This window comes from Gorilla gorilla, chromosome 23 (genome assembly GCF_029281585.2).
Source record: "Gorilla gorilla gorilla isolate KB3781 chromosome 23, NHGRI_mGorGor1-v2.1_pri, whole genome shotgun sequence".
Taxonomy (NCBI): Eukaryota; Metazoa; Chordata; class Mammalia; order Primates; family Hominidae; genus Gorilla; species Gorilla gorilla.
In genome coordinates, this window is record NC_086018.1 from 43127560 (window position 1) to 43270336 (window position 142777).

The 142777-nt window shown below is 49.1% G+C and overlaps 2 protein-coding genes, 1 long non-coding RNA gene and 1 other non-coding gene across 9 annotated transcripts; 1 reads left to right on the forward strand and 3 right to left on the reverse strand.

The window, feature by feature from the left end:
* Positions 1 to 5098: 5098 nt before the first annotated feature.
* On the reverse strand, positions 5099 to 35722 carry LOC101141535 (uncharacterized). Of its 2 annotated transcripts, none has more exons than XR_008675209.2 (4): positions 35579 to 35722; positions 30163 to 30288; positions 10908 to 11000; positions 5099 to 6885 (listed from the first exon to the last, which is right to left on the reverse strand). It is a non-coding gene; the product is annotated as an uncharacterized lncRNA (long non-coding RNA). The 2 variants fall into 2 exon arrangements; XR_008675210.2 differs by having other exon boundaries at positions 24498 to 30288.
* Positions 35723 to 35882: 160 nt separating this feature from the next.
* Positions 35883 to 60890, forward strand: NUP50 (nucleoporin 50). 2 transcript variants are annotated; one of them, XM_031005436.3, is made up of 8 exons: positions 35883 to 36360; positions 40209 to 40287; positions 45338 to 45421; positions 49630 to 49816; positions 51978 to 52643; positions 55019 to 55100; positions 57108 to 57226; positions 58164 to 60890. In XM_031005436.3, exons 2-8 carry the CDS (start codon positions 40219 to 40221, stop codon positions 58364 to 58366), a joined length of 1410 nt encoding a protein of 469 aa, XP_030861296.1. In that variant the 5' UTR covers positions 35883 to 36360; positions 40209 to 40218; the 3' UTR covers positions 58367 to 60890. The 2 variants fall into 2 exon arrangements, with proteins under 2 accessions (XP_030861296.1, XP_030861297.1); XM_031005437.3 differs by lacking the exon at positions 35883 to 36360 and adding an exon at positions 37895 to 38166.
* Positions 60891 to 69534: 8644 nt separating this feature from the next.
* KIAA0930 (KIAA0930 ortholog) lies at positions 69535 to 115204 on the reverse strand. Of its 4 annotated transcripts, none has more exons than XM_019018624.4 (10): positions 115048 to 115204; positions 86354 to 86505; positions 79488 to 79607; positions 79325 to 79402; positions 78912 to 79013; positions 77540 to 77680; positions 76685 to 76879; positions 73564 to 73726; positions 71485 to 71643; positions 69535 to 70913 (listed from the first exon to the last, which is right to left on the reverse strand). In XM_019018624.4, exons 1-10 carry the CDS (start codon positions 115109 to 115111, stop codon positions 70873 to 70875), a joined length of 1215 nt encoding a protein of 404 aa, XP_018874169.4. In that variant the 5' UTR covers positions 115112 to 115204; the 3' UTR covers positions 69535 to 70872. The 4 variants fall into 4 exon arrangements, with proteins under 4 accessions (XP_018874169.4, XP_055231349.1, XP_055231348.1 ...); XM_055375374.1 differs by lacking the exon at positions 115048 to 115204 and adding an exon at positions 86769 to 87087; XM_055375373.1 differs by lacking the exon at positions 115048 to 115204 and adding an exon at positions 86694 to 87087.
* MIR1249 (microRNA mir-1249) lies at positions 74633 to 74744 on the reverse strand. The gene has a single exon (NR_106460.1). It is a non-coding gene; the product is annotated as a microRNA mir-1249 (primary transcript).
* Positions 115205 to 142777: the final 27573 nt, after the last annotated feature.

A 142777-nucleotide genomic window follows, 5' to 3' on the forward strand; every position in this document is an offset into this window, starting at 1 on the left:
ACAGAGTGAGACTCTGTCTCAAAAAGAAAAAAGAAACAGAACAATGGGATGTGTTAGCAGATCCTTGGTGGCCTAGTAGCCAGATTCACAGGTCCAGCACCAAAGGGTGAAGATGGGAGCGGCACCACTCACTATTACCCCTAGTGACTCACTAGCAAAATTTTTGCTTCCTGTCCCTGCAGCCTTATGGTCTGCTGAGAGGTCTTAGTCCAAAGGAAGGAATGCTTCCTTCCATTAGAAGACACAAGAATGGTTCTATTGAATAGAATTTAAGACTGCCCAGTCACTTTGGGCTCCTCATGCCACTGAATCAACAGGCAAAAAGGGAATTCTTGTGCTGGCTGGAGGGATTGATCCTGACTACCAAGGGGAAATTGGACAGCAGAAAAGGCAGCAGAGGCAAGGAAGACAATATCTGGAATACAGGAGGTCCCTTAGGCTATTTTAGGATTACCATAACTTGTGATTAAAGTCAATGGAAAACAAAACAATCCAATCCAGGCAGGATTATGAACGGCCCAGACCCCTTAGGAGTGAGGGTTCGGGCCACCCCACCAGGTAAAGAACCACAACCAGTGCTTGCTGAGGGCCATGGGAATGCAGAATGGGTGGTGGAAGAAGGCAGTTATGTGTGCCAGCCATGACCACATAACCAGTTACAGAAGCAAGGACTGTCATTGTCATGAGTATTTTCTTCTTTTCTCCAGAGAGAGATTTTATTTTAAGGAATTGGCTCCCATGATTGTGGGGGCTGGCGAATCCCAAATCTACAGGTTAGGCCAGCAGGCTAGAGACCCAGGATAGGGGTGATGTCTGCAGCTGGAGTTCAAAGAAAATGTGCTGGCAGAACTCCCTCTTCCTTCTGGGAGGTCAGTCTTTTTTTTTTTAGGCCTTCAACTGATGGGTGAGGCCCACCCACGTTACCCACTTTACTCAAAATCCACAGATTTATTTATTTATTTATTTTTGAGACTGAATCTTACTCTGTCGCCCAGGCTGGAGTGCAAAGCTGTGATCTCTGCTCACTGCAACCTCCACTTCCTGGGCTCAAGCCATTCTCCTGCCTCAGCCTCCCGAGTAGCTAGGATTACAGGCACCTCCCACCACGCCCAGCTAATTTTTGTATTTTTAATAGAGACGAGGTTTTACCATGTTGGCCAGGCTGGTTTTGAACTCCTGACCTCAAATGATCTGCCCGCCTCAGCCTCCCAAAGTGCTGGGATTACAGGCATGAGCCACCACTCCCGGCCCACAGATTTAAATGTTAATCTCATCTAAAAGCACTATCTCCACAGCACCGTTTAGACTCGTGCTTAATCGAATATCTGGGTACTGCTGGCCAAGTTGACACATAACATTCATCACATGGCTGGATCATGAACATGCATAGCTTGGAGGAAGAGCCAACGGGGTGCACTGAGAGAAGGAGAGAAGGAGATCTGAAAGAAGGAGAGATTTTGTCCCCACGCACCTGGAATTATGGGGATGCCATTAACCAAGATGGAAAGACTGCCAAGAAAGCAGACAAGGGAGGCAGAGTCAAAGGCGGAGATCAGGGGTTCAAACTTTTGAAGTCTGAGACATCTATTAGACATCCAAATATAGGTGCAGCTGGATATATGAATCTGGAATTCAGGGGAGAGGCTCTGGCTGGAGATAAAAAGCTTATATCATCTTCTGCATGAGCCTTTTGTAAGATTTCCCACACAATTCCTAAATTAAAACAAATCATTTGTGCCCCAGTTTGGGATGTGGGAAATAACTATAATTAAAAATAGAGAGGGCTTAAAGTGTAGGGAGATGAGCTTTGCAGAGGAGGCTGCGGGCTAACCCAGGCTAGATGGTGAGGGTTGAGCAGGAAGCTGTCAGCTGAAGAGAGGCTGGAGGGAAAAGTTAATGAATCGCCTTCGCTAAAAAGATGAAAGTGATACTAAATCAGAATTGCCCTGGAAAATTGCTGCCACCCAGGCACACGGTATTGGCCAATTGTTTCCCAGAGACGTGGTTTGTGAACAAGAGCAAGAGCATGACGTCTCCATGACGAGCGCAGCCCCCAGAGTCCTTTTTTCAGAGTTTTCGTTCTAGTCCCGCAGTTCTAACCTAGGACAAGTCATTTCATTTCTCTGCATCTCCTTTCCTTCACGTTAAAATAGAATCACACTCCTGCCCACTTCCTGGGGTTGTTGTAAGAACTAAATGCTATGGCTGCATAGCCCAGAGTCCATGCTCCGTAAATACTAGCTCTGATCATGGTTATTTGTCTCTCCGACTTCTGTCTAATGCTGTAAGAGCCTTAGATTCATACCCACTTGTATCACCAGCTCACAGGTTAAGCAAGTGTCTGATGAGTTGAACCGAACAGGAAAGTAGCAACATCTCATGGCATGCAGGAAAGGAATGCTGTTCCCTGAACTCACCCGCACCTGCAAGCTTCCTTGCCTCTTGCCCTCCTGGGTTAACGCTTCTGCCTGTGCCTTGGGTCCCAGACCCTCCCACCTTCTCAAGAACTGCACTCTTTCTATTATGCCTCTCTGTCAGGCCTCTGAGCCCAAGCTAAGCCATCATATCCCCTGTGACCTGCACATATACATCCAGATGGCCTGAAGCAACTGAAGATCCACAAAAGAAGTGAAAATAGCCTTAACTGATGACATGCCACCATTGTGATTTGTTCCTGCCCCACCCTGATACGGTATATTCTCCCCCGCCCTTAAGAAGGTACTTTGTACACCTATCCCAAACCTCTAAGAACTAATGATAGGCTGGGAGCGGTGGCTCACGATGGTAATCCCGGCACTTTGGGAGGCCGAGGCGGGCGGATCACGAGGTCAGGAGATCAAGACCATCCCGGCTAACAAGATGAAACCCCCCCTCTACTAAAAGTACAAAAAATTAGCCGGGCATGGTTGCGGGCACCTGTAGTCCCAGCTACTCGGGAACCTGAGGCAGGAGAATGGCGTGAACCTGCGAGAACTAATGATAATCCCACCACCCTTTGCTGACTCTCTTTTCAGACTCAGCCCGCCTGTTCCCAGGTGAAATAAACAGCCTTGTTGCTCACACAAAGCCTGTTGGTGGTCTCTTCACACGGACGCGCGTGACACTCTTTTCCTTTTCTCTGATCTCTCCTTAGATCCTTCCCCTCTGCATTTTAACATGCCCAGGGGTTTCCCACTTAAAGAAACAAAAATGAAACTACTCACCCTTTCACCCCACGGCCCCCTCCAGTTTTCTTCCAGTTTCTAAACTTCTGTTCTCAGCCAAACTTTTTTTTTTTGATAGACGTGATAATGAGGTTTTAATGATTTTTTTTTTTTTTTTTTTTTGAGACGGAATTTCACTCTTGTCACCCAGGCTGGAGTGCAATGGCGTAATCTTGGCTCACTGCAACCTCTGCCTCCCGGGTTCAAGTGATTTTCCTGCCTCAGCCTCCCGAGTAGCTGGGATTACAGGCGTGTGCCACCGCACCCAGCTAATTTTTGTATTTTTTTTAGTAGAGACGGGGTTTCACCATGTTGGGCAGGCTGGTCTTGAATTCCTGACCTCAGGTGATCTGCCCACCTCAGCCTCTCAAAGTGCTGGGATTACAGGTGTGAGCCACTGCGCCCAGCTGGTTTTAATGATTAAGATTTCCTGCTTAAGCAGAATACGATCAGAAGTAAAAAAAAAAAAAAGACAATTTTTTCCCCTCAGGTTTTGAACAACTGGAAAGCATAAAGATAAAGACAGTCTTGAAAAAATTTAAGGAATGAGTTTAAGGTTCTAATTTTCAACCTTCATTGTTCATCCTAGATTTTTGTTTGTTTGTTTACTTTAAGTTCTGAGATACATATGCAAATGTGCAGGTTTGTTACATAGGTATACATGTGCCTTGGTGGTTTGCTGCACCCATCAACCCGTCATCTAGATTTTAAGCCCTGCATGTATTAGATATTTGTCCTAATGCTCTCCCTCCCCTTACCCCCACCCCCACACACCCGGTGTGTCTGCATTTCCAAACTTCTGCAAAGTTGTTTACTCATGCTTTCTACAGTTCCTCTTGTCCTCACTTCCCAATTCATTGCAAAAGGCTTCAGCCCAACCCTCCCTTCTGCACATGGCTTTCTCCAGGGTCACCAATGACCAATTTTTTTTTTCCTAAATCCAACAGATATTGTATAATCTTCATCTTACTTGCCCTTTCAGCAACATTTGGGACCCCCTAACCATTCCCTTTCTTGAAACACTAAATGCCTTCTCCTAGTTCTCTTCCTTTATCTTCAGTTGACCATCCTCATCCTCAGTCTCCCTGGCTGGCTTACCATTCTCCAATGACTTTTTTTTTTTTTTTCTGGAGATAGGGTCTGGCTGTATCACCCAGGCTGGAGTGCAGTGGGGTGATCTTGGCTCACTGCAACCTCCGCCTCCTGGGTTCAAGCTTCAGCCTCTCGAGTAGCTGGGACTACAGACGTGCGCCATCACATCCAGGTAATTTTTGTATTTTTAGTAGAGACAGGGTTTCACCATGTTGGCCAGGCTGGTCTCGAACTCCTGGCCTCAAGTGATCCAATCACCTTGGCCTCCCAAAGTGCTGGGATTACAGATGTGAGCTACTGCTCCTGGCCTGAACCTGGCTTTGAATACAAATGAGCGTATGTGTATGTGTCTGAGAGAGTGGCAGACTCGGGGGAAGCAGGCTGAGTGAAAAGGGACAAAGGAGGCCAGAGGGAAGAAGGAGAAGCAGAGAGGGGAGCACCAAGTATCTACCCACCACCTGGAATCTTCCGGATCCTGTGTGGCCCTGGAAATGACCTGCCTATGGCTTCAGACACGGAGACTTTAGGATGCCATCATAACACCCTCATTTTGGCAGACCTCCTGGGCCTTAAAGCTTCACCATCTCACTCAAAATTGATGGTGGCTTTTCCAAGCTAGCTTTCATTTGCCTTGAGATTGTCAGAATTACCTAGTGCCTCCCATTTTTCTTGCCTCCTCGCTCATCAATGCCAGTATTGCTTTCATACCCTAAGGACTGCTGTCTTTTAGCATCTTCTCTTTTGTAACGAGTTAACTACACATACACACCCCTCGGGATCAGAAAAATAATGTGGCCTACAAGGAGTGTAAAAGCATTTGTAAACTTTATTTGTAAACCATATACATTTTAAAAAGAACGTCAAATATTTTCTTTCTTTTTTTTTTTTTTTTGAGACAAAGTCTTGCTGTGTCGCCCAGGCTGTAGTACAGTGGCACTATCTTGGCTCACTGCAACCTCTGCCCCCCCAGGTTCAAGTGATTCTCCCTGCCTCAGCCTCCCAAGTAGCTGGGATTACAGGCGCCCACCACCATGCCCGGCTAATTTTTATATTTTTAGTAGAGATAGGGTTTCGCCATGTTGGCCAGGCTGGTCTCGAACTCTTAGACTCAAGTGATCCACCCACCTCAGGCCCCCAAAGTGCTGCGATTACAGGTGTGTGCCACCATGCCCGGCCAAATATTTTCTTAAAAAGTAGGATCTAAAGTAATTCAAGGGCTGGGCATGGTGGCTCATGCCTGTAATCCCAGCAATTTGGGAGGCTGAGGTGGGCGGATCACATGAGATCAGGAGTTCGAGACCAGCCTGGCCAGTGTGGCGAAACCCCGTCTCTACTAAAAATACAGAAATTAGCCGGGCATGGTGGTGGGCGCCCGTAATCCCAGCTACTCAGGAGGCTGAGGCAGGAGAATCGTTTGAACCCAGCAGGAGGAGGTTGCAGTGAGCTGAGATCGCACCACTGCACTCCAGCCTGGGTGACAGAGCAAGACTCTGTCTCTAAAAAATAAATAAATAAATAAATAAAATAAAGTAATTCAGGCAGAATTTTAAAATAAAGGCTTCTCCAATTTTTTCTGAGCAAGGAAAAAGAAGGAAATAAATCAGTGTTTGTTGGGGGTGTACAAAATGCCCAGAACTGCGCTAGCCCCACCTTCTGTCTCAGTGGTGTGTGGTCTTCCCAGCAATGCTTAGACAGAGAGAACGGTGTCCTCATTTCACAGATGGGGAAGTAATAAGGGATCAGGAAGGTGACATACCTCTAATAAAACTGAAATCTGAGCTGAGCTTGGTCTGACTTTTACAAGTGCATTGGACTTTTTCCACTGTAGGAAAACTTTCTCAGCTCTAACTTCCAGGTAGACTCGGGTTAATAAATGTCATGTCACAGAAAGTTCTAGCAAAGCCCATGGCTTCACAAAGCAGATGGTTTGATATGAACTTAATGTTTTTGTCTAGAATTATCCTTCATGAATGTAGGAAAGGCAAAGACAGCCCTTCACCTTCTGGTAAAACACAGGCCTCAATTTCTCCTGCTCCCTCCATCTCAACCTCTTCATTGAGGAAAAAATAATGCTAAGTGACTCTTGTCCAACATGAGTTTAGTGGTCAAAGGCAGAGTAGAAATTACTTAGATGAGGCTCATAGTAACACTATACCCTTGATAACAGCCATATCATTCAGGATAAAGTCCAGGCAGCTAAAACAGAGAGACTCTAAAAGACAGTGACTCACAGAAAGTCCTTATCATATAACAGTCCCAAAGTCCGGGACAGTGAGAGGGCTCATGACGTCACTCAAGGATCCAGGCCCTTTCCACCTGGTTGCTCTGCCAGACTGCAGAGCACTGTCTTCTCCCCATGGTCAAAGCTGGGTGGGAGCACATGCACATTCCAGCTTGTGAGAAGAGGAAAGAGCACCGCTGCAGGACCAGGGCTCATCTTCCATGCCCAGGGCTCATCTTCCATGCTGGGGACAACCTAGAAGTTGCACCATCATCACTGCACACGTTCTGTGCTTGGCCACAAGGCCGCACTAGCAACAAAGCAGACAAGAAGTGTAGTCTCTCCCTGGGCCCAATGGCAATTCTGTTCCTGTGGAAGAAGGGGAGACCAGAGTTTAGTGTCCAACTATTAATTGCAACCTCTGCCACAATAACAACCATAGTTTACATCTGTACTTTGCTTTACAGTTAATCAAATACTTTCATACCCTCCAAGCCACCTAATCTAACAACAAACCTTTGAGTAGGCAACGTTTCTCTCATGTTATACATGAGAAAACAGTACCAAATGCATTAAGGAAATAGGGTAAGGCATAGGTTGGAGTTTTAAATGCTCAGTGGGAATGCACCCCCTGTGGTGACTAAATACTGGTAGAACCCAAAAGAAAAGCTTGTCCCGTTTGTTCCAGACAATATTTATTAAGCAAGTACTAAGAACCTAGGAACTGAGAAAACAGAATGACAAGACAGGGTCTTTGCCCCTAAAGATTTCACAACAGTTGAGGAGAGCAAAACAGTGCTTGTAGTATATAGGCAGGCCTTGGAGATATTGTGAGCTTTGCAGGTTCAGTTCTAGAATAAAGCAAGTATCTCGATAAAGCAAGTCACACAAACTGTTTGGTTTCCCAGTACGTGTAAAATGTATGCTTACACTATACAGTAGTCTATTAAGTGTGCAATAGCATTATGTCTAAAACAATGTACATACTTTAAGATTAGATTTTTTTTTGTTTGAGACAGAGTCTCACTCTGTTGCCCAGGCTAGAGTGCAACGGCCTGGTCTCGGCTCACTGCAACCTCCGCCTCCTGGGTTCAAGTGATTCTCCTGCCTCAGCCTCCCAAGTAGCTGGGATTACAGGCACCCACCACCATGCCTGGTTAATTTTTTATATTTTTAGTAGAGATGGGGTTTCTCCATGTTGGCCAGGCCGGTCTCAAACTCCTGACCTCAAGTGATCCGCCTGCCTCGGCCTCCCAAAGTGCTGGGATTACAGGCATGAGCCACCACACCTGGCCAACAATATTCATTTGTATCTCTTCCTCCTGCATTGCTTAGCATGTGGGAAGTTTGCAAAAATGCTTGCTGAACCAAACTGAATATTGTATTTTAAAATTTGCCCATGTGTTGTCATGATGTAGACACATTGTAGACTTTGCTATTGTTCAAATGTTGTCTTATTTGATGAATACAAATACAAAGGGTTTGGCTGAGAACTTGAGCTCTGGTATCAGGTAGGCCTGGGTCTGAGCCTCAGATTCTCCACTAACTAACTGTGGCACAATGTAATCTCTCTAAAAAGCAACATAATTAGATTTGCATGCTCAAATGAGATAAATGCCCACCTGGAATTCCCTGCCCAGCTGAATGTCAATAAAAGAATGACGGAGAGAAGAGTTTGTTTTTCTTAATACGACTAAAAGAATACCACTGTAAAGATTCTCATTGAAAGAAATTCTATAGTATTTATTTCAGAAAGAAAACATTTAAAAGAGAAAAATGTAGGAAACAACGGTGAACAATAATGGGTAACTACGTAGGCAAATCTAAGTAAGTATTGACTGTATAAAAACAACAGCAAATTGTAACTAATTTGAATATAAAAATGAGTTGGAAGTAAAATAATGAATAATAATAACATATGATTCTTACTCTGAGCAGGGCAACAGGGGAAAAATGACATATAAGACATAAAATGACATATTGAGTCCAAACAGGTGTTTGGATTATAGCATTTTAAACTCTTGGCATTATCCAAGACTACAGTAGAGATATTGATTAATTTCAGATAAGTCGAAAATGAATGTTAAATATGCAAATTTTAAAAACTTCTACCCGTGGGATGGGGTAGTTGAGAAGTGGGTATAATGAAAACTCAGACAAAACAGAAAACAAAAGAGTCTTTTTTAATCAAATAAAAAAACAACAAACACGAAAATTAGAAAGTACAATGTTAGACAGTATCTATAGTCACAATGATAGCAAACAAAGTTTCCACTACAAAACACAGAATCACAGAGGAGACACAGACAAGAAAAATTAATCTATATAATACTGAAAGAAACACACCCAAAGCTGAAGTATCTAGAAAGACTGAAACTGAAAGAAGCAGGGGGTAGGGGGAGAAATAGGTTTACCTAGTTCTATTTTACCAGAAAAATATGAACCAAAAAAGAAAGCTTGTATAGTTCTTTTATTCTCAGAAAAAAATGGAAAGACAGAAAGTATTATCAGAAATAAGAGGCTATAATAAAAGGAACATTTCCCCACAAAAGTATAAAAATTCTCAACCTGTTTTCAACTTAACAACATAATCTCAAAACATAACCAAAAATGGACAGAATTACAAGGAGAAATTGGTAAATCCGCATCAAAGTCGAAGAACGTATCATTTTCCCAAGAACATTAACAAAAATTGGTCACATACTAAGCTATAATGTCAAACTCAACAAATACCAAAAATTGATATAATAAAAACCAATTTCTCAAATCCAATTTAATAAAAATAGAAATCATTAACAGAAAAGTCTAACATGTCCATGCGACTGGAAAGTTAAAAAATAAACTCCAATATAACTCATGGGTCAAAGAAAAACTCAGCAACTATCATTTAGGATGAAATAATATTTTTGAATATCCCCTCAATGGTGCCATTCTACCCGCTCCTGACCAATGCTGTTAGACAACACACACAAACACACATTCACAGACACTGTACTGGGAAAAGAGAAACAAAATTGTCATTATTTGCAGAAGACTCCAATAACAACAAAAAAAAAAAATGAAAGAAGATCAAAGACAATGCATAGGAAGAAAAGAATTTAATTACGCTGCAGGATACAAGATGAATATACAAAAATCAATTGTGTGCCTATATGCCCACAACAAATGGCTGAAAACTGTCACTTTTAAAGAATACAAGGTATTTAAGGTACCTAGGAATGTATCAAACAAAAGATGTATAAAATCTTTATGTTGAAAATTATAACACTTCTTGAATGACATAAATGGATGAGAAAACCTCCCATTTAGAGGCGAATTCTCTCAAAACTAATATTAAATATTAAGTGCAGTTTCACACAAAGTCTCAACAGGGTTTTTTTGAAGAACTTGTAAACTGATTCCAAAATGTATATGAAAGAGCAAAAAGTCAAGTACAACTAAGAACATTTTAAACAATGTGAGACTTCCTTTGCCAGTTATCAAAACTTACTATGGAGCTATTAAATTTAAGATATTGATACTGAGATAAATATATGGTGAATGAGACTAGAGAGCACTGGGGAGCAATGGGAGTCGACTTTTTAAGGGATACAAAATTACAACTAGCAACTAGACAGGAGGAAGAAGTTCTAGGGTTCTATGTCAATGTAGCATAACTGTAGTTAACAAGATATTACATAGTCTCAAATAGCTAGAAGGAGAATATTGAATGTTCTCAACACAAAGAAATAATCAATGTTGGAGATAATGAATGTGCTGATAACTCTGATCACTATACATTATATATCTCAAAACATGACTCTGTGCCCCATAAATATGTACATTATATGTCAATTAAAAAATTAAATTTGAAAAGAAGAGAGAGTAGCAAACAAACTCATGCATATATGAAAACACAATATATGATAATATATGATAGCTGTTATTACAAAAGGAAAAGGATTTAATAAATGGGGCTCCACACAGTTTGTTTTCCATATGAAAAAAAAACCGAACTGCTTTCTAATACTATTCACAAAATACTATTCACAAAAATAAATCCTAGGTGGATTAAAGACCTAAAAGCAAAACTTGAAATCAAAGGAAACAGAAAGACAAGAAAAATAGCAAAACTTGAAATAGAAGAATAGAACAAAAACTGAATATTCTTATGTTCTCAAGGATAAGAAAGGTCTGAAGAGGCAAAACACATCAACTATAAGGGAAAGGTTGGTAAGTTTGATTATATAAAAAAATGAAAACTTTGTTACAACCAAACTCACTGTTGCTGGGATAAAAGTCAGCCTACAGAGCAGGAGACATTCACAATACATATAACTGACTAAGGATTCATTTCCAAAACATATAAAGAATGTCTATAAGGAATAAAGGCCAGGCGTGGTGGCTCATACCTGTAATCCTAGCGCTTTGGGAGGCCCAGACTGGAGAACGGCTTGCGGCCAGGAATTCGAGACCAACCTGGCCAACATAGTGAGACCTCGTCTCTATTAAAAAAAAAAAAATCTTTAAAAAAATTATACATACATACCATATATATGATATATTATATATCATATATGTATATATAAGATACATACCACATAACTAATACATAATATATGTATATATAATAATCCATATATGTCTATATAATAAGGGCCAAAAACTCCAGTAGAAAAATTGGGGAAAATTTAAATAAGCATTTGACAGAAGAAGGAATAAAAGACCAAGAAAATCAACCTCATTGGTAATCAAGGAAATGCAAATGAAAATGATGAGGTTCTCTTTTATACCTAGGAGAAAGGAAAAACTTAAATTGAACACAATCAAGTTTCCAGGGAGGCTGGGCACAGTGACTCACGCCTGTAATCCCAGCACTTTGGGAGGCCGAGGTGGGCGGATCACTTGAGGTCAGGAGTTCGAGACCAGCCTGGACAACACGGTGAAACCTCATCTCTACTAAAATAAAAAAATTTGCTGGGCGTGGTGGCATGCACCTGTAATCCCAGCTACTCGGGAGGCTGAGGCGGGAGAATCGCTTGAACCCAGCAGGCGGAGGTTGCAGTGAGCCGAGAATACACCACTGCACTTTAGCCTGGGCGACAGAGCCACTCTGTCTCAAAAAAAAAAAAAAAAAAAAAAAAGTTTGGGAGGAAATGTGGAGTAAAAAACCCTCACACATACTGACAGGGTCATACAAACACTTAGGGTAACCATTTGGACAGAGTTGGTAGGTGAAGATGCTGGTACCACATAACCAAGGAACTCTACCGTGTTTGGGTAGGTATATACCCAAACACTTCCGCAAGGATGTATGTACAAGAAAACACTCGCTGCAACATTAGTAGTGATGGCAAAGATTTAAAAATAGATAAACTGTGTTGCACTTATTTGGTGGACCACGATTCATAGCTGTGATGAGGAGTGCCTGGCATACAAGCACTATATAAGTGTTTGATGACATCATCATTGTCACTGTCATCATCAGCATAGATAAACCTCAAGAGCTCAAGTTCAGTATGAAAAAAAAAATCAACAGAAAGTTGTACAGGGTGTGTTATTACTGGTATAAAGTTCATGTAGTTTAAAATCGTTTTGCCAATGTTGTAAGGCATACTTATGGATAGACACATGTGTAATAATACAAACTATGAAAACCTGCCTGGGAATAAAAATCATGAAACTCAGGATGACGTTCATCGGGGAGGGCAAAGGAGGGAAATGAAGTCAGGGAGTGCAGAAAGGGCTCCATTTGTATTTGCAGTTTTATTTCTAAAGCTGGAAAGACAGTATATGGAAACTCCTTATCTTACTCCCCATGTGTCTTTTCTTTTTTTTTTTTGCAGGCAGGATCTTGCTTTGTCATCCAGGCTGGAGTGCAGTGGCACAATCTCAGCTCTCTGCAGCCTCAACCTTCCCAGGCTCAGGTGATCCTCCCACCTTGGCCTCCCAAGTAGCTGGGACTACAGGCGTGTGCCACCACACCCAGCTAATTTTTGTATTTTTTTTTTTTTGTAGAGGTTTATGTTGCCCAGGTTGGTCTCAAACTCCTGGGCTCAAAAGATCTGCCTGCCTCAGCCTCCCAAAATGCAGGGATTACAGGGGAAAGCCACCACGCTCAGCCCTCCGTATGTCTTTATGTACTCAATATTTCATATTTTAAAAAGAAGTCTGGTAATGCCATGTGCCAGTGAGGATTTTCAGAAAAAGAAACTCATACTGCTGCTGGGAATATAAATTGGAATAGCCATTTTGGGGAGCGAAGTTTGAATGTCTGTCCTGGGACCCAGCAATCCGACTTCCAGGAGCCTATGCTAGAGAGGTCTCCTGCGTGCGGGCACAAAGACATTGATAAGGATGGTTAAGCAACCACTGTTTATAAAAACAAATAGAAACAATTGTTTCTAAATGTCCATCAATAACAGCTGACATTTAGTAAGTGCTTGCCACACACCAGTGGTTGTATAGGGGGATGAACACATAGAAATAAAATGGATAAACAGAATAGCCTACTATTACTATGAAAATGATAAAGAGGACATAAATATATCAAATATGATAAACCTCCAAAAATGTGTTAAAATGGTGAAAAACAGGTACACGCAGTATAAATTTTAAAATCATAAAATGATATCAAATAATGCCACTCATAAAAACATAGAGGGCCAGGTGCTGTGGCTCACGCCTGTAATCCTAGCACTTTGGGAGGCTGAGGTGGGTGGATCACCTGAGGTCAGTCATTTGAAACCAGCCTGGCCAACATGGTGAAACCCCCTCTCTACTAAAAATACAAAAATTCGCCGGGCTTGGTGGCAGACACCTGTAATCTCAGCTACTTGGGGGGCTGAAGCAGGAGAATCCCTTGAACCCAGGAGGTGGAAGTTGCAGTGAGCCGAGATTGCACCACTGCACTCCAGCCTGGGTGACAGAGCGAGACTCTGTCTCAAACAAACAAACAAACAAATAAATAAATGGGGGAAGAAGTTTTGAGAGTCTCTGACCTATGAGGCTGCAAGCACCCTGGGGTATACATTTACTTGACAGCAGTTACCTCTGAGGAAGGAAGGAGAAGAGGAGACAGTGGGCTGTACACTGCAATGTTATGTTTCTTAAAAAAAAAAAAAATCTGGGCCGGGTGCAGTGGCTGATGCCTGTAATCCCACCACTTTGGGAGGCCCAGGAGTTCCTGAGGTCAGGAGTTCAAGACTAGCCTGGGCAACATGGCGAAACCTGTCTCTACTAAAAATACAAAAATTACCCGAGTGTGGTGGTGGGCACCTGTAATCCTGGCTACTCGGGAATCTGAGGCAGGAGAATTGCTTGAACCTGGGAGGCGGAGGTTGCAGTGAGCTGAGATTGCACCACTGCACTTCAGCCTGGGTGGCAGAGTGAGACTTCGTCTCAAAAAACAAAAACAAAAAAAAACTGAAGCAAATATGGTAAAATATTAACATTTGTTCAATCTGAATGGTGAATACACAGGTGTATTAAATTCTTTTGTATTTTTCCATATGCTTGAGATATTTTATGTCTGATTTAAAGAAAAAAGAAATGTCACCTCCTTTGAGAATGTAAAAAAAGAAAAAAGAAATTAAAAACCCCCAACTCTAAATCGTTCTTTGATTCAAAGGGAATCAAGTTGCTCATTTCCAGTAATGACAGGCAAGCTAGGACTGACCCAACCACTGAAAACATCTAAAAATCTGGATTAAACAAACATCCCATTAGTATTCTATGTGTTAGAAGCAAGTCAGATCCTGGAGTTACACAGGGCATGAGTAACAGGGGACAGGGATCAGAGCAACCATGTAGCTGGCTGTCCCCACACAACCGCTAAGAACATTGAGACTAAAAAGAAGCTGTACCCAGAGAGGTAGGGAGAGTGTCTCAGAGCACAAGCCATTTGTGCGATGAGGATGTTTTCTAATACACTGGACTTGTGGTCCTGTTCCATGGCCCTCAGGCCAGAATGACAAGAGATCAGAACCCAGGACCCACCTGCCTGGGTGGGTATCACATGGAAGACGCTGCCCATATTGGTTTGGGGCAGCACGACAAACACAAAAATACAAACCAGATTTTCACACACACACACACACACACACACACACACACACACACATGCAGGCGCGCTACTGGGAATGCAGAGGGGGAAGCCTTGAGACTAAGGAATGAAACTGAAGTTCAAAAAAGAAAATAAGCAGCCTTTGGGAGAATGTGGCCACAGGCCAGCCCTCAGGTGGACTGGCATCCAGGGCACTTGTAGCATTTTGGGGCCAAGGACTCCTGAAACTTTAACTTGGCTAGAGTTATCACCTGATGGTGCCCCTAAGAATCTAGCAGATGAAGAGACGGGAAGGTCCTTCCCAGGCCTCAGGGAACCCACACAAATAATTCCTCCAGGGTAACGGCAAAATGCCAAAGATATTAGGCACTTAAAAGAATATGATAACATGCCGGGCGTGGTGGTTCACGCCTGTAATCCCAGCACTTTGGGAGGCTAAAGTGGGCAAATCACGAGGACAGGAGTTTTAGACCAGCCTGGCCAACATGGTGAAACCCCGTCTCTACTAAAAAATAGAAAAATTAGCTGGGCGTGGTGGCGGGCGCCTATAATCCTAGCTACTCAGGAGGGTGAGGCAGGAGAATCGTTTGAACCTGGGAGGCAGGGGTTGTAGTGAGCCGAGATTGCACCATTGCACACCAGCCTGGGTGACAGGGCGAGATTTTGTCTCAAAAAAAAAAAAAAAAAGGAATATGACAACATGAAGAAAGGCCCAGAAAAACCACAAACAAGAGAAATAGAGCTGCACAGGCTTTAGAAACTGGAATTATCAAGCCTACTTTTAAAAACAATTATGAGCTGGGCATGGTGGCTCACGACTGTAATCCTGACACTTTGGGAGGCCAAGGCTGGTGGCTTGCTTGAGCTTGGGAGTTCAAGACCAGCCTGAATGACATGGCAAGACCCTGTCTCTATAAAATATTTTTGAAAATTAGCTGGGTGTGGTGTAGTCCCAGCAACTTGGGAGGCTAAACTGGGAAGACTGTATGAGCCCAGGAGGTTGAGGCTGCAGTGAGCCATGTTCATGCCACCACAGTCCATCCTGGGCAACAGAGCAAGAACCTTATCTCAAATAAATAAATAAATAAAAACAATTATGCTTATCATGTTAAATGAAACAAATGACAAACTTAAAAATATTTTCAGGGAGCATGAAACTAAAATGTGAAAAAAACAGATTTGAAAAAGAGCCAAACAGGATTCCTAAAAATGAAAAATAGGATATCCCAAATTTCAAATTCTATGGAACTATTAGTGGCAGACTGGACACAGTCAAGGAGAGAATTAATGAACTGAAAGTCAATGCAGAAGAAATTATCCAGAATGCAGCCTGGAGAAGACAGAAAATACTGAGGAAAGTGTAAGAGATGTGTGGGATACAGTAAGGAGGTCTAATGTATTTGCTCCAAGTCCCAGAAAGAGAGAAGTGGGAAAACCAAGCAGAGGAAACAACAGAAGAGATAACGCTGTGAGTTTCACCAATCTGACCACTTATCCACAGATTTGAGAGCCCAGTACAACTCAAACAAGATAAATAAAAAGAAACTGTCATCTAATATATCATAGTGAAATTGCAAAAAAAAAAAAAATCAAATAAAAAAGTTGTAAAAGTGTGTATAGAGGGGATGCCCTTCAAAGAAGCATTGACTGTTTTTCCATAGATTGATTTTCCACAGCAGTGAGAGAAATCAGAAGACAGTGTAAGAAAGCATCTCAAAGACAAGAACTGCCAAGAAAATTTTCAAGAATTAAAATAAGAATAGTTTCAACAAACAAAATTGAGAGTGTATCAGTAGATCCTCACTGAATGCAATACTACAAATTGTGCTTCAGGCATTAGAAAAGAGTTCCCAGTTAGAAGTTCTAAGATGAAAAAAAGAAGTAATAAATGTGTGGGCAACTATAAATAAACATTGATCATATAAAGAATAATCATGTCTACTAAGGTTATAAAAAATGACAATACCAGATAATAGTAATATATGATTAAGAGATGATATAAGGAATAGTAGGTAGGATTTTAACAGGCAGAGATGACAGAGAGAAACATTCTGGGTAGAAACAGAAGCTTGAACAAAGAAATAGTGGTAACAACAACATAGAGAATAAGCAGTCCAGTCTGACTGAAACAGGGCAAATGAAAAGAACCTGGTGAGCAGCGCTGTATTAGGAAGGATGTGAGGACTTGGTCTTTAATGACTTGTGCATCTGGGGCTCATAGGGGTAATTGCAGACTCTTGGTTAATGTCACAGGACTCCCAAAGTCTTAGAAAACAGAGATAAAACTGACGTGGTTCCTGTCCTCAATTAGCTTTTAGAAGTACAAATGAAGGAACACCAGAGATCTTCACAGTTTATCCCTCCAACACAACTGGTAGTTCTGAAATGAACCTCTAACAAACAGCATGTTGGAAAATTACAAAGAATACGTATTTCCTTAATCTGCTTTCAAGTCCCATGGTAGCTTTTTCTTAATAACAGCTTTGTTGAGATATAATTCACAAACCATAAAATTCATCCTTCAAAGTGCACAATTTAGTGGCTTTTAATGCATTCACAGAATTGTGCAATCATCAATCACTATCAAGTGTTATATTTTTATCACTCCAAAGAGAAATCCATACTCCTTAACAGTTGCTTCCCATTCCCCCCTCCCTGCAGCCCTTAGCAACCACTACTCTACTTCCTATCTCCATGCATTTCTGTATAATGGCTATTTCATATAAACAAAGTCATACAACATGTGGTCTTCCGTGACTGGTCTTCTGTTCTTTCACTTAGCATGTTTTCAAGGTAGATCCAAGTTGCAGGATGTATTAATACTTCATTCTACTTATTGCAAATAATATTCCATTGTATGAACATGCCATATTTTATGTATCCACTCATTCATTTATGGATATTTTGGTATTTCTACTTTCTGGTAATTATGAATAATTCTATAAACATTTGTGTAAAAGTTTTCCTATGGGCATGTTTTCAACTTTTTTGGGTGTACACCTAGGCATGGCATTCCTGGGTGATATGATAACTCTGTTTTTTAACATTTTGAGGAGCTACCAAACTGTCTCCCAAAGTGGCTACACCATTTTTTATTCCCCCCAACACTGTATGAGGGTTCTAATTTCTCTACATCGTCAACACTTGTTGTCTGTTTTATTATATCTACATAGTGGGTGTGAAATGATATCTCTCTGCAGTCTTGATTTGCATTTCCATGCTAATGATGTTGAACATCTTTCATATGCTTATTGGCCATTTGTATATCTTCTTTAAAGAAGTGTCTATTCAGGTAGTTTGCCCATTTTTACTGGGCTTTTTGTCTTTTTTATTGTTGAGTTATACACTTTTTTTTTTTAAAGAGACAGAGACTCAATTGGTCACCTAGGCTCAAGTGCAGTGGCACAATCATAGCTCATTGCAGCCCAGAACTCCTGGGCTCAAGTGATCCTCCTGCCTCAGCCTCCCAAGTAGCTGGGCTGACTTTTCATACTTTGTAGAGAGGGGGTCTCACTACGTTGTCCAGCCTGGTTTCAAACTCCCGGCCTCAAGTAATCCTCCCACCTCAGCCTCCCAAAGTGTTTGTACTACAGGTGTGAGCCACCACTCCTGGTCCCAACATGTCCTTTATATATATGTATATATATATCATATATATATAATGTATATATATATATATCATATATATATTTTATATATATATATATCCCTTATCAGATATAAGATTTGCAAATATTTTCTCATTCTTTTGGTTATCTTTTCACTTTCTTCAATGGTATCTTAAGAAGTACAAAAGTTTTGAGTTTTGATGAAGTCTAATTCATTTTTTCTTTTATTGCTTGTGCTTTTGGTGTTATATGTAAGAGATCATAACCTGATTCAAGGCAATGAAGATCTATACCTATGTTTTCTTCTAAGACATCTATGATTCTAGCTCTTACATTTAATTGATTCATTTGAGTTAATTTTTGTATATGGTGGGAGGTGGGGGCTCAACTTCATTGTTTCTCCTGTGGATATCCAGTTGTCCCAGCATCATTTGTTGAAAAGTCTATTCTTTCCCATTGAAATCTTGCCTTTTCTTTCTTTTTCTTGTCTAATTGTCCTGGCTACAAATCCCAGTACAGAGTTGCAGAGAAGTTAACAAGAGTGCCCTTCCTTGTCTTGTTCTTGATCTTAGGGTGAAAACACTCAGTATACTGTTCTTTGTGAGTTTTTCATACCTTTTATCAAGTTGATAAAATTCCCTTCTATTATTAGTTTGCTGTCTGTTTTTATCATGAAAAGCTGTTATTTTATCAAATGCTTTTTCTGCATCAATTGAGATAATCATATAGTTTTTTCCCTTTATTCTATTAATGTGGTGTATGACATTGATTTTTATATGTTGAAGTACGCTTGCATTCCCAAGACAAATCTCACTTGGTCAGGGTATATAGTCATGTGCTGCATAACAGTGTTATATATGATGGTGCTCACTTGAGATTATAATACCTTACTTTTACTGTACATTTTCTATGTTTAAATACACAAATACTTACCGCTGTATTACAGTTGCCTGCAGTATTCAATGCAGTAACATGTACAGGTTTGTAGCCTAGGAGCATAGGCTATACCACACAGACTAGGTGTGCAGTAGGCTATACCAGCTAGGTTTGTGTAAGTATACTCTATGATGTCTACACAACAACAAAATTGCCTAATGATGCATTTCTCAGAAAGTTTCCTCCTCATAAGTGACAAATATCTGCAATTCTTTTAATATGCTGCTGAATTCAGTTTGCTAGTATTTTCTCGAGAATTTTTACATCTATGTTCATAAGGAATATTGGTCTACAGTTTTCTTGCAGTGCCTTTGTCTGGCTTTGGTATCATGGTAATGCTAGTCTCATAGAATGAGTTAGGAAGCCTTTTCTTCTCTTGTTTTTTGGAAGTTTGAGAAGGTTGGTGTTAATTCTTTAAATGTTAGGTAGAATTCAGCAGTGACATCATCTGGTCCTCGACTTTTCTTTGTTGGGAGGGTTTTGGGGTTTTTTAAAATTACTAACCCAATCTCCTTACTTGTTAAAAATCTATTCAGATTTTCTAATTCTTCTCAAGGTTTGGTAATTTTATCTTTCTAGGAATTTGCCCATTTCATCTAGGTAATACAATTTGTTGGCATAAAATTATTCATAATATTCCCTTATAGCCCTTCTTAATCTTAAGGGCATTTGTGATGCCCTCTCTTTCATTTCTGACTTTAGTAACCTGAGTCTTTTTTTCTTGGTCAGTCTAACTAAAAAGCTTAAAAAGAACAAAGGAGTAACTTTTGATTTTTCTCTGTTCTATTTCTATTCTCTATTGCCACTAAAATCCATGATTTTTTCTCTTCTGCTTGCTTTGGCTTTAGCTTGCTTTACTCCTCGCTGCCCCTCCCCACCCCCCCACCCCTTTTTCTTTTACTTTCTTAAAAGGTAAAAGATTTTAGATTTGGTTATTGGCCTGAGCCCTCACTTTTTTTTTTTTTTTTTTTTTTTTTTTTTTTTTTTTTTTTAGTCTCACTCTATGGCCCAGACTGGAGTGCAATGGTGTGACCACAGCTCATGGCAGCTTCCAACTCCTGGGCTCAAGTGATCCTCCTGCCTCAGCCTTGCAAGTCCCTGGGATTATAGGCACAAGACATTGTGACTGAGATCTCTTATTAATATAAATTTCCTTCTAAGCACTGCATTTATTGCTTCCCATAAGTTTTGGTGTTATGTCTTCACTTTAATTCATTCCAAATATTTTCTAATTTCCCTTGTGATTTTCTTTAACCATTCATTATTTATGAGTATGTTGTTTAATTTCCATATCTGTGAATTTCCCAACTTTCCTTCTGTTAATAATTTCTCATTTAATTCCCTTGTGAGGGGAGAGCATACTTTGTATGATTTCAGTCCTTTTAACTTTATAAGGCTTGTTTTATGGCCTAATACATGGCCTATCTTTGAAAATGTTTTACGGGCACTTGTGAAGAGTATGTATTCTGATGTTCTTGGGTGGAATGTAGGTGTCTATGAGGTCTAGTTGCTTTATAGTCTTAAGTCTTCTATTTCCTTGTTGATCATCTGCCTGGTAGTTTTATCTATTATTGAAAAGGGGGTATTGCATTTCTCCCTTTAATTGTTGCTTTTTATTTCATGTATCTTGCTTAGTCTTGTTGCTTTTATGGAATTGTTGATTTTCTCAGGTCTTTATCCACTATTCCAGAAGTGCTCCTACCCTCGACATCTGATTTGGAGCTTAGAGAATGTGTAAGCTTTTCAGTTAGAATCAATCTTGTTTTATAATATCTTCTAGGAAACAGTATCAAGGTTCATACACTGTACAATGATCATATTCATTTTTTCCAGAATTATCATTTAACGGATCTTAGCATCAGTGACATGTATGAAGAGTAAGGTAAACTTGAAGATAAAAACTAATATACTAATGCCCTCTTAGGTTTTTTTGTGTAGTAATTATAGGCACCATATCTCCGATATCCTCAAACATTACATTTCTCCCAGGCTGTATATTTCACCTGAAAATCATAATCATGAAACTATACAGCTGTCAGGATTTTATCTCCACCTAGAATCTATGTAGATGCCAACCCAGTGTACCCTAATATACCCAAGGTCTCTAAATTATTGGTAGAAACGGTCCCTGACTTACAATGAATTGACTTTAAGATTTTTCAACTTTACAAGGATGCAAAAGCCGTACCCATTCAGTAGACGCCATACCTTGAGTAATTATACAACTATTCTGTGTTTCCCTTTCAGTACAGTATTCAATAAACTGCATGAGATATTCAGCTTTTTAATATAAGCTGTGTGTTAGATGATTTTGCCCAACTGTATGCCAACGTAAATGTTCTGAGCAAGTTTTAGGTAGGCTAGGCTAAGCTATGAAGTTCAGTAGGTCAGGTGCAGTAAATGCATTTTAGGTTTATAATAGTTTCAACTTATGATGAGGGACATAACCTCATCGTAAGCTGAGGAGCATCTATACCCGGCCTTATATATTAGATATTTCACTTAGATTATTTCCGTTTCTTAACTGCACACCTGAACATTACTCCTTTCTTTGAAGGTTGGTTTTTTACTACAAAACCAACCTAAAATAAAATCTAAATTGGGATTTCATTAGTCTCTATGATATAGAACTTTACTCAGTAGCTTATCCTCTAGTCTGTATTTATAAAAAAGCTCTAAGTTGTTCTTTTCATATCAAGTTTATCCAATTGTAAATACTAAAAACTTGTTTTGCATTCAGCAGTCTGTGTTTGTCAAGTGTGAGTTTTGCTGGCAAAAAATTCTGAGCCTAAAGCTCAAAACAATTATGAAAATAGTTAAGCTGAGTCAGAGACTGAGTGGCTTATTGCTATTATAAACATCTGAAATGTAATATGTTCTTCTGGAAGATTCCAATGAGAGTGATTGTAATATCCTTGCCTAATACAACTTGGTGCAAGGACTCTGCATATATAATTATGTAGATAATATAATCCTAGAGTATCTTATTCCACTTGTGTTCATGGTTGTCAATATTTGATTCTACCTTTTATTCAAAATATTCTTTTTATTCAAATAGAATTATTTGCCAATAGCTCATATCAAGATAGAGACTGGTGTTCACTAACAATTGAGACTTAATTTTTTCCAAATCAGCTTAAATCATGATTGACCATGTGTTATAGGCTGAACTGTGTCCCCCCAAAATTCATATATTGAAGCCCTAATCCCCAGTGTGACTTCATTTGGAGATAGGACCAATAAGGAAGTAATTAAGGTTAAATCAGATCATAAGGGTAGGGCCTTGACCACATGTGGGATTACTGTCCTTATAAGAAGAGACACCAAAGAGCCCTCTCTCCCTCCCCCTGGCCTAACCTCTGTCTTCACATATGCATTGAGGAAAGATGTGAGAACATAGCTAGAAGGCAGTTCTCTACATGCCGGGAACAGAGTCCTCACTAGAAACCAACCCTGCTGGGCTTTGATCTGGAACTTCCAGCATCCAGAACTGTAAGAAAATAAATGCTTGTTGTTTAAACTATTCAGCCTGTGATATTGTATTAATAATGGCAGTCTGAGCAAACTAATACACGATGTTTGGCTCTAGAGGTACAAAAATGAATCAGACCTAAGTCCTACACTTTAGGAGCACGCTGTCTAATGAGGAGACACTTTCATGAAAATACAATGCCATAAAAAACTTCTAACTCAGCCTGGGAGCCCTGGAAGGCTCCCCAGAGCACACATTTGACTAAGGTTTTCAAAGAAGTCCAACTAGGAGAAGAAACAGCAATCCAGGCAGAGAGAATCCTCAGGAAGGACTCGGAGGCATTCAAAGGCAGGATGTATTCGGTGAACACTGAGAGGTCAGCGGGCATCGAAGGCGTGAGGGACTGTCAGGACAGAAGGCTGAGTAAACGGACCAGGGCAAGATGTCTATGAAGGGCCCTGAGAGCCAATATATAAGAAAACGGTTATTAAACAATGTGTTAGTACTAGGGCTGTCATAGCAAACTACCATAGACCTAGTGGCTAAACAACAGAAATTTCTTTTGTCACAGTTCTGGTGGCCAGAAGTCCAAGATCAAAGTGTCAGCAGGGTGGTTCCTTCTAAGGCCTCCCTCCTCAGCTTGCCGATGCCTCCTCACATGGTCTTCCCTCTGTCAACGCATCTACATCCAAATTCACTCGTCTTAAGAAGACAGGATTCATACTGGGTTAGCGCTCACCCTAATGACTTTATTTTAACATAATTACCTTTTTAAGGACTCTGTCTCCAAATGCAATCCCATTCTGAGGTACAGGGATTAGGACTTCAAAAGATGAATTTTGGGGGGACACAACCCAGACTCTAGCAAACTACTACCACATGCATAACACAAGTTAAGTTTAAAACATTCACCTCTAGAGAAGCGATTCCTTTTGGACAACTTTTATACTTTTACCCAATGAACTCCCAGGCTTTTAAAGATTTCATCTGCCAAACTGCATTCATTAGCTTACAACTTCATCATTTTTTAAATTTTTTTCAATCAAAGACAAAATGTCAATCAAATTTCATCAGCAGGAAACATCTAGAATGATCATACTGAGTTGAAAAAAATGCCAACCAAGAGAAAAAGCTGAAATTCTAATTAAAATGTGACAACCCGTTGTGGGATAAACATGTGACCAGTGATAAACTTTCTGAACAAGACCTCCTGAAGCGCACACACCTACAGCTGCATCCTGCGGGTGTCTGTATTACAGCTCTCAGCATACCGTATTGAAATTCTGTTTCTATGACTGGAGCCCGTCCCACACTCTGAATTTCCTATAAATAGGGACCATGTCTCACTCATTTTTACATCTCTAGCAGTGTCCCTGTGATAAGCCTGTAATGAAGCCATTACTACCTCTTCATAATCCCCAGAGACCAGAGGAGCCCAAAGCTGAAAAACACTACTCGAGGATCTTAAATGTAAATGGGAAGATCACACATGTGTACATATACTCGTGTTCATATACACACAAACTCCTACTTTAAATGCCAAGACAATGCACATAAAGAGGGCTCAGAAGAATGATACCGGTGGTGCCAGAGGATTCTGAGGAGGAGCTGATCAAAAGCTGGAGCACTCAGGGAAGACTTACTGGAGAAGGTGAGATGGGCTTTGGAAGATAAAGTAGAATTTGGATAAACAAAGAAGAGGGAGAAGGCATTCCAGTGAAAAAAATGATATGAGAAAATTCAGGGACGGAAAGGAAACATTTCATGCTTTTCAGCAATTAAAGATTTTTTTTTTTTTTGAGACAGAGTCTCGCTTTATCACCCAGGCTGGCATGGCCCAGGGATAGGCCCAATTGTAGTAGGTTAAATAATGACCACCCAAAGATATCAAGTCCTAATCCCAGGAATTTGGAAATGTTACCTTATTTGAAAAAGAGGTCTCTGCAAATGTGACTTGATCAAGGATCTGGAGATGAGAACACACTGAATTAGCTGGGTGGGTCCTAAATGCCATCACAGTGTCTTTTCAAGACAGAGGCAAAGGAAGGTAAGGAGACATGGAGAAGATGATGTGAAGGTGGGGGCAGAGACTGGAGTTTCGCAGACACACGCTCAGGAATGCTGGGGCAGCCACCAGAAGCTGGAAGAGGCAAGGAAACTACTACAGGGCAAAGTATAAAAAAACACCGATTTATTATTTTATCATTTTGAATCTTATTAGTTTGGCTTTTTTTTGAGGGGGACGAAGCCTTGCTCTGTTGCCTAAGCTGCAATGCACTGGCGCGATCTCAGCTCACTGCAACCTCCACCTCCTGGGTTCAAGTGATTCTCCTGCTTCAGCCTCCCAAGTAGCTGGGATTATAGGCGCCCAGCTAATTTTTGTATTTTTAGTAGAGATGGGGTTTCACCATTTTGGCCAGGCTGGTCTCGAACTCCTGACCTCAGGTGATCTGCCCGTCTTGGCCTCCCAAACTGCTGGGATTACAGGCGTGAGCCACCGCACTCAGCTTATATTGTCTTGAATTTCTTAACCAGGGCATTCTCTTTCCCCATATCAGGATACTTGGGAAATGTAATTATTAATGTTTCTAATGTGGTATTATTTTGCTATACAAAGGTCCTGGGTTCAAATACATTTGTGAAAATATTGAATAGTTTAAACAGCTTTATGTCATAACTTCTTGGCTCCTATGATGATGTGCTTGTGAAGCTCCAAGACTGGGGAGATACGACACCCCGAGCCTATTTAACCATGGAATACTTTTACTTCAGAGCATTTCTCAGCACTGGCATTCCATTGGCTATTTTTTGATAAATGCTGAACTGCAGCAAAGAAAGGAATCGTCATGAAGAGATTTCACTCAGACCAGGAAGCAGCCTAATAATGAAACGTCCATGACCCACTGAACAGAACACTTCAGTAGTAACCAAAATCTTTCGTCTCTAGATTCCTCATCTCTTTCACCTGGACAGGGATGGATTCATATGGCAAAATATTCTTTTCCAAACCCAGTTTATCTGGTTTTTATTAACAACACCTTCTTCTGATGGCTATTTTTTTTTTTTTGAGCAACAGAGTCTCGCCCTATTGCCCAAGCTGGAGTCAATGGTGCGATCATAGCTCTCTGCAGCCTCCAACTCCTGGGCTCAGACAATCTTCCCACCTTAGCCTCCCTAGCAGCTAGGACTACAGGCATGTGCTACCATGTGCAGCTATTTTTTTTAATTTTTGCAGAGATGGGGTTTTGCTTAGTTGCCTAAGCTGGTCTCAAACGCCTAGCCTCAAGCAATCCTGCTGCCTTGGCCTCCCAAAGGAATTATTTTCTTAAATTTGTTTTTATCATTAGTTAAGCCAGATAGATTTCCCTAATTAACTGGACTTTATTTAGTGGCTACTGAGGCTGCTCTAACAAATTACCACAAACTTGGTGGCTTAAAACAAGAGAAATTTATTCTCTCACAGCTCTGGAGGCTAAAGTTGAAAATCCAGCAGGGCCACGCTCCCTCCAAAGGCTCTAGGGAGAATCTTTCCTCGCTTCTTCCAGTGTCTGGTGACTCCACGTGTTCCTCGGCTTATGGCTGCATACCTCCATTCTCTTGCTGTCTTCCCATGGCTGCCTGCTCCTCCTCCCTTAAGAACACCTGTCCCTGCATTTAATGTCCACCTGGAAAATCCAGGATCATCTCATCTCAAGTTCCTTAATTACATCTATAAAGATCCTTTTTCCAAATAAGGTTACATTCACCAGTTGAGTGGGTTAGGATGCTGACATATCTTTTGAGGGCCACTAACTATTCAGCCCACTACAACCCTGAAAGAGGTATTAGTGTCGGTCTGCCACCAAGCTCATCTCTGGGTAATTACAAAAGTTTAGATCTGCAAAGTTGAGGGCCAGATCGCAGCCAGTAAACTCATCTGGTAGTACCTTTCTGCTTCACCATGCACCATCCCCATCACCTTGCTCAACCAAACAGCAGAAGTCATTATTTCCATTTTACAGGCAGACAAACTGAGGTTCCATGAATGTTGAGTAAAACCTCCAAAGGCACAGAACTAATCAGTGACAGAACTGGAATTCAGACTTGAGTCTTTATGACTGTGAAACCACACTCTCAACTCCATCTCACTGTCTTCTGCATTCCTTCTAGGACTATTCGTCTTATCTACTTCTGAGTCACACAAAACACATATAACAGACAACAAACAATATGAGACTTTTCCAGATGTGTCAAATGTTTTATATCCTGTTTTCCCATTTCTAGTCTTAACACCCCTGGCTCCTTCAGCCTTCACTTAGATGACATGGCTTGTCCCCTTCCCTTTTCAGTCACATTCTCTAAATCTGTTGTACTTAGTCTGTATGCTTCTTGAAAGAATGTTTCCCAGAGCAGACTAATTATACACACCAATTTTTATTTAGTATTTATGTGCCAGGCTCTGTTTAAAGCATTTCAATTGTATTACTTGAATCTTCAGTAATCCCATTAGATAGGTTACTATTATTATTCTCCATTTTGGAGATGAGGAAACACAGAAGTATCCTGCTCAAAGTCACAATGCTAGGATGTGAAAGACAGTATTAAAATGCAAGCAGCCAATCTCCAGGGCCCTGCATGCTTAGCCTCTACCCTCTATGCTGCCTCTCCTTGTGCCTACTACAGGTTTGGTCTCAACTGCTGGGAGTAGAAAAAGGCCATTTCCCTCCTTCTAAATAGTATTCAATTAATGCCACCTAAGATCATACCATGGTCATACGACATATGGGCATCTGGACATTGCTAAATGTGTGCCCAGCACTGATTCCCTTTCTCTTCCTTCTCAAAAGGATCTCAATTTTGTTCATGTATCTATCCTTCCCCCTCCTGAATTAGGGGATGGCAAATTAGTGGAACCATCCTCAGTGTCAGGGGTACAGCTTGACTGGCCTAAGACCTATTCTTGGTCCAGGGATGAACTCGTACTGAAGTTGACCCAAAGAGAACTGAAGGAACACCGACAATTTTCGGAGGGACTCGTACCCCTGTGTATTAGTTAGCTTGGACTGCTTTAACGAAACACCATAGACCGATGGCTTAAGCAACAGTTTATTTTCTCACAGTCCTGGAGGCTGGCAAGTCAGTTCCTGGTAGCATGCAGACGGCCAGCTTCTGGCTGTGTTTTCACACGCCGCATGACATCATTTAACCTTAATTACTTTCTTACTCCAAATTCAGTCACACTGGGAGTTAGGGTTTCAACATACGAATTCGTGGGGGACACAATTCAGTCCACAGCATCCTGTAATGTTCTATGCCGTAAGCAAGAAGTCAGATGTGTTTGCCTTCTACTCCTGCATTCTCTGAGAAGGAATCCCAGTCCCAGACTCTTGCTCTCTAATTTCACTGAATAGAAGCAATTAACTAGGCTCTGAGGCAGAGGAAGAAAGAGGACCTGGGATGAAGACTGAAAGGTCACTGATGGCTGGGGAGAGGGAAGAAAGTCTGAAAGGAGAGGCTCAGGCAAGGCAGATTCAATTCGGATAGGCAACTTAGAGAAAAATCTTGCCCCTGATCCAAGAAGCCGATGCATCTAACACTAAGACCTCTTTCCCAGTAAAAGTCTGTACTGTCCATCCTTCCAACCACTAATGGTAAAACCAGGGCAGTATGCCTTTTTAAACTGTACCCTGAATGTCAGAAATATACTGATTTCAGAAATGTCAAAGGTACATTTTTGAATCACAGAAATGGGGTATTTCCAATCCCAGCTTTAACTTGGTAAAGCCTTTCCTATTACCCTGCTATGGGCTCAGTTTTATTTCCCTCAAATTCTTATGTTGAAGACCTAACCCCCAGTACCTCAAAAAGTGACTACATTTGGAGAAAGGGCCTCGGAAGTAACTAAATTAAAATGAGGCAGTTAGAAATCCAGGGACTGGTGTTTTTTGTTTGTCGGTCTTTGAGACGGAGTTTCGCTCTTATCGCCCAGGCTGGAATGCAATGTCACCTCGGCTCACTGCAACCTCTGCCTCCTGGGTTCAGGCGATTCTCCTGCCTCAGCCTTCCAAGGAGCTGGGACTACAGACGTGCACCACCATGCCCAGCTAATTTTTGTATTTTTTAGTAGAGATGAGGTTTCACTGTGTTGGCAAGGCTGGTCTCGAACTCCTAACCTCAAGTGATCTGCCTGCCTCGGCCTCCCAAAGTGTTGGGATTACAGGCGTGAGCCACTGCGCCCGGCCTTATTTGTTTTTGAGATGGAGTCTTGCTCTGTTGCCCAGGCTGGAGTGCAGTGGTATGATCTCAGCTCACTGCAACCTCGCCCTCCCCAGGTTCAAGCAATTCTCCTGCCTTTGCCTCCCAAGTAGCTGGGACCACAGGAGCGAGCTACCACTCCTGGCTAATTTTTGTATTTTCAGTAGAGATGGGGTTTTAACATACTGGTCCAGCTGGTCTCAAACTCCTGACCTCAAGTGATCCTCCTGTCTCAGCCTCCCCAAGTGGGGGGATTACAAGTGTGAGCCACTGTGCCCAGGCTGACTGGTGTTTGTATAAGGGATTAGAGACACAGACAAAATAGAGAGGGAAGACCATGAAGACACAGGGAGAAAGTGACCATCTAAAAGCAAGGAGAGTCCTCAGAAGAAATTAACCCTGCTGACACCTTGACCTTGGATATCCAGACTCCAGGACGGTGAGGAAATCAATCTTTTGTTTAAACCACTCAGTCTGTGCTACATTGCTACAACAGCGCAAGCAGACTAACACAGGCCCCAGTCTGAAATGGTCTCTCCCCTCCCTTCTCTCAGCTACCATTGGAACTTCATTTGGCATTTAATCAAGCACTGCTTCAATGTTATCTCGCCCACTAATACCTCACACAGTAAAACTGCTTACTACTTTTTTCCCATCCATTTTTCCTCCTGTCTCCCCAACCAGGTCCTTCACAAAGTCTATGAGTACAGGCTTTGCCTTACAAAATATACATCTTGAAATCTTTCGATGGCTGAGCCCTCCAGGCAGAAACCACCTGCTGCCAGGCCATGGGATGTGCTGGGGGCCAGCCAAAAAGGTCTGCTAAAGTCACAAGACTGAGAAAAAGTATGTGAAAGAGGGTGGAGATGGACAGGAGGAAAGAAGGCTAAGTATAAGAGAGGGCCAGACACAAAGGGTAAAGCAGCAAGCAGGTCAACACAGTGAAAGCAATGACAGAGCAGGTACAGGCAGACTGAGACCTGGTTTGGTACAAATCTCAAAGAGAGGGTCTTCCAGTCGTCACTGGTAAACTCAGCTCTTTCCCCACTTTTTATCAATTTACGCAGAGGACATTCAACTGTAAACGGTAACCAGGTTTTAGTCGCTGGCCAGGGAAGGGGCTCTTAACTCTAAATGCCCCTTCTCCCCAAACACTAGAAGGCATGGAGTTTTTAGGACTAGGTGTGGGACAGGAGAAGAATGTTAGCATGTGCAAAGTGAGACTCTAAATGTGCACGCACAATTCATAAACATATATCTTCATACATCACATGTACACAAAATGGTGGAGACTTTCTTTTAGGAGAAGGAATTTTAGCATTATAACGACATGATAATGATCTGAAGCCAACCAGGGGTTGCCTATCCTGTTCCGCTCTGCAGTCTTATCTTCCTCTGGTATCTGATAAAGGGTCAGGAAGCTCTGGCACCATCCTGGGGCCATCTGGTTTCTTTAAGCAGTTGTGCCTATAAAGGGACTGAAGAAAAATAGTAAGAAAAAGGAGATTTTCCAGTTATTTCATCCAGCACCCTCCCCCCACCTCTCCACCTCTATAAAACCCATCCATCCTAGGAGGTCATTTAGCTCCAAGATGTGAATGTTTAATCACTTCTGCTTGCATCGATTTCTCCCTCCTCGGAATGCAGAACAATTTTTGCCCCATCATCATTGACTGGTGACGTCCCTTGATAGTTTTATTATTTAATTGGCTAATTTTGTTCTCAGAAAACAGATACGCTTTTATAAGCCACAGTATCTTTAAGTTTTTTTACGTACTATATATTGTTACTTTTTTAGTGACCATAAAGCCTCAAGAAAAAATAAATAACAGCATTAGAAAACTTAGCCATTAGTTTTAATCCTTCTGCACTGAAGCCTGAAATATGAAAAAATATGAAAAATAGAAGTTGTGAAAGTTTCTGAGTGTCCAGCAGATTGGAATCTCTAGGACAAAATAAGTCATGTGCTCTGCCCAAAGTCTCGAGGCAATCCAGTTGAATCCCAGTTTAATAAGTCTTTCTTAAAGAGCCAAATGTGTTCATATTGAAAGAGATTCAGTCTAGAATCTATGAATGGGGACAGGGAGTCCCTGACCTCTGGCCAACATTTCAAAAAGCCTACTGGAAATCATATCTAACTCATAATAAAACTGCTCTGGCTAAAACACAGATCTTTGCTTTTAGCCAGAGTTACAGGAACTCAGTTCAATATTAGTGGCGGTCTAGAAGCCAAAACCGCCGAATGTCAGTTACACTTTTTTGTTTTTGTTCTTTTAAGCCTCAGTGGGGGTGAAAGTTATATTTTTGATCAGTTAAAAAAAAATGAAACTGAATGACCATTTCACAAATATTTTACTTATGTTGAAACAAGGTCTTGCTCTGTCGCCCAGGCTGGAGTGCAGTGGTGCAATCACAGCTCACTACAACCTCGACCTCTCGGGGTTAAGCAATCCTCCCACGTCAGCCCTCCCAAGTAGCTTGAACTACCACGTGCCACCATGCCCAGCTAATTTAAATAGTTTTTGTAGAGATGGGGTTTTGCCATATTGCCAAGGCTGGTCTCAAACTCCTGGGGTCAAGCGATCTGCCTTCGGTGGCCTCCCAAAGTGCTGGGATTACAGGCGTGAGCCACCATGCCCGGCCTGTTTTTAAAAAATTTTCCATTTTTGTTTTTTGACGAGACGAGGTCTCATTATGTTGCTCAGGCTGGTCTCCAACTCCTGGGCTCAAGCAATCCTCCTGCCTTGGTCTCCCACAGTGTTGGGATTACAGGTGTGAGCCACTACACCTGGCCAAAATATTTTACAGTAAAATATTTTAAAACAAGAATTAGAAAAATATTAGCATTAGAAAAAAATGAAAATCTTTTGAGCTGTTTAGGGGAGAAAGCTCCAAGGAACTTAAAAACAAGTGATATTGTCTTATTTAACAGTCCATTTACTCAGCCCCATACTGTGTGCTTTACCTAAGTGTTCACACTTAATTTGTACAACCAAATGAAGGTACATAATACACCCTCGCTTTACAGATGAGGAAACTGAGCTCAGAGTTCAGTTTGTCCAAGGCTGCCAAGCTGGTAAGTGATACAGCCAGGAGATTAACTCCAAAGCCCCACTGCCAGGCAGATAACAGAACATTTCCTGTTTTCAGTCCTTAACATTAGGAGCAAAGTGTAGTTCTGTAGGCTTCCTGTTGGGTGTTTTCTGGTACATCGTAACAGGAATGACTCCAGGTCAAGGTTTAAGCCTACCTAAAATGAAGGCCAGAACACAGCTAGAACACAGCAATATTATCTTGCAATTTTCTTTGCTAGGTTAAACTGGGCTTGAATGATCTGAGACATTTATGACTTGATCACTGTGGCAAAACTGATACAAAGCTGGCTCCTGGCATGGACCTCTAACAGCAAAAAGAAAGGCAGGATCACATCACCATGGACTCATTTGGAATCAGGTAAAGCAGGTAAACTGACATGTCTGGGTATTTATTTACTGAACATGATGACAATGACCCAGCCTAACAACCATCACAGTCCTTTGGCTCTCAGGGGTTAAGCAAATTGAAAGGGATTTTTGAAAGGCAGAGTATAGGAAAAAAGTGGCTAACACCTTTGGAGGAGTATTTCATAACATGAGACTTGAGCTTCATTAAAAGGAAGTAGCCAAATTCAATGGAGGTAGATGTCTGCGTGCAAAGTGCCTCCATTCTTCTGAGTTATAGCCAGTTTAAAGTTGTCATTTTAGCCAGCAATGAAATCCATCCAGTAAGGCGCAAGACAGCTACAGTGCTATTATATACATAAATCTTTTTTATTTGCATTAGAAAGGCATCAGTTATTTCAATGCTACATTGTGTAATTAAGTAAATGTGTTAATCATTTGGCTTACCCTTACAATACTGTATTACTGCAATAAAAGTTCTGATTTTAACTAAGCCACAATTCAATGTTGAGTACAAGAAAGTCTACCTCTATCTAAGCTGCCTCTATCCCTGACATGGTCACAACCTAGAGATCAAGCAGCCAGTTTGTCCGAGGCATTGGAACCAGAGCAATTCCATCTTGAAGAGGCAGTAGGGAAAATCAGGCAGAGACCTGTTGGCTGCATTCTTAGTAGTTACAAGATGTTTAGGGTTACAGGAACAGATTAATAATGTTCACTAAACAAACCCAGGACATAACAGACCCAGGAAACATTTTGATGTCGCTGTATCTGTTAGTCCAAACTGCACCATTTTCTTTTTTTTTTTTTTTTTGAGACGGAGTCTCGCTCTGTTGCCCAGGCGGGTGTGCAGTGGGGCAATCTCAGCTCACTGCAAGCTCCGCCTGCCGGGTTCACGCCATTCTCCTGCCTCAGCCTCCTGAGTAGCTGGGACTACAGGCACCCGCTACCACGCCCGGCTAATTTTTTGTATTTTTAGTAGAGATAGGGTTTCACCATGTTGGCCAGGATGGTCTCGATCTCTTGACCTTGTGATCCACCCGCCTCAGCCTCCCCAAGTGCTGGGATTACAGGCGTGAGCCACCGCGCCCGGCCAAACTGCACCATTTTCTAAGCCCCCCGCCATTTCGCAGACACTGGTCAAAGTGAAACATTCCACGGGGGTCCAGGCCGTGAGAAATTTCCTGCCCAGCTTTCTTACCAAACCCTGTTGGGTAAAGGCCCAATTGAAGGAACATCCCTATCAAACCTTGCTCAGCAAAGGTGCAAGGAACATCACTATCACATTCTGAGGGAACAAGGGCCAAACTGCCTGATCATAGAACGTTTTATGGATAGATATACTGGTAAGTATATTCACATGGCAAGCCATACTGCCCATTCCCCTCCTGCCCTATAAGTACCCCAGCCTGTAAGCAGCAGTGGGCTCTGGCATTAAGCTGGATCCCCCATCTCTGTAGGTTTTTGCCATATACCTGTGTTGCTGTTGAGCTGCCCTTTGTTTTTTTTTTTTTTTGAGACGCAGTCTCACTGTATTACCCAGGCTGGAGTGCAATGGCGTGATTTTGGCTCGCTGCAACCTCTGCCTCGCGGGTTCAAGTGATTCTCCTGCTTCAGCCTCCCAAGTAGCTGAGATTACAGGCATGTGCCACCACGCCCCGCTAATTTTTGTATTTTTAGTAGAGATGAGGTTTCACCATGTTGGTCGGGCTGGTCTCGCACTCCTGACCTCAGGTGATGCATCCGCCTCGGCCTCCCAAAGTGCTGGGATTACAGGTGTAAGCCACAGCGCCCGACCTTTAACTCTCGTCTTCCCTTCAAAACCTAACAATATCTTAAGATCAAAAGCATTCTTCATTTAGGTTTCGCTTTAAAGATAATATAGATCTTTGCCACAGTCAGTAAACAAAGATGAACGATCCTTGTGTCAGGCCTCTGAGCCCAAGCCAAGCCATCGCATCCCCTGTGACTTGCACGTATACGCCCAGAGGGCCTGAAGTAACTGAAGAATCACAAAAGAAGTGAAAAGGCCCTGCCCCACCTTAACTGATGACATTCCACCATCGTGATTTGTTCCTGCCCAACCTTAACTAAGTGATTAACCCTGTGAATTTCCTTCTCCTGGCTCAGAAGCTCCCCCACTGAGCACCTTGTGACCCCCCACCCCTGCCCACCAGAGAACAACCCCCTTTGACTGTAATTTTCCATTACCTTCCCAAATCCTATAAAACGGCCCCACCCCTATCTCCCTTCGCTGTCTTTTCGGACTCAGCCCGCCTGCACCCAGGTGAAATAAACAGCCATGTTGCTCACACAAAGCCTGTTTGGTGGTCTCTTCACACGGACGCGCATGAAACCTTGGTCGTGGGCCCTCGTGGTAGAGCTCATGTCCCCCAAGAGTTTTTTGGCTGTGTTACCTTAGATTTGAACAAGCACTGTACCTAAGGCGGGCGCCTTCCTCCTCCCGCTTTCGGGAATGCCCTGCTCTGCCATTCTTTTGCTTTCTCACTTCTCTAATACACTTGCTTTCACTTAGTCCGTGGACTCGCCCCGAATTCTTAACTGCGCGACATCCAAGAAGCCTCTCGCTGGGTCTGAGTGGAGACCTCTTTCCGGTAATAAACGGACTAAGGAGATTCGACTTTGAAGGTGAAAACAAAAACCACCATCCAGTTTATAAGAAGGCGCTCGAGGCCGGGAACGGTGGCTCAGGCCTGTAATCCCAGCACTTTGGGAGGCTGAGGTGGTGGGTGGGGAGGGAATCACCTGAGGTCACGAGTTCGAGACCAGCCTGACCAATATGGTGAAAACCCGTCTCTACTAAAAATATAAACATTAGCCGGGCGTGGTGGCGCACGACTGTAATCCCAACTACTCGGGAGGCTGAGGCAGAAGAATCGCTCGAATCCGGGAGGCAGAGGTTGCAGTAGGCCAAGATCGTGCCACTTCACTCCAGCCTGGGCGAACAAGTTAAACTCTCCATCTCAAAAAAAGAAAAAAAAAAAAAAAGGCGGCACTGGAAACAGCTGGGAGTGACAGGGCCAGGGATGAGGGATCGCAAGCTGCTGGTGAGAAAGGAGCTCAGAGGCTGCCTGGCCTACGGGCCAGGAGACCTCAGCGCAGAAAGCGCAGGACTCGTTCCCCCACTCTACAGCTGAGTGCCCAGGACGGATCTCACTGGCTGAAAAAAACAGAAGAGAAGGCACCCAACGCAAAATCAAATGTCAGCGAACGAGGGGTCCTTTAACAGGCGGCCCACACGGCCCCTCCTGGCGCCGAGACCCAGCCCCTCCGGGCCACCCCGGCCAGGTACGGCCAGCAGGGTCACCTGCGCGCGTCCCCCGGGACCGGGCCTCCTGATGTGAAGCGACCCCAGTGGCACCTCACACGATTCCCGAGGGTTGCGGGCGGCCTCTCCTCAGCCCTGCAGCTCCCACACGCGGACACCGCGGGCCTCGGCCATGTCCACTGACCGACCTTCCTCGCCGGAACTCCTCGCGCATCGCCGGCCCCTCAGCGGCGACTAGCGCGCGAACATCCTGGAAGACTCGTAGCCGGCCCCACGTGAGCCGACGCCCCAAACCGCGGCTGCTGGCGCCGGCTACGAGATTAAGGTCGGCGCGTACGCGCTTGCGCGAGACAGGCATTCTCAGCCCCGCGCCGGTTTTTCCAGGGAGCTGGGCGCATGCGCCGTGTAAGGGGCCCGGCCGGCGGAAGGAGGTGCTACTGCCGGAAGCGCGGGCGCGCTTGCGCAGTAGCTGAACGCGGGCGTTTCTTTCCTCCCTTTTTTTCGAATTGGTTTTGGGGGTAGATTCGAGTTACAAAATGGCCGCCCGGAGCGTGTTCGGCGCGGTTCCCCCAGCGGTCTCTGGCTGAACCGGCGCTCTCGCCTCCCTGCCGAACACAGCGTGAGGAGCCCCCCCCAGGGACATGGTGTTTGAGTCTCTGGGCTTGCCGAGCACCAAGTCCTCTGAGTTCCGCAGCGCAGCACCGGAAGCGGCCGAGCGCGCTCAGCCCGGCGACCCCTGCGGGCTCCAGACCCCTGCGCCGCTGCGCCCCGGGTTTCGCCGCACCCAAGACCCAGCGAGTGTAGCGGCGGCCGCCGAGGAGGTGAGGGGCGGCGGCGGGCGCGGGAGGGGAAGGGGCTGAGGGCGGGAGCCTGGTGCTGAGAGCCCAGGGCCGGGAGGGCGGGAGCGGGCTCGGGCCCTGGAGGGGAGTGCGAGTGCAGGGCTGGGGACTGGACCCTGGGGAGGGGGGTGCGGGTTCAGCGCCGGGGGACGGGCCCCTGGGGAGGGGTGCGGGGCCGGGGGACCAGACCCTGGGGAGGGGCTTACGGGGCTGGAGGACGGGGACCCTGGGAAGTGGGGTACAGGGTTAGAGGTCGGGACTCTAGGGAGGGAGCCTGGGTCGGGCGCGCGGGTGGGGAGCGACGGGTGGAGGGTGGGGTGGGATGACAGCGGCGACGCAGTCCCGGCTGTTTGTGAAGCGGGGCCCGGGCCTCACCGGGCTGCGGCGTCCGACTCGAGTGAGACTCTCCCCTGCGGCCCCGCCGGAAGTAGGGGGCTGGCAGGGCTGTCCTGGTGTGGTCTTCTCCGTTTCCTTCCTAGCGATTCCTCTCGAGCCTCCTCTCCCTGGCCGCCCCTCGTCTCTCTTCTCTTGGGCGCATTATCTCTCTGGCCTAGCTTCACTTTCTTACTGCGTTCCCGGGTCATTCATCACCCATTTGCTCGGTTCCATTAAGAACCAGCTTGGAGATTAGGTATTTCTGTCTCCTTAGTTGGCCCCCTTGTTGTTTTCCTCCAACAAGGCACTTCACTATTAAGTGTAGCCAAATCTGTGTTTTCGTTTTAAGCTGATGTTGACAAGTTGAGCTTTCCAAGGGCAGAGCTACACCAGATGCCAGAGACCACATAACTATATCAGGCACAAATGTTTTTTTCCAGTTTACCTAGACTTTCAGTCTCCCACCACGTTGCTTCATACCTAGAAATCATGTCTAATTTGGTTTTTTACCCACAAACGCAAACGTTTTTTAAATTCCCTTTTATTGATTGTTTGATTGAGGCTGGGTCTTGCTTTGTCACCAGGCCTCAGTGTAGTGGTAGCTCACTGCGTAGCCTGAAGCTCCTGGGCTCAAGTGATTCTCCTGCCTCAGCTTTCCAAGTAGCTGGGACCACAGTCGTGCGCCACTACGCTCGGCTAATTTTTTATTTCTATTCATCTAATCTATGTCCATCTTTATTTTCGTAAAGACCAAGTTGGTTTCCAACTCCTGGCTTCAAGAGATCCTTCCGCCTCACTTAAGTTCTTCATAACAGTAGCTAGACGTAAGACTCCAGGTGCCAGGCCTTGTTCTGAATATTTTACAGAGGGTTTTTTTTCCCCCCACTTCTAGCATAAAAGTAAAATGTATAGTCTGAAGTGTCATGCTTTGAAATAAAATAGGGATTTGGTAAAATATTTGTAAAAATCTGGTTTGTAATCCAAGTTATTCTTCTTCCATGCTACAACTTTTACGTTTTGGAGGGAAAATGATAGTTTATAGCCTTTGCTTCTAATAAAACTTGTTTCTTTAATAATTTATTAAGCCCTTCCTCTGCTCCAGGCACTGTTCTAAGCCAGTCTTTGTTTATCTTAACTTTCTTAATACTTCCTGTTCCACAGATGAAGAAACTGAGGCACAAAAATTAAATATAACTTGCCCAAGTTCTCACAGCTAGAAAATGGCAAAACTGGGATGCCAGCATCTTTTAGTATTTTTTGAAATACTTTATGCTCACTGGGGAAATACTTCCCCAGCTCACCGATCTAATGACAGACAGGACACCTGCTGTTTGAGCTGGGCACTGTTGGGGCATTTGGAGTATATCTGTAAACAAAACAAAGATCCCTGCGTTTTGGTCATATACTGATTTGGTGAGTATGTTAGGATGTGGAAGCCCCTACATTTATTTAGACTATTTTACTGCGTCACCTGTCTCTTCATTGTGGGTATGAGTTAGAAGTTACAATTTTACTATTACAGTTTTTGTGCATTCAGCTCTATCCCTTTTTTCTCCACAGCTAATTTTTTTTTCTTTTTCTTTTTCTTTTTTTTTTTGAGACGGAGTCTTGCTCTGTCACATAGGCTGGAGTGCATTGGCGCGATCTCAGCTCACTGCAACCTCCGCCTCCTGGGTTCAAGAGATTCTCCTGCCTCAGCCTCTGGAGTAGCTGGGATTACAGGTGCCACCACCACGCCCAGCTGATTTTTTAATTTTTAGTAGAGACGGGGTTTCACCATGTTGGCCAGGCTGGTCTCAAACTCCTGACCTCAAGTGATCTGCCCACCTTGGCCTCCCAAAGTGCTGGGATTACAGGCGTGAGGCACTTCGCCGGCCCCACAGTTAATTTTAAATAGCAAACGTGACCGTTGGTGACTTCTTACTTCTCCAACCCTCTGGTGGAGACATTAGTTAATGAGTAGGAAAATTGCCAAAAAGAATCCGTACAGAGACCTGGTTTCTGCACAGTAAAGAATTATGTCTATTCCTGTATTTGTTTTTGTTTGTATGACAAAGATTAATGGCAAAACTTAACCAAGTGTTTTTGGGTGGACATTAAAAAGAGAGGGTTCCCAGCGAATGGAAAGTGTATTTATTTCTCATCCTTTATATTTTAGAATCTTGGACTTTAATATCATTTGTAATCAGAAAAATAGCATAAACTTACAAAATTTAAAAATCACTAAAATGTATTAAAAGCTGACAGCCCGTATGTAATTACTCCACTGGCCATCAAATTGTAGAGGCCTTTGGAATACCAGCATTTGCATTTTACTTTTAGATACTAAAGAGTGATATGTCACCTCATATCTTAGCGACCACTTTGTGGGGTTGTAATACACTCTGTATTACACAATACACCAGAATAAGGAAGCTTACTCTGGTGTATTGTGGTGTTGAGGGCAAACAAGAGTGGGGAGAGTATCACGAAGGAGTTCAGGCAGGTTTAACAAGACCTGGCAGGTCCCCAAAACTAATCAGTAAGTTTTTGGGCGAGGTGGGTAGCAGGGGAAACGGAAAGGTTTTTTGTCCAGCTGGAGAGTTAGTGAAGAAGGCAGCACAACACTCATAGCGGAGCTCTGGGTTGTGGGTTTTTTTGTTTTGTTATGATATTAAGATCAGAAAACAAATCGTAAATTTTAAGGGATGGACAGGAGCACCCTCTTTGGTTAGGCGCCGGAATCCACTGCAGAGTTCACGCTGTTCCCCAACTCCTGCCCCTTCCACTAATGCCATTGTATTGAAGAGTTAAGCCAGTGATTTATTTTTGAAAGGTTATGAGTTCCCAGAATACTAACACATCCATGTTAATCATTTTGGACTCTAATTGTCTTGGCAATATACAATTTGAAGCAACAAAATGTTCAGTCTTGGGAACCATGTATCTCTGTTGGCTGTAGCCTAAAGAACAGTATTCGTGTTGTGAAGGCATTTCCAGCCCGTTATTCGTATTCTTACTGAAAGATACACTTCTTTAATGGGTCATCTTTAAGAGAATTTTAAATATTAAAATTATTTTCCTTATGACAAGACTTTCAGTATGTGTATGCGTAGAATAAGTTAAGGACTTTTTGATTATATATACAGTACTTCAGATTCCAGATTTTTAAAAAATCAATTGATATTTCATTTTAATTTTTCCAAATGGAGTCGGTTTAGTGTTGTTCAGGACTGCTGGTGTTCCCTAGGAATCTTCTTCTGCCTCCTGGAAAAAGCCTTTATTGATTTGTAACACTGGGAGCCTAACAGCACCAATGTAAAGTTCTCATTAAAGCAGTTTCCAGATGCTTTTTTTCCCTGATAAAAAAAACCAGAGATGTTTTTATCTCACTTCATGCTAGAGTGAATTTTTAAAATTCTTTATAAGAATTTATTCTTCCAGAAAAATAAACTCTTCTGTTTTCTATAACTTAGGTTCGAAAACATGGCCAAAAGAAGTGCCGAGAAGGAACTGACAGATAGGAATTGGGATCAAGAAGATGAAGCTGAAGAGGTAAAAAGCAGCTTCCCTAAGAATGATTTCCTGTTTCTTCTGCCTTTTACATTCATTTTGGGGTTCCTCATGAAGACTTGTGACAGAACTAAAAGACCTTTCTAAGAACATCATGAATGGGAGATGACAAGAAATTATATGACCTGTACTTAGTGTAGATATTTATTAATTACATTTCTGTGACCTCTAGTTAGTGTAGAAATGTATTAATTACATTTAGATGTGCTTTTCCACTAGTGCCTGCTCCTTAAATATTCTCCTTAGTAGAAGCACTTTTCCTCCTGAGTTTCGTATACTTGAAGCATTCTGAACCCATGTTTGCAGTAAGCCATTTTAGTCATGACTGAAGGCTGAGTTAAGTGATGTAGTCATGACTGAAGGCTGAGTTAAGTGATCTAGTCATGAACTTAGCACACTGCCCAGATGTGAAAGTGGTACACCATCACCATCTTGGTCTGTGGTACTCCGTTTCCCTAATGCTTCTTGGAGGCCTGCTTTATTTCCTTTTCTTAATGGTAGACCTGAGACCCCTAACAATTGCATTTATAGGAATAGAATTGAGATTGACCTAGTTCCTTTTCCAGCAGAATAAAAATGGTCTCCCCTGAGGAAATCTGATCATTTTTCTCTTATAAACAGTAGGACTGGGCAGCATAGAGAGATCCTGGTCTCTATAAAAAAATTTTTTTTTTTTTTTTTTTTGAGACAGAGTCTCACTCTGTCACCCAGGCTGGAGTGCGGTGGCACAACCTTGGCTCACTGCAACTTTTATCTCCCGGGTTCAAGTGATTCTCCTGCCTCAGCCTCCCAAGTAGCTGGGATTACAGGTGTACACCACCACACCCAGCTAATTTTTGTATTTTTAGTAGAGACAGGGATTCACCATGTTGGTCAGACTGGTCTCAAACTCCTGACCTCAAGTGATCCACCCGCCTTGGCCTCCCAAAGTGCTGGGATTACAGGCGAGAACCACCGCACCCAACCCCCCAAAAAATTGTTTTAATTAGCTGAACGTGGTGGCATGAGCCTATAGTCACAGCAGTTTGGGAAGCTGAGGCGGGAGGTTTGCTTGAGCCCAGGAGTTCAAGGCTGCTGTGACCTATGATTGCACCACTGCACTCCAGCCTGGGCAACAGGGTGAGACCCTGTCTAAAAAACAAAGAATAAAACACAGCTGTACTTATAGGATGTGGGCGAAGGATTACCCAGGTGCCGAGGCAAGAGACTGAAGGCACAAACTGTTTCAGTATAATACATAAAATAGTTAGAATAAGAATAGTCATAATACAAATTAGATACAGAGATGATCACGGGCATTATCAATCATTAGTATAAACATTACTAGTCATTAGCTTTTAATATTACTCTTTGTTGTACTACTAATATAACCAAGGAATAACCGGCAGATACAGGGTCAGGTGCTGAAGGGACATTGTGAGAAGTGACCTAGAAGGCAAGAGGTGAGCCAGCCCTCTGTCACGCCCGCATAAGGGCCTCTTGAGGGCTCCTTGGTCAAGTGGTAACGCCAGTGCCTGGGAAGGCACCTGTTACTTAGTAGACCGTGAAAGGGAGTCTCCTTTACTTGGAGGAGTCAGGGAACACTCTGCTCCACCACCTTCTTGTGGGAGATTGGATATTGTCCAGGCTTGCCAGTAGTCATCCAGAGGCTTGAACCCCTCCCTGTGGTGCTGTGCTTCAGTGGTCACACTCCTTGTCCACATTCATGCTCCTCCCGTAGTCCTGGTTCCTCTTTGAAGTTCTTAGTAGATAGCAGTAGAAGAAATAGTGAAAGTTTTAAAGTCTTTGATCTTTCTGATAAGTGCATAGAAGAAAATGCTGACGTACGCCGCCTTCCTTCTCTGCTTCAGCTACCTAAAAGGGAAGGACCCCTGTCCCATGATCACGTGACTTGCTTGTCCTTGTCAATCCCCTGGACGACTCATCCTCCTCACCCTGCTCCCTTGTCTTGTATGCAATAAATATCAGCACGCCCAGCCATTCGGGGCCACTGCCGGTCTCCCTGTCTTGGTGGTAGTAGTCCCCCAGGCCCAGCTGTTTTCTCTTTATCTCTTTGTCTTGTGTCTTTATTTCTTACAATCTCTGTTTCCCCCTTCGAGGAGAACACCCGCAAAGCCCAGGAGGGCTGGACTCTACAGTCGTACCTTATCAGCAGTGTGTTACCCCCAGGCCAGATGACTAAGGAAATCTGTAACCACCACTTTCAGGTTAACAGCATAGTGCTAAGTGAAAAAAGAAAAATGTTAAAACTGCAACTGTTTCCAAGCTTATTCTTAGACGGCCATCTTCCTTCTTTCGGAATCTTTCTGGTACTAGTACTTTTTTTCTCTACAAATGTATCTCCTCACATATGTTTAGGGAAACCAGAATCACAAGGATGTGAATGTTTTGACAGGGTCAAAACTGACTTGGTGCTTTTTAACTAAAATCTTTGGTTATGGGGGTTTTTGTTTTTTTGTTGTTGTTGGTTTAAGATCTTAAGCACAGTTACATTCTGGGCTATAGTAACATCTAGATTACCATGTAACTATTGCTTAGACATTAAAATATTCAGGAATGAAAGAACTCCCATTCGAACATATGCTAATGAAATGTGTGGAAAGATTACATTTAGTTAAGTACATTTAACTTGGGGCAAGTGCAGCCACATGGTCCCCTCTATGAGTTTAGGAGCCCGTTAAGTTTAATATGATCTGAAACAACTATAGGTGAGAATTTTTGCATGGGAAATATTTTATTCCGACCCTACAGGGTAAAAGAAGGGTTATAAACTAAAGCCGAAGATACTCAGCAGATTTCTGACGTGGACATCAGAAGTGTGGACATGAGTGTGCTTTGAGCGCACTGTGGAAGAACAGTGGTTGTCCAGCAAGGTCCTAGGTGCCTCCGTGGCCTTTCGTACAGTGGGCAAGTTGGGCAGGACTCATCTTAAAAATCATGTGTATGTTATAAATAACAAAATTTATTTATTTTTTTGAGACAGAGTCTTGCTCTGTTGCCCAGGCTGGAGTGCAGTGGCGCTATCTCGGCTCACTGCAACCTCCGCCTCCCAGAGGGTTCAAGTGATTCTCCTGCCTCAGCCTCCCAAGTGGCTGGGATTACAGGTGCCCACCACCATGCCCAGCTAATTTTTCATTTTTAGTAGCGACAGAGTTTCACCATGTTGGCCAGACTGGTCTCAAACTCTTGACCTTTGGCCTCCCAAAGCGCTAGTATTACAGGCGCAAGCCATTGTGCCTGGCCAAAATTTATTTATTTATTTATTTATTTATTTTTTATTTTTTATTGATCATTCTTGGGTGTTTCTCGCAGAGGGGGATTTGGCAGGGTCACAGGACAATAGTGGAGGAAGGTCAGCAGATAAACAAGTGAACAAAGTTCTCTGGTTTTCCTAGGCAGAGGACCCTGCGGCCTTCCGCAGCGTTTGTGTCCCTGGGTACTTGAGATTAGGGAGTGGTGATGACTCTTAACGAGCATGCTGCCTTCAAGCATCTGTTTAACAAAGCACATCTTGCACCGCCCTTAATCCATTCAACCCTGAGTGGATACAGCACATGTTTCAGAGAGCACAGGGTTGGGGGTAGGGTCACAGATCAACAGGATCCCAAGGCAGAAGAATTTTTCTTAGTACAGAACAAAATGAAAAGTCTCCCATGTCTACCTCTTTCTACACAGACACGGCAACCATCCGATTTCTCAATCTTTTCCCCACCTTTCCCCCCTTTCCATTCCACAAAACCGCCATTGTCATCATGGCCCGTTCTCAATGAGCTGTTGGGTACACCTCCCAGACGGGGTGGTGGCCGGGCAGAGGGGCTCCTCACTTCCCAGTAGGGGCGGCTGGGCAGAGGCGCCCCTCACCTCCCGGACAGGGCGGCTGGCCGGGCTGGGGGCTGACCCCCCCACCTCCCTCCCGACGGGGCGGCTGGCCGGGCGGGGGGCTGACCCCCCCACCTCCCTCCCGACGGGGCGGCTGGCCGGGCGGGGGGCTGACCCCCCCACCTCCCTCCCGGACGAGGTGGCTGCCGGGCGGAGACGCTCCTCACTTCCCAGACGGGGGTGGCTGCTGGGCGGAGGGGCTCCTCACTTCTCAGACGGGGCGGTTGCCAGGCAGAGGGTCTCCTCACTTCTCAGACGGGGCGGCGGGGCAGAGACGCTCCTCACATCCCGGACGGGGCGGCAGGGCAGAGGTGCTCCCCTCATCTCAGACGATGGGCGGCCGGGCAGAGACACTCCTCACTTCCCAGATGTGATGGCGGCCGGGAAGAGGCGCTCCTCACTTCCTAGATGGGATGGTGGCCGGGCAGAGACGCTCCTCACTTTCCAGACTGGGCAGCCAGGCGGAGATGCTCCTCACTTCCCAGACGGGGTGGCGGCCGGGCAGAGGCTGCAATCTCGGCACTTTGGGAGGCCAAGGCAGGCGGCTGGGAGGTGGTTGTAGCGAGCCGAGATCATGCCACTGCACTCCAGCCTGGGCGCCATTGAGCACTGAGTTAACGAGACTCCGTCTGCAATCCCAGCACCTCGGGAGGCCGAGGCTGGCGGATCACTCGCGGTTAGGAGCTGGAGACCAGCCCGGCCGACACAGCGAAACCCCGTCTCCACCAAAAAAATACGAAAACCAGTCAGGTGTGGCGGCGCGCGCCTGCAATCGCAGGCACTCGGCAGGCCGAGGCAGGAGAATCAGGCAGGGAGGTTGCAGTGAGCTGAGATGGCAGCAGTACCGTCCAGCTTCGGCTCGGCATCAGAGGGAGACCGTGGAAAGAGAGGGAGAGGGAGACCGTGGGGAGAGGGAGAGGGGGAGGGGGAGGGGGAGAGCGAGAGCGAGAGGGGGAGAGCGAGAGCGAGAGCTGGAGAGCGAGAGCGAGAGCCAGAGGGAGAGCGAGAGCCAGAGCCAGAGCCAGAGCCAAAATTTATTTTTGAGAGGCTGGGCACAGTGGCTCAGTTCTAGCTTGTTGTTGTTGTTGTTGTTGAGCATTTTGTCATCTGTTTGGCTTTATCTTACTGCTGCTTAATTTGTATTGTATTGCAGATGGGAACATTCTCCGTGGCCAGTGAGGAAGTCTTGAAGAATAGAGCCATAAAGAAAGCAAAGCGCAGCAATGTTGGATTCGAAGTGAGTGCCCCCTTACAGCTCTTGCTATTAAATACTCATTTGATTTCTGGGTTGCACAGCAATCCCTCCGCTGGGAGCAATGATATCAACAAATGCTTTCTTAAAATACTTATTCTTTGATGTAGGTCATGGGAGATAGAAAAAAATAAGAAACGTCAGGTCTGGACCTTAAAGAGAGCTTATCCGGTTGAGGAAATAAGATAAATATAGACAAATTCAAGTTGAGTGACAATCTGGAGAAGAAAAACGAGCAAAGCAATACAGAGGTGGGCGAAGTGGCATCAGATTGGAGGAAGAAAGGAAAACGCAAGGATCTTCTGAGAGTCTTGTCTGCTCCCTGCGATCGAGGCCTTGGTAGGGGGAGCCCTTTCACTATCCTAGAGGCATTTTAGGTGTGGATTTTTTGCTACTATAGTATATTAAAATGATTAATTCCTGTGCTAAGAAGGATGGAAGATGAGTTGTAACTCCTGAATTGAAATAATGTGCTGATTATTAAGCAGTCACTCCGCATCTAAGAGCTCGTCCCCAGTACATCCTCTCCCTTCAGATACATTCTAGACCCAGGAGAGTGTGGTCTTGGTGGCCTGGACATCTGGTGTTAGGCAGGAGATGCCGCTTTGAATATCCTGGGTGGCAGCTTTGAAATAAACCTACCCTACCTCACGTTTTGCAGTGTTTAAAACATCAAGAATAGACTATATTCTTGGGTGTCTCTAATCTGGAAATCCAAAATGCTCCAAGATCTGAAGCTTTTTGAGCACCAACGTGATGCTCCAAGGAAATAGTCATTGGAGGATCTCAAATGGTCAGGTTAGAGGTGCCGCGCCAGTAAGCATAATGCAGACTTCCTGGGAGCGGAAATACTTCCTTTCCTGAGCGTTCTCCTTAAGGGACATGCAAGCTTATTTCCCTTATTTCCAAAAAAAAGGATAGGAAAGGTGTATCATTCACACTTTGAGAAGCAATGAAAAGAAATTATTACAAAAATATTCATTACATTGCCAAAGTTTTGATCATAAAATGTATTAAAGTTTGAAAACATGTAAGGAAGGGAGCCAGGTAGGTTGCAGTGGTGGGGAGGCAGTCAGTAAGACGTTTACAACAGCCAGTCACTCAGAGCGTCTCATAAATGGTGGTATGTGTTAATGGGAAAACAATTCAAATTATAAAAATAAAGTATTCGCAATTTTCCTAAAATATATTACTGTATATACCAATATAGTGTAATTCGAGGCAGAGATACGTAATCCTACATGAAATCGATTCTCAGGTGGTTCTGGGTAGTCTTGAACGTCTTCAGGATGCCATGGCTAATGTCATAAGTGTGTGCTCTTTCTCTGCTTCATTGCATGCTTCAGATGCATGAGAGGAGCTTCATTTCCTGACATTGTAAAAGCTCTTTCATGTAGAATTCAGGTTAACGGGTTGCACTGCCAAGAAAGGAAGTAGGTACAGAGGAAGCATATCTCAGATCCAAGCTAGAGATTAGGTCTTGTGTTTTGTAATTAATTAATTATATTTTGCTTAAAAATTGTATTTCTTATTTGACAAAAATTATATACTTATTGTGTACAACACGGTCTTATTTTCAGATGCATAATACATTTCCACCTGCCTGTTGTACAGTAAACCTCTTGAACTTCAGGTGTTTTTTTTTTTTTTTTGTCTGGTCTGATTTTATGAATTGCCTTGACTGGTGACTAGGTGGTAGACGTAGGTGTTGAGCTGAGTGATATTTGATGGCTCTTTCACTGGGAAGATACATGGGGGGAGGGACAGTTTAATTCAGGAGGAAATGGTTGGTCTTGGAAATGCTGTATTTGGAAGGCCTTGGTACACTCAAGTGGAGTGCCCTAGAAGACCACTAGGTATACAACAGGAATTATGGCAAGGATGGGCACAGCTCCGGGAGCTTTCGTCATGTGGGGGATTGAGGCCATGGGAGTGGGCGAGAGGAGGCATGCAGGTGGAGGGTCCTACGAGGAGTGAGAAACAAAGCTCACTGCAGAAGCCAAGGGAAGCCATTCTGAAGGAGGGGCAGTCACCTGTGCAACCGAAGGAAGTTCAAGAGGTAGAAACAGTACAGACCATAATCTACAACTTAAGCTGAAGGGATGAGGGAAGGAGAGGGCAGGAGCCCTTGGGCAACTAAGGGAAATTAAATGTAGGTGGATAATAGAAATCCACAGATAATTTTAGCTGTAACTCTTAGCCTGAAGTTTTCATATTATATTAGGACAATTAAATGTCATGTCACCCACCAGAATGCTGAAATGTGGCTTTTCCTAAATAGTGGATTCAGTAGATCTGCTAAGCACTGGAGATGTATTGGTGAGTAAAAAAGACCAAAATTATCTTGCCCTATGGAAGAGAACAAATACATAGTATTAATTTTTCCTCTGTAAGTGCCATGGGGAAGAGTAAAACCAATGAGGGAAATTGAGGGATGTGGGGCTGTGTCAGTGCCCGTGGAGGAGCCCACATGGGTATTTTCCCTTTTTTTTTTTTTTTTTTTTAGACAGGGTCTTTGTCGCCCAGGCTGGAGTGCAGTGGCACAATCTTGACTCTCTGCAACCACCGCCTCCTGAGCTGAAGCAATCCTCCTGCCTCAGCCTCCTGAGTAGCTGGGGCTACAGGCATGCGCCACCACACCCAGCTAATTTTTGCATTTTTGTAGAGAGGGGGTCTCACTCTGTTGCCCAGGATGGTTTCAAACTCCTGGGCTCAAGTGACCTGAATGTCTCGGCCTCCCAAAGTACTGGTATTATAGGCATGAGCCACCACAACTGGCCCCTTGATGAATATCTTAATCAACTTTTACTCTCATTTTTCTGAATATCTTTTTTTTGTTTAACTTGTGGTTCTTGAATTTTTGTTGTGATTCTAGAGCCAATTTACTATCAGCAATTTCTAAAATCCCTACAAGTGACTTTTAAATTTGTGCAAAATCGGAGGCTCTGAAAAGCCACTTAATGGCTTTACAGTTTGTCCATGAATCATTGTTTTAAAATGACAGCTATCAGTGTGGTGTGTTTGGAATTTTAAATGATGAAAAATCAAATGTAGAGCAACAGAATCTAAGCTTTGTTTATTATGTGCATTAAAACTCATACAAGTTACAATTTTCCATTCTTTGCCTCATTTTATTGCCGTAAATATATCAGTGGTCAGTAAACATCTGAAATTCTGTAGATGAGATTGAAACTTTGGTTTTGGGAAAACATGCAGTAATATTTAGGCTAACTGGCCCATTTAGTAAATGAAGGGGTTCCAGTTTAATTTTTTTTTTTTTCTGGTGAAATCATGGTTATAATTCACTCATGTGGAAACTTAAGATTTGTGAACTGTCTCTTAGATGTTCGGTCTAAGAAGCAGATCACTTCCTATAATGTAATCACTTCTTTGAACAACAACAAAAAAGGGCTTCTAAAAATTGTGGTGAGTTTATTTAGCAAAGCACTATAAACCGAGGAACCTTTCTCCAAAAGTTCCAGGGGCAGAGAGGAGCTTTAGAATTCATACGGAATGCCACACGTTTCCAGAGCATCTTAGGTTAGAGATGTGAGCAGGCTAGCACAAAGGGAAAAGGCCTACTAGAAAAACCTTGTTAAAACAATCGAGTTTAAGGAAGCAGTGAGGAAAAGGAGAGTAAGAAGTTGTCCCGGGTTGTTCAGCTAACAGGAACATGTAGATTTGAGACTCGATCATCTAAGTTTTTGTAGGCTGAAAGCAGTTGCAAGCTACAGATGTTAAGAAATTAGGCAAATGGATATTTTTAGTTAACCTACCTTGATGTTTTTATCATTTCTTTAGGCAGTAAATGGTCTTTGAGTAGTACATGAAGTATCTTTCATTTGGGATTTAGTTTTATTGAGCCACTTCAGTAATTCTGAGGCTGGGTGGTGGGTACATAGGTTTATTGCATTAGTCTTTCTTACCTTTTATGTCCTAAAAATACACATAATATATTTTTTAAATGTCCTTCCTGCCTGTTTCAGGAAAGCAGCTTTGGGTTGCAAAGCTGTTCTTATGAATAAAATCTTCCCATCTCATTTCTTATTTCTGCTTGTGCCAGCAGTTTGCCTTATAACGCTGACTGCATGTGGAGTCTAGGTGCTGTTTAGCCAAGATGCTATTGTCACTCGCTTGCTTTTTGGTCATAGAAAGTACACTTACCTAATGTGTGCTCCTCCTTCATATTTCAGTCTGACACTGGAGGAGCCTTTAAAGGTTTTAAAGGTTTGGTGGTACCTTCTGGAGGAGGACGCTTATCTGGATTTGGTAGTGGCGCTGGAGGGAAGCCTTTGGAAGGACTGTCGAATGGAAACAACATAACCAGTGCCCCTCCCTTCGCCAGTGCAAAGGCAGCGGCAGATCCCAAGGTAGCCTTTGGTAAGTAGCTCCCATCCCCCAGCCGCCTGTGTAAGTATAATCTATGGAAAATAGCTTTGCAAAGATGTTTTTCTTATAGCTACCCTGTGTCTTGGAACTATGTGAGCAAAACCAGGGTAATAATGAAAGAGATGGAACTTAGGGAGGTGTTGGTTATTTACAGAGTAAGTGGGTAGAGCACAGGCTTTTGATCCAAAACATCTCAGTTTTGTTCTCAGCTCTGCCGGTTACCAGTCGTGTGACCCTGGCCTCTAAGCCTCAGAATGTTCAATTTTGAAAGGAGAATGACCCTCAGAATTGACCTAGAGTCAAAAGAGAAAAGAAAATGCTATGTAGACAGACCCTTTGTGTGCCAAGGGCTTTCTGTGTGCCTCGCACCAAACTGGCTACTGGGAACTCAGATGAGGTTCTCCGTGGCCAGGGTGCCTCCCACGCTAGGTTTGTTTGGGTATGGGATGTGTTGATTGCCTGATCCTGTTTTGAGGGAGTCAGTCAAAAACTCTTGGAATTAGCAACAGAGAATAGGATCATGGGTTAAAAGCTTGGAAATGATCCTGACTGGTTGGGTTGTATTTAGCTGATTATTCTGAGAGTGTATACTGTTTGATTTTAATTTGGCAGAATGTTTAGTGTGATGTAAAATAAGTGCTCTCTGTTAAGTTTTGTTGTTGTTGTTGTTTTTTCTAAGTTGGAGTCTTGCTCTGTCACCAGGATGGAATGCAGTGGCGCGACCTCTGCTCACTGCAGCCTCCGCCTCTGGGTTTAAGCGATTCTCCTGCCTCAGCCTCCCGAGTAGCTGGGACTACAGGCATGCACCACCATGCCCAGCTAATTTTTGTAATTTTAGTAGAGACGGGGTTTCACCATGTTGGCCAGGATGGTCTTGATCTCTTGACCTTGTGATCCACCTGCCTTGGCCTCCCAAAGTGCTGGGATTACATCCGCGAGCCACTGTGCCCGGCCTCTGTTAAGATTTTTAACTACAGCCATCCCCTAGTATCCTGGGGATTGGTTTCAGCACCCCCTTGGATGTTCAAGTCCCATAGTCAGACCAGCATAACTCTTAGATAGGAAAAGTGAGTGTTCGTATCCACTGGTTTCTCATCCCCAGAGTACTGCATTGAGACAGGGTCTTGCTCTGTCACCTAGGCTGGAGTGTATTGGTGTGGTCTTGGCTCGCTGCAGCCACAACCTCCCGAGCTCAAGTGATCCTCCCCCATCAGCCTCCCCAGTAGCTGGGATTATAGGTACACACCACCACACTCAGCTAATTTTTACATTTTTTGTAGAGATGGGGTTTTGCCATGTTGCCCAGGCTGGTCTCAAACTCCTGAGCTCAAGCGATTTGCCCACCTCAGCCTCCCAAAGTGTTGGGATTACATGCATGAGCCACCGCACCTGGCTGAGGACTGCATTTCACAGGTGTAGAACCTGCAGGTACAGAGGGGCGACTGTACTTTAATACTGTTCATCCCAACAACCTTGGGGATTAAGTGTTAATGCTGACCTGCTGTTCTAACAGTGCTGTTTGAAATAGGCATCCTTTTGTCTACTGCCACACCACCCTCGACGCGCCCGATCACATCTCAGATAGGCGTCCTTTTGAAGGAAAAGATTATTTTTAAAATGTGTAGAGCAAGCATATGGTGGTTAGTGTTCTTGTATAAACTTTGACTTGATCTTTATTCATCGGCTTTACTGATAACTGGTTACTAAATTCTACTCCTTGAACACATACTTTTTGAGCGGTCACAAAAATAGGGCACAGTAGGTCGGGCGCAGTGGCTCACGCTTGTAATCCCAGCACTTTGGGAGGCTGAGGCGGGCGGATCATGAGGTCAGGAGTTCAAGACCAGCCTGGCCAACATGACGAAACCCCATCTCTACTAAAATACAAAAATTAGCTGGGTGTGGTGGCGGGTGCCCGTAATCCCACCTACTCGGGAGGTTGAGGCAGGAGAATCGCTTGAACCTGGGAGGCAGAGGTTGCAGTGAGCCAAGATCGTGCCACGGCACTCCACCCTGGGTGACAGAGCAAGACTGTCTTGGTGTGGGGGGAGATACAGTAAAAGCAGAAAGTATGAAGGCAGAGTGGCAAAAAAATCTAGATGATTTAATCAAATTAGGCTAAATGAATGGTTTAATTATTAACTTTCTATAGGTTCTCTTGCTGCAAATGGCCCTACCACCTTGGTTGATAAAGTTTCAAATCCCAAAACTAATGGGGACAGTCAGCAGCCCTCCTCCTCTGGCCTTGCTTCCAGTAAAGCTTGTGTCGGAAATGCCTATCACAAGCAGTTGGCCGCCTTGAACTGCTCCGTGCGGGATTGGATAGTGAAGCACGTGAATACAAACCCCCTCTGTGATCTGACACCTATCTTTAAAGACTATGAGAAATATTTAGCAAACATTGAACAGCAACACGGGAACAGTGGCAGGAATTCTGAAAGTGAATCTAACAAAGTGGAGGCTGAAACACAGTCTCCTTCCCTTTTTGGCTCAACAAAATTACAGCAAGAGTCAACGTTTTTGTTTCATGGCAACAAAACTGAAGATACACCTGACAAGAAGGTGGAGGTGGCATCTGAAAAGAAAACGGACCCATCATCATCACTAGGAGCGACAAGTGCCTCATTTAATTTCGGCAAGAAAGTTGATAGCTCTGTTTTGGGCTCATTAAGCTCTGTCCCCCTGACTGGATTTTCTTTCTCCCCTGGAAACTCCAGTTTATTTGGCAAAGATACTACCCAGAGTAAACCAGTCTCTTCACCACTTCCCACTAAACCATTGGAGGGCCAAGCGGAAGGTGACAGTGGTGAATGCAAAGGTAAGTACCAGCTCTGTCGTTGAGTCGAGGTTTGCATAAGATTCGTGTTTCTTGGGAAACCCAGAGACTTTGATTCCAAATATGGGTCTGGATTCACATTGAGACGTTGTTCTCTCCATGTGTGATCTCAGACAGAGCTAATCAGCTTCTCTGAGTTTCAGATTCCTGCTTTATAAAAGAGTAAGACTTTTGTAGGGTTGTTTATAAGGATTAAAAATAAAATGAATTTGAAAACACCTGACTTTGAAAAGTCTCAAACACACATGGCTTAGCATATAAAAAACAAGTGAATTAAAGACGTTTTTTGAAAATTATGTTTTTGGAAAAGTTCATCATGAATGTCCCCTGAATTGATTTGTACTTAGGAGATCTCACTGTAAATAAAGTCATGTGGCAAAACAGTACTTGACTATACAGTAAAAATGCAGACTTTTCATAGCCATAGAGAAGAAATCAACATTGTTTTCCTCCTGTGGGTTTGGAGGCGCCTCCTTTCCAGAGGGTGGCAGTGGTGTCTAAGTGATGTTTCCTGTGTGTATCGTCAGTGCCCCAGACAAGGCACAAGGTCTGGGCCCTCCAGACCTCTGTTGTTAGCTTAAAAAGTGGGGTGATGTCATAATGCTGCTTCCTCACATGGTGGTTGTGAACAAATGATGTCTGTGAAGACACCTACTTGTAAGCAGTTGAAAGTGAGGCCAGGTGAGGTGGCCCACACCTGTAATCCCAGCACTTTGGGAGGCCAAAGTGGAAGGCTCACCTGAGGCCAGGAGTTTGAGACCAGCCTGGGCAACATAGCAAGACCCCATCTCTACAAAAATTTTTAAAAATTAGCCAGGCCAGGTGGTGGGCGCCTGTAGTCACAGCTACTCTAGAGGCTGAGGTGGGAGTATCTTGAGCTCAGAAGTTCAAGGTTGCCATGAGCCGTGGTTGCATCACTGCACTGCAGCCTGGGCAGCACAGACCTTGCCTCAACAAAAGAAAAAGTGTACTTCTCAGACATAAGAACATACTGATCCTTGAGGAAGAAAACTGCATTTGCCAATTTGCCTCTGAAATATTACGGTTTTCTAGCAGGAGGCTAGACTTCCATTACTGTTTTGCCTTGCCCTGCTTTCAAGTATATCCTCAGGCACGGGCCCTCTGGACACAGGGTGAAATAAGGGTCTCCCCTTTTCTTTCTTCTCTGCCTCCCATAAATAAAACAAATGGGGAGACTTTCCTGAGGCAGGCACTGGGGATTTGAATCGAGTCCCAGTGGAGGCAGGACGCCCCCTCAGTGAGCGCCTGTTCCTTGTCCCTTGGTTATCACAGTTTAAGCATCAGAAGACTCGGGAGATTGGAGTGATAAGACGGACAGTCGTGTGACCTAATCATCTGAGCATCACAGTTGTTTTTCTTAGAATTGCTTTTTGGCGAGTTTTTATGCAACTGCCGTTCTCTTTAAGAGGATCCTTTTATATATGCGTGTTTTTTAATTTTTTGAGACGGTCTCATTCTGTCACCCAGGCTAGTAGTGCAGTGACGCAATGATAGCTCACTACAGCCTCTACCTCCTGGGGTGAAGCGATCCTCCCACTTCAGTCTGCCAAGTAGCTGGGTCCACAGGCACGTACCACCACACCTGGTTAACTTTTTTATTTTTTGTAGAGATCGGGGGTGTCTCACCATGTTGACCAGACTGGTGTCAAACTCCTGGGCTCAAGCGATCTTCCTGCCTTGGCCCTGCAGCGTGCTGGGATTACAGGCGTGAGCCACTGTACACAGCCTAATACATGTGTTTAAATAGTGTCTTGTTTAAATAATGGCCTAGGTCTCCCGTGTTTGGGAGACCCCGTTAGTGGGGATACCTTTGGTACCAGAGCAGTGACCCATGTGGCAATTCAGACAAAGCTTAAATTACTTACACTGGGGCTTTGGAATGATTTCTCTGACAACTTGCCCCCTGTAAAAAAAAATATTTTTGTATCTTTGGCTATTACTGATACTTGTAGATATAGTCACAGAAATATTCAGGGGTGAAGGTGTTAAAAACTCATCCGAGATGTAATTTTCCAGTGGGTAGTTTCAATATAGAGTGTTGATTTTTTTTCTGTCATAAGCATGGAGATTTTTCCATTTTAAGGTTTTCTATATATTGGAAGTTATTTTAGAATTAAGAGGTATGTTCCCATTAAAAAGGATTCTTATTTTTCACAAAATAGTTAAAATCCTGCAGGTACTCCCTTCTGGCATCCCCCCCATTAAGTGTGCATTTTAGTCTGTCAGTTTACATGGAGTGCTCCGGTGGAGGTTTAGGGTGTTACATAACAAAACTTCAGTCACTTCTTTAAGCTCTGGATTGGAATCTTACTGAATTATTGTCATTTTTATAAAAGGTGGAGATGAAGAAGAGAATGATGAGCCACCCAAAGTAGTAGTTACCGAAGTAAAAGAAGAAGATGCTTTTTACTCCAAAAAGTAAGAATCCCCACAACCTGCTGGCGCATGTGTTTTGTAGGCATGGTGGCTTCAGGCTGGAGAATGTCCTCACGGCACTTGACTGAGCTTCCAGTCTCGGGGTCAAGCTTTGCCTGCTCTCAAGTGGAACAGGAAAGAATTCTTGGCCAGTTTATTTAAAAATCCTGTTCTAGAAATGTCCTGGTGGGCAGGTCTCACTCTTTTCTGTCACTTTAGCTCTTTTAAAGTGCTTTAGAGACAGGATCTTCCATGATCTTCCCAACCCCATCCCATCCCATTCCATCCCATCTTCTCTCCCTGTGTCTTTCTCCCTCCCCTTCCTCCTCCCCAACAAAGAAATCGCAGTCAGTCACTGATTTCAGGTTTGGCTTCAGGAGGCATCTCTCATCCCTTCCTGGAGACTTGGTTGGCCTTTCTGGATTTTCTCATAGTCAAAAAGTTAAGCACAGTAACCGTCCCTTCCTGTTTAGGACCTATAAAAACTTTCATCTTCCTTTCAATTAAATGAGATTAGTTTTTACAAAGATATTTGCTGAAAAAACATTTGTGCCATTTCAGAAGCTTTCAAAGACGTGTTTTTGTAATGCAAAAATTTCAGAATAATGAGCCAACAGTTTTCCATTAACAGGTCACCACATCCTGTGGGATTCCCAGGTGTTAGTTTCAAGAACTTTTAAAAGAGGCCAACAATTTCTTCTGTGTTTAAATTTCATTACTCACATGACATAAAGGAGTGACCCAACTTTAAGATTTTTTTTTTTTTTTAATTAGAATCAAATGAGGCCAGACATGGTGGCTCATGCCTGTAATCCCAGCACTTTGGGAGGCTGAGACAGGCAGATCACCTGAGGTCAGGAGTTCCAGACAAACCTGGCCAACATGGTGAAATCCTGTCTCTACTAAAAATATGAAAATTAGCCGAATGTGGTGGCGCACGCCTGTAATCCCAGCTGTTTGGGAGGCTGAGGCATGAGAATTGCTTGAACCCTGAGAAGCAGAGGTTGCAGTGAGCCAAGATCATGCCACTGCACTCCAGCCTGGGCCACAGAGTAAGACTCTGTCTCAAAAGAAATACATAAATCAATACATGAGCCGTGGTTTTGTGTTAATAACCTCAGGAGATGCGTAGCACAGGAGGCTGGGAAGAGACTTGATTACTCTGTTCTTAGTTAGACCCTACCCAAGAATGTTTTCCAAATTTATTTCAAAATGTTGTGCAATCAAAAACTGAAGGAGCCTTGAGGGTTTTTGTTTTTTTGAGACGGAGTCTCTTTCTGTCACCCAGGCTGGAGTGCAGTGGCGCGATCTCGGCTCACTGCAAGCTCCGCCTCCCGGGTTCACGCCATTCTCCTGCCTCAGCCTCCCGAGTAGCTGGGACTACAGGCGCCCGCCACCACACCTGGCTAACTTTTTGAATTTTTAGTACAGACGGGGTTTCACCATGTTAGCCAGGATGGTCTCGATCTCCTGACCTCGTGATCTGCCCGCCTCGGCCTCCCAAAGTGCTGGGATTACAGGCGTGAGCCATGGCACCTGGTCGAGGAGAATTTTTAAAATAAGAAATAGGCCACAAAAAAAAAAAAGGAGGGAGAGGTGGGTGAGATAGGACAGGGTCTTTGTCCTTTATTTGTGCCTGTCTTTAGAGGACCAGATCAGCGATCTTGAGCTCAGGGCCGAAGGAGCAGAACGGGGGGGTGGGGGAGGGAGGTGTTGAGCCCTGATTTTGACTGACTTGAGAACACAGTTTCAGAAAGTGTTATAAAAAGTTTCATGGGGCCCACTGTTTACTTTGAAAAAATGGGGAGGAGTTTTAAAATCTCTAAGCAGATTTTCTTATTCTGGTTTTTGCTCAGGCTCTGTTTGGATCAATTACAGATTTATCCTGCAGCTTCCTGTACTCTCATTTAATAGAGATTTTCCACACAAGTGTGAAGAGTGGTTGTTAGAAAACTGTGTGACTTGATTAGTCCTTGAATGCGTGATGGTACCTATTGTTTTTCTCCATAGGTGTAAACTGTTTTACAAGAAAGACAATGAGTTTAAAGAGAAAGGCATAGGTACTCTGCATTTAAAACCCACAGCAAATCAGAAGACACAGCTTTTGGTGCGGGCAGACACCAATTTAGGTGGGTACCTTTTTTCAGTTGGCACAAAATCATCATCACATAGTATATAAAAGCCTTTACCCTGCTGACTCAAGGTTATTAATATGTTTTTAAACGAGCGCATTCAGGCCAAATTCATCCTGTATTTACTTATTTATAGTTTTGAGTCCCAGGATAATAGTGTGTAAGGAAACATAAACGTGTTAGAAGCTGTAAACAAAATGATTTTTCATTTTCCTTTGTGTTAGAAATGTGACTAAGAAGCTAGAGATTGGACCATTTAATGAACACCCAAGGGAAATTAACCTTTTAAAGGAATCCTTTTTATATAGCAAGTAATCACGAAGTGATCGCTGTCCATCCTCAGTTTTAACCTGAAAAGAGTCCACTGCAAGGATCCTAGTGCCCGGAGGAGGAGGAAGACGGGGCAGGCCTGCGGTGGAGCGGGCAGTAGTGGTAGAGAACGGGGGGCTGTGTTGCAGAAACTCCAGGGAGGCGTTTTTCTTTCCCGTGGGCTTGACTAGTGAGTAATAACATTATGGTCGTGTCACTTTTGCCCAGGGAGCTGTGCCGGCCTCTGTGACAGAGGTGTCCTTTGTTCGTGTGGCCCAGTGAAGACACTGGGTTGTGCCACCGTGTTCTTCCTTCAGTGCAAAAACGGACAGTGTTGAGAGGGCTGACGGTTCTGAGCGAGGCTGCTGGCTCTGAGAGAAACGCTGTGTGGGTGCAGAGACCCGGGCTGGAGGGAGGACGGAAGGCCACTCCTCACAGTGAGGGCAAGTCCTCCCCGAGGCCTTCCAGTTCTCAGGGAACCAGTCCTGATTTTGTGCTGTTCCTGTTGGCTCCCCGTGTTAGATCTATTAAGTTATTTCAGCGTTTAATGTTTAGCATATTACAGACTCCTTTGGTGGAGCTATAGCTTCTATAATTTTGATGGGTTTTGTTTGTTTGAATGCAGGCAACATATTGCTGAATGTTCTGATTCCACCCAATATGCCATGTACGCGAACAGGGAAGAATAACGTTCTTATCGTGTGTGTTCCAAATCCACCAATTGACGAGAAGAATGCCACCATGCCAGTCACCATGTTGATTCGGGTAAAAACCAGTGAGGATGCAGACGAGTTGCACAAAATTTTACTGGAGAAAAAGGATGCCTGAACACGCAAAGTCGGCTGCAGAATTATTGCCAAGTTGCTGCTGCTTCCACCACCCCTTAAAGTTAGTCAGTTTTTCTTCTCTTCTTTGACATTCTAAGAACTTATAGATAACTTAAAACTTTTGTGAGGAAGATTAATGTGGCCAATAAAACCTTTAAATGTTAAGTGTCAAGAAACCGCACTCTCCCTTCTTAAGAACTGCCTAAAGTGTAAAATACATTTGAATGCAATTTTTGGAAGATTTTTTAATGTTCGTTTATTAAACTAACCCTAAGTGATTTCTTCAAGGACTGCAATCAGGGTATCAATTTGCTTTCCCAAAGGCTCTTCCAACCCGTGGGTTTTGGGGTCCACCGCCACCACCAGAGAGGCTTTTGAACAGGTGCCTGGCTGTGTTCAGAAGGAAGCTGGCCTGTGTGCTTCTCTCCGGTGGGCTCAGCCGACGTGTGAGACTTGTTCTGTTACCAAATGAACCGTGCTGCCACGCTGTGACAGGCGTTTGTCCTCTGCTTTATTTTTATTTTGAAGCTCAAATGTGAGTACTAAGTGTTCACCTCAGCGTTCGAATCATTGGCCTGTAACCCTGTGGGCTGCTTCACGAGAATTCAGGACCTGCATTTTCATTCTAAAAAGAAATGAACAGCTTGTGAAGGAGTTTTTTGGCTTCGTAGTTTCTATTCATGAGGTAGTGTTACTTCTTTATCCCCCTAAAGACAAAATTAAGATAAAGGGATGGATTGCCAGGAATGGGTTTAAAAGCACAAATTTGGTAGCTTACCATCTACACCATGGAGAGTGAACCCTTAACGAAATGAAAGTCAGATGAGACCATCCTAGAAAAAGAAGATGCTCATAGGCATTTGTACCATGATCAACCCCACACACGTGAAAACCATGACCAAGTGACGTGCCTGGGAGCTTTGACACACGAGCCATGTGAATTCACTAGGAAACATGTAATAAGGTAATGGAAGAGAAAATCGTGTGTAAATTTTGCCTTTAACTTTAGACAGCAGTATATTATACATTTGATATCTGAAATATCTTTACTTTTTTAAGAGTAAGATTCCATATGTCTGTCTGGAAGGTAGCCATGGTTATGCACACGAATATCCCTGTCACTTCTCCAGAGCTGTCAGGTAACTAACACGAGCATTCTTTGAAGACTCTGGGCACATGAATGATACACAGAATTGAATGTTTAAATTTCCACTTTGATTCCTCATGAATCATTTGAGACTAGTACCAGCTGATCTTGTGTAGAGGCTCAGGGTCAGTGCCCAAGGGCTCACGCGTGTGTGTTCTGATCTTCAGTGCGTAGCGCATTCTCATTTAGAAAAGAGTAGTCAGAATAATTGTGGACGGTACAGTGGCTTTTTAAAACTACAGTCTTTAGGTGTAAGGTTTGGCGCCGGGAGCAATTTTATGATCAAATATGATGAACTCCTAAGTAACTGAGGTGTGATTGGGCCAATGTTGGCATGAGGTTCTTGCTCTACTTCCAGTGTTTTGATTCCACTGGGAGAATTTGGCCTAGTGTGTGGCTTTGGATGAATCCGTGTAGAGGGAGGTGAGCTTGTCCTGTTAGAGATGCTGTCAGACATGGCGATAGTGGGCACCTAGGGAGGAAGTGGCCGTTAGTTTTACACTGACTTTCTAGAATGGAGAATGCACGTGGGTTCTGTTGCGGGTGATTTATAGTAAGTAAGTGGTTGATGCTGTTAATACTGGCTCTGCCCGATTGATGTTAAGTTTATTCAGCTTTTCAAAAGATGAAGAACTAAGGGGAACAAATTTAAGTTTGTTGCAACTTAGCCACACATGCTTCCCTGGTACCAGCCGGAATCAGCAGCTCACAGGCATCTTTAGGACACTTCAGTGTATATGACACAGTACTTTGTTAGCGTCTGCGTGTGTATGGAAAGTTTACAAAAAATGGCATGAAAAGATCATGATTGGATTTTCTTTTAAACCTGCCCTTCTGTAAAAAATAGTTTATATATTTTTAAATTAGTGGGTATGTGTGGCTTCCTTTTTTCCTAACATTCCCAGCAAATTTTTGCTGCTAAGACTATCACTGTTAAAGTGAAAATTACAGGGAAAAATGTGATGAATATACCGTAACTCAAAATGTGATATTTTCTTAAAATCACTCTTTTATGCTTTAGGAACTGGTTGGTCTTCACTTTGATTATTAGTGTAAAGAGCCTGAGTATACGTGGATTTCATTGTAAAATTTAACTCCTTGTCTTTTACTTGGGGCACGTGGCCCCTGGAGGGCTTACCTACTTTCCCCACTATGTTAACAGGTAATTCTGATTTATGCGTTTAGTTTGACTTATTTTTAAAAAAATATTAGAAGTTATGCTTTAAAATGTTTAATGTGGACTGAAATTTTCATCTTTTGTTTGAGAATCTATGAAGTGTATCATATACGTGGCCTAAAGCAAGGTGTGTATTTTGTTATTCTGAAATTGTTTTGCATCTGGACAAATAGTAAATATCCCAGTGGCCTTTTTTTTTTTAAACCTGTGTATCCATCTCATCCTTTTGCGCATTCCTAGTAAGCAAAAAAATTTGTTATGCCATCTTCATTATTCAGATTACAGACTGAAAAAATATGGCCAGTTTTTAAAGAAGTTTATATTATGTTTTCCATGGAAGGACAAGTCTGACTGTTCATAGGCTGATTTTCTTTAAGAGGATTATTCTGTTTTACAATTTCAATTCTAGATCACATTTTATATATGCTGCATGCCAAAAAAAAAAAAAGAAAAAAAGAAAAGAAAAAACTACCTTTTCTGGTGTGGAAGGGAAGAAAAACTAATATTCTACCTTACTAGTAGAGTTCAAAACAAGTTTTCACTGAGAGCCTTTTCAGTAAAAGTTAAACAAGTTTGTTTTTTGAGCATTTGTCAGTTATTCTATTTCAGAAGAATCAAAATTCAAGCACGATACATTTTGAAGGCTTTGCAAACTCCTAAACCCCTGATGAGTCCTCTTGTTCTGGAAGTGGGAATTTGAGTTGATACTGATTTGTCCCGTAGTATGGCAGATGACAGGAAGGTCTTTTCCAATCAGGCACTCAGAACACAGGTCACTGTATGTTCTCAACCAGTAACAATCATACTGAGGACGAAGGACTCTCCGTTTGATGCAGACACAATTGTAATGGAGATGTAAAACTTCTTAGCAATCAGATGGATAAATTGTTTGCTTTTTACTTTAAATAGGAAATTGTTTTCTAAAACTAAAATACTTGAATTGTCAGACAATATAATCTCAGCTTGTATTAGTTTTTGAATGCTCCCATCGAGGAAGTGTAACAATCCATGAAATGTGAATAAATGAAAAGTAAACAAAATCCCAGTGTGTGACAGTCTTACGTTCCTCTGTGATGCACCTGGCATTAATACAAGTCAGACAGACCTGAGGAAGAAGAATCAATGCAGAAGCTGCAACCAGAAACTTCCTTGAACAACAGGAATGTCAGCTTGGAGGTGAGTGAGAGACCGGTTTATTATCAGACTCCTTGTTGGGGGACGAGACTACTTTTAAACCATTCAGACCAAGGGTTTCTGTCGGATTAAAATCTTAACAGATTGGAATGGGAACAATTGATCCTTAATGGGCTAGTGTGCAAAGCATTGGCTAGGTGCTTTATATGTATCACCTTGGTTAGTCCTCAGAGCAAACCTTTGAGACTTATTTTTTAACCTTTCCTACGTTACTCAGCATTTATTTGGTTTAAAAGGGGTATTTTCTGGTTTAAAAAAATAATATTGCAAAGATTTAAGTTATCTATCAAAGTATTTTCCTGAACCGTTAACATCTAATAGAAACTAAATGACACTAAGAGAATGTCATCTGAAGAGGAAGATTGCACCTAAGCCGCAGCAGCCCTGTTTAGATACTCAGCTGCATGGCTGGGCTAGAACCTGGGTTCTCACAGTGGTCCTGGGACTGACACATAAGAAGTTGATGGAAATGCAAGCCTGGCCGGCCCAGTGGCCCACGCCTGTAATCCTAACACTTTGGGAGGCCGAGGTGGGTGGATCGTTTGAGCCCAGGAGTTTGAGACCAGCCTGTGCAACTGTTGGGAAAAGGGCTTGTGGGGTGCCTGTATAGACTGGCCATAAAAATACAGGACACTAAGTTGTGGAAAGCCACAAGAGGTCTCTGAGGAGGAAAGCCTCCTAATTGCCATCATGTTCGCATGCTCAGAGTGAGACCTGCTCTCTTATCTGTAAACACCGTGTTCAAGGAGAGAGAGACACTCCTTTGAAACACTGGAATGTGGACAGACGTGCAGGCTCCGAGTTAAGCCCACTCCCACCAGCTACTCTCCGATAAAGATACGCTGTTTGAGCAGCACAGAGGAGGTTCATTGAAACCGCTGTTGCCGTAGATGATGCCTGTGACGCACCGCCACCCTTCCACTGTTTGGCCCTGAACATCTGCTTAAATCTAAGTGATTGGACTCAATAGTGTGGAGACTAGAGCTCTGAGCCTTTTGCAGCCTCCACATTTTGCAACTGGTCCCCTGGCTCCCACCTTTACTCTTAACCTGTCTCTTCTCCATCCTTTGTCGCCACCAGACTTTGGGTACCCTATGGGTGGTGTTGAGGCTGGTCCCCAACATGCAACATAGCAAAAACCCTGGCTCTACAAAGAATACAAAATTTAGCCAGGCATGATGGCATGCACCTGTAGTCCCAGCTACTTGGGAGGCTGAGGTGGGAGGATGGTTTAGATCCCAGGAGGTGGAGGCTCCAGGGAGTGAGCAGTGATCATGCCACTGCACTCCAGCCTGGGTGATAAAGCAAGACCCTATCTCAAAAAACCAAAAAAAATCAAACCCGGCTGGGCAAGGTAGCTCACGCCTGTAATTGCAGCACTTTGGGAGGCTGAGGTGGGAAGATTGCTGAGCTCAGAGTTAGATACCAGCCTGGGCAACACAGCAAGACCCTGTCTCTAGAAAAAAAAAAATTTTTTTTTAATTAGCTGGGCATGGTGGTGGAAGGAATCGCTTAAGCCCAGGAGATCCAGGCTGTAGTAAGCCGTGGCTGTGCCACTGTACTCCAATCTGGGTGACAGCAAGACCCTGTCCGTTCCCATCCAGCCCCACACAAAAGGCTAACCCATGGGCCCCAACTAGGCTACTGAATCAGCACCTCAGGTTGGAGCCCATTTTTAAAAATTGAGATAGAATTCATATAAACACCCCTTTAAAGTACATGATTCAGTGGCTTTTAGTATACTCACAGAGTGGTGCAGCCGTCATCACTGATCCAAAGTATTTTCCTCACCGGTCTTCTGGGTTTGAACGTTGGGTTAGAGCTTGCATCAGGTGATCCTGAGGCATGCTCATATTTGGGAACCGCTGGCACATACACTCCCGATGACTCCAAAGATGGCCCATGAAATACCCCTTGCACACGCCGGGAAGAAATGGCAGTAGTGATCAGCGTTGCCAGCAACTATGCCAGCCTTTGGACGTAACCTTGTCTCACTTCAACATCGTCGCATCCCAGGAAGGAAAGTGGTGATTCTACTTGAGAAAACCCAGGCCCAGAGTTGAGTGTGTCTGAGGTGGTGCAGCTCGAGGTCCCAGCCCCACACACCTCTCCCCAGTGTGCCACGTTGAGTGAGATATACGTGCCCACTAAATTACTCAACTGCACTGGCTTCTAGAAGTGGCTGAAATCTTTTAAGCAAAATTGTTTATTCAGAGTAGCATAAAATTTGGCTAAAAGCCATGGTTATTTCAAAATGAGCAACCTAATTGTTTCATTAAAATCAGATTCCAAGAGGAAAGACCCCAGTCCACCCAGAGGAAAGAACTCTCTGACCTGTTGGCTGATGGAGAGGCTAAGTCAGGGGCAATTCAGTGACACTGTAAGGAAAGAAAAGACAACATGATCCTTCCTTTATCCCCAGAAACAAGTATTTTCCCTTCCTCATGTACATTTTCCAGCTGTTCTTATCATTTTAACAGTCAGGCACAAAGTACAGCATGTTACCACAGTCAACATGTCTATTTACAGTGAACTGTGTTATTATATGGATTGAGTTACATTCCCCTCTCCTCCCAGTGTAAGATTCCCAAAGGTTTTCCTTTCCAGTTACCTTTTTTCCTTCTAAGCTAGGGCATGACAGTTCCTAAAAGCTCATCTAAGGATAAAGGAACCGAAATAGCAGATTAGCCTTCCAAGAGGAGGCGATGAATAGGAATGAGGTTCCTGCAGGCAGTTTCCAAGATAGAGACTCTCCCCAAATTTCTATTAAACATTTTTCAGGTGATTGCTTTAAAAGGACTTCCCACTGTTCAACAAGAAGGGGATTGACCTGGATGGCAAGGAAGTATTCACCTGCTAGACCGTCTCCTTCCTAACTGCCATCTTCATGGGCTGCCTTTGGGGTTGTGGTCAGAAAATTCTGGTCTGGTGTTTCTAAGGCAGTGACTGTTCCCAAGAAGTGTCATTGATGGGATGTCCCTTACTGTATTCCGGAATGCTTGCATTCCTCTCAGACCCTCTTTTCTCTGCCCCTCATTTTCCACTCTGTAACTTTCTGCGGTGTCTTAGGTCTTACATCCATCGCTGGTAACTCACTAAGTCCATCTGACCATGGAAAGGAAAAGCTCACAGTGTGAAAGGCGACGACGAGGCTGCTCCCACCTACGAGGGCCCTGCAGTAGCAGACTCGGAAGGATCAGCCGGAAAATGCGAGAGCCTGCTCGAGGTCCCCTCACCTGCTGAGCTGCAAGACAGCCGCCTGCTGCAAACACCTCATCTTCCGTTAGACCAGCCAGCTTACCCGGAGCCTGCAAAACCTGAACTTGGGACTCCTGGCCTCTATTCCATTGTTTTTCCACTTCTGTGAGGGTTAAGAGGTTCTCTGAAAAAGCTTGGGAAATTTTATAATACAACTGAAAGGGTGTGCACTACTTTGTGGAGGCTAGAAGCTAAACTTGAAATGTTTGTTTTTTTTTTTTTTTTTGAGATGGAGTCTCTGTCACCCAGGCTGGAGCACAGTGGTATGAGCTTGGCTCACTGCAACCTCTGCCTCCTGGGTTGAAGCGATTCTCCTGCCTCAGCCTCCCAAGTAGCTGAGACTACAGGTGCACATCACCATGCCTGGTTAATTTTTGTATTTTTAGTAGAGATGGGGGTTTCACCATATGTTGGCCAGGCTGGTCTCGAACTCCTGACCTCAAGTGATCTGCCTGCCTCGGCCTCCCAAAGTGCTGGGATTACAAGGCGTGAGCCACCGTGCCAGGCCTTGAAATGCATCTTGAAATGATTTAATTCTGCAAATATGGCATCTCTGGCCAAACCCGTCACTGACCTGCCCACCTCTTCTCGGACTCCTCACTGGCTCACGGCAGGCAAAGCCAGCACACAGGGTGATTTTTCTCTGCCTCCAACACACTCCAGTTCAAAAAAGTAGCTTGTGTGAAAGCTCCAAAAAAAGTTTCAGGAATCACTGGGGGCAAATTAAGTTTCAATCATTAAATTATTGCTTTGCTATAGTATCTGTATTTACCCTGAAATTCCCAATTACAGAAAAAGATTAGAGGAAGACACAGAAAAAAAAAATTTAATATTCAAGATGCAAAACAACCTTTAAAAGAAACATGAAATCATAAAGCAAAGCTAACAGCCAACCAACAAATACCGCCTAGAAATGATTTCTACTGGATGTGGAAGATGGTTAATAAAGACGCTGTTGGTAATGCTTATGAAACTATCACTGGCAATTAGCCTACTGAGCTATCCAGTAGAGGCCAGCATGGTGTTTTTGCTAAAATACATGTTGTAGAAGTCATAATTCACAGTGAATCTCAACAGGTTTTCTTACAGATTTAATTACTCTCACACAAATAATTCATTTGGAAACCATAAAAGATACCTATTTACACCTAAACTGCCTGGCCTTCCAGAGCGGGGACTACAGGGGCAGGGCGGGGAAGAAAGCGAGCGCGTCCCGGGCTCTGTGGGGTTGCAGGGTCACTGTTATTTTGATCTGCTGAGCTCAAGGACCGGAAACGGAATAAAAATGCCTACTCGCCTTGGGCAGGATAAGAAGTTGTAAACTCACCCATCAGCAGCTGCCTCCACTTCTGAGGCTCCCCCTGCAGGAGGAGCTCTGAACCCAGCCCTGAGGCCACTCGGTGTCCCGAGGAGTGCTCCAGGGCTCGGAGAAGGGGCTCAGGGGTCCTTTTGCCACTGAGGATCAAGCCAGCCAGTGAAAAAGAAAAAAACAAAAGCCCCAGCAGGTGCCCATCACCCGGCTCCCAGGGGTCGTCTGCAGAGTCACGTGGCACTCTGACCACTGCTGAAGAGCTGCTCTCCCTCGAAGGGCAGTAGCTGCCCCCTCCAGAGGCTGCTTCCATTCAAGCTCAAGGGCACGTGCCTTTCCTTATCTCGTGGAGTGTCCGTCCTATCAGGTGGTTGTAAAACAAAAGTACAGTCATTCTGCTTTCTGATACAGACTAGAGCAAGAGGACAGGAAGAACCAATGGGCTGTCAAGAGACACTTGGTTTTTGAAACAGGACATGAAAGCAAATCCCACCTAAATTCAAAAATTGAGAAAAACGTCAGTGAAACCTGTTAAGTTCACTAAAAAGTTGGCAGATGTTTCGTATGTCTTTAAAGGATTTTGGCCAACAACTTAAAACCACCATATTAGGACATGGTCCAGGCAGTCATTAGAATATACTGGCTGCACAGGGCCCTTCCTCTGGGACCTCTTTTAATGAAAAAAAAGTTTTACTTTGTTCTTCAAAAGTCTTCTACTAACTAGTCTATTTATGATTAAAACAGCAAAAACAGATCCTGGTTTGAGTGCAGGTAGATTCTTTGGGGGAGGGCACCTCAGGAACAAGCCTTTATACCCTTTCAGTGACTCCGTGTAGAGGGAAGACTAACTCACAGTCCATAAGAATCCAAAAGTGAGCGGCGATTTCACTCAGCAACCCATCCTGCCTCCAAGCTGACTTGGCTATAGCATGTCTTGCGTCCTTTTGTTCTCTTCTGACTACCTGTCACTCATGTTTTAAATAATCTTCTTTTGAAATAATAAGGCTTAGCTGGCTTTGCAGGCAACTAGGCACTTCCAGCAGGACATGAGAATGTAAGATGGCCACTACCCGAACTTACAGGTGCCAAAAGAAGAAAGGGTATAAACGGAGACCACCTATCACTCATCAGAACCTAGGATCATCACATTCCTTTAAATGGAAAAGCCCACCCCGCAACTTTCTTAATGTTCTAAAAAGTGACACCTAGGTTTCCTCAACAGAAAGCTGTGCTTCAATCCCAAATCCCCTGAAGACCAACATGCCTTAAAGGGGGTTTGGGTTTACAGACCAATGTATCTTTTTTTTTTTTTTTTTTTGGAGACAGAGTTTCGCTCTTGTTGCCCAGGCTAGAATGCAATGGCGTGATCTCGGCTCACTGCAACCTCTGCCAACTAGGTTCAAGTGATTCTCCTTCCTCAGCCTTCCGAGTAGCTGGGATTACAGGTGCCTGCCACCATGTCCGGCTAATTTTTCTATCTTTAGTAGAGATGGGGTTTCACCATGTTAGTCAGCCTGGTCTTGAACTCCTGACCTCAGGTGATCCACCCATCTCAGCCTCCCAAAGTGCTGGATTACAGGCGTGAGCCACTGCGCCCAGCCCCAATATGTCTTAAAGGGGGTTTGGGATTAAAGTACAGTTTTCCGCTGAGGAAACCTAAGGTCTTAAAGGGGTTTTGGGATCAAGTGTTCTGTTGAGGAAAACCAGGTGTCACCATGCATTAGTCTTCCCCGCATTACACAAAAGGCAGGTGTGTTCCCAGAAAAATTAAAGATGGTCTTACAAGAAGTACAAATGTGCCAACACCGGGACTTTGGGGGCCCCGGTTCTGGCCCTGCCACTTGTTACTCTATTACTTTATTCCACATGTCATCTGTTACTTTGGAAAAACAAACCTGGGAGTAACACCTTGCTGTCTAGTTCTCAAGTGGCTAAGTGGCTCTGAGCAAGTTTTAAATCCGGCATCGCAAGTACCCTTTGGAGAGGAATTTAGGGACTGAGAAAGGCAGACTCCACCGAGTGTCTGTCCATCTGTCTGGACAGCACCATGTGGCTCAGCATGCAGTCCAGGCCGCGTGCCTGGGTTTGACTCCCATCGCCGGCCCCTGCTGTTTGTTCCGGACAGTTCCTTGGTGCCCGTGTGCTGGTTTTCTCGTCTGTAAGATGGGGTCGGACAGGCAGCTGCACATGGTAGGCGCTGTGTGTCGGCTGTGAAACCACCAGCCCACCGTGTGCCCTGTTCACATGCCTTACAAATTGAGGGCTGATCTCTAAAACAGCATGATTTGCACACGTTTCTGTGACCAGCGAGCCCTTTCACACATCACTGTGACTGGTCCTCATGGTCACCCTGTGAGGGGGGCAGCATTTTTGCCATCTTACAGACGGGGAGCCCAGCTTGCTCTGAGCCATCCAGGAGTGCTGGCCAAGCCTCCGAGCTTGGCCGAATGCTGGCCCCGCCTCCGAGCTTGGCCAAATGCTGGCCCCAGAGGAGACAAGCTTCTCCCGCCCCTCAGCTCTGAGAACAGAGGGCGGGCCGCTGTGCTTCTCACCACCTGGACTGCCTCCTCTTCCCACAAACGAGCTGTCAGGGCTGTTTCTCTCCCAAGATCCCCAGAACAACCAGGGGAAGAGTTCCTGAAGAAATGGGTGTATTTTAGCCACATGGACTCAAACTCGGAAGCAGCATTTGGCATCCCCGGAGAGCACTCAAATGGGGCTGGACCATGCTCGGGGCTCCCTGAGGCTCTGTCCCCACACTTTGGGGCATGACATGACCTGGCTCTGTGCTGCCCTAAGACATGGGTTTAGGAACATGAAATCGTGCAGAGCTGAGCTGTCAGGCCTGAGCGGAGACTGCTGGAGGAGAGAGAAAGTTCACATCCCCCGACCAAGCACGGTCTCAGATTAGGTTATTACAAAGGTCGAGGGGGAGGAGGGCATCCCAGGAGTCTAACATCCAACCCGACCTATGCAGAATGACGGGTGATCACGCCCTGACCCAGCCACACACTTGAACCCTGGAGACTTCAGTGAGGTAGGTGGTATCAGCCCCATTTCACAGGTGGGCAAACTGAGGCAGAATGAAATGCAATAGCTCGCTTTTAATAATAACATACAAAAGTCTGGAGAAAGCCCCAAAGTAGTCCCCTGTTCCCAGAGCCCAAAGAATAAACAGATGGGAGAAGAAGCCCCTCCTCTTCCTTTTCCCCCACAGAGAAGATCCCTAAACACATCACCGGAACCCCTCAAATATTCCTGGGAACTTCAAACAAAAAAACATAGCAACAAAGAGACCCAGCTTCCAGTTTATTCCCAGTTGGGTAGGGGACAGGCCTGCTCTCGGGGAGGGTACCGTGCATCCTTGCAGATGGAAACGCCTTCATGCTGGACCAGGCCGAGGGCAGGCCTGGGGCTGGGCAGCTGCTCACACGAACCAATGGGGGTGCCCATGTGAGCCTCTGAGCAACTCCTCTGCCTCAGTGAGCTGGTCTGAGAGATGGGACCAACACACGCCGTCAAAGGAAGTGAGCTCTAGGAAACCAGGGAAGATGAACAGACACCCCTGCCCCCAGAAGACGGGGTCCCACCTAGAACCTTCCTGGGAGGATGCCAGCCCCACCCCACATCAGACACCCTTTGGCAGATACCCTGTTCTGCCTGGCTACCGAGGCCTCCCGACTACCCTCAGAATCCAAATTCTGCAGGTTCCTCCGTCCGAGGCCCAGCGTGGGATGTCCCAGGTTGGAGGTGTGTGTGTTGGCGGTGTTCTTTGGCTGGAAGCAAAAGGCCGTTCTGGCGGGATCGGGGCCGTCTGCTCAGCTGGAGGCCTTTCTGGAACTGGGCGTGGGTGAGGTATTCCCAGCCCAGGGCAAAGCCATCAAACTTCTTGTGTTCCCATCTCCTATTAGAACAAAGTGGTAAACTGGGGAGGATGAGCTGGGACTGGCTCGGGTGCTGAAGTTCATCCGCACGGCATTCCAGAATCTTCCACCGGCTTTCCTCAAGAACGTGTGGACAGTCTGATGCGCGGAGTGCCCTGGCTGGGTGGTTCCGCCTGCTGCTGGGGGGACGTGAACATAGACCCGCCGCTCTGGCCATCAGCTGCTCCTTCCGCTCTCTCTCATGGCCGCTCGGCATCTCTAGTCCTCTTTGGGTGCAGAGGGCTCTCCAGAGATGGGTGGGGGGCGATGGGCGGGGGGGCACAGGGCGGAGCAGAGCCAGCAGGGGAGGGAAGAGGCACTTCAGTTTGGGCTGGTGTTCGTGGAGTCGGCCCTGGCCCCGGGAGTCGAGTGGCCTCGCCTGGCTGCGGCTCCAGCACTGGCGTGTCACAGCAGACCCCGGTGGCGGTGGACAGGTAGGCACTTGGCAGCACTCCCAGGGCTGGGCCCGGCCGGGGCTCTGCGCAGGCTCCGCACTCGGCTAGGTCATCAGGATGGGCTTCTGCCGAACTTCCAGGATGTCTAGGGCCGGCAGGAGGGAAGCAGGTGAAACAGTAACCCTCAACAGCAGTGAGTGCTGTGGTCACGGCAGTGCCACTTCTGAAGAAGCCCGCCTCAGCCACTCATGCATCTCCTCTCCAGGCCTCACAGACTGCAGAGGAGACGTGTCTCCACCATCCTCACCCTGCAGACTGGGAAATGGGCTCGCAGCAACGGCACACCCTGCAGGGCCTCAGGTACAAGCTGGTGGGGGGCCAGAGCCACTACCTGTCACAGCTGCTGCAGGCCTGGGTCAGCGAGGTGGCCTGAGAGCCTCCCCTCGCCCGTGAGTAACACACACCCGGGCATCTGTGGCCACTCAAGAGGGGACAGCAGGTGCGCCAGAAAGGTGAACAAAGGGAGGACTTCAGCTCTGGGAAAGCTACGGCTCCACCCAAAGTCTGAGACAAAGAGGCCAAGAGCCCTGCAAAGAAACCCAACCAACCGACAGGACAGGGCGGGATGACTCCGGGTGGCTCACAAGTACCAAGGCCCTGGAGGCAGAGCTGGCTGTGAGGAGGTGCGGCTGCTTCCCCACATCCGCCAGCATTACCTGTTAAAATCCGATGCAGCGGCAACGTGACGTAGGTTAAGTGTGCATAGAGAAGGAAGTTTCCATCTGCTCTGTTCAGCTTCAGCCAGGACCCGACCAGGGACCGTCCTGTGCCCGACAGGGACCGAGACCGCAGGTTGGTTGCATTGTGCAGATCGGCTGGAGGAAAGAAGGCCAGGTCAAGGCCCCCACAGCGTGGGACGCGGGGGGAGCGGCAGGAGGCCAGCTCCCAGTCCAGGCTGAGGCCAAACTCTGCTGAGGCCAGGACACTCCTTACCAACACCCCCATACCAGCACTCACACACTCCAGAGCTGCTGCCTCCTCGCCTATGACACCCCTCCCTGCTTCCTCTGGCCCAGACCCAGGCCTCCACCTCCAGGAAGACTTTGGCCACCCCTCATCTCTCTCTTCTCTGTCTCAAGCTTAGTCTCCTCCGGGGGGTCTGGCACACACACTGTGTAATTCTCTGCTTCTGCAGGCCCTGTCCCTGGAACTAGGCACCGCCACCTGCAGAGCATGGGAGCAGCAAGGCTGAGCCGACCTGCACCATTACCCAGTCCTGCGGTCCAGGCTGGGGGAACCTGCCCCAGAGAGGCAGACTAGGGCAGTGATCAGTACTTCTTACTGATTCGGGAACGGGCCCAGGTGGGGAAGGGGCTTGCCCAAGTTCACACAAGAGCAGGTCGAGGCCAGTGCTGGAGTCCCTGACCCAGGCCAGGGCCTTGAGCAGGTGGGACACCCCTGCTTCTTGGTCCCAGTGGTCAGGACAAAGACTGCCACCTCTTCTGATCAATGCTGCAGCCCTGCTCCCTGCTGGGGGAGGTGCTCAGTGGGAGTTGTCAGCGAATCCTTCACGTCGTTTTTGTTTGTTTGTTTGTTTTGAGATGGAATCTCACTCTTGCCCAGGCTCCAGTGCAGTGGCACGATCTCGGCTCACCGCAACCTCTGCCTCCCAGGTTCAAGAGATTCTCCTGCCTCAGCCTCCTGAGTAGCTGGGATTACAGGCGCCCACCACCATGCCTGGCTAATTTTTTTGTATGTTTAGTAGAGACGGGGTTTCACCATGTTGGCCAGGCTGGTCTCGAACTCCTGACCTCAGGTGATCCACCCGCCTCGGTCTCGCTAAGTGCTGGAGTTACAGGGGTGAGCCACTGTGCCTGGCCAATCCTTCACTTCCATACACTCAACAGACACACACACAGTGCAGAGCCAGGCGCCCGCTGGGTCCTGAGGATGACAGTGAGGAAGGCACGTGGTCCATGCCAGCAGAGCGTGGCAGAACTTCCCAACCTGTCTGTGACGGCCACCCCTGTCCCCAGGAGCCATTTCCCACAGAGACTGCTGAGTGGCATTTTAAATATGCTAATCTGATTGTGTCACTCCCTTGCTTAAAACCCCTCAGAGGCCTCCCTGGGGGCTCTGGGAACAACTCCTGTATTCTGGAAGGTCACTGAGCGAGGACAGGGAGCAGGCACGGGTGCTCAGGAGAGAGTGCAGACTGTGCCTGGGCAGGACTAAGGGGCATGGTAACACCCAGATACAGACAACCGGAGTCCAGGGGACAGGGGCACAGGAAGGCCGGGGGTAGGCTGCACGAGGTGGCGACTCTGTCACCAAAGAGCACGTGGTTCTGGGAGGGTGCACAGAGCCAGGAGGGCCAGGCCTCACCCTGAGGGTGAGCTGGCCCAAGGCAGCGCAAGGGAGGGGAGCCCTCCTCTCTCCCGCCACACCCCGTGTGTGCGGAGCCATCAGATCACCCATCCGCTTTCTTCCTTAAGCAGGCTGAAAGGCCTTAGAAAGGTGGGAAATCCCCTGAAACTGACCAACTGCTGCACATCTGTGCTCCAAGCACTCTGCCAAGGAGACGCCTGAGCCCACCAGGACGGGACCCCCGGAGGCAGCCATTTCTGTCTGTCCCCAGCTCTACCCTCAGCTCCTGGAGGGCTGCCTGGCACATGGCACCCACTCTCTAAGTGCTGCTGAATGAACGAATGAATGAATGAATGAATGAATGACTGGTCTGGATCAAGAAGAGACTGAAGGGCGCGGGGACCCTAGGGCACGGAGTGGGGGGTCACCTCCACCATCGTCCTCCCGGAAGAACTCCTCGCTGTCGTTGGCCGAGTGCGACTTCTTCATCTCAGCGATCCGGTTCCGGGGCACCTTCCTCTTGAGGGATGGGGAGAAGAAGGCGGGCCGGTTGTTCCGTTCTGGGGTGGGGGGTGTGCTGAAGGAGGTCACCTGGGAACAAGCAGCCAAAGTCACCAGAGTAGCAGAACGGCCCCCTACCCGGGGGTCCCAACGCCCCTCCTATCCCGCCCTCAAACAACCCGACACAGCTCTCAGGGAAAAGGCCGCTGGCCCAGGAGGACCTAGACCCAGCCGGCCCGTGCTAGGTGGGGCCTAGAGACTGGAAGATGCGTTCCAGCCCAGGGGCCAGCAGGACACCTGGCCACCAGTGCTACCCGAGGAGGGGCCAGGCTGCTGCCACAAATGGCAGAAAGACCCCCCCCCCTCCTCTGGGCCTCAAACAGTGGGTAGGGGGTGTTCAAGCACAAAGTAACAACAGCTGCTGACTCTGAGTGAGTACCGGCCCCACACACAGACCCTCTGAGCCTCCAGCTCCGTGAGACAGGGGCTAGCGCCAGCCCATCTGACACATGGGGAAACTAAGGCAGGGACCGAGACCCTGGCTTGCCTGTGGTCACCAAGCAGGACGGCAGCAGCCCTGTCTTCTGTCCCCCAGGGCCACGCTCCTCATCCTACTTCTCAGGGCTGACGTGGCCCCATCCCTCTCATTCCCAGCACCCTTCACAGGAAATACTGTGCTAACTGGCTCTATGCCTCTGTCTTCTCCCCACTTCTAATCACGTTTGGTTCTGTTCACCAAACATTCACACCCACTCAGGGCCAGGCAGGCACAGCACTAAGGACAGACAGGAACATTGCAGGTCCCTGCCCTCAAGGAGCTCACAGTCTGCTGGGGTGACAGACTCAGAGAGTGACAACCATAGACAGCATGCTGGCTGTGGAGACAGAGAAAGAGAAGCACAGGATACATGAAGCACAGAGGCAAAAGGGATCCACAGCCTGGGAAATCAGGGAAGGCTTCCTGGAGGAGACGCCGCTGGAGCTGGGTCTTGAAGGACGAGTAGGAGTTCGCCAGGTGAAGAAGGGGGGGAAGGGCGTTCCAGCCAGAGGGAACTTGGCCCATCTCCTCCCTCCTCCCCATGCCAACAATAATCTGAGGAGCAGGATGAGCTGGGACTGAGACTTCGGGAGCCCCGTCAGCCTCCTCGTCACGGCTCCGACATCCACCAAAGTCCTGGCAGCTGCTGGGCTCCAGACGGTGTTCCCACAAGCAGGGGAAGGTTTTTAAAAGATAAAAGAAACAAACAGCAGCAACCACAATACACAGAGTCAGCATGTGTCACGCACTGGCTCCAGATGACCCCGCCGGAGAAGGAGACAGGTAATAGCAGGCGCACAGGCAGCAGTCCCCAGGGGCCAGCCCTGCTGCTGACCCTGTGTGACCCTAGCACGTCCCTCTTCCTGAACCCCAGGGCTGCCCAGCTGCTAAGGCACCAGGGACTTTCACACCCCTCACAGCCACTCCCACTGGACAGATGGGAAAACCAAGGCTCAGGCAGGTCTAGTGACCTGTGGTCACTCAGCCCTCAGGCTGTGGCTGGAGGTGGCACCCGGGTTTGTCCAGCCCAGAGCTCGGGCCACATCTTCGTAAGGACTTTCACACACACATTTTGTCAGAGTCCCAGGGGATAATTTAGGACCAGGGAGAAGAACCAGGCCCTTTATCTCAGAAACAAACTCAGAAATATAAACCACCTCATTCCAAAGAAAAGAGAGGCCCCTGCCTGGAATTCTCACCCATCTTTGCAAAAAATAGCACTTGCTGTCTTTGGCTTGCAAAACACATTCATTGCAGAAGATACCTCCCCACCAAAAAAAGATATACAGAAGAGAAAGAAAACCAACATCTGACCACCCGGAGATATGCATGGTTCAGATCTTTCTCGAACTAAAAGTATAACAAACGCACACTCCCTCATCTCAGGCATGCCTGCGGTAATGCATCGTTTACATTCCCACGCCTCTGCTTTCCAAGTAGGTCAACAGCAACTACGGCAGCTGCCACCTGGGAATCCTCCTGAGGGCCAAGCCCTGGATTCCTCAAAGCCTCCCAAATACTGAAGGAGCAGGTATCCTCGTGCCCTGTTTCTAGATGAGAAAACTGAGGCTTGGAGAGGAAAAGAGACACACCCAAGGTTATGAGAGCAGCAGAGCAGGATTCTGGCTGTGGGTGGCGTCTCTCCTGGACAATGGCTGGGCAAGACTGCCCCTGGACCTGTGCCAAGGGCACCCCCCTGCCCAGCACACCTGTCTTCTTCCAAGAACTACAGCTCTGGGCAGCCCCTCTGGAAGAACCAGGCAGAGCAAAGCAGCCAGTGGGCTGGAGACCTTCTCCTGTCTGTGCCCCACCAAAGGCTTCTGGGAACAAAGCTGCTGCTGACCTCAGCCTCCTGCCCTGGGGAAGGAGAGTGGCCTGGGCAGAGCAGGGCCCCAAGCCCAGTGCTATCCCAGGAGACCTTGTGACCCGGGGCAAGCTGGCAAGTCTGGTTTCCGGCTGTGCGAGGCAGGAACGCCTCTCCTGCAGCAGAACCTCCTACAAACCGCGGGGCAAAGAGCTGGGTGGTCTAGGCCTCTGCATGCGCTGGCTGACCCTCAGTCACCATCATCCCCATCTGACTCACCGGGGAAGGCCGGCCACGTGCCCACGCTCACCCAGCAGGTCCACCCAGGCAGGCGCCAGGGCCGGGCCTGGGTCCCCAGCCAGTCCCTGCTGCCCACTGGCTCTGTGGACTCAGCCTGGCTTTGTGGCATCTCAGGGAGGCAGAAAGAGCTCTGGCCCAGCACCAGCCTGCGGTGTGACGTTGGCCAGGCACAGCCCTCCAGGTCTGCAAGGCAGGAACGCCTCCCCTGCGGCAGCGCCTCCTACAAACCGCTGGGCAAAGAGAAGGGCTGGGTGGTCCGGGCCTCCGCACGCTCGGCACCTCGGCCTGCGCACTGGTGGTTGGGGATGACAACACCTACGTCCCCAGGGGGCCGTGAGCACGGGGGAGACGGTGGAAAGTGAACTCGAGGGACGGGAGCCCCCGCCCCCAGCTGTGCAGCCCTTACCCGCTCGTGCATGGGCGAAGCTGGGCTGGAGTCCTCTTCAGTCCCACAGGGGGACGTGTCACCTGTAGACACTCGGCTGACCGCCATCTCGGCGTGGCCCTTGCCCTGGGGGCCCTTCATGCGCACAAACTCCATGTTGCTGTACTTGTAGAAGCCAAACGACATCTTCTGTGCCATGCGGGCGGCCACGCTCACCTGGGGGCCGGCGCGGGGCAGCCTGAGTCAGGGAGGTGGCGATGGCTCCATGGGGCCCCTCCCCAGGACATGAACAGCCAGGGCGACCATCCCTCAAGGAGTGGGGGCTGCCCAGGAGGGAGGGTCTGAGCCGGCAGGCGGGGCAGCTGGAATGGACCCACATCTCTGCCTGGTGCCCCTCCTGGTGCCCCTCCCACCACCCCATGAACCACAGACCAGGCTGAGGACAGGGCCCCAGGCTGGCAGCAAGGCTGGCTGCGGATGGTGCCCGCTGGGGGAGAGGGGCCTGCCCACATCTGCTTGCTTAGTTGGGGGCGACTCGGAGCGCTCCCAGGGCCAGTCGGAGGAAGCAAGTGACAGTGAGGAGGTGACAGCGACACCATCAGCCATCACTTCCCAGGGAACTAGAGACTGAGGAGGAAGTCCCCGCTTACATTTCAGATGAAGGCAAGTGGCCCGCATGGGCTGAGGCCGACCATGAAGAATGACGTTAAGAGGACCAGGGAGCGCCTAGAAGGAGCCCGGAGGGGCTGCAGGTACCCCTGGCAGCCGCTACCATGCACAAGCAGGCTGGGAAGCCCCATGGTATGGACCACGGTGGGCTGTGGAGCCGCCGTCCCCGGGCCCAGAAGAACACCCGTGAGGCCGCCCCGCACTCACCCGGTTGTCGTACACCTTCTTGAGCGCCTCGTAGCGGATGGAGCCCTGAAAGATGACCCCCTGGAACGTGTTGGTTTTGTCACTGGCCACCAGCTCCACACAGACCATCTCTCCTTCCCCCACAGTCATGTCGCTGAACACCTGGGCCAGGGCACAAAGAGACAGGGACGTGATCATCAGCTCCCACCGCCCACACCACAGCCTGGCCCAACTGGCAGGGAGGGCTGCTCGGAAAACCCCATTTTGCAGGGGACAACTGGCTGTCACACACTCCTGTGGCCCCATGCCCTCCGAGCGCCACGGGACAAGAACAGCCTCACACTGGGGCAGGGGCTGAGCAGCAGGGGAGGACAGGGACCCTTACGGAGACTCTGGGACTGGCAGAAGACGCACGCCCTCATCATGGTTCACCAGGACCGTCGGCCACCGTCTGGGCCCCTCCACACCGCCTAGGGGTGCCCAGCCCTGCCTGCCACATCTTTGAGGCTCCTGTGTGGCCAAAGGCTCAGTGTGGTGGCAGGGTGACTGCCCACCTGGGGTGACAACACCAGACTAAGGTGCCACAGGCCCCATCCTGCCACCTTCCCGAGTCATTCCTCCCAGGGCCTGGTGCACAGACTGTGAGCTCCGAGGTCACAAAGACTTAGACGCAAATCTCAGCTCTGCCATGCAGAAGCTATGTGTGCCTGGGGAGGGGACATGACCTCCCTGAGCCTGGGATCTTCCTGCAGACGCGCACGCCTTCCTCCTAAGTCCTCAGGGCCCTGAGCACCTTGGATGCGCACAAGGACCCCGACCAGGGCCTCAACAGAGGAGAGACACAAATGGGCAGAGCAGGGAGTGAGCTGCGACCGGCTCCCTCCCCACCCTCCCAGTGCCCTGTGTTTCTCGGTGAGTCTCCTTCTGCCCAAGCCCGTTTCCCAAACCTTAAAACAAAGGCTTGGCCCAGATAACTCCGGAAACCCCATCCCTCTTTGACATCCTAGGATTCCAAGTCAGTGCAGGCGTGGAGGCGCTTCTTTATCATTTACTAGCATTAATAATGGCTCCTCCCGCCCGGGCAATGCTTCTTGCAAGAGTTTATGAGGCGTCTTCCCACTCAGGAGCCTTTTGGTCTTCAGCCCTGACAGTAAGTAGGACAGATGATCATGACACTGATTTTACAGAGAAGGAAACGGAGGCTGCGCCGGGGGAATTCATCTGCCCACAAGCAAACACTGGGAAGAGAGAGAGCCACGTCTGCCTCAGCCGGACTCTTCCCGGCTCCAAGCCACCCATGCCTTTCTGCAAGGCTAAGGCTGCGGGGAGAAGCGCCTAACACCCATCTCACGAGAAGGGGAAACTAAGGAGAGAGACCCTGTGCGGAGCTCACCTCCTCGAAGCTGTCAATCATGAAGAAGATGTTGGGGTAGCTGATCTTGGACTCCTCCCCCTTGCTGTCCATGGGGTGTTTACTGGGGGACGCGAACACTTGCTGGAAGAAAGCAGATTTGGAGGACAAGTGAGGCCCCACCCGGCACACAGGCCCAGAGCCAGTCCAAGCCAGTATAGGGAGGCCACCTGGCCCAGAGCCAGTCCAAAGCCAGAGACCTACCAGGAGATGTGGGGGATAAGCTTGTTCTGTGCTCCTCGAATGGGATACAGGATCCCAGGAGCTGAGCGGATTTCTGGAGTCAGACCCCTCACCTCCAGGGCAGAGAAGCAAGCAGGAGGACTTGTCTCTCTCTGCCACGCCCAGCCTGAACTGGCAGTTAGGAGGCTGGGGGCTCTCGCGCCAGGGCTCACCTGAGATTTCTTCTTATGGATGTGAATGTCCCCGCCATCAGCACGTGTGCACACCGCACAGGTCACCATGTAGTCCAGCTGGAAGAGAGCACGGGTCAGTGTGCAGGGAGGGGTCAGCCGTCCCACGGAGCCAATCCGCAGCCCCACCCATCCCACCCCATACCTTCTGCAGGATGAGATTCAGGCAGACGCTCTCCTCCCAGTCAATGTCAGGGTCTCCCAGGCCTGGCAGCTTCTTGGAGTCCCGCCGGTACACCTCTACCTCCACCTCGGGCTCAGCTGCCTGCGAGGCCCAGAGCAGAAGTGAGTGCCCAGGGCCCACTGTGGTGCTCTTCTTCCCTGACTATTATGCAGGCATTACGATGGACAAGGACTCCAATTCTTTTTTCTTATTATTTTTTGAGACAGGGTCTCACACTGCTGCCCAGGCTAGAGGGCAGTGGTGCAATGACAGCTCACTGTAGCCTCAACCTCCTGGGCTCAAATGATCCTCTCACTTCTGCCTCCCAAGCAACAGGGACCACAAGCACATGCTACCACACCCGGCTAATTTTTAAAAATTTTTGTAGACGTGGAGTTTCGCCATGTTGTCCAGGCTGGTCTTGAACTCCTGGGCTCAAGTGATCCTCCTGCCTCGACCTCCCAAAGTGCTGGGATTACAGGTGTGAGCCACCCTGCCCGGCCAGAACTCCAATTCTTGCTCCCCGGTTCTCTGGCGACGGGAGATGGGACCCAGGGGCCATCCATTCTCCTCACGAAGCCTCAGTTTCTTCATCTGTACAATGGACTACGGGCATCTTCCCCTCAAAGTTGTCCTAATGATTTAAAGAGCTAATATTTGCTAAGTGGCATCGATGATAATAGTGACGCCTACTGAGCTCTTAGTGGACGGCGGGGTCTGGGCTACACATTTTACAAATTATTAATCCTTTTAAAGCAACCCTGCAATGCAGGTATCATTAGCCCCACGTTAACAGATCAGAGTCAAATTTACTGAAGATCAATAATAGATACATATCAGAGAGAAACCAAAGCATGTCTACACCTCTCCTGGGAGACTGGCTTCCAATTTTTTTTTTTTTTTTTTGAGACAGAATCTCACTCCATCCGTCACCCAGGCTACAGTGCAACACGTCTTGGCTCACTGCAGTCTCCGCCTCCTGGGTTCTAGTGATTCTCCTGCCTCAGCCTCCTGAGTAGCTGGGATTACAGGCACGTACCACCACACCTGTCTACTTTTTGTATTTTTGGTAGAGACAGGATTTCACCATGTTGGCCAGGCTGGTCTCGAACTCCTGACCTCAGGTGATCTGCCCACCTTGGCCTCCCAAAGGGCTGGGATTACAAGCATGGGCCACCGTGCCCGGCCTCAATTTATTTCTTATTTATTTTTTTGAGATGGAGTCTCACTCCGTCACCCAGGCTGGAGTACAGTGGCACAATCTTGGCTCACTGCAACCTCTACCTCCTGGGTTCACATGATTCTCCTGCCCCAGCCTCCCAAGTAGCTGGGATTACAGGCATCTGCCACCATACCTGGCTACTTTTTTTTTTTTTTTTTTGTATTTGTAATAGAGATAGGGTTTTACCATGTTGGCCAAGCTGATCTCGAACTCCTGACCTCAAGTGATCTACCCACCTCGGCCTCCCAAAGTGCAGGGATTACAGGCGTGAGCCACTGCGCCCGGCCTGGCTTTCAATTTTGAAGCAGCTGTGCTGACTGGGGGCCTCTGGTCCCAGTCCTGGGTGCTGTCACTGACTCGGGCTCCAAGGGGCTGGGCACTGCCGGGCCCTCTTGCAGGTGCACAGGCCTGCACCCCCCAGAGGCAGAGCTGGGATCTATGGAAAGAGGTGCAGGAGGCCAACCTTGCCTAGGAGTGAGAAACAGACATCCCCGGGTCGGGGGGCCCCACTTCCACCGCCTGTATGGTTCTGCAGTCACCCTGAGCCCCTGAGCTGAGAGTCCTGGGGTTCACAAGACTCTGCTGTTCCTCCTGGTCTCACTTCATTGACCTGCTCATTTGCTTTTGCTCAGCAAAGCGCTGTGGACTCAGTGAATGAAAGCCTCGGGGGCATGATCACACGGCTGTTCAGGGCAGCACCACAGCACAGGCAGGCGAAAGAGCAGGCTCCCCATCAGAAAGGTGTCCGTGTGCGCACCAAAGCCAAGCCCAAGAGGACACTGGGAGCTGCCCGGTACCCACTGACAGGAGGGTGGCCAGGCCGCCATGGTACACTCTGCAGGCATTACACAGCAGTGAGACCAGATTACAACCACCTGTGTCAACAGGCATGACTCACAAACATGACACGGGGAGAAAGAAGCCTGAAACAACATATACTGCCCGATTCCAATGTACGAGCTGTGAAAACAGGCAAAACCCACCAACTCTACACGCACGAGCTGTGAGAACAGGCAGAACCCGCCAACTCCACACACAAGAGTTGTGAGAACAGGCAGAACCACCGACTCCACACACCTGAGCTGTGAGAACAGGCAGAACCCGCCAACTCCACACACACGAGCTGTGAGAACAGGCAGAACCCGCCAACTCCAGACACGAGCTGTGAGAACAGGCAGAACCACCGACTCCACACGCAGGAGCTGTGAGAACAGACAGAACCACCGACTCCACACGCAGGAGCTGTGAGAACAGACAGAACCCGCCAACTCCAGACACGAGCTGTGAGAACAGGCAGAACCACCGACTCCACACGCAGGAGCTGTGAGAACAGACAGAACCACCGACTCCACACGCACGAGCTGTGAGAACAGGCAGAACCTGCCAACTCCAGACACACGAGCTGTGAGAACAGGCAGAACCCGCCAACTCCACACGCAGGAGCTGTGAGAACAGGCAGAACCCGCCAACTCCACACACGAGCTGTGAGAACAGGCAGAACCACCGACTCCACACGCAGGAGCTGTGAGAACAGGCAGAACCAGCCAACTCCAGACACGTGAGCTGTGAGAACAGGCAGAACCACCGACTTCACACGCAGGAGCTGTGAGAACAGGCAGAACCCGCCAACTCCACACACATGAGCTGTGAGAACAGGCAGAACCCAACTCCAGACACACGAGCTGTGAGAACAGGCAGAACCACCGACTCCACACGCAGGAGCTGTGAGAACAGGCAGAACCACCGACTCCACACGCAGGAGCTGTGAGAACAGGCAGAACCACCGACTCCACACGCACGAGCTGTGAGAACAGGCAGAACCCGCCAACTCCACACACACGAGCTGTGAGAACAGGCAGAACCCGCCAACTCCACACGCAGGAGCTGTGAGAACAGGCAGAACCCGCCAACTCCACACACGAGCTGTGAGAACAGGCAGAACCACCGACTCCACACGCAGGAGCTGTGAGAACAGGCAGAACCCGCCAACTCCAGACACATGAGCTGTGAGAACAGGCAGAACCACCGACTTCACATGCAGGAGCTGTGAGAACAGGCAGAACCCGCCAGCTCCACACACATGAGCTGTGAGAACAGGCAGAACCCAACTCCAGACACACGAGCTGTGAGAACAGGCAGAACCACCGACTCCACACGCAGGAGCTGTGAGAACAGGCAGCACCGACTCCACACACACGAGCTGTGAGAACAGGCAGAACCACCGACTCCACACGCAGGAGCTGTGAGAACAGGCAGAACCACCGACTCCACACGCAGGAGCTGTGAGAACAGGCAGAACCCGCCCGGGAAGTTTGAGGAGACAGAGCAGCAGCTGCCCAGGGGGAGGGTGAGCCCTGGGGTGGGGTGAAGGGGCCTCGGTGTTCTCATCACACTGTATCTGGGGGCTGGTGAAACCAGGTGTTCAGTCTAAGAAGAATCAAGCTGTGTACACGTCTTTGTTTTTCTGTATAGACGTTATATTGAAAACAATCTACCAAAAAGGAAAAAGTGAGACTGGGGACAGGGCTTCACCGCTGGCAAGCTGTGTGACCCCAGGAAGCTTCCTCCCTGTCTCTGAGCTTTGGTTTTCTGAGTGGGTGTGAAGATGATCGGCACCTTAGGATCCCGAGATGTCACGTGACCGTGAGACACAGGGCTCCGGCCACCAGCGCAGAGCCAGCAGCACACAGAGCCAGGTCCCCCTCCTGCCAAAGGCACACAATGGGCTGCCCAGGAACACAGAGTGTTTTGTCCAGGGCTAGAGGAAACAGAGGGCAGGGAATCCAGGACATCCCTCCCTAGGAAAGGCTGGACTGGGGATGTCCCTTGGGCCCTGGAGCACTCGGGGTTCCCGGCATCCTGTCCCCCTGACACTGCAGCTCCTGCCCATCCACCCTCCCCTGCTAGGTGCAGGAGGCCCGGCTGTTTGCTATGGCGACCGGGTACCAGCGGGATGGGCATGGGGAGGGGGCGGGAAGCAGCCAGGCTGCCGCAGAGGACTTGCAGTGCGCAGGCGCCTCTGCGGGGCCCCCACCTCCACCGAGGGCTCAGCGCTTTTGCCAGGGGGGTCTCCCCGTCTCCCCATCAGCGCCTCCAGCCTGCCCCCTGCAGGCCACCCTCAGCACTGCAGCCCGGCAAGCTGGAAAAAATGCCAAGTTGGGGCGGCCCCAGGACCCACCCACCAGCCCCGCAATCTCCATCGGCCCACTCTGGCAGGTCCCATGTGGCACTCGTCACACACCCTCCCGCTCTGCACTCGCTGGTCCCTCCACGGGGCGTGTCCTCAGCCCGCTGCTGCCCGCTCTCTCTGTCCTACAACCCGCCCGCCAGATGTCACCTTCTGCACTCCCCCCACCACCGCCGCCCTGCTCCTCTTCCCACCATCACAGCACTGATGGCTCCATAGCACTGGCTATACTGTCTGTCTGTCCAAACAGACTGAGGCCAGATATGAGTCATTTCTGTGCTCCCAGCACTGAGTGTGAGGGGGCATCTGCACATGGCTCACAGTGGGTGTTCAATAGAACATTCTAGCATGTAAACAGCTGGACTGCCACCTGCTCCCGTGGGACTCAGGCTTCCCTCACTGACCTCGACACCCCCAAATTTTCAGCAGATCCTGGATGTGACCCCATCCCCTCTGCTCCAAATTCCTCAGGCCTGGATCCAGGGCTGCGCTTTCTCAGTGGAGGGCTCTCACCTTTAACTTCTGCTCCACCCAAGATGGACCCCTCATCTGCTGTTCCTTTCTCCTCCCCCTACCCCGGCCTATCCAGGGTGCAACCCGTCCTCCCACCTCCCTGTCTGCCCTCTTGACCAGAGTCGTGACCTCTCTGGAATCAAAATTCAAAGTACAGCTGAGAGTGTCTCAAATGCACCAAGTCCTCATTAGAGCCCTGGCTTGCAACAGACTCTACCTTGGGGAAAAGACCAACATTTGGGGGTGGGGGAAAGGTTCTCTGCAACCTGAACTCCAGCAGAAGCTGAGAGGCCACAGTGGACGGAGGCAGGGGCAGGGTCCACAGCCCTGGGACGACAGAGGGCCTGAGCCTCCGAGTTCCGGCTCCCATGGGTGAGAGGAGTGCCTCCCCCAGAACTGTGCTGAGGTGAGAGGAGCCTGTGCCCACCATGGGGGTCACAGGCAGTGAGGATCCTGAGGCACCATCCACCCCCCTGCCAAGGGCACTTATATGGTCACGCTAACCCCAAACATCCCAGCCTCCCAGGTGTCCACAATGGGAGGGCCCTCACCTTTCGGGGCACCTGCCCTGATCCCCTTTTACCCCAGAGAGGAGATGACCTGGCAATGTCATATGGTAAACCAGGGAAAAACAAGACTGGCCTTGAAAGCTGGTCTCTCGATTGTACACCCAGACAGGGCGGGCGTGGCAGCAGGTTCTGAGGAGCCCTGAGCCAGCTCCAGAAGGTTCTTACTCGGGAATCCCATCACCAGTCAGGCCTCCTCTTCATCCCTCCCAGAAAGCATTCCCTGCCTGCCCGAGTGTGGCTCTAGCCCCTGCACACCCGCCACTGAAACTGCTGCGCCAAGGCCGCCACCCCTCCCTGGTACCAAATCCAATGGGCCCTTCAGACACTGCACCCCACTGGCTGCACCCACGTCTCCAGACCGCCCCTCTTGGGGTGTTCTCCCCTCTCCTGGCTCTTCCCCCACCTCTCTGGCCAGTTGTTCATGGTCTCCTGCTGGTCCCTCCAAAGTGGGGCTAGCTCAGGGCTCGGGGCCAGCATGCAGGCACCCAGGCCTGTCCACTTGCAGAAAATCCATCCCGCATGTGGCCAGGCTCCAAGTAATCCCTGCATGAGCCTCTGCCAGCAAACCATGGCCCCGGAGTCACAGAGCCAGGCAGGCTGCAAGTTCCAGACCTAGCTCCACGGCCCTCTCATTTCTTGTTTTTGAAGGAAAACAAAAGCATTTCCATGTCTGGCATATGGAGTTGCTTAAACATTTTACAAACTGCAAAAGCTTGTGAAAAACAGAGAAGGAAGCATGCAAAATGTATTTTATTAGCTCCTCCCACACTTCGATTTAGTGGATGAAATACGTTAGGCGAATCACTTCATCTCCGAGCCCTCCGTTTCCTCATCTGTAAAAGGGATAAGAACACCCACCCTGTCGAGTTGTTGGGACTTCACAATGAGGCTAAGAAGAAGAGAGCTCAGCACTGTGTCTAGATGATGGCGAGGGCTCAATAAGTGGAAGGCACCGTCATCACCACCACCACTGAGTCAGGTCACCCTGCCATGGCCAAGGGAGGGCCCTGGGCTCTGGAGTCCGACCTTTGCTCTACCATCTATTGACTAATTATAAGAGGCCAGCCGAGTTAGCTGTCTCTGAATCTGTTTCCTCAAAGCTACGGCGATGACGGCAATCACTGCCCTTCAGGGTCACAGTGAAGATGAATGACAATGTGTACAGACACCCAGCACATCCAGATTTGCACATGAGACTGTCTACACAGTTCCTGGAATACAGTAGGTGCTCAATAAATATCACTCACCCTCTCTGATATGCATGAGCACTGTAGGAAAGCCCACATGTACACCGAGAGCAGACACCACAGGGATGCTTGGGGCACAGACGCAGGGGCAGGGGCCGGGGGGCACTCACCTTCCTCCCGTCTGCACCGCTTTCGCTGCCGGAGTACGCCAGCTTCCGGCGCACATAGAAAAGCATGTCGTCCTGCCGGGGAGCCCATTTCTCCATGAAGTAGGTGGAGAACATCCAAGTCCAGAAGACGATGCGGTCATCCTTGAAGCACCCTGCAGAGGGAGGCCAGACAGGAGTGAGGAAGGACGGCCACCCTGGCCCTTGCAGCATGGCCTTGGCCAAGCTGTGCCCACACCCCCACATTTCTGGCCAGAAATTTGCGAGGGCTCTGAGATGCACCGCCCCTCCCTCACCACTCCCGACCCCCACCCATGGAGCATCCAGAGAGGCTGGAGGAGACCTCCCAGGAGGCCCAGTTCCTCCACCCAGCAGCAGCCTGAAAGCTCATGCTCCCAGCCCCACAGCTGAGCCTGACTCCAGCCTGGGGATGAATCAGCAGCTTCAGAGGAAAAGGAAAATCCCGAGGAGCCAGGAACGCCACTGGCTGGCTGCTGTCTGGGCTGGAAGCCGGGAAGGCTTGGCTGGGGGGGAGCCTTTGGAGAGGCAGGGCTCTCACCAACATCTCTCACCCCCACCCACTCCCCCTGGCTGCGGCAGTCCCAGCGGGAACCCGACTTAAAGGGACAGCCGCCCTCCAGCCAGCCAAGGCTGCAGGCAGGAACCACAGGGAGACAGCACCCGCCCCACCCCTGCCCCACGCTGCGCAGCTTCGTGCTCATCTGATCCTCACAGGGACTTCTCCTTCTATTACAAATGGTATTTCTTTATGATAAATATTTGTAATATTTTCCTGCAAAAGAGAAAAAGCCCACAGGCTTTGGTAGGGAAGATCTGGGCTTCCATTCCAGCGCTGCCGCTGGTGATGGGACAATGGGCGAGGGCTCTGAGCCACAGGTTCCTCGGGGCACATGCAGACAAACCGAGACCACGGGCACACAGCAGGATCAACATAGGTGGGTCTGTCCCCTCTCTAGACAGATTCAACACTTCAAAACATGCGGCCAAGCTCTCTCTTATCAACTCAGTAGATTAAACCAGGTCTGCTTTTGTTTTCTGTCTTCCTCACTGACCAGTGCGATCTAGTGCTGGTACTCGGGCTGGAAGGAACTAATCCCGACACTTAGAGATGGGGAACCTGAGGGCCAGTGGTGCCAGAACCCTCTCTCGCCCTCACAGGCAGGCCAGTGGGCTGACCAGGACTGGGCCATTAGCTGAGTCAAACGCAGAACACCCCAGCCTTGGTTGACGTCAGCCACACCACTAACCAAAGAACCAGGACTCACAGCCAGCCCCAGCCCTGGGCCCTCAGCCCCCAGCCCTCAGCCCTCAGCCCTCAGCCCAACAGTGTGTTGCTCACCCACTCCCATGCCCTGCCTGGCTCCTGGGCTCTAGAGCAGTGAGAGGGAGGAAAACAGAAGGAGGCTTCATCAGTGAGGGTCTGGGTCAGCGAGCCTTGTCAGCCTCCAGGGGTGAGGGCCAGGAGAGCCCACGGGACTGGCAAGACCTCCCAGGCTCACAGGACCCGGGGGAACGAAACACGCGTGCTGTCTGCAGAGTCGCTTTGAAATTCCTGCCGCGTTTTTGCAACAGGCAAAGCCCACGTCACGCTGCTACAGACCCTTGCAAAATTAAGCAAAGCGCTGTCATTATTCCTGGATAAACTTCAATTCTTTTTTACTTCCTCTTAACATTGCTTCACTTTTGGTTCCCTCTTAGAGCCCAACGGAATAACAGAATAAATTTGGTCTTTAAAAACCAGCCCTTGGCTGGGTGCGGTGGCTCATGCCTGTCATCCCAGTACTTTGGGAGGCTGAGGTGGGTGGATCACCTGAGGTCAGGAGTTCAAGACCAGCCTGGCCAATATGGTGAAACCCTGTATCTAGTAAAAACACAAAAATTAGCCGGGCATGGTGGCGGGTGCCTGTAATCCCAGCTACTCGAGAGGCTGAGGTGGGAAGATCACTTGAACCTGGGAGGCAAGAGGTTGCAGTGAGCCAAGATCGCGCCATTGCACTCCAGCCTGGGTGACAGAGCAAGACTCCATCTCGGAAATAAATAAATAAATAAATAAGCCAGGCATGGTGGCAGGCGCCTGTAGTCCCAGCTACTCTAGAGGCTAAGGCAGGAGAATCACTTGAGCCCGGGAGGCAGAGGCAGTGAACCGAGATCGTGCCACTGCACTCCAGCCTGGGCAACAGAACGAGACTCTGTCTCAACAAACAAACAAACAAACAAAACAGCCCTTAAGAAAACTGCCAGATTCTCACAGAGTTATACATATACTTACCAAACCAGCCACTAGCCACTCCTAGGTACCTGCCCAAGAGAAATGAAGCACATGTCCACAGAGCCTGGTACACAAATGTTCACAGCATCTTTATTCGTAACGGCCACAAACTGGAAACCAGGAGAATGCACACATGTCACAATAAAAACAAACTAGTGATCCACATTACACCGTGGATAAACCTCAAACTTGTCCTGCAGAGCAAAAGAAGTCAGGCACAAAAAGCTATTTACTGTATGATCACATTCACATGATGTTTCAGAAAAGGCAGAATCATAGTGACTTAAAGCAGGAGGGTGGTTGCCCTGAAAGGTTCTAGATCTTGATTGTGACGCTGGTTTCATAGGTGCGTATGACCATCAAAACTCATCAAACTTAGCCGGGTGAGGTAGCTCATACCTGTAATCCCAGCACTTTGGGAGGCCAAGGCGGAAAGATTGCTTTAGGCCAGGAGTTCAAGGTCAGCCTGGGCAACACAGTGAGACCCAGTCTCTAAAAAAAAAATAAAAATTAGCTGCACATGATGGCATGTGGCTATGGTCCCAGCTACTAGGGAGGCTGAGGTGGGAGGACCACTTGAGCCCAGGAGTTTGAGGCTACAGTGAGCTATGATCGAACCACTGCACTCCTGCCTGGGGGACAAAGTGAGACCTTGTCTCTAAAAGGGTATTAAAAAATAAAATTTAGGCCAGGTGCGGTGGCTGACACCTGTAATCCCAGCACTTTGGGAGGCCGTGGCCGGCAGATCACTGGAGGTCAGGAGTTCAAGACCAGCCTGAGCAACATGGTGAAACCCCATGTCTATTAAAAATACAAAACTTAGGTGGGTGTGGTGGTGCTCACCTGTAGTCCCAGCTACTTGGGAGGCTGAGGCACTAGAATCACTTGAACCGGGCTGCAGTGAGTCGAGATCGTGCCACTGCACTCCGGCCTGGGAGACAGAGCGAGACCCTGTCTCAAAAAATTAATTAATTTAAAAAACATAAAAACTTATCAAACTGTTTAGTCTACATATATGCAGTTTATTTTACATAAACTATATGCCAATAAAATTGTTAAGTTGTAGCTAATGCTGGCAAGGGTGCATTGAACTGGAACTCTCCGGTATGTGAGAGAACAAAACATGTGAGAAGCTAATGAGCATTTTCTCACTCCTATGCATCTACCTTACGGCAGAGTACAAAATTAAAGGCCTTTTGCACAAAAACATTTCATGTGTTACTAATGAGAAAAAATAATATAACAGCAATAACCACAATGAAGACGACGAAAGGAAAGGACACAATATCCTGCAATTTCTGACATTTCCCCGAGGTAAAGCATGCCATACGGATTCAACCAAATCGCCACCAATCTTTTTAAACGATGGCTATAAAGACTACACACAGATGCATGGGAATACGTGTAATACGATGTTTAGTGGAAAAGCGGAACCCCAAGTTGTAGACACACTGATGACAACTACGTAAATCACATGGAAACACCAGAGGTAAACAGACGAGAACGCTAGGAGTGGATGAATTGAACACAGCATTTTTTTTTGACTTAATATTTTCAGTCATAAGATTATCATACTTTCTCCCATGAATGTACAACTTTTAATATCATAGGACTCATTAAGAAAGGGAACGGGGAGGCGGGCGCCTGTAGTCCCAGCTACTCGGGAGGCTGAGGCAGGAGAATGGCGTGAACCCGGGAGGCGGAGCTTGCAGTGAGCCGAGATCCCGCCACTGCTCTCCAGCCTGGGCAGCAAAGCGAGACTCCGTCTCAAAAAAAAAACAAAAGAAAGGGAGCAAGTAGAGTGGAGAGAAAAGAGATTCTCTCTCTTCAGAGGGAGGAAGGGAGGCAAACACAGACACACTCCACATCCAAGAGCCAGGAAAGGTCGGGACTGGAGGGATATCTCTGATTCCCGGAGGCACAGTACAGTGCTAGGAGTTGCAGTCAAACATAGGTGAGCTCAGGTCCTGACGCTACCCTTCCCTACTCAGATGGCCAATTCATTCAGCCAACCTCTCTGACCCTCAGTGGTTCTACCTGTCAGATGGGTCTCTAACCTGCCACCCTCCCAGAATCCAAGGTGAGGACTTGGCTGAAAGTGAAAGTGCTCTGCTGGCTGCACGGCTCCAGCTGCTGCAATGTGGGCTGCTGGAGACCCTCTGCTCTGCTGCCCTGCATGTCAGAAACACTGACACCGAGCACGGCAGTGTGGCCTGCTTGGATGACGTCAGTGGATCCCAAACCTTCCAGTGTCCTTTGGCCTCACGGTGCAGCAACTGGCTGTGAATAAACACATGAGGCACAGCTGGCCTGTGAAGTCACTGCTGACTCTTTCTCCCACAAGCAAACCCCTTCTCCCTTCACCCTTTCCCAGGGCCTGCCGAGCAAGAAATCCCCTGGGTCACAAGCCCTGGGAGCTGCTAGTCCAGCACAGAGCCTCCTCGTCTCCAGACTCCTCTCTGTCCCTTCTCCCTACCGTCTTGCCAGTCAGGGCTGCAGGTTTTCCCCACCCTCAAGCACAGTGGAGACTTACGGAAGCAGAAGTGGCCCCGAAAGCTGAGCCAGGCTTACGGTGGTAGCACCTCGGACAGCTCTGTGCTCACGGCCCTGCCTTCCCTCCCGGGGTCCTATGAAGCCAGATTATAATCCATTCTCCTGATCTGAGGCAGCCGTGAACACTGAATTAATCAGTACCGACCCATCTGAGGCAGCCGTCAACACTGAATTACTCAGTACCGACCCATCTGAGGCAGCGGTCAACACTGAATTAGTCAGTACCGACCCACTGGCTCCTAAGGCAAATACAAGGTTAGGGTCCTCTGATCACATTTTCAGCAACTGATCAATTCATAACCTTACTTGATGTATGTTTCTCTTTCAAGACACCTTATTAAAGGCCAGATGCGGCGGTTCATGCCTGTAATCCCAGCACCTTGGAACGCTAAGGCAGGTAGAATACTTGAGGTCAGGAGTTCAAGACCAGCCTAGCCAACATCGCAAAACCCCATCTCTACTAAAAATACAAAAATTAGCCGGGCATGGTGGTGGGTGCCTGTAATCCCGGCTATTTGGGAGGCTAAGGCAGGAGAATCGCTTGAACCCGGGAGGCAGAAGTTGCAGTGAGCTAAAATCACGCCACTGCACTCTAGCCTGGGAGACAGAGCAAGACCCCGTCTCAAAAAAAAAAAAAAAAAAAGACACCATATTTAACATATAGTTCATTCACTAACATTGAACTCATGGCCAACAACAATCAATGTTGAACAAAGCTTCTCTAACACATGTATTTTCTCCATAAAGTACATCACAGCCATCTTGTGCCTGGGACTAGACAGCATCTCAGCCCAGGGCCATTTTAAAGCACTGACAAAAAGCACAAAAAATGCAAAAATACATGGCACTAACGAGGCTGCAAAAAGGACACTTCTTTACAGTGTGAGACGGAGCATCGCCTTGTCTGACCTCAGCTGGAAACCTGTGTCAGGTAAGGAATTTTTCAACACTCCATGAATGTCAGTCATTAACCCGAAAGTGCCATGAGTACTGATTTTAGGGTTACAAATAAATTTCAGTGAGTAGGTGAATCTGTGAATAATGACAATGGCCTGGACCAGGAAAACTGATATTTGCCAGGAGTTCTGGTGATCCAGCTGTCTCCCCTGCCTCAAGGGAGTGACCTGCTTCTGTAAGTCACTCCCTTCGAACTCCAGAACTGGAAGAGCCCTTTCCAGGTGAGTGACTCCAGGGACTAGCAGGGGAGAGGGCGCGTGGGAAGTGAGCACTAAGCCTGGGCCGTCCACACCCCAGGGCGGTGTCTGCCACCTCTGAATTGCCACTAACTCTCCTCCTGGTTCTGCACGACGCTGGACTGGTGGCATGACAGCACCAAGAGCTCAACAGTGCTGGTTTCAGGAGCGAGGAACGTGATGACAGCTTGCGCGTGCCCTGCACCCTACAGTGTGTTTATTCATTCATTTATTTTTGAGACAGAGTTTTTGTTCCTGTCGCTCAGGCTGGAGTGCAATGGCACGATCTTGGCTCACTGCAACCTCAGCCTCCCAGGTTCAGGTGATTCTCCCATCTCAGCCTCCCAAGTAGGTGTGATTACAGGCATGCGCCATCACACCCAGCTAATTTTTTTGATTTTTTTTTTTTTTTTTTTAGTAGAGACGGGGTTTCACCATGTTGGCCAGGCTGGTCTCAAACTCCTGACCTCAGGTGATCCGCCTGCCTCAGCCTCCCAAACTGCTGGGATTACAGGTGTGAGCCACCACACTCGGGCCACCCTATAGTTTATAAAGCCCTTTCACCCATTGTCTTTTCAGATCCTCATGGCAACTTTATGAGGTGGGGACAACCTCAGCTTAGTTTCAAACCTCAGTCTTCATTTTCAACCAAAACTTGAGACTGTAGTGGCTAGATGGTGTGTGCAGGAGCTGAGACACAAACCCAGCCCCTCCAACAGAGCCCATATCCTTCTCCTGGATAAGCCCACATTCTTATCCTTAGCCTGGCCCTGCACGAGGATTCTCCCAGCTATGTTATAAATGCAGAAACTGAGTGAACCCGCGGGTCACCTGGTGAACAGCTAGGAAAGCAATTCAGGCTTTCAGACCTCCCCCCTCCCCCAACTTCTGAGTCCCCAGCGGGATGGGCTCACAGGGGCCACTCTGAGCCCTGAAGCACCATCAGGGCTTCCTGGGATAGTCTAAGAACCCCTGGAAGAACTTCAGACAAGAGCTTCATGCACAGGGGCTGTGGGATCCACTTCCCAGCCGAGTGCCAATTTAACATAATTTAATTATTTTCCATGGGGATGGTTCTTCAGATGCACACTGAAAAGGAAGGGAAACTTTTAGCTTTCGAGGCATTTCCCGTGAATCCAATCACAATACGGGATGGAGGAAGACTGTCAGACTGGAGTTCAAGAGCAGACTTGATTCCCATTTGTGATGCACTGCACACGTGGGTAAGTGACTGAACCTCTCAGACCTTCAGTTTCCTCATCAGTAAAATCAGAACAGCTGCCTCCTACGGTTACCATGGAGACCAAATGAGCTCCTACACAGTGCTCAGCAGTGCAACACGCACTTAGAAACCATGAATGACAACTGCCGCTGTGGTTACTACGATAACTTGGAACATTTTCCACTAACCAGACCCTGGGAATAATCGCGAATTACTTTAGGAGGCATTCCTTGAAACCCACCCCAATCCTTTTTTAGAAAAGGATTAAACCATTAAACCACACAAGCAAGTTATGGTAAAGCCCTGATTAAAATAGTTTATAGCCATTAAAAATGATGGTTCTGTATTAAAGAAAAATGTCCAAGAACTATCTCCCAAAAAAGTACACTAACACAGCAGGCCAAGAGGTGATTGTTGTTTTTTTTTTTTTTTTTTTTTTTTTTTTTGAGATGGAGTCTCAGTGTCACCCAGGCTGGAATAACATCACGTGATCTCTGCTCACTGCAACCTCCATTTCCTGGGCTCAAGCCATCCTCCTGTTTCAGCCTCCTGTGTAGCTGGAACCACAGACATGCACCACCAGACCCAGCTAATTTTTGTATTTTTGGTAGAGACAGGTTTCACCATGTTGCCCAGGCTGGTCTTGAGCGCCTGAGCTCAAGCAATCCGCCTGCTTGGCCTCCCAAAGTGCTGGGATTACAGGTGTGAACCACTGCGCCCAGGCCAAGAAGTGATTTTGGGAAGGCAATCCTATCAGATTTTCAGGAAACAGACAGCAAGCTTCAGGGCTACTCACACAACTTCAGAGCCTAAGAAACATGCCAATTCTTTTTCACAAGGAGGCACAGTATTGATTTCGAAGACCACACACACAGAAAATTACAGGCTAATCTCACAAGATGTCAAGACAAAAATCTTTAGTATTTAAAAGAATCCAGCAACTTATTAAAAATATATGCCATTGGCCAAGCAGGATTTAACTGGGAATAAAGAATGGTTTAGGCCAAGCTCGGTGGCTCACGTCTGTAATCCTAGCACTTTGGGAGGCCAAGGCGGGAGGATTACCTGAGGTCAGGAGTTCGAGACCAGCCTGGCAAACATGATAAAACCCCGTCTCTACTAAAAATACAAAAAAATTAGCCGGGTGTGGTGGCAGATGCCTATAATTCCAGCTACTCAGGAGGTTAAAGCAGGAGAATTGCTTGAATCCAGGAGGGGGAGGTTGCAGTGATCGAGATCGGGCCACTCCAGCCTGGCGACAGAGACTCGGTCTCCCAAAAAAAAAAAAGGTTCAATATTAGAAAATCTATTAATATAGTCATATCTATTTAGAGCTCAAAAGAGAAATAACACAGGATTATCTCCACAGATGCTGAAGGAGCATTCAACCAAATTCAACACCCATTCTTGATTTCTATTTATTATTTTATTTTGGGACAGGGTCTATGTCGCCCAGGCTGGAGCACAGTGCTATGATCACGACACACCGCAGCCTCGACCTCCAGCCTCAAGCGATCCTCCCACCTTACTTTCCCAAGTAGCTGGGACTACAGGCATGCAATACCATGCCCAGCTGTGTTTTGTATTCTTTGTAGAGGCAGGGTTTCGCCATGTTGCCCAGGCTGGTCTTGAACTCCTGGGCTCAAGCGATCCTCCCACCTAGGCCTTCCTAAGTGCTGGGATTACACGTGTGAGCCACTGTGCCCGGCCCCCCCAACCCCACCCACTTCTCACAAAACACTGCTTCCACCCTGTGCTATGCGTCCCCATCCTGGCCCGTATCACCATCACTGCCTGCTCACTGGTCTCTGCATTTCCACCCTGCCCACTGTTAGAACACAAATCAGTTCTCGTCACTTTTCGGCTCAAATTCCTCCACCAAGCTTATTTCCTGACCTGCCCCCAGGCTCTTTACTGAACTATCACCTTCTCAGAGAGGCCTTCTCAAACCACCTGATTTAAAATTGCAAATCCCACCCTCAATATGCCCTATCCCATTTCCAGCTTGATTTTTCTCCACAGCACTTGTCACTATCGAATATATATTTTGCCTATTCTGTTTACTTTCAGTCTTTCCCTAGCAAAGGAGTCAGCAAATTCCATGAAAGTCCAGAGAGAAAATATCTTCAGCTTTGCAGACCATAGCTGCAAATGGCATGGCAGTACGTAAAGAAATGGCATGCCATGGCAATACGTAAGGAAATGGACATGGCTATGTTCCAATAAAAGTTTCTTTACAAAAACAGGAAACAGTCCGGATTTAGGGTTATAGTTTGCCAACACCTGCCCTACCAAAACTGATGTATGTTTTCACGCAGATGCCCTACCAGAACTTAAGCTCCATGAACACATGACTAGCTTTGCTCTATGATCATTTTGTTCAATGCTATACATTTAGTTTCCAGAATGGCTTCTGGCATATATGACATAATAAATATTTGCTAATTGAATAAATGAATTAAATGATTAATGAAAGCAAGGTGGTATCGGTACATGACTGGACAGATCCATGGAACAGAATAGAAAGCAAAAACACAAAACTCAAACACACAATAACTGGGTTTTTGTTGTTGTTGTTGTTGTTTGAGACGGAGTCTCACTCTTGTTGCCCAGGCTGGAGTACGGTGGCACGATCTTGGCTCACAACAATCTTTGCCTCCCAGGTTCAAGCGATTCTCCTGCCTCAGCCTCCTGAGTAGCTGGGACTACAGGCACGCGCAACCACGCCCGGCTAATTTTTCTATTTTAGTAGAGACGGGGTATCACCATGGTGACCAGACTGGTCTCAAACTCCTGACCTCAGGTTATCTGCCCGCCTCGGCCTCCCAAAGTGCTGGGATTACAGGCATGAGCCACTGCGCCCGGCCAAGAGTTTTTATGAAGACAGCACTTCAAATCAACAGGATGCAGATTATTCTTCCACAACTGGTCTTGGTACAAGTGGCTTGCTGAGGAAAAAGAATAAGGTTGGGTCCCTGCTCAAGCCAAAATAAACTCCAAAAAGATTAAAACTTTTAATGTTAAAAGTAAAACTATAAAAAAGAAAAACCATGAGAGGATTTTTTATTCCCTCAGAGAGGGAAAAGCCTTTCTAAGGAGAACATAAAAGCTATTAAGGAAAAGAATGATCAATCAAACTACATAAACACTTAAAATTTCTCTTATTTGAGACAGGGTCCCACTCTGCCACCTAGGCTGGAGTCCAGTAGCACAATCACTGCAACTTTGACCTCACCAGGCTCAAGTGATCCTCCCACCTCAGCCTCCTAAGTGGCTGGGACTATAGGCGCACGCCACCACACCTGGCTAATTTTTGTATTTTTTGTAGAGATGAGGTCTCACTATGTTGCCCAGGCTGGTCTCAAACTCCTGAGCTCAAGCAATCCGCTTGCCTTGGCCTCCCAAAGTGCTGGGATTACAAGCATGAGCCACTGGGCCTGGCCAAAAACTAAAAATTTCTATAGGGAAAAAAAACCACCCCCGCCCCCCCACCACTACACACATACACCATAAACAAAGCAAAAAACAAATACCACACTGGAAACACAGACGGAACTCTTACATGAGGGTAATTTCCTTAACAAATACTAAGTTGTATACAATGCATAAGAAAATAAAATGGCACGGAAAGCAGAAGGAAATATAAGTGGTTTTAGAACACAAAAACATGCTCAGCTTGACACAATTAGAGAAATGTAAATTAAAGCCTCAAAATTCTATTTTCCACCTATCAGATTTGCAAAGATCAGAATACCTGACAACACTTCAGGTCAAAGAGGATGTGCAGAAACAGGGACTTTATATCCTGCGGTAGGAACGTAAACTGCCAAAAATATCAGACAGTCAAAATCACAAACGCATTTTACCTCTGACCCAGCGATCCCACAGATGAATTTTTCCCTGTGGTCTCACTACCTACCACCTACATAAAATTCTTTAAGCATTACAGCACTGTTGGCAAAATAGTGGAGTTGTCCTATCAATAGGGATAGTAATTAAATTAACTAACTATAAGACATTCACAGAACAGAACACTACGCAGCAATTAAAAAAGATTGAAGCAACTCTATCTGTTCCAAGGACGAAAGTTCTCTAGGATAAATGAAGCAAAAAATGGAGAGCAGACCAATATCAGAGGTTTTTCCTATTAAAGCCAATCGTTTAAGATGACTCCAATGCTTGCTGGAGCCTGCGGAAGAGAAGGGAGGTGAGGAAGCCAGATTGTCAGGGTGCATCCTGGCTCCAGCAGTTCTGGTCATGTGACAGACAAATCCAAACCTCCTGGTGCCTGTTTCCTGACTTGTAAAATGGCAGTAACAATGTTATCTACCTCCTGGGTTGTTGAAAGTTAGTCCATCCACGTGAAGCCTTTAAAATTGTGCTGGCACCGAGCCAGCACCTAGGATCAGCACCAGATAAGCACCCAGGGTCAGCACTGAGCCAGCAACTAGGATCAGCGCCAGATAAGCACCCAGGGTCAGCACTGAGCCAGCAACTAGGATCAGCGCCAGATAAGCACCCAGGGTCAGCCCCACATAAGCACCCAGGGTCAGCACTAAGCCAGCACCCAGGAACAGCACTGAGACAGCACCCAGGATCAGCACCAGATGAGCACCCAGGGTCACCACCGAGCCAGCACCCAGGGTGGGAAAGTATTACTACATCATTACCAGTGTCCTCATGGCCTCTGGGGAGAAAAACTATGAAGGAGAAAGACTCAGTGTTTTCATTAAGAACCTTCTTATACCTTTTGTATTTTGTACCCTGAGCACGTTTACCTATCCAAAAAGTAACCAAAATATTGCTAACAATGCAGTTACTTGGAAAAATGCTCATGGTAGAGGAAAAAAGCCAGGACACAAAATTATACCTGAATACTTAAATGAAGGAAACTGTCTATTTTAAAAAATGCCTAGGAGGAAAGACTGAAGGAATTACACGCACATGCCCACAGTGAAGGGTTAAGAGTGGTGCAGTGCACAGATCCTCATCCTGCAAATAAAACAAAGACAAAAAAAAGTGAGGCCAGAATAACTTTGTCCTGTTTTACAAATATTCTGCGGCATGTTTACAAATACACCCAGGGCTTCCTGTGTGCCAGACATGGTGCTAAATGCTGGGGCCTGACGCTCTTGATCTCACAACAACTGAAGCAGTTTATTTTACAAATGAGGACGTGGCAGGAGGGAGACTGCCCAGCTCCCGCGGTTGGAGCTGGTGTTTGAACACACTCGTCCTCACATCAGTTAGTTTGGTCTCATGCGGTCCCTGCTCCCCCCCACTGCCATCCCCAGCTTCAGTGGAAGCAGGATGAATTTTAAGGAACACAGACAGAAGTGAGATGGTAGCTGTGGCAGGGGCCAGTAGGAGAAGGGGGTGGCTGGACAGGGAATGTCAGTCAGCTGGAGACTCAAGGAAAACTAGGAATCAAGCAGGCAAAGGTGGACGGCATTCAACGCTCCCATGGGGGAAGATGAGTGAGGCCAGGATGGTGGATCAGCCCTGAGGCTGAGGAAGTGGAGTGGGAAGAAGAGCTGGAGGGGCTGGGCCCTCTTCCCTGGGTCAGGGGTTCTGTGTTATCCCCAGACGGCTGGGGACCCCTGAAGTGTTTGGTGGGGAGGGGGCTGAGAAGGCATCTGCCGTGGGGTGGCCTGCAGATGCTGGGTGCCTGTCCCGGGACTGTCTGGGTCAAGGGCCTTGAGAGGGTCCACTCCAGAGAACACCGGGCTCAGCAAGACTCCACTTGGCCCTGGCCATGGTCCAAAGGTGGGGGTCAATTGGACTCTTTGGGGAGAGTCCAGGCGGCCCTTGGCCCTCCGTAAGCCTCCACACCCAGGCAGCCAGGGCCAGCTGAATGGGCTTCTGTGGCCCCTCAATAGGCCTTTCATCCACTCGTGCCTCGCAGAGCCTCTCCCAGAGCCTCTCCAGCTGAGGGCCTCCCCCTCGGTGCACAGAAAACAAAGGCACTGTCCAGGGAGGCCCCTGGCTGCTCTGACGAGGCACTTGGGGGAGGGGAGCTGGACCATTGAGTCCCCACGTGAGCAGTGCCATGCCCTCTCCTCTGACCAAAGGGAAGCATGGGGTCTCCACGTTGCGTGCCTAAAACCCCTGCCTGGTTTCACATCTTCCTTTGGAGGAAGTCCAGGCTCCCTTACCAGGCAAGCCAGGCTCTCCAGGCAGCCCCCGACATCTGCCATGTGGTCCCCGATGCTCCAGCCAGCCTCGGCCCTTCTTCTCTGACCAAACGCCCTGCATCCCCCTGGAGAGCCTCGCTCCCTCTCACCAGGTCTCGACCATACCACAGGGCACAGGACACAAGCACGGCGCCCATTCCAACTTGGCCTGTGCAAGTCAGCTCAGTGGCCACCTCCACCTTTGCAGTCACCCCCTCGGGGTGCCTTCCTTACCACCCCACCCCAGCACCAGCCTTCCCTGACCCAGCTGGGGCCTGCAAGACATCCCGAGTGCTGCCTGTGCCCACGTGCACCTGACGGCATTGCCTCACTTGATCTTCACAAGGATCCTGAGAGGTAAGAATAATTCCCTTCATTTATCTGATGAGGAACTTGGGGCTCAAGGCCCGAGCGCCTGGTCTGCAGTCAGGCCTGTCAGGGCCCGGCCACAGCCCCACCTGCCTGCAAAGCCATGCTCCTGGCTCCACGCTGCAGGCTTGTCACACTGGCCCCTCCCCACCCAGAAAAGGCCCTTTGCTGGCAGGGTGTCCGGGGCCCAGCGCAGGGCAGTATCCACCACAGAGAGCCAGTGAACGACAAGAAACACAGGACGTGCCAAGCCCTGTCCTCGGTGCGCTCAGAGAACACGCGGCAGCCTCTCCACTCACCCTCAGCTGCTGGCAGGCAGAACTTTATTCATGGGCCTGTCTTAGACTTGCACAACGCTGTGAAATCCTCGAAGTGCTTTCACAATCCCCAGGCCACATGTGTGACCGCCTAACAGCCATTTTACAGTTAAGGAAACCGAGACCTTCAAGTCTGGGCACCTGGCAAGCTCGTGGGGTTGGGCTTCATATCCAGTTCTGCGGGCCTGCTCTGCCCCAGGCGCTGCATGAGGTCCTAGAGGACAAAGGGGAACAAACCCTGACCTCAAGGTGCCTTGCATGGTGGGGGAGGCTCCTGCTGGATTGGGGCTCCCATAAAGCGTCCTTTATCCTCCTCTAAGCAACAATTCCCACAAAGCCCCCTACCTCCTGTGACCACCGCACCTGCTGCCCCCCGCCACCCCACAGCTGTTTCCAGACAGTTTCAATATCTCCTAAGCACAATCATCAAGCCGAAACAGTGGCTCCAGATTCAAATTCCTGTTTTCTGTGAGATCATCCTCACGGGGGCCTTATCCAAGACCCTAACTCACTGCTCTGCTCAGACACAGAAAATGGCCTCCTACACGACCAGCTGACCGACCACTTCCTGAGTAATTTCTCAAGCTTCTCCTGACACTCACGCAAAGGTGCCCCACCTCAGCCAGGAGCCAGCACTGCCAGCTTCCCCGCCCTTTCCTCCACTGCCTGGGCTTGAGGCCACCCAGCCACTGCCCAGTCATCATTCCACCTCCTCCCGCCTCCATGCCAGCATGCTCTATGGCACGAGGAAGTCACAGAACCCTTGAACCTTGAGGCCCACCTACGCCCCCAGCTCACGATATCTGCGGAGATGCCAAACCCTGGCGGAGGAACTCAGGTCACGTGCTTCAGCCGCTCCCTCACTCCTCCACTCCCTGCCCAGGCCCTGAGCCAGGAGCCAGGCACACAGCTGGACCCATCTGCCAATGCCATCCACCCCTGTGCCCACCACCCAGCCCACGGCAGGTGCTCAGTGTGCAGGCCCACATGTACTAGGTGCAAGGTGACGACACACCACACAGGACAAGGATGCAAAGCACCTTCTGGGCCCTTCTGCGGCTCTGCCTTCCCAGGGGTCTCAGCCCCCTGCTCGATCTCATGCTCTCCGCAGGCAGTGTCCTCGGAAATGCCCACTCCCGCACCAACCCTCTTTCCTAGCCCTCCTCTACTCTGACTTCTGAGACCCACTTCATTGTGAAAACCAGGGGGCTGGGCTCTGCCTCGTACACTATGCCAGGACAGGCCCACCCAGGAAAAAAAGGGCATCGAACATCCTTCCCTGGAGAAAGGGATATGTTTGAGCACGAGAAGGGCAGTGCCAGCCTCGAATCCAGGACAATTAGGTCCAACATCCCCTGCTGCTATGGGACCCTGCACAAGTGCCTTAGCCTAAGTCCCGCTGTCTCCCTCTGCCAACAGGGACAACACCCCTCACGTCACCGGGCTGTCACTGCAATGAAACGCTGCCAATACTGGAGGAAATGAAGTCCCCTCCGTAAAAGGGACTGCAGTGGTTCTGGCTCCAACTGTCCCCGGGAGAGAACGGGCCCCGCTGAACTTCAGGGAAGGATCCTGGACGCAGAGCCTTCTTCTTGTCGCAGCCTCTGATAGAGATGACCTCATCCCTGTACCCTAAAGCAGTAGCAGCTCCGGCTGGGGCGGATCCATCGGGGTTTGCTGCAGGGAGAGGCCTCCCGGGAGCTGAGCAGCAGCTAACGAGCTCCCACTGTGTGCGGGGGCAGCTCCCTCTTCCCTCGATCAGGAGAAACCTGGAATCCTAGACCCCCACACCCCTGGTAGGCATGGTCTCAAGGATGGCCCAGGTCAGCACCGGACAATGCAGACAATCCGTGGGCTGGCAGGAGGGACCTGCAGATAGAACTGGGGGTTTGGGGCAGGAAATCTATGACCCAAAGTGTGAAGTCACAGTTCACAGGGTTGTGGGATGAGAGGGTTCGATTTCTATTTTGTGGGGCCAGAGTGGGGTGTGATTCTTCTCGCTTGTCTTGCTTCCTTCACTTCTGATGTCCCTGAACCCCAGCACACACAGCATCAACCTCCCTGAGCAGCTGGTCCTGCCTACCCACAGTGCTTTTTACAAGTGGCTTGGTTCCAAGTGGTTAAGAGTGTGGAGCAGTGACCATGTGTCCCAGAACCTTGGCTGTGAGCAGTGACCAGGTCAACCTTCTTCTCCCTAATTCATAAAAGGAAACTGAGGCACAGCTCTGCCACCTGTCACAGGCAGCCTCCATGACACGCTCTGAGGCTCTAGGTCTGACCCTCGCTCCTTCCTCAGGTAGAGATAGAGCAGCAAGCAGTACTACTCTGCAAAGGGGAACGGAGCCCAGAGGCCTACAGTGACTTCCCGGAAGCGGCTCAGCAAATTACAGTGTGAACCTTCATTGCCCTTTTCCTGCCGCCTCTGCTCAGGCAGGGCCCTGTGTGGGCAATACCTCGCTCAAGGGCCAGTTCCCCAACAAATGATCACCTCTTCACCGGAAAGATCCCTCTCCACCCCCCCACCACCAAACACTCACCCGAAAGATCCCTCCCCACCCCCCCACCACTCACCCGAAAGATCCCTCTCCACCCCCCCACCACCACTCACCCGAAAGATCCCTCCCCACCCCCCACCACCACTCACCCGAAAGATCCCTCCCCACCCCCCCACCACTCACCCGAAAGATCCCTCTCCACCCCCCCACCACCACTCACCCGAGAGATCCCTCTCCACCCCCGCCATCACCACTCACCCGAAACATCCCTCTCCACCCCCCCCACCACTCACCTGAGAGATCCCTCTCCACCCCCCCACCACCACTCACCCGAAAGATCCCTCTCCACCCCCCCACCACCACTCACCCGAGAGATCCCTCTCCACCCCCCCACCACCACTCACCCGAAAGATCCCTCTCCACCCCCCCACCACCACTCACCCGAAAGATCCCTCTCCACCCCCCCACCACCACTCACCTGAGAGATCCCTCTCCACCCCCCCACCACCACTCACCCGAAAGATCCCTCTCCACCCCCCCACCACCACTCACCTGAGAGATCCCTCCCCACCCCCCACCACCAAACACTCACCCGAAAGATCCCTCTCCACCCCCCAACCACCACTCACCTGAGAGATCCCTCTCCACCCCCCACCATCACCACTCACCGGAAACATCCCTCTCCACCCCCTACCCCACCACCACTCACCCGAAAGATCCCTCTCCACACCGCCCACCACCAAACGCGCCCCTAGGCAGCTCCCCCTGTCACTCCCAGAGGCCTGAGCCCAGGCATCCGTCTACTCTGAGCTGGTGCGAGGGATGAAAAGCCAGAGCCGTGCAGGGGAGCTCAGGTGGGCGAGGGACAGGAGCCACACACGGGGGACTACGCAGTATCACAGCACAGGGGCAGGAATTGACAGGTGGCACCAAGAACAAGGGTAGCAGTGGCCGATTCCACCAACGGGTCAGGAAGAGGCCACAGAAGGGCCCTAGAGCCAAGGGCCCCCCTCTCCGCCAACAACGGGTTGAGGAGGGTGATTCCAGGCCAAGTGTGGAGGGGACCTCGGGAAACCCCCTCCAACAAGTCTTACAGCTGGGGCTCAGGGGGTCAGCTGGGGCAGGTCACCAAGGGTCTTGGACTATATGCCTGGCAGACATCAAGAGGTTCTTAAAGGTGTGAACGTGGGCCAGGTGCAGTGGCTCACGCCTGTAATCCCAACACTTTGGGAGGCCGAGGTGGGTGGATCACCTGAGGTCAGGAGTTCAAGACCAGCCTGGCCAACATGGCAAAACCCTGTCTCTACTAAAAATACAAAAAATGAGCCAGGCATGGTGGCAGGCACCTGTAATCTCAGCTACTCAGGAGGCTGAGGCAGGAGAATCACTCGAACCCAGGGGGCGGAGGGCGCAGTGAGCCGAGATTATGCCACTGCACTCCAGCCTGGGTGACAATGACAGGAACAGCCACATGGGGACATATGGGACAATGCAGGTGGGGAGAGGAGACAGCCCAGGCACAGCCTGGACCTCAGCCACAGCTGGCTGAGGGGCAAGGGAGGGCTGACTCTTGGCCTGCGGCTGAGGAGTGCAGGGGAGAGCAGACACAGGGCGGGCAGCGAGTCATATCTTGGTCAGGCTGAGCTGGAGGCACCCGAGACACATACAGGTGGGAGCAGATGTCCCAGGGCAGTTGGTGATAGGGTTCAGGCCACGTTACCCCAAAATACGACACGCTGGCATTTGAGAAAATAGCAGAAGCAGGAAGGTCTCTCTCACCCTCCCCCTGCCCTTCTCCCTGAAGCAGGTCATGAGACCCTCATGTGAAAGGCACCCTCTCTATGTCCGGAGGAAAAGAGCATCCTCATCTCTGAAGACACAGCAATTAGTTGAGAGAAGAATCTCAACAAACAGGCCTTGCTAAGTGCCCCCAGTTTATTACCCCAGATCACTTTTTTTTTTTTTTTTTTTTGAGACAATGTCTTGCTCTGTCACCCAAGCTAGAGTACAGTGGCGCAATCTTGGTTCACTGCAACCTCCGCCTCCCGGGTTCATGCAATTCTCCTGCCTCAGCCTCTTGAGTAGCTGGGATTACAGGCACCTGCCACCACACCCGGCTAATTTTTAGATTTTTAGTAGAGACGGGGTTTCACAATGTTGGCCAGGCTGGTCTCGAGCTCCTGACCTTGTGATCCACCCACCTTGGCCTCCCAAAGTGCTGGGATTACAGGCGTGAGCCACGTCACCCAGCTCAGATCACACTTCTTTATCCAATCAGACTCCTCCACAATTACCCACTTCTTTATCAAACCTAGCATAGAAAATAAACAGGTTGAGGCTGGGCACGGTGCCTCAACATACCTGTAATCCCAGCACTTTGGGAGACTGAGGCAGATGGATCACCTGAGGCCAGGAGTTCAAGACCAGCCTGACCAACATGGTGAAACCCCATCTCTCTACTAAAAATACATAAAAATTAGCCAGGCATGGTGGTGGCCGCCTATAATCCCAGCTACTCAGGAAGCCGAGGCAGGAGAATCGCTTGAACCCAGGAGGCAGAGGTTGCAGCGAGCCAAGATCTGAGACTCCGTCTCAGGGGGGGAAAAAAAAAAAAGAAAGAAAATACACAGGTTGAGCCCATTTCTTTGGATTTTCACTTCCTTATGAAGGCTCCTGTATCATGTAAAACTTACACTAAATTATACTTTTCTCTCTTCTGCCTTTTGTTATAGGAACCTCAGCCATGAACCTAAGATGGGAAGAAAGATAGTTTTCACCTCCTACATTGGCAGTGGGGCCTGAAGATCCGAGGGATGTCTGGGCTTGTCCCAGCGATGTGTGTGAACAGGATACAGAGGCAGGGGCGGGAAGCCAGAGGCATGAACGATCAGCCTGTACCTGCCTGCCACCACCCCCTCCCCAGGGAGCGCCAAGCTCCCAGGAGTCAGATCAACCCTAATTTAGCACTGCATTTCCAGGGCTCAATAAATATGACCTCCACGAATGACACAATGGTGACTACAAATACATAAAAATGTACACTCAGACAGGGGCAAAAACTGCAGAGAAGGTAAGAAATTAACAGGCACAGCGGGCGCAGTGGCTCATGCCTGTAATCCCAGCACTTTGGGAGGCCAACGCAGGTGGATCACAAGGTCAGGAGATCAAGACCATCCTGGCTAACATGGTGAAACCCCATCTCTACTTAAAATACGAAAAATTAGCCGGGCGTGGTGGTGGGTGCCTGTAGTCCCAGCTACTCGGGAGGCTGAGGCAGGAGAATGGCGTGAACCCGGGAGGCGGAGCTTGCAGTGAGCCGAGATCGCGCCACTGCACTCCAGCCTGGGCGACAGAGCGAGACTCCGTCTCAAAACAAACAAACAAACAAATTAACATGCACAAGGGTCTTGAATGGCTGTTGTTGCTGGAAAGGTGCCTATGAAGCAAGGTTTCAGAAAGAACCAGAAGGCAGAAGCCTAGTCCAAGGCCACCTCACCCCAGGTCCACCTATCACTCTGAGGCCTGGTCCCCCTCTGTAAATGGGACAACACCCCTCCTGCCTTCTGCTCAGCACTGCTGTGAGGACACACGAGGGTGTGCAGGGCAGCACTTCTCTATTATAATTACATGGATAATCCACACGCTTCGTAACATGTGGATTTGTATTCTGCTTTTCTCCCTTTCTCTGCCATAAGCGTTGCTCCAAGTGTGAAAAGCATTTTTCAAGATTCAAAGCACATCCCAATACAAAGCCTTTTTACATTAAAGATAATGGACACGCGGAGTAAGGGAACTCTGCCTGTTGTTCGTTGGCCTCCGTCTCCTCACTTGCACTACGGGGCAATGGGCAGCAATGGTGAGATCAGGCAGCCAGCCCTCCTGATTCTTCACCCTGTTTGAGCCAGTCGGGGTCCATTCTGAGTCTCCCCTGTCTGTGTCAGTGATAGGGCTAGGCTGGTTGAATTCTGGGACTCTCTCCATCCCAGCTCCCCCAGGACGGGCTGTGACCGAGAGGGCATTCTGCTGCCTCAGCCGAAACTGGGACACTGGGAGCAAACTGCCCCCCTACCTTGGGAGGGTAGAGCTCATCAGGCACAGGAAGCCTGGAGTCACATCTTCTCCCAGGAGAATGCCCATCCTGCAGAGTGGGCTGGGCGGGGACCGGCTCCAGGGGAGGCTGGCCCACCGCCTCTCCATGTGCTGGGGCTGAGCCAGGGCTCTGTATGTGACCTCAGCCTCCGTTTCCATGATGTGCAGAGTTCGGCTTTGACTCAGGGGCACAGGTATCTCTGGGGGTGAGGAAGGGACCCCGTGGAGTGTTAATTTTCCCACCCACCCCCGCCAAGTGTCAATGTCGATGACATTAAGGTTCATGCTGTTGGGGCTCAGGTGGGTCCAAGGACAGGTGGCTGGGAGCAGGCCAGATCAGGAAGGTGGAGGAAGGCATCACAGCCAGTCCCTCCTGCTTCTGAGCCTCAGTGGCCCCATCTATCACATGGGGGCAGGGGTGGTAAACAGACAGCCCAGTGGCCACCAACCCAGGCTGACACACCCAGAGAGAGGGAACGAATGAATTAAACCACAGACTCCAGGGCCCCCCAGGAGGACTTTCACTCAGATGCCCAGGTCGGGGGAAGGAATGGGCATTTTGTTTTAAAGTTCCCCAGGGTTCTGTGCTCTGGACACGGTGTGGTACAGAGTGGGTAGACTGAGGCAGGCGAGGTGTCCCAAGAAGTGGAGGCTGAGGTTCAAGTGGAACGAGTAAGCACAGGTGCTAGGCCGAGTTCCCCAGCACAGGCCACGCAGGGCATGCAGCCCCACTTCCAAGGAGTCGGTAGGCCTGGGTGGGAAAGGTCCCGTCAGCACAGCAGCCACAGCCATAAAGGCCCAGAGGCGGACATCACCTGGAACGTCCGGGAAATCACATCCAGTCAAAACACGCTTCTAAGTCAGCTGCAGAACAGCCCTGGTGCCCACCTGGGTGGCAGGACCTTCACTAGGCTCTGACTCACCAGGGGACCTGGTGGCTGCTCTCAGGATGCTGGGAGGGTGGGCAGGACAGCTGGGTTTGGGTGATAGGCAGTGAGCTCTGCCCTCTTAGGAAGCTGAGTGCACCAGACCCAAGCTGCTGGAAATGACCGAGGGAAGGTCTACTCAACCCTCTGAGCCTCTGCTTCGTCCCTGTAAGACACGGGCTAACTCCTACCTGACGGGGGTTATGAGATTAGATGACGTATTGTTTACAAGTCCCGCTTGGCCCTGCCTAGCCCAGCACTGCATGCAGGAGGGATCAGAGGTCCAGAGGGACAAGGGCCTCCAGAAGACAGAAGACCGGGGCTGGGGCTGCACAGGGGCTGCAGCTATGCACCAGGGCTTCCCCAACCCCACAGAACACTTAGCGGGAGAGCCTGGACTGGGGCTTGCAGAGCTCCTGTCTATAGCAGTGACAGGGAGAGGCTGGTTGAATTCTGAGACCCGGGGGCCTTGGCAGAGGCCAGGCACATGTACTGACCCTGAGGGGCAAACGTCTCTGTTGTCTCTGAGGCCCCGGGAAGCTGGGGCGGCCTGCAGTGAGGGGTGACCAGGAGTGGAAGGTCAGTGTGTGTGTGGGTGCCACTGGGGAGCTGGCCTGGCCTGTGCTCAGGGCTCAGCTCCCAGGCCTCACGGTCCTCTGATGGGGAAGAGGGGGCCTCCGCTTCCTGCTCTGGGAAGACAAGCCTGAAACGCCAGGGGGAGAGCTCTCAGGTAAGAAGACAAGGTTGGAGGATCACAGACTGGCAAGGCACGGGCCCAAAGTCTAGTCTGAGGCTGGATCCTTTCTCAGCTCCCTGCATGCCCTCGGCGGGGACGCCCATCACTACCTTCTGCGGCTCACCTTCCTTCCTACTCCACACAAGCTATCTAAAAGGGTTCTCCTTCAGCCCCGTGAACACCCGTCTACCACCTACGGTCCTACCCCTGCCCTTGGGGGTCACACAGCAGCCTCCAAGAAATGGCCTCCCAGGTGGCCAGCTTAAAGACATAATCCAAATACAGACACCTTTGCACGTATAAAAAGCTTTGCTGCAAGTTATTTCTAACAGTGAAAACTGGATCCCAGCTATGTTTCCAACCACATGAGACCAATTAAGTAAATCACGGCATTGCCCACCCAACTCTCGAGCAGGCATTTAATGTTTAGAGTCTGAGCGACATGGGAAATGTGTTAGGAACTTTAAATGAAAAAGCATGCATGGGAAATGTGTTAGGAACTTTAAATGAAAAAGCATGATTAAGAAACCTGCATAGAGAAGATCAAGTACTCTTTTAAAAACCTCTGGAAAGATCAGAGGGCAGGACTTTGCAAAGTTAATAGTGCGTCTCTGGGTAATTGGAACTAGGAATAATTGTTTCCTATTTTCTAGTTTCCGTAACGCGCATGTAACATTTTTTTTTTTAATTAGAAAAAAATTTGTTTGGGAAATCTGAGGATGTTTAAGAAGTCTCCTGCTTGGGGCTTCTTTACAGCAGCCTAGCGGTGTGGCTGATACAAGCCTCCCCAGCTCGATGAAGGAGGCAAGGAGACCCAGGACAGTGAGGGGACGGCTCATGCCATGGAAGTTCCTCTGCAGAAGGCTAGAAGCTGGAGGCGGAAATGACTCCCCAAGGCCCCTGAGCAGGGCAGCACAGCATTCTTACCCAGGCCAGTGGTGCCTACGCGGCCGCTGCAAAGACGTCCATGCAGCTGTGGTCCTCGGCCTCTTTAAACTGTAAGGTCCAGCGTCCTCAGGTTCCGTCCGGAAGGACACAGAGTCTCAGCCTCAGGAGAGGGCCTCCTGGGCTGCTCCAGCCCCAGGAACGGGTAGAGGCCGGAACCCACAACCCTTAAAATAGGCCCAGGAACCGAAAGAGGCTCTGCTGCCATGCCACACGGCCACACTTCCTCCCCGCTGCGCTGGCCCACAACTAGCTCTGACTGCTGTGGGGTTGGAGGGCCCCAAGGAGCGCAGGGAGAGCTTCCGCATTGACTCAAAGCAGCCCGAGCGTCGGGGCGTAAATACAACCCTGATTCCACGTGCAGGCACCGCGCCAGGTGCTTTGTATCCTGGATAATAACAGCAGCCTGGACTGCACCCGACTCCACACCAGGGGTTTGTGCTGAGCCTGTACCTGCCACGTCTCATTTACTCCCTGTCACTTCTCTCATACAATCCCTAAGTCCCTAGAGAGTTTGTGGTCTCCAGTCTACAGATGAGGACACTGAGGCCCGAGGGCTGGAGTGCTCAGCCAGGGCTCACAGTCTGCCTTTCCAGCCGCACCTCCCACTAAAGGCCCCCCGGCCCCCATCACTTATGCCCAGCTACACCTGGCCTAGCAAAGTGATGGCGGGTTGGGGGAGGTGAAGGGTGCACAGCGCTCTTCCCCATTCACAGGCCTAGCACACACAGGTGTTCAGCACAGAGGCAAGGCCGTCTCCCTCACTCCTCTGGCCCATTCCACGAACCCTTCCGGGTTGGCTATTTGCACATGATGGGCCTCAGCTGGAATAGCAGCCCTGCCACCTGCCAGCTACGTGGCTGTGGGTACATCCCTCCCCGCTCTGAAGCTCAGCTTCCTCACCTGCAGAATGAGGTCAAGACAGAACCCACCTCTCTGGGAGCAGGACTGAAGGAAACGCGGCGGGTGTCAGGCACCGGCTCGCGGCAGGCACGCAGCATCCTCTGCACTGATGGCCCCTCCCGTGTAGCCGCCCCACAAATCACACCTGCAGGGCTTCCCAAGGCCAGGGCTGGGAAATACCAAGTTCTCAGCCAGGGATTACTCCAGCCTCGACTTCCACAGCCCTGCTTAGAGCAAAGTGAGCTTCTGCTCCTCCATCCACAAAAGCCCATCCAGCCTCAGCTCTGCTTGAAGACTACACTGTCCACAAACCCCTCCCGTGGGCCACGCTGGTGGCTCCATTCTCTGTGGCCTCTAAGTGTTCACAGCTCCACTGGGGCCCTGCCTCCATCCACTGTGGCCAGGCTGCCACACAACCTGGAACACCAGACCCTCAGCACCCTGAGGACGGGTCTAGGTGGGCCTCACCTCTGCGCAGGGTTAAGCAATTAAGAGCTTGGGCTCAGCAAGATTCGGCCACTTTCTAGCCTTGCAGCTGGGGGCACCTTACTTTCCCCCAACCTGTGTTCCCTCATCAGGACAAAGAGAAGAATAGAACAATGTCTAGCCCACAGGATTACTCCAAAGACGAAAGGAAAGAATGAACATAAAATGCCCCTTCTCTGCAGCACTCCAGACACAGGGAGAATCCCTTAGCCCCAAATGCCAGGCACAAATTGCTCCAAGAATGCTCAGCTGAGGCAGGGCGCAGAGACAAGCAGCCAGATGTGGGCCCCACCTGCTCACGGCACCTCTCAGGACTCACACCAGGTCTTGGGCCCAGGTCGCGTCCACGTTGCCTGACCAACTGTCGCGTGGGCTGCCCCTGTTGAAAGGGAGCCTGTGTGCTTGGGCTGAGGCCCAGGGCCCAGGAGAAGGCCCAAGCCCCGGGAAGAAGTGGCAGGGTTTGTCCCCCTTCAGTCCAAACGTCTGCATCGCACACCTGGGTCCTGAATCACCTGGTTCATCTGTGACCTGGAGTCACGAGCAGTGTCCTGCAGATGCAACACCAAAATCTTGCTCCGGGCAGCCGCAGCCCCACTGCTTCCAGCAGGGTTTGTACTTCAGCTAACAGTGACCTGTGCTCCTGGCTGTCTCCCCCATGGACTGTGCCCTCCCACAAGGCAGGGATCCTTGTGGCAGGGATCCCACAAGGCCAACACTCCTGCCCCCTCTCAGTACAGAGCAAGTGCTCAACTCCCCTTCTACTGCAGAGGCTGCCACAGACAAGCCTCAAAAGCCAGGTGTGAAATCTACAAGGTGCCTTTCATCACGAGAGCTGAGCGATGACCCCTGAGTGGGGAGGGCCAGGAGCTTAGTCCCATCTCAGAGACAGACACTGACTCAGAGAATGACAACCACTCAACCAAAGCCCAGCGCCTCCACCTGAGGCTCCCTTGACACCTTCAAAACAACGTCAGAGGACACAGCAGGTTTCTGAGTAACCCAAGCTTTCGCTAAACAACAACAAAAATCTGGGAGATTTAAATTCATTCATAAATCTAACAGGCTGTCACAGAGGTGAAGTGGAGATGATCAAACACAACCCTGCCCCCACAGCTTGAGCGTGTTGATGATTCAGTGGACGCAGAAGTGCTCCGGGGCTGGTGTTTTGGCTCCTCTCAGGACTCACACTTGAGAGGTGAGAGGTGAGCTCCACTCTGGGCATCAAGTTCCTAGTAAGCTCACCCCTTGCTGAACATCAAATCTCTCATCTGAAAAATGAGCCCTTTTTTTTTTTTTTTTTTTGAGACAGAGTCTCACTCTGTAGCCCAGGCTGGAGTGCAGTGGCGTGATCTCGGCTCACTGCAACCTCCGCCTCCCGGGTTCACACCATTCTCTTGTCTCAGCCTCCTGAGTAGCTGGGACTATAGGCGCCCGCCACCACACCCGGCTAATTTTTTTTTTTTTTTTTTTTTTGTATTTTTAGTAGAGACGGGGGTTTCCTCGTGTTAGCCAGGCTGGTCTCAAACCCCTGACCTCATGACCTGCCTGCCTCAACCTCCCAAAGGGCTGGGATTATAGGCGTGAGCCACCGCGCCCAGCCAAAAATGAGGCCTTCTAAGAAGTTAAGATTCCCATCTCCGTGGCCCTCCACACCCTTCATCTACCAGTCCAGATAATAATTTTCTCACTTGTTCACTAAATGTTTACTGGGCACCTGCTCCGTATGTGCCCCATGCTGGGCACCAAGATGAATCTGACTGGGTAATGGCTTTGAAGGCCTCACCTGCTAACTGGGGAGACAGCACACAGACCATGACAAGGCCACAATTGTCCTGATTGTCCCAACAAACATGTGCCTGGCACAAAGAGAACACAGGCAGGACTGTGTGCCTGGGAGCTGGAAAGAGTTCCCGGAGAGGCAACACTGGAGCTGAGACTTAAAGGAAAACTTAAGAGATGCTTGTGGGGCACATGACTAGGGGCGGCTTTCCGGGCAGAGAAAACAGCAGGTTTTCTCTGCTTCAGAGCCCTGCAGGGACTGAGTTCAGCAGCAGGGGAAGAGGGGAGACCTGGCACGTGCGGGAGGCCTGGAGAGGAGACAAGGAAACAGCGTGAGTATCGTAGGCACAGAAAGACCTGGCTGGGGATATTCGGGGAGTGGAGGGCAGGCTCTGAGGTCAGGTTGGCAGAGGGTCAGTCCTGGCAATGCTGCTTCCTCATTGGTTGTCCCTGGGCAGGCCTCCTCTCTCTCTCTCTCTCTCTCTCTCTAACCCTCAGGCTCTTCACTGCTGATATGGAGATAATACTGCTCCCTGGCAAAGTCAGTATTGTGTCAGGATTAAATTTGCAGCATGAGTAAAGCACCCGGCACATAGTAAGTGCTCAGTAAATGCTAGGTGCCATTTTCACTGTTCACTGTTCTTCTGGGAATGGCCCTGCAGCCTCCTTGCGGGAGGGGCTGCCTAAAAGAGGAGAGAAGGTGCTCACAGGTAAAGGTGGTCAGAGGACAATAGGTGTGTGTGGACAGGGGAGTGGGGAAGGACTGCTTGAAGCTGCTGAGCAAACAGGGCCAAGTGACCTGCAGCAGATGGTCCTTCAGACGCATCCCAGCTCAGATATTCGGTGCCAGGTGACAGGTGGGCCTGCCACGGTGGCACACAGTAGGTGCTCAATGAATGTTTGCAGAATGAATGAATGAGCATGCTCCAATTTCTGCTCAAAAGTAAATCTTGACACCTTTTCAGAAAGAAACCATTGAAACCTTGTCAACCATTGAAGTTCTTGTCTATTTCACTTCATAAGCACCCCCCACCCCACCCCTGCATGAGGAAAGGCTCGCCTGGGCAGGCTAGGCTGGGGCCTGCTCACTGGGAAGCCTCCCATGCTAAGCCTGCCTCCTACAAAAGGGATTCAAATTTACTTCCTCTCCCCACTCCAGCCTCCAGGGTGTGGCCTGCTGAGGGGCCCTGAATGCCTGGGACTGCCATGTCCCTGCAGCTGTGTGACCTTAGGGGGATGCACTTGTTCTCTGGGACTCAGTTTCCCCAACGGTGAATGAAGGGGTGAATCTGGAAGGCTGACATTCCCTACTCAGCAATGCTGTCACCCCCTCAGAAATCCCCAGCCTAGCCTGAGGGGTGGGGTGGGGGGTGGCTGACAATGTGGTATGAAGTCATTCCCTGCACGGAGGAGGGAGGGGTCTTTTCCACGGAGAAAATGACGAACCTGAGACGACAAAAGAGGGGGCTTCTCCTGGGCTTCAGTCTGGGCACGATCCATCAGTAATGGATTACCTCACTGGCTGGGAGACCCCACCCACACCTGCAGTCCCAGGCCCTTCCAAACAATACGAGGCACCCCCATCCCACGCCCCCCAGCAGATCCACGACTTAAAGCCCAGAATCACACCGAGAGGCAGCAGGCCCTGCCCCTCAGCCAAGCGGGCGGGTTCGGGGGCCATTGCCCAACAGGTCCCTGGATACAGCCAAGGGATGAGAGGGGCCGGTGGGTGCGGAAAGACAAAGGCTTCGGGTAGCAGGAGACAGTGGCCAGGGCACGCTCGCAGCGAGGTCCACCCAGAGCCCAACGAGGGCCTGACCCTGCCGCGCTGGGCTAAGGGTGTACCCAGATCCCACGCCCACACTCCCTACCGCGGTGCTGAGGGCCCGGGGCGGGCTTCCTGGAGAAGGAAGAAGACCCGCAGAGGCACGAAGAAGAAGGAGGAAGATGAGACAGACACCCGGACGGACTGACGGGAGACGCCGAATGAGACCCGGGCACAGGGGTGCAGGGCGCTCGTCGGACGGAAAGCAGAGACAGACCCCGATGCAGGGACGGGGGTGGGGCCATGGAGGAAGACAGGGTACCCAGGCAGACCCAGAGACCACGACACCCGCGCAGAGACAGAGATGCGCGGGGCGCACAGAAACACGGACGCGCAGAGGCGGCCCCGGAGACGCTCACCTCCCCCGGCCCGGCCTCGCCCCCGGGTCCCACTCACCGAGGCCGCAGACCTCGCGGCGCAGGCTAAGACGGCCGCGCTCCTCCGCTATGGCACGCAGCATGTGCTGCAGCGAGCGCTCCTCGGCCTCGGCGCCGCCCGCAGGCTCGGGGGCGGCGGCGGCGGCGGCGGGGAGGGCGGGCGGCCCGGCCCGGAGCCCCGCGGGCGCGGACGCCAAGGCGCAGGCCCGGCCCGGCGGCCGCGCGGAGGCCATGCCGGGCCCCGGCTCATCGCCTGCGCCGCGCCCGCAGGGGCCCCCGGCGCGCCCCGCCGCCCCCGCCCCGACGCAGCCCGCCGCGAGCACCAAGGAAGCCACAGTCCGCCTCTGTGCGCGTCGCCGTCGCCGCCGCCACCACCCGATAAACCCAGCACCGGCGAGCGCACCTCCCCGCCGCCGCCGCCGCCCGCGCGCCCCCGGCTCCGCTCGCCCCGCCCCGGCCCGGCCCCGGCCCGGCCCCGCCCCTTCCCCGCCCCGGCCCCGCCCCTGTCCCCTCCTGCCCCGCCTCTGAACGGCCCGGACCCACCCCCGGCTCCCTGGCCCCGCCCCCTGACCTCCCTAGCCCCGCCCACTTCCAAACGGCCAGTCTCCGCCAATCTTCGGATGCCCAGGACTCCCTCCCTCAAACCGCTCGCGGGGTCCCGCCTCCACCCACGGTCCTAAACGCCCCACCAGCAGGATCACGCCTCTGAGCCCCTCCCGCCGCCCCTTCAGGGCCCCTCTCCCCTCCCCCGCTGCTACCCCACGGGATGTGTACTTTGTCACCCGCCCTGTGCGTTGCCACCTCCACCAAGTCCCCTCGGCTGACTTCTGGGAACTTCCTCCGCAGAACCCCTCAAGAGGTCACCTGCTCCCAGAAGGTGGTCTCCTGGGGGACACCGTGGCAAAGCCCTTCCGGCCCCCCTCCTCTGCACCTGGCACAGTGCCGAGTGTTGCGCCTCCATTTCCTCAGCTGCACCATGGGGGACCTTTCCCTGCCTTGCCTCCCCAACATGTGGGAGTGTTGATGAAGGGGGAGGTATGAGGTTAGCTGGGCGTGTCATCCTGATGAAGCCAGGTCTGGCCAGCATCCCTCCGTGTGCTAGTTGTGGCTGATACAGGAAGACACCGGAGAAGCAGCCAGTGGCCTCCCCAAACCTCACGCCTGGTGGTCCATTTCCAAGAACAGGGGGAGATGGAGAGACCAGCATTGATTTCCAGGTCTCTCCAAAGCTAAATCTACATCACTCCCTGCATTCACAGCCTCTGTGTGGACCCCCAGACCCATCAAGGTCCCCCTTTCCCCTGTCTGGAGTCCTCTTCTCCCCATTCCTGTGTAACTTGCTTCCTTTGTGTCCCGAGTGTCACCTCCTCAAAGAAACTCCCCTGACCGCCTTCCGTCCCTCTCTCTTCCCTTAGTCTGTTTCTCCTTCACAGGGTGACACTTGCCTCCTCCCGACACATTGGATACCTATGGGTTCACTTATTCTCTTCTCTACCGAGGGAGGGGCCTGTCTACTACACAGCTGTTGTCTCAGTACCCAGAACATTGCCTGGCACACATTAGATGCCCAATAAATAAATATGGGCTGCAGGCTGGGCACGGTGGCTCATGCCTGTAATCCCAACACTTTGGGAGGCCGAGGTAGGTGGATTGCCTGAGGTTAGGAGTTCCAGAACATCCTGGCTAAAATGGTGAAACCCCATCTCTACTAAAAATACAAAAATTAGCCGGGCATGGTAGCACACATTTGTAATCCCAGCTACTCTGGAGGCTGAGGCAGGAGAATTGCTTGAACCCGGGAGGCGGAGGCTGCAGTGAGCCGAGATCCCGCCACTGCACTCCAAGCTGGGAGACAGAGCAAGACCCTGTCCCCCACCAAAAAAAAAGAAAAGAAAAGAAAAAAAAAATGTAGGCTGCATAAACGAAGAATGATGGACAGGTCTGACGGGGACACAGGGGTCTTCCTGGGAGGCACAGAGGGAAGGAGCCGTGGGGTTGGGCAGAGCCCCAGAAGGGAGATGGGATCTGGATCCTGCTTCAGGCCTCTGCCCCAGTTTTGTGCCACTGGCCCCTGAACTCTTCAGAGCAGAGCCACGTCTGACCCCTCTGTGTCCCCAGTGCCAGGCCCAGGAGGGCTCTGTAGAAAGATGGGCAGTGAGGGAATGAATGAAGTGCGCGACCAGCCTCAGGTGTATTTCTCTTCTCCAGTGGGCCTGCATCCCTGTCTGTAAAGTGAGGACACTGGCATGAGGGCTGAGGCCTCTGGTTCTGCGTCTGGAGAGCTGGGGTTTGGGCTGGTGGACGTGAGAACTGGGGATGGTGGATCAGACAGCATGAGCGAGTGCTCCAAGGCTGTCAAGTGCAATAGTCACATCCGTCTTTGCCTCCCCAAACCCCACAGCACCCCCTGCCTGTTCCCACTGCCATGCCTTTGCCCACAGTGTTCCCTTGGCCTGAAATCCTTTCTGCTCCGCAACTGTAGTTGCCTTTGGGACCCGCATTGCCTGGTTATGCTTGGCCAATGCATTGTGTTCTTATTTGCTTCACAAACCCCCTTTCCCCACCCCACCCTCCTGCACACAGTTGCCTCCGTGTATTCTGTGTCATATGACCAGCATTGAACCAATTCATCCCACTTCCCGTGGCACCCAGCCCAGGACCGGTGCCAGAAAAATATCTGTTGAATGAATGAATAAACAAACATCGCTTGGGCTCTCTCCTTTGTATTTCAATAATACTCCAGGTATTGCCTATACACAGAATTTTCTTTTTTTTTTTTTTTTTTGAGGTGGAGTTTCGCTCTTGTTGCCCAGGCTGGAGTACAATGGCGCGATCTCGCCTCACCGCAACCTCCACCTCCCAGGTTCAAGCAATTCTCTTGCCTCAGCCTCCCAAGTAGCTGGGATTACAGGCATGTGCCACCATGCCCGGCTAATTTCATGGAGATGGGGTTTCTCCATGTTGGGCAGGCTGGTCTCGAACTCCTGACCTCACATATACACAGAATTTTCTAATGTCAACAAATGCTAAATTACACTGTGCATGGGAAGAGGGCAGGAGCAGGACTTCTGGGGCTACAGAGCATGTTCTCTTTCTTGATCTGGGGGCTGGTTACACGGGTGTGGTCAGTTTATGAAAATTAAAAGGCTGCACAGCTGGGCATGGTGGCTCACGCCTGTAATCCCAGCACTTTGGGAGGCCAAGGCAGGAGGGAGGCTGGCTTAGGCCCAGGAGTTTGAGACCAGCCTGGCCAACATAGCAAGACCTCCTCTTTACAAAAAAAAAAAAAATTAGCCAGGTGTGATGACACGCATCTGTGATCCCAGCTACTCAGGAGGCTGAGGTGGGAGGATTGCTTGAGGCGGGGAAGTCGAGGCTGCAGTGAGCCCCGATCACACCACTGCACTCCAGCCTAGACAACAGAGTGAGATCTGGTCTCAAAAAATATATATATATATATATGTAATATATATGTTATATATATTATATATGTATTACATATATAACATATATGTTATATATGTTATGTATGTGTAATATATGTATGTAATATATATGTAATATATATATAAAGCTGGCATTTTGTAATTATTTATGCACTTTTCTGTATACAAATATTCAGAATATAAAATAGAATTGAAAGTTTATAGGCAGAATAATGGCCCCAAAAATGCCCACACCCTAATCCCTGTGAATATGTTGCCTTACCTGGCAAAATGGACTTTACTGATGTGATTTTTTGTTTGTTTGTTTGTTTTTGAGACAGGGTCTCACTCAGTTGCCCAGGCTGGAGTGCAGTGGCACGATCTTAGCTCACTGCAACCTCCACCTCCCCAGCTCAATCCATCCTCCCACCTCAACCTCCTGAGTAGCTGGGACTAAGGGTGCGTGCCACCACACCCGGCTATTTTTTGTATTTTTTGGTAGAGACAGGGTTTCACCATGTTGGCCAGGTTGGTCTCGAACTCCCGACCTCAAGTGATCTGCCCACCTCGGGCTCCCAAAGTGCCAGGATTACAGGCATGAGCTGCCACACGGGGCCTAAGAGTACAGACATTCAGATAGGGAGACTATCCTGGGTTATCCAAGTGGGCCCAATCTCATCACATAAATTCTTAAAATCGCGGAACATTTCCTGGCTGTGGTCAAAAAGAGATGCGACAACACAAGAATGGTCAGGTAAATGCAATGTTGCTGGCACTGAAGAGGGAGGAAGGGGCCACAAGACAAGGCATGCAGGCAGCTTCCGGAAGCTGGAAGAGGCAAGGAAACAGATTCTCCTACAGATGCCCCCAGACATGACACAGCCCTGCCTGCACGTTGACTTTAGTTCAGCAAGACCTCAGTTGAACTTCTAACCTACAGAACTGGAAATGTGTTAAGACAATAACGTTGTAGTAATTATTACAGCAGTGATACCAATACACGGGCAAGCCTGAGATGTGGGCATTGTGTCAGCTCTCCACCTAAGCGCTTCTATCCCTGAGGTTTATTTTGCAAACGCTTAGAACAACAATCAAGCAAAGTTTAGCAGAAAGAAAAAACAACCACAATCCAATTGCTTTAATAGGTCAGTTGCTCCATTTTTCAGAGTTCCTGCCTGGGGTTTGCCTAATGCCATCCCTCTACACTATTGTAACAGCGGTGTCCGACAGCACACCTTTTTATCTCCAAATGCTTGGGGCTGATCTTATTCAAAGAGCCAGACAGTGTTTTTGTTTGTTTGTTTGTTTGTTTTGTTTGTTTGTTTTTGAGACCGACTTTCGCTCTGTGACCCAGGCTGGAGTACAGTGGCGCGATCTCGGCTCACTGCAAGCTCCGCCTCCCGGGTTCACGCCATTCTCTTACCTCAGCCTCCCGAGTAGCTGGGACTACAGGCGCCCGCCACCACGCCCGGCTAATTTTTTGTATTTTTAATAGAGACAGGGTTTCACTGTGTTAGCCAGGATGGTCTCGATCTCCTGACCTCGTGATCCGCCCACCTTTGCCTCCCAAAGTGCTGGGACTACAGGTGTGAGCCACTGCGCCCAGCCGCCAGACAGTGTTAAGAACAAAACTTGTTTGTTTTTTTTTTGAGACAGAGTCTTGCTCTGTCACCCAGGCTGGAGTACAGTAACGCAATCTCAGCTCACTGCAACCTCCGCCTCCCAGGTTCAAGCAATTCCCCTGCCTTAGCCTCCTGAGTAGCTGGGATTACAGGCGCCCGCCACAATGTGAGGCTAATCTTTGTATTTTTAGTAGAGATGGGGTTTCACCACGTTGGCCAGGCTGGTCTTGAACTCCTAGCCTCAAGTGATACACCTGCCTCAGTCTCGCAAAGTGCTGGGATTACAAGTGTGAGCCATCGTGCCCTGCCACAAAAGCTTCTTTAGAACTCCCCCACCGTGTTTTAAGTGACTGACAGGCCCAGAGACTTGCCAGTTCCGCTTCGAGGCCCTGGCCACCACCCTCTCCTGTCTAAGCCTCAGTTCACATCACAGTCTGTATAGGAGGTGGTGGGACTGGCTGATCTCTGAGATCGCTCTTGGCCTTAACGTTCTGCAAGACTGTTATTAAACTCCAGCTGTTCATCTTTTCTCCTTGGTCCCCAAGAAGAAAAGATAACTAATTCCCAGTCACGTTAGGTATAAACAGCCCCAATCTCAGGTCCATGAGCTCATGTTCCGAAGGCCAGGTTCCAGGGCTCTCCCATCCACCCTTGTAAATCATTAACATACTTGCCATGGTCCTCTGAGAATGTGTGTCAGCAGCTTCCGGCCAGACTTTTCCCTGTGACTCATGGTTCTCCTTTGCTGGGAATCCCTGCTTCTCACCTGGAAAACAGATGAAACCCAGCCATCATCCCCAGGCCTAGACTGCAGCAGCCCCTCTAATACGGGCCTTTTCTCACCTGCTACAAAGATACAGGCACTACTTGAAAAGGTTCAGTTGCCTCCCTTCCTCCCTTCCACACCATTGCACCACCCCAACAGCCCCACCTAACCTAACTCCACACAAAATATTTTCTCATTCTCAGATGTTGTCAGAAATTCTACCATAAGCGATCAGCTTTTTTTTCTTTTGACAGATCCCTGCTAAAATTCCCCTGGAGGGAGTAGCCTTAAAATTATTGTTAGGCATGACACCTTGGTGAGAATAAAGGATTCAGAAGACACTTTGAAAGAGGAAGCACCTGATGGGATTGGGGGTGGCGAGATACATACTAATATTTCCGGAGGCCCTGCCGTATGCCCGGAGCTTCATGGATGTGGACAACTAGAACCCCTGAGCCCCGGAAGAGGCAGCCAGTGTTTTTTCTTCATACGTTAGTGGGGGCAAGCAAAACCCAGAGAGGTTGAGTCATGCTCAAAATCACACGGCAGGCCGGGCGTGGTGGCACATGCCCGTAATTCCCGCACTTTGGGAGTCTGAGGCAGGCAGATCACCTGAGGTCAGGAATTCAAGACCAGCCTGGCCAACATGGTGAAACCCCGTCTCTGGGCTGGGCACGGTGGCTCATGCCTGTAATCCCAGCACTTTAGGAGGTTGAGGTGGGTGGATCACCTGAGGTCAGGAGTTCAAGACCAGCCTGGCCAACATGACAGAACCCCGTCTCTACTAAAAATACAAAAAAAATTAGTCCAACGTGGTAGCGGGCACCTGTAATCCTAGCTACTTGGGAGGCTGAGGCAGGAGAATCACTGGAACCCAGGAGGTGGAAGTTGCAGTGAGCCGAGATCACGCCATTGCACCAGCCTGGGCAACACAGCAAGACTCCATCTCAAAAAAAAAAAAAAGAAAGAAAGAAAGAAAAAGAAAAGAAAAGAAACAAAACTCTGTCTCTACTAGAAATACAAAAATTAGCTGGGTGTGGTGGCGCACGCCTGTAATCCCGGTTGCTCAGGAGGCTGAGGCAGGAGAAACACTTGAACCCAGGAGGCAGAGGTTGCAGTGAGCCGCGATCACACCACTGCACTTTAAATGGGTGACAGAGGGAAACTCCATCAAAAAAAAAAGTCACACAACAAATCAGAACTAAGCCAGGATTCCAACCCTCCCGTAGCCACAAAGGAAGAGATATCAGTGTACACTCTGGTATTAACTCATTCCTTTTCTGGTTTAAGGTGGGAAGGTCCACTGGAAAGCAGAGTGTGGAATGCTAAGTTGTTGTTGTTGTTTTGAAACAGGGTCTCACTGTGTCACCCAGGCTGGAGCGCGGTGGCATGATCACAGCTCACCACAGCCTCCATCTCCCCAGCTCAGGTTATCCCCCTGCCTCAGCCTCCCAAGTAGCTGGGAGTACAGGCATGTGACACCATGCCTGGCTAATTTTTTTGTATTTTTGTAGAGATGGAGGGGGGGGGGGGGTTCTGCCATGTTACCCAGGCTGGTCTCGAACTCCTGACCTCAAGTGATCTGTCCACCTCCATCTCCCAAAGTGCTAGGATTGATTACAGACACCCAGCCCTGGAATGCTGTTTTTTCTTTTGTTTTGTTTTGTTTTTGAGATGGAGTTTTGCTCTTGTCACTGAGGCTGGAGGGCAATGGCGCAATCTCGGCTTACTGCAACCTCCGCCTCCCAGGTTCAAGTGATTCTCCTGCCTCAGCCTCCCAAGTAGCTGGGATTACAGACGTGTGCCACCACACTCGGCTAATTTGTGTGTGTTTTTAGTAGAGACGGGGTTTCACCATGTTGGCCAGGCTGGTATCGAACTCCTGACCTCAAGTGATCCACCCACCTCCGTCTCCCAAAGTGCTGGGATTAATTATAGGCATGAGCCACCGCGCGCAGCCCTGGAATGCTGTTTTGAAGGAAGAAAACCTATGTCATGCAACACAGGACAGCTTCATTGCTGGGAAGCGGAGTGGAGATGCAGGGTGCTCCAGGGCAGGGGCACCTGAAACCAGCGCAGCCTGAAACAGGCAGATCCCTTCTGCTCCAGAGCCCTGCTCCATCTGTCAATGAGAAGGAGGCTAAACTAGATATGCCCTTGGGCCTTTCCAGCCCCAACATCATGGGAGAACAGGTAGGGTGGGCCAGGGCAGGGAGAGCTGGACAGCCTGTTCCCCTTTTCCTGCCCCCTGAGGCTCCAGTTCAGAAGATGTTCCCCTTGTCCATGAACACACAGCCTTGGCACCCTCTGCCTCCTGCCTGGTCATGGCTGTGATCCAGGTGAACCTGACCTACCTGTCTCTGGACAGAACCTTTTGACTTCTGCTAGCACAGCTCCCTGGCATCTCCCCACCCCCACAGCTTTGGTGAGCAGAGCCAGGTGGGACTGGGCAATAGGTCTGGTCATTGCCTCCATTTGGTCATCTCAGAATCAGCCCCCTTGGAGGCATCTGTGTGACCTCTGCCCCTGCTGACGCTATGTTATTGGTTAGGCTCACAGGGCTGGAGCTCACAGAATTTTGAGGGGCGATGAACACTGTGTTAATAATTAACATTGTGTACTACTGTAAAATGCAAAAATAAAATGGCAAAATTAAAATTAATAGACATTTCATTAAATACCTACAAGATGGAAGATTATGTCATCTTTTCGATTTGGTATTTATAAAAGTTTTACTACATTTGAAAACTCTTTGTGGGTTAGATTTTCTCACATAGCAAGAATTCTGAGAGTGCCAGATGGTCGATGAGAAATCAGAAACTGAAAGTTACTGGTATTTTAATTTATTTGGCAAACGTGTATTCAGGACTTACCTCTGCTGGGCGCGGTGTTATGAATTTACATATGTCAACACACTGAATTCTATGACTTAAGAGCCATCATTATTCCTGTTTTATGCATGAGGAAACCGAGGCATACAGAGGTTATGTATCTTCTCCAAGATTAGCAAAGGCAGAGTCACGTAGCCAAGAAAATTCAAAGGCAAAATTATAGAAACCTTTTCAGACTTTTTTTTTTTTTTTTTTTTTTGAGACGGAGTCTCACTGTGTCACCCAGGCTGGAGTGCAGTGGCACTATCTCAGCTCACTGCAAGCTCCGCCTCCCAGGTTCATGCCATTCTCCTTCCTCAGCCTCCCTAGTAGATTACAGGCGCCTGCCACCACACCCGGCTATTTTTTTTTTTTTTTTTTTTTTGTATTTTTAGTAGAGACGGGTTTTCACTGTGTTAGTCAGGATGGTCTCGATCTCCTGACCTTGTGATCCACCCGCCTCGGCCTCCCAAAGTGCTGGGATTACAGGCATGAGCCGCTGTGCCCGGCCTGAAATCTTTTCAGAATTTTTTAGGGGAAACATTTTGATAAGGGTGCATTCGTGTTGCAGATGATATAGACTGAGCCTCTGAAAGCTAGAGTGACTCAGGCCAACAAATGCCTGGAAATGGCTCTGTCCTCCAGCCCACGTGGATGGTGGGGCCCACACGTGGAAGGTAACTATTGATGAAAGAAGAAAATTAGGCCAGGTGCAGTGATTCATGCCTGTAATCCCAGCTCTTTGGGAGGCTGAGGGGGAGTGGATCACCTGAGGTCAGGAGTTCAAGACCAGCCTGGCCAACATGGTGAAACACTGTCACTACTAAAAATACAAAAATTATCCAGGCGTGGTGGTGGGCGCTTGTAATCCCAGCTACTTGGGAGGCTGAAGCATGGGAATCGCCTGAACCTGGAAGGCAGAGGTTGCAGTGAGCCAAGATGGCGCCACTGCACTCCAGCCTGGGGCAACAGAGCGAGATTCCGTCTAAAAAAAAAAAAAAGAAAGAAAGAAGAAAAATTAACAACTCATTGCTCACTTAGAGGGATAGCGTCTCCAGAGAAGGGAAAAGACAGCACTTCTTAATAACACTCAGTGGTATGCCGAGGTCTCTTTAATCCCCCTAAATTAACTGCAGGATTGTACTGGGTATTTTTAGAGACGGCGTCTCGCTCTGTCGCCCAGGCTGGAGTGCAGTGGCGCAATCTTGGCTCACTGCAACCTCTGCCTCCCAGGTTCAAGCGATTCTCCTGCCTCAGCCTCCCAAGTAGCTGGGACTACAGGCGCATGCCGCCACGCCCGGCTAATTTTTTGTATTTTTAGTACAGATGGGGTTTTACCGTGTTAGCCAGGATGGTCTTGATCTCCTGACCTCGTGATCCACCCACCTCCCAAAGTGCTGGGATTACAGGCGTGAGCCACCGCACCCGGCCTTGTTTTTGTTTTTGACACAGTGTCTCACTCTGTCGCCCATGCTGGAGTGCAGTCCACAGCTCACTGCAACCTCTGCCTCCCAGGCTAAAGTGATCCTCCCACCTCAGCACCCCCACGAGGAGCTGGGACAACGGGCTCACACCCCTACGCCAGGCAGATTTTTGTATTTTTAGTAGAGACAGGGTCACGCCATATTGCCCAGGCTGGTCTCAAACTCCTGGGCTCAAGCAATCTGCCTGCATCCACCTCCAAGGTGCTGGGATGACAGGCGTGAGCCACTGCACATGGCCTGGATTGTACTGTTATCATCCCCATTTTATAGGTAAGAACATTGAGGCTTACCTTTTGACAGCATTTTGCAGGGAGTGGAGATGCCGAGTGGCTTACTCAAGGCCACGAAGCCAGGGGGTTGTGCCCGTGGTAAGCGCTGAGAAGAAGGCGGTGACTGTACTTGGATATCTGGCCTCACTTCAGTTATATTGATGTGTTTAGCACCTACTTAGTGAAGAGCCCACACCTGTTCCCACCCAGTGCTGCCCTTTCCTACGTGGGCGATGGAGCAGTGGTGCATCACGGGAGCCGCGGATAAGGGCTGGATGGGAAAGTTTGGGCACATTTGGAAGCCCTAGGCCGTTGTATAGACCTTCAATCCTGGGAGTCATGACCAAGGAGTATTTATGGTGCTTCAGAAACATGAGCTGAGGCTGGGCACAGTGGCTCACATTTATAATCCCAGCACTTTGGGAGGCTGAGGCTTGCGGATCACCTGAGGTCGGGAGTTCAAGACCAGCCTGGCCAACATAGTGAAACCCCGTCTCTACTAAAAATACAAAAATTAGCCGGGTGTGGGGGTGCACACCTATAGTCCCAGCTACTCAGGAGGCTGAGGCAGGAGAATCACTTGCAGGAGGCGGAGGTTGCAGTGAACTGAGGTGGCTCCACTGCACTCCAGCCTGGGCAACAGAGTGAGATTCCGCCTCAAAAAAAAAAAAAAAATTAGAAACGTGAGCTGGGTGAGTGTCAGTTTCCTGTGGCTGCCGTAACCAGTCACTACAAACTGCTGGCTTAAGCCAACAGACATTTATTCTCTCACAGTTCTAGAAGCCAGAAGTCAGAAACCAAGGCATCCATGGGGCTGTGCTGCCTCCAGAGGCTCCAGGGGAGGAGGCTTCCTGCCTCTTGCAGCTTCTGGTGGCTCCAGGCACTCCTTGGCTTGCGGCTGCACCTCTCCAGTTTCTGCCTCCATCTCTTCACATGGCCGCCTCCTCTGTGTCACTGCGACTCAGTCTCCCCTGCTGCTCTTAAAAGTTCAGGCTTGGCCAGGTGCGGTGGCTCACGCCTGTAATCCTAACACTTTGGGAGACCAAGGCGGGTGGATCACTTGAGGGCAGGAGTTTGAAACCAGCTTGGCCGTGATGGTGAAACCCCGTCTCTACTAAAAATACAAAAAATTAGCTGGGTATGGTGGTGCACGCCTATAATCCCAGCTACTCAGGAGACTGAGGCAGAAGAATCGCTTGATCCTGGGAGGCGGAGGTTGCAGTGAGCCAAGATCGTGCCACCGCACTCCAGCCTGGGTGACAGAGTGAGACTCCTTCTCAAAAAAAAAAAAAAAAAGTTCAGGCTCACACATGTACAGGCTCACAACTGTAATTCCAGCCCTTTGGGAGGCCATGGCAGGCAGATCACCTGAGGTCAGGGGTTCGAGACCGGCCGGCCAACGTGGTGAAACGCTGTCTCTACTAAAAATACAAAAATTAGCCGGGCATGGTGGCAGGTGCCTGTAATCCCAGCTGTTCAGGAGGCTGAGGCAGGAGAATCGTTTGAACCCAGGAGGCGGGGTTTACAGTGAGCCGAGATTGCGCCACTGCACTCCAGCCTGGGCGACAAAGCAAGACTGTCCCAAAAAAAAAAAAAAAAGTTCACTTGACATTGAAGTGAACCACCCTGAATCCAGGATGCTGTCACCTCAAGAGACTGAGCTTAATCACATCTGCAAAGATTTTCTTTCCAAATAAGGTCACTCGCATTCACAGGTAGACATTTTGCAGGAAGTGGGGGACAAACTTCAACTCACTGCTGCAGCCTCTTCCACCACTTTTGCTAGTATAGCATCTGTTCTGTCCTCTTCTCATGATGGGGTTTTTCCTCTGGGACCCACCCTGTGCCCATTTCAGTTCACGAGAGCTGAGCCAGGTCTAGCCCGTTAAATCAGAGCATCTCCCTCCCCATAGTGATAGTCCAGGGATGGTCCAGTCAGGGCCAATCCCAGGACTCTGGATGTCTTTGCAGTAGGGCCACTAAGAGGACAGCTGCCAGCTGCCATCTTTCCAGCAGCCATCTTGGTAGGGCGACCCTGGCTGAGAATGGAGCCCACAGAGAGGAGAACAGGGCCGAGAGATGGAAAGTGAAGCCCAGTCTTTCAGTTGCGGAGCCAATACACCCCCTTTCCTGCTGAAGCCAGCTGAGAGGGGTTTCTGGCCCTTACTCATTGTTAGGTTTTGAAGGAAAGGCAAGGGTTAAAGGAAGACACACACACACACACACACACACACACACACACACACACACACACACACACACACACACAGAGAGAGAGAGAGAGAGAGAGAGAGGTGGGGGGTGGGGATGCAGCTCTACAGCAAACACAGGCATTTATGTCCAGCATCAGCCCTGCGGAGGTGGGGACCAGCTTGATGCCAGTGGCCACTGCCACTTATAGGCTGGAGTACATATAGGCCTGGGCAGGAGGGGTCTGGGGGGCATGGCCTGCTGCCTGGAAAAATGTTCATAACAGGCTGGGCACGGTGGCTCATGCCTGTAATCCCAGCACTTTAGGAGGCCGAGGTGGGTGGATCACAAGGTCAGGAGTTCGAGACCAGCCTGGCCAACATAGTGAAACCCTGTCTCTACTAAAAATACAAAAATTAGCTGGGCATGGTGGCAGGCACCTGTAATCCTAGCTACTCGAGAGGCTGAGACAGGAGAATCACTTGAACCCGGGAGGTAGAGGTTGCAGTGAGCCGAGATAGCACCACTGCACTCCATCCTGGGCAACAAAGCAAGACTCTGTCTCAAAAAAAAAAAAAAAAAAAAGTTAATAACATGCCATGATGAGGCAGTTTGGCCCTTGTTTCCACAGAATGTGACAGTGATGCTTCTTCAGCTGGGTCTTTGCCTGGCAGGGTATGATAAGAAAGTCAGGCAGTCGGGGAGGATGTTTGTCACCACCTGAACCCCTGTGGAATATTTCACTTTGACCAAGGCCTGTGAAATGGCGGGGGGCTTACAAAATGGTGCAGTTTGGGCCGGGCACGGTGGCTCACACCTGTAATCCCACCACTTTGGGAGCCCGAGGCGAGCAGATCACCTGAGGTGAGTTCGGGACCAGCCTGGCCAACATGGTGAAACCCCATCTATACTAAAATACAAAAATTAGCCAGGCATGGTGGCACGTGCCTGTAATCCCAACTACTCAGGAGGCTGAGGCAGGAGAATCGCTTGAACCCAGGAGGCGGAGGTTGCAGTGAGCAGAGACACGCCATTGCACTCCAGCCTGAGCGACAGAGTGAGACTCCGTGTTAAAATAATAATAATAACAGTAATAATAAAATGATGCAGTTAACACTCATCAGTGGGTTATGACTGAAACAGAGACCACCATGAGCCCTCACTTAACAAACGGGGGAGTCCCAATGGTACGTTGGCTGCTGGGCCCTCCCTACCAGAGATGAAAGTGGGACGGGCAGTAGAGGGTGAGCCCTGGTAGGGCCCTAGGAGGCCTCTGGTCCAGCCTGTCCATTTCACATTGAAGGGACAAAAGCCAGAGAGGCAGGGACCAGCCTGAGGTCACATGTGTGCTGCCCTCAGCCTAGAATGCCCATTCACCCTCACTCTCAGCTCAGGCCTCTCACGTGGGCCCTCTCCGAGGGTGGGCTGACTGTCAGCAGGCACTGTCTTCCTGCTGAAGCCCAATATGTCCTGTCTGCACCCCCCCCCATAACAGCCCTGCTGATTCTGCTGCCGCTGCTTGCTTACATTTTCTTCCCTTCTGGCCATGCTGTTCTGTTCACGAAGTGCACCAATCCATGCCTCATCGTGGCATAGAGCTTGGGCCCTTCATCCTGAGTAGAAGTCTGTGGACAGAATTCAGGAGATATGTGAACTTGGATGGGAAGAAAATAACACCTTTATTTTTACTAATGTTGAACGGAAATTTGGCATGTCTTTCATTATGACTGTAGGCTACAGACCACAGATATACTGGTAATATCTGTGACTTTGTCACCAGCGTCCACACAGGGCCTGACAAGAGGGTGAGTCAGATGCGGTTCCTGCCTTCCCAGAGCTGCCCTGAGTTTGCAGGGGTTTGCAGGAGGGGCCGGGAGACCCAGGCTGGAGTGTTGCTGTGGGAGTGAAGAAGGGGAGGAGACCAAATCCAGAGATAATGAAGCAGTCACAGTGGCAGGCCTTGGTGGCCTGTGTGACATGCAGCCAGCACTGAATTGCCCCTCACCCTGAGCCCTCTCCCCTCCCTGGTGTTTTGGTCTGTTTTGTGCTGCTATAACAGAAGACTGGGTAATTTATAAAGAAGAGAAATTTGTTTCTCGCAGTCCTACAGGCTGTGAAGTCCAAAACCAAGGTGCCAGCATCTGGTGGGGGCCTTCTTGCTGTGTCCTCACATGGCAGAAGGTAGAAGGGCAAAAGAGCACTCAAGTGTGCAAGAGAAAGGAGGCCAAGTTTATCCTTTATAAGGATGCCACTTCAACAGTAACAAACCCACTCCCACTCCATAATAATGACATTAATGCATTTGTGAGGGAAGAGCCACCATGACCCAATCACCTCTTAAAGGCCCCACCTCTCAACACTGCTGCATTGGGGATTAAGTGTCCAGCACAAGACACACTCAAACCATAACACCCAGCTTTTAGGACCCAGGAATCAGTCCCTCCAGGCTTCTTCGGAGTCAGGTCCTTGGGGGTCCATCCTGGGCCAAGCTCCTCCCTCCCATGGCACCAAACTCCATCACACACCAACCACTCCCCACATCTGCTTGACCTTCAGCCCTTACCTTTTCCTGTGCCCAGCTGAAAGTTCAAGAAGTTCATAGAAATGCCTGAAGGGACACCTCAATGTGTCCCCCAGATCTCATCCTCCTGCAGGCTCTCCCTCTCCATTTCTTTCCAGACGCCCCCTCCTTTGCTCTCAGCTCTCATCCATCTGGTGATTGCATCTTCTAAGTACTCTCAGGTCCATCTGCTTCACACCATCCCCACTGTCACGAGTTCTTCTGCTTGAACTCTTTTAACAGCGTATTTGTTTTCTATTCCTGCATAAAAAAATTATCACAAACTAAGTGCTTTGTCAGCTCTCCGTGTTATTGATTGGTATCTCAGGCTCACCGTATCTGGGTTCTCTGCTCAGGGCATCCCAAGGCTAAAATCCTGGTATTGGCCAAGGCTGAGGTCTTACCTGAGACTTGGAGCCCTTTTCCCAGATCATGTAGTTGTTGGCAGAACTCATTTCCTTGCAGCTAGAGAACTCACGGAGGCTTCCTTGACTTTTTATTTTTTTTAGACAGGGTCTCGCTCTGTTGTCCAGGCTGGAGTGCAGTGGTATGATCTCAGCTCACTGTAGCTTCAACTTCCTGGGCTCAACCGATCCCCCCACCTCAGCCTTCCAACTAGCTGGGACCACAGGTGCACACCACCATGCCCAGCTAATTTTTGTATCTTTTTTTGGTAAAGACGGTGGCTTGCTATGTTGGTGAGGCTGGTCTTGAACTCCTGGGCTCAAGCAATGCATGCACCTTGGCCTCCCAAAGTGCTAGGATTACAGGTGTGAGCCACTGTGCTTGGCCTTTATTTTTATTTATTTATTATTTTTTAAAAATAGAAACAAGGTCTCACTATGTTGCCCAGGCTGGTCTCAAACTCCTGGGTTCAAGTGATCCTCTTGGCTCTGCCTCCCGAAGTTTTGGGATTACAGGCATGAGACACTGTGGCCAGCCCCTTGGAGTGTGTGTGTGTGTGTGTTTGAGATGGAGTCCCTTTCTGTCACCAAGGCTAGAGTGCAATGGCATGATCTCAGCTTACTGCAACCTCTACCTCCCGGGTTCAAGCAATTCTCCTGCCTCAGCCTCCCAAGTAGCTGGGGTTACAGGTGCCTGCCACCATGCCCGGCTAATTTTGTTTGTATTTTTAGTAGAGATAAGGTTTTACCATGTTGGCCAGGCTGGTCTCAAACTCCTGACCTCAGGTGATCCACACACCTTGGCCTCCCAAAGTGCTGGGATTGCAGGTGTGAGCCACCACGCCTGGCTGAACTTTTGAAAATGGACATTTTTCTCCATAACTACAATACCCTCATTGCACCTAATGAAACTAACACTAATCCTCTAGTTCCTTCTTCAGGCCAGCAGAAGCACATCTCTCTGACTTACCCTGTCTTTAAGAGTCCCCTTTCAAGAGATCACCTGATTAGGTCAGGCCCACCCAGGACAATCTCCCTTTTGATCAATTCAACTGTGAGGGACCCGAATCACACTTGCAAGTTTCTCTTTTGCCAAATAATGTAACATAATGACAGGAGTGATATTCCATCATATTGACAAGTCTCACCCATACTCAAGCAGAGAAGATGACACAAGGACATGGTCACCGGCGGTCATTTTAGAATTCACCTACCACGAACATCCTCTTCGTGGGGCAATATGGCTGGGATGTTTGTCCCCTCCAAATCTCATGTTAAAATGTGACTACTAATGTTGGAGGCGAGGACTGGTGGGGGGTGTTTGGGTCATGGGGGCGGACCACTCATGAATGGCATGTGTCCTCATCATGGTAATAAGTGGCAATGAGTTCACGCAAGATCTGGTTGTTTAAAAGCGTGTGGCATGCTGGGCATGGTGCTTCATGCCTGTAATCCTGGCACTTTCGGAGGGTGAGATGGGCAGATCACCTGAGGTCAGGAGTTCGAGACCAGCCTGGCCAACATAGTGAAACCCTGTCTCTACTAAAAATACAAAAATCAGCCAGGCGTGGTGGCAGGCACCTGTAGTCCCAGCTACTCAGGAGGCTGACGCAGAAGAATCACTTGAACCTGGGAGGCGGAGGTTGCAGTGAGCCAAGATGGCTCCACTGCACTCCAGCCTGGGCAACAGAGTGAGACTCTGACTCAAAAAAGAAAAAAAAAAAAAGCATGTGGCCCCTCCCACCCCTCTTGCTGTCTCGTTGCATGATGCACTTGCTCCCTCTTTGCCTTCTGCCATGATTGGAAGCTTCCTGAGGCCCCACTGAAGCTTACCAGATGCTGGTGTCATGCTTCTACAACCTGCAGAACCATGAGCTAAAATAAACCTCTTTTCCTTATAAATTACTCAGTCTCAGGTATTTCTTTATAGCAATGCAAAATGCACTAACCCATGGGGTCTCCCAACCTAGGAGGCCTGGCCCCTCCAACCCACCTTCTACCCAAAAACCAGGGAGATCTATCTGTCTGTCTGTATATCATTGACCTATCTTTTCTTCTTTCTTTGTTATTAATTTTTTTTAATATGAAATATTTCAAATAAATCCAAAAGTAGAGTGAAGTATATAATAGACAATTTTTATATCCATCCCCTAGATTTAAGTTATTAATATCTTGCCATATTTTCTCCATTTGTTTTGTTAGAAATATTTTTGTTTGTTTGTTTGCTTGTTCTCCATTAAGAAAATTATATTTAAACTAATAAACATCATTAAGAGGACATTAAAGACCAAGTTTTGAGGACAAGTTAAAATACACATAATCAAAATCCAGACCCACACAATTTACCTTTCAGAATTCTAAAAGGACAGGAAGACATGAACATGAAACTACCAATAACAGTTTCTGTAAAGCCATGCAGGAAATTCACAGAACTACAGGACTAAAGGATGCCAAAATGTGGATACTAGGAGTTTCTATTCAATTTCTCAAAAGAAAAAAATGCTCACTGAAAGTTGATAAGGGGTCACAAGGAAGAGTAATTTCAAAGTAATCTCATGCCCATTTTCATATGGTTACTAGAGCAGAAGATGATGAAAATAACACAGCTGTACTACCATCTTGATATCAGACAGGCTGTAAATAAAGTCTTTTAAGCTACAGAAAAGTAGACATGATGGCTGCTTTCCAGGATATAAAAGACTGCCACGTGAAAGAAGAGGTTAATTTATGTCGTATAGTTCTACAAGGCAGAACTAGGATTAATGGGTAGGGAACAGTAAAGGAGGACATTTCCATCCATGTAAATTATTATTATTATTTTTTTTTTGGTGATCTGCCCGCCTCGGCCTCCCAAAGCGCTGGGATTACAGGCATGAGCCATCACGCCCGGCCAGGTAAATTATTATTATTATTATTTTTTTTTTTTACATTTATTTTTTATTTTTTATTGATCATTCTTGGGTGTTTCTTGCAGAGGGGGATTTGGCAGGGTCACAGGACAATAGTGGAGGGAAGGTCAGCAGATAAACAAGTGAACAAAGTTCTCTGGTTTTCCTAGGCAGAGGACCCTGCGGCCTTCCGCAGTGTTTGTGTCCCTGGGTACTTGAGATTAGGGAGTGGTGATGACTCTTAACGAGCATGCTGCCTTCAAGCATCTGGTTAACAAAGCACATCTTGCACCGCCCTTAATCCATTCAACCCTGAGTGGATACAGCACATGTTTCAGAGAGCACAGGGTTGGGGGTAAGGTCACAGATCAACAGGATCCCAAGGCAGAAGAATTTTTCTTAGTACAGAACAAAATGAAGTCTCCCATGTCTACCTCTTTCTACACAGACACGGCAACCATCCGATTTCCCAATCTTTTCCCCACCTTTCTCCCCTTTCTATTCCACAAAACCGCCATTGTCTTCATGGCCCGTTCTCAATGAGCTGTTGGGTACACCTCCCAGACGGGGTGGTGGCCGGGCAGAGGGGCTCCTCACTTCCCAGTAGGGGCGGCCGGGCAGAGGCGCCCCTCACCTCCCGGACGGGGTGGCTGGCCGGGCGGCGGGCTGACCCCCCCACCTCCCTCCCGGACGGGGCGGCTGGCCGGGCAGAGGGGCTCCTCACTTCCCAGTAGGGGCGGCCAGGCAGAGGCGCCCCTCACCTCCCGGACGGGGCGGCTGGCCGGGTGGGGGGCTGACCCCCCCACCTCCCTCCCGGACGGGGCGGCTGGCCGGGCAGGGGGCTGACCCCCCCCACCTCCCTCCCGGACGGGGCGGCTGGCCGGGTGGGGGGCTGACCCTCCCACCTCCCTCCCGGATGGGGCGGCTGGCCGGGCGGAGAGGCTCCTCACTTCCCAGTAGGGGCGGCCGGGCAGAGGCGCCCCTCACCTCCCGGACGGGGGCGGCTGGCCAGGTGGGGGGGTAACCCCCCACCTCCCTCCCGGACGGGGCGGCTGGCCGGACGGGGCGGCTGGCCGGGCGGGGGGCTGACCCCCCCACCTCCCTCCCGGACGGAGCGGCTGGCCGGGCAGAGGGGCTCCTCACTTCCCAGTAGGGGCGGCCGGGCAGAGGTGCCCCTCACCTCCCGGACAGGGCGGCTGGCCGGGCGGGGGGCTGACCCCCCCACCTCCCTCCCGGACGAGGTGGCTGCAGGGCGGAGACGCTCCTCACTTCGCAGACGGGGTGGCTGCTGGGCGGAGGGGCTCCTCACTTCTCAGACGGGGCGGTTGCCAGGCAGAGGGTCTCCTCACTTCTCAGACGGGGCGGCCAGGCAGAGACGCTCCTCACATCCCGGATGGGGCGGCAGGGCAGAGGTGCTCCCCACATCTCAGACGATGGGCGGCCGGGCAGAAACGCTCCTCACTTCCCAGATGTGATGGCGGCCGGGAAAAGGCGCTCCTCACTTCCTAGATGGGATGGAGGCCGGGCAGAGACGCTCCTCACTTTCCAGACTGGGCAGCCAGGCAGAGGGGCTCCTCACATCCCAGACGATGGGCGGCCAGGCGGAGACGCGCCTCGCTTCCCAGACGGGGGGGGCGGCCGGCCAGAGGCTGCAATCTCGGCTCTTTGGGAGGCCAAGGCAGGCGGCTGGGAGGTGGTTGTAGCGAGCCGAGATCACGCCACTGCACTCCAGCCTGGGCGCCATTGAGCACTGAGTTAACGAGACTCTGTCTGCAATCCCGGCACCTCGGGAGGCCGAGGCTGGCAGATCACTCACGGTTAGGAGCTGGAAACCAGCCCGGCCGACACAGCGAAACCCCGTCTCCACCAAAAAAATACGAAAACCAGTCAGGCGTGGCGGCGCGCGCCTGCAATTGCAGGCACTCGGCAGGCCGAGGCAGGAGAATCAGGCAGGGAGGTTGCAGTGAGCTGAGATGGCAGCAGTACCGTCCAGCTTCGGCTCGGCATCAGAGGGAGACCGTGGAAAGAGAGGGAGAGGGAGACCGTGGGGAGAGGGAGAGGGAGAGGGAGAGGGAGAGGGAGAGGGAGAGGGAGAGGGAGAGGCAGAGGCAGAGGCAGAGGCAGAGGCAGAGGGAGAGGCAGAGGCAGAGGCAGAGGCAGAGGCAGAGGCTGTTTGCTTGTTTTTGAAACAGAGTCTCGCTCTGCCACCCAGGCTGGAGTGCAGTGGTGTGATCTCAGCTCACTGCAACTTCTGCCCCCTGGGTTCAAGCAATTCTCGTGCCTCAGCCTCCTGAGTAGCTGGGACTACAGGAGCACACCACCATGTCTGGCTAATTTTTTGTATTTTTAGTAGAGATGGGGTTTCACCATGTTGGTCAGGCTGGTCTCGAACTCCTGACCTCAGGTGATCCACCTGCTTGGCCTCCCAAAGTGCTGGAATTACAGGTGTGAGCCACCAAGCCCAGCTCATCTTGTTAAAAATATTTTAAAGTTAATTTTAGATATGATGCTCATTCACACCCAAATGCTTCAGTAAATGCATTGACTTTTTTAGGTGGACATTTTTTTCCATAACCGCAATACCATTGTCACAATGAATGAAACTACCAATAATCTTCTAGTTCCTTCTAAATCCCAGTCACATTCAAATTTCTCTTATTGTCTCTAAAAAATTCTTGTTTTTGTGTGTGTTCGTTCGTTTGTTTGTTTGTTTGAGATGGAGTCTCACCCTATTGCCCAGGCTGGGAATGCAGTGGCAGAATCTCTGCTCACTGCAACCTCCACCTCCCAGGTTCAAGCCATTCTCCTGTCTCAGCCTCCCGAGTAGCTGGGATTACAGGCGCCTGCCACCACACCTGGCTAATTTGTGTATTTTTAGTAGAGATGGGGTTTCACCATGTTGGCCAGGCTGGTCCCGAACTCCTGACCTCAGGTGATCCGCCCGCCTTGGCTTCCCAAAGTGCTGGGATTATAGGTGCGAGCCACCGCGCCCAGTCTCTATAACATCCTTTATAGCTGGGTGTTGAATCAAGGTTAGGGTGATCTTTCCAGAATCCAAACTTGAACATGTCACTTTCCTGCTTAGCAGTTAGTGGTTTCCCTCACCCTGGGATACAGGCCGAGCCCCAGCCTGAAGAAGGCAGGACCCCCAGGCCCCTGGGCCCCTGTCCCTCACTCCTGCCCTCCTGCCTCATAGCCTTTTGGCTTCTCAACAGGCCATCATCCTTCCAGACACGAGACCTTCTTTGCTGTTTGCTCCTCCTGGAATGTTCTTTGTGCCTTCTCATCCTCCCATCCAGTTCAGCCATCATTTCCCCAGGGCGGCCCCCAGGAATCCCTGAACCAGACCCTACTCCTGTCTTATCTGACTCCTTAGAACCCTGTTCCTGCCCTGAACCCCCTCCTTCCCCTCACAGCACCCAATTTGATTCGTGGGTGTGACGGCTCTGCTACTTTCTCACTCCCCGATGGCCTGCGGCCCTAGGAGTGGAGTGTGTCGTCTGCTCACCAATATAGTCCCATACCTGACACATAGTAGGTGCTCCATGAACATATGCTGAGTTAGCAAATGCACGAGTGAGCCAGGATGAGGAGGAGAACTGTGTCACTGTACCACTGTCTGAGGGCTTTGCAAGTCCCTGCTGGCAAGAGGGAAGACAATGATAGAACAGCATGGCCCCCAGGGGGACAGGGCCAGCTGTGGGAGAACTGCTGCCCTGGTGGGCATCGGGGGGACAGTAACTATGGGGATCCCTGAGGTCACTGCCCAGAGTTCCCTCTAGGACACCTGGCTTTCCTGGCTGCTGTGGGCCATAGACAGAAAGGTCAGGACAGGAGCGACAGAGAGCACTGTCTCTTTAAGAAGCAAGAATGTAGCCGAGCAAGGTGGCTTACGCCTATAATCCCAGCACTTTGGGAGGCCAAGGCAGGTGAATCACTTGAGCCCAGGAGTTCAAGACCAGCCTGGGCAACATGGAAAGACCCCCGTCTCCACAAAAAAATACAAAAATTAGCCAGGCATGGTGGCACGTGCCTGTGGTTCCAGCTACTCGGGAAGCTGAGCTGGGAGGATTGCTCGAGCCTGGGAGGTTGAGGCTGCAGTGAGCCGTGATCACGCCATTGCACTCCAGCCTGGGCAACAGAGTGAGACCCTGTCTCAAAAAACAAAACAAAACAAAAAGAAGAAGCAAGAATGTGCTCGTTCTCCCTTATAGGTGCTGACTGAAGCTGCACGGGAACCACCAGGTCTAGGATAGAGGGAAGAAGGGCAAAGGTGGGGGGAACACCAGGGGAAGTGAGGGCTACAGGAAGAGGGGCCTTGGGGCTGGGCGCGGTGGCTCACGCCTGTAATTCCAGCACTTTGGGAGGCCGAAGTGGGTGGATCACCTGAGGTCAGGAGTTCAAGACCAGCCTGGCCAACATAGTGAAACCCTGTCTCTACTAAAAATACTAAAGTTAGCCGGGTGTGGTGGCAGGCACCTGTAATCCCAGCACTTGGGAGGCTGAGGCAGGAGAATCGCTTGAACCCAGGAGGCAGAGGTTGCAGTGAGCCAAGATCGTGCCACGACACTCCAGCCTGGGTGACAGAGTGAGACTTTGTCCCAAAAAAAAAAAAAGGGGGGTTTGGGGAGGCTTCAGAACAAGGATGTGGGCTGCAGGCCCGACTTGTCTCCTGGCATGCTCAGCGATAGGCAGGTCCCCACATACCCTGGGCCTCAGTTTCCTCAGCAGTAGGAGAAGGGGGCCCCTCATTCCTCCTGGATACTGAGAGCCACGAGGAAGTGGGGAGAGCCACACTCGGGGCTAGAATCCCAGCTCCACCAGCCCCTCGCTGGGTGAAGCGGCTCAGCCTCTGTGAGTCTCAGTTCCCTTCTCAGCAAAGTGGGGGTTATGGGGGTCGTGATTCCCCATGGGGCTGTGCACACATTCCTTGTGGTCCTGCCTGGAAGCCTCTAGCACTTTCAATACAAGAATGGTTTTCATGGCCCGTTTTCCTTAAGACTCAGCACACAGAGACATCATTCATTCATTCTCCCCTCTTTCATCGTTGCCTGCCTCCTCAGGGCAGGCCCTTGATGGCTGGGTTCTGGGGACACCAAGTGCTCCCCACAGCCTGAGATATCAGTGGTTCATGGCTTGGCAGGCTGCCCTATGATTGAAGAAACAAGGAAGGGACAGGTGTGTGTACAGACGTCAGAGCAGCCAGGTGCAGAGACAGGTGCGTGTACAGATGTAAGCGGGGTCAGGTGCTGATGTTATGGAATCTTTGGGGTGTCGCTTTTCTGGGCAGAAACCTCTGTGGCCAGTGGCATCTTTGTCTGAGTTTTGCTTGGGCCCAATGGGCTCATTCCGCCCACTTGTCCTGGCAGACTGCACTCGGCTCACACTATCGGCCTGGATCCCACGTCTACCAAGGGAGACTGCGTGGGGTGGTGACGGGTGTAAAAGCAAGCGTGAGGTCCGGCCACTGCACAGTCAGACACGCCGGCTGCTGCAGTGGGGCAGGCAGCTCCAGGTGCCAGCATGGGCCCCAGCTCTCTGCGAGGCTACAGCTGGACCCGGCGCACTGCAAGCAGCTTCCACAGCTGGCACTGGGGAACACAGTGGCTCTCAGAAGCTTGGAGATGCCAGAAACCACAGGGACCCAAAGAGGGCGTCACAGCCCTGGCTTGGGAGACTCCCCGGTCTGGGCTCCCCAAAGGGCTGCGGCTCTTCCTTCCTTCTCTTCCCCTGCAACGTGGCCAGCAAGGGGCATGTCTCAGCCCTGTTTGTGTTATAGCTCTTTTAGCCTTATTCAGTGGGTCCCAAGTTCTTGTCCTCCACTCAGGAAGAATGAGGTACGGAAACAAGAGGGTGAGCAAGATGAAGAGAAGCTTTATTGAGTGACAATAGCTCAGAGGAGGCCCTGGAGTGGGCAGTTCCTCACTACAGCTGGTCATCCAATGTCTGCTCAGCTCTGGCTGTGCCTGGGGCTTCTGTGAGCCTCAGAGAGGGGGAAGTTCATGCTGACTGGTCCATGGGCGGCCATGGGCAGGCCCAGAAAAGGCAACACAAGTTCGCACTCCAGTCCACGGCACTGACAGCCTGGCCCCCAGCCTTCAGGGCCTCCCTGGCCTGAAGGTGGGCCTCACCAGGGACTCACCCCCTTCTGCCCAGAAACCTGTCTGCCTCCTGCTGCCATTCATGGCGCCCAGGCTATAGGTACCAAGGGGCGTCTGCAGGCCACTGCCAAGCTGCCCTCAGTTCCTCCTCAGCTTCACTCCTATGCTCATCAGTGCCCAAAATCTGGAGGGGGCTGAGACAGCAGGGGGCTGGCATGTCAGCACTGCCCCGAGTGTGTGCACACCTGGCTGGGCTGTGACAAAACCCAGGCTCGGCCCCAATTTTGCCCCAAGATCAGAGCAGGTGCCGACAGCAAGGAGAAGCCAGGCAGTGGGAGCAGGCATTTCCAAGCCTGTGAGGGCAGGGGGACCTCCCAGGGCCCCCAAGAGTGCAGAGATGCCTGGGTCCGCAGTGGCAGTTAGGGCCAGTGCAGCTATGTGGGATGTGGGGCAGGACTCCAGCCTGCTCTGTGGAGCGGGAGGCCCGGGTCTGCAGCTGTGGTTTGGGCGGCTGCAGCTGCACCTGGGAGGGCGGGGTTCCCACCTGCTCCCAGGCTCCGAGAGCACAGGGATGCCTGGGTCCACAGCCGTGGCTTGGGCAGCTGCAGCAGCACGCAGGGAGCTGCCACCCCGACTCAGAATGGGAGAGGCTCCTGCCTGTCCCCAGCTCCTGCCAGTTCCATGGAACATGCAGCCCCAGCCGTGCCTCCCTGCTGCAGCTGGTGTGACAGCAGCAGCCGCTCCAGATGGCCTGCCACTGCCACCACTGAGACAGGTGTGTGTATAGAGGTCCATTTTATTCAGGCTGGTGAAGGAAGGCTTCTCAGGGGAGGTGGCCCTTGGGCTTCCTCCAGATGCTCTGGAGTCCTCAGTGTCTGACTCCGGCAAGTCTTTCTGAAGAACAAGCAAAGCTCTTTCTCCTGCCACCGCCAAAACATTTCCAAGGGACTCTTCAGAAGAGAGTCAGTCTGCAAAGCTCCCCTGGGGCCTGGGCGGTGGGGGCAGAGATCTTATTCAACTTCTCAAATGAGATTCTGCAGGCTCCAGTGACTCGCTGGAGGTCACCCAGCTGGTAAGAAGAGGAACTGGAACTTAACCTCAGGGCTTCCACCCCGGCTCCTTCTTCTGCTCCACAAATGCAGCCCAAGCCTTGAGGGCAGCGAATAGGTCAAGGGCCAGAACAGTAGCCTGGAGCCACCCCACGAGGGTGTGGGAACCGAGGGCGGGGTGGCATGGTGAACGTGGAGGAGGGAAGCCCCTATTTTTCCTGAATCCCATGCCCTGGGATCCCGGAGCAAGGCTGGCCAGGGCTGACCTTCCTTCTCATTGCAGCATCTGCTCTCAGGGCCAAGGATTGCTCTGATGACAGACTACAGGCAGAGCGAGTGGCCGGCAGGAGCCACGTGCTTCCAGAGCCTCCTGCGGCCACCCCTGCCTCCGCACTTCCCCTACAGTCCACCTCGACACAGCAGCCCGGGCCACGTTTCCGAAGCCAAAGTCAGATCATGCCATTCCTGTTCTCATCTCACACAGAATAAAACCTCAATTCTTGTCTCCGCCTGCAAGTCCCTGTACAATCCGGCGCCTGCTGATCTCACCAAGCTCTCCTGGAACCAAATCACCAGAACAACACCATGGCAGGGGCCTCCCTCTCAGAGGAGCAGGCATTGACAGGAGACGATCTCAGGGCAGACGGTTCTAGACCAGGACAGAGCTGGAGCTGAGGCCTGAGGCAGCAGGTGCCTAGCCAGGGGCCAGCAAGGAGGTCTGAGTGCTGGAGGTCAATGTTAGAAAATAGTCGGGGCCCAGACCAGGCAGCCCATGAATGGGTTTTTCTTTGGTTCGCACAGTATATTACAAAACGGACCCACACGTATGTAGTTAACTGAATTTTTTTGTTTGTTTTTGTTTGTTTGTTTGTTTTTGAGAGAGTCTCTTGCTCTCTTGCCAAGGCTGGAGTCCAATGGTGCAATCTCGGCTCACTGCAACCTCTTGGGTTCAAGTGATTCCCTTGCCTCAGCCTCCCGAGTAGGTGGGACTACAGGCACACACCATACCTGGCTCATTTTTGTAATTTTAGTAGAGACAGGGTTTCACCATGTTGGCCAAGCTGGTCTTGAACTCCTGACCTCAAGTGATCCACCTGCCTTGGCCTCCCAAAGTGCTGGGATTACAGGCGTGAGCCACAGTGCCTGACCAAATTAACTGATTTTTGACCAAAGTGATGAAGCAACTCGGTGGAGAAAGGAAAGTGTTTCCACAAAAAGTGTTGGATCAACTGGATGTCCATATATATATATATAAATGAACTTCCACACTTACTTCATACTACATACAAAAATTAATTTGGGGCCGGGCGCAGTAGCTCACACCTATAATCCCAACACTTTGGGAGGCTGAGGTGGGTGGATCACAAGGTCAGGAGTTTGAGAATAGCCTAACCAACATGGTGAAACCCCATCTCTACTAAACATACAAAAATTAGCCGGGTGTGGTGGAGCTCACCTGTAATCCCAGCTACTCAGGAGGCTGAGGCGGGAGAATGGCTTGAACCCAGGAGGTAGAGCTTGCAGTGAGCCAAGATCACACCACTACACTCCAGACTGGGTGACAGAGCGAGACTCCGTCTCAAAATAAATAAATAAATAAATAAATCTGGGGGAGTCTATAAAATGGACCACAGACCTAAATGGAAGAGTTAAACTGTGAAACTTTTACAGGAAAACAGCAGAAAATCTTAGTAACCTTGAGTTAGACAGAGGCTTCTGAAATAGCACACAAAAAGCACAAACTATAAAAGGGATAATTGATAAATTGGACTTTATACAAATTAAAATTTTTTGGTTTTTGCAAAGCATACATCCAACAAAGGACTTGTATCTCGAACACTTTCTCAGCCTTTTTCCATTCCCTTCCTCATCCAAGGAATATCTTTAGACAATCCTTCCTAATCACCCCCATGGAAATTTAATACACAGGTACCCGTTTATGTATTGTGCGTTTACTGTGCTTTGTACATAAAGAGCACAATTTTTTCATTTCACGAGAACCAACTTTTTCCCACTGGGGGCAATTTTGCCTTCATTGAAAATGCATGAGCAGGCCAGACACAGTGGTACATGCCTGTTGTAATCCCAGCGCTTTCGGAGGCAGAGGCAGGCAGATCACTT

Excerpts from the sequence above, each read along its gene's own strand:
- KIAA0930 (XM_055375373.1), bottom strand. The coding sequence starts at position 87,072 with ATGAGCACGAAGCTGCGCAGCGTGGGGCAGGGGTGGGGCGGGTGCTGT. Across the intron at positions 86,506-86,693 it reads GGAACTGGGCCTCCTGGGAG|GGTGCTTCAAGGATGACCGC; the intron begins GTCTCCTCCAGC and ends CTCCCTCTGCAG. Across the intron at positions 79,403-79,487 it reads TGAATCTCATCCTGCAGAAG|CTGGACTACATGGTGACCTG; the intron begins GTATGGGGTGGG and ends GCTCTCTTCCAG.
- NUP50 (XM_031005436.3), top strand. The coding sequence starts at position 40,219 with ATGGCCAAAAGAAGTGCCGAGAAGGAACTGACAGATAGGAATTGGGAT. Across the intron at positions 40,288-45,337 it reads AAGAAGATGAAGCTGAAGAG|ATGGGAACATTCTCCGTGGC; the intron begins GTAAAAAGCAGC and ends ATTGTATTGCAG. Across the intron at positions 49,817-51,977 it reads AGATCCCAAGGTAGCCTTTG|GTTCTCTTGCTGCAAATGGC; the intron begins GTAAGTAGCTCC and ends AACTTTCTATAG.